Source organism: Trachemys scripta, chromosome 3 (genome assembly GCF_013100865.1).
Source record: "Trachemys scripta elegans isolate TJP31775 chromosome 3, CAS_Tse_1.0, whole genome shotgun sequence".
Lineage (NCBI taxonomy): Eukaryota > Metazoa > Chordata > Testudines > Emydidae > Trachemys > Trachemys scripta.
Genome location: NC_048300.1, coordinates 186,617,347 through 186,761,525, shown reverse-complemented (window position 1 = coordinate 186,761,525; position 144,179 = coordinate 186,617,347). Strand labels below are relative to the sequence as shown.

Genomic DNA, 144,179 nt, shown 5'->3' with positions numbered 1-144,179 from the left:
AGGGAATGTGTTAGCTTACTTTTATTTTGGCTTGTGATTTTCTCTGTGCTGAGAGGGAGGTGTATTCCTGGTTTTCTTTTTGTAACTTTAAAGTTTTGCCCAGAGGGAAATCCTCTGTGTTTTGAATCCGATTGCCCTGTGAGTTATCTTCCATTCTAATTTTACAGAGATGCCTCTTTTACCTTTTTTCTTTCTAATAAAGTTCTGTTTTTTTAAGAATTTGATTGTTTTTTTTAGTGTCCTAAAAAAACCCCAAGGTTTGTCTGTGCCCATCTTGTTTATTCTCAAGCCTCCCCCGGAAAGGAGGTGTAGGGCTTGGGGGGATATTAGAGGGGAGTAGGAACTCCAAGTGGTCCTTTCCCTGAGTTTTGTCTAATCATTTGGTGGTGGCAGCGTTACCTAATCCAAGGTACAAGGGAGAATTTGTGCCTTGGGAAGTTTTTAACCTAAGCTGGTAGCAATAAGCTTAGGGGATTTTTCATGCTGGTCCCCACGTCTGTACCCTAGAGTTCAGAGTGGGGAGGGAACCCTGACAGTTCCAGTAGTTAATAACCCTCCCTGTTAAAAATTTGCACCTTACTTCTATTCTGAATTTGTCTAGCTTTACATTCCAGCACTTGGATCTTGTTATGCTTTTGTATCAGAAATCTCCCTGTGTAGATCAAATCACCTCTTGAATAAATGAAATAAACTGAGCTTCTTTAGTCTTTCACTACAAGGCAGGTTTTCCAGTCCCCAGATCAGTCTTGTAACTCTCTTCTGAACCCTTTCCAATTTGTCAATATCCTTTTTGAAGTGTGGACACCAGAACTGTACCCGGTATTCCAGTAATAGTTTTATTGATGCTGTAAACTTCAGGGCATTTAGGTTTGTATCCAATCAGTCAGTTGCACTCAAATCTAAATGACTTGGAAGCCTCTCTATTCCAGCTCTATGTTGATGTATTTGCTAGTGTGTTAGCAGAGCTGAGTAAAGGATTTATTGGCATGGTATCATTTTACTCCAGACTTCAGCCTTGAATAAGAACACTTTAAGAGTTGGCATTTATACAATGTCCAACATGTGCTTTGATCTAAACAAGGGTCTCGACCTCCATAACCCTCAGTGTATTTCTTTGGCTCTTGTGAATGGCTTGAGCACAATCTTCAGGTATCAGCTGTCACTTCCTTAAGAAGAGGTTATTTTCAATTCATCAATGAAATATAAACAGAGCCCTGTACTGAGTTCAAATAAACTCACAACAGTTACCCCCTCAAAACAGATGTCTGGGACAGGGGCCGAAAACTGTGTCAAATTTCACATCAAGACTTCTGGTCTGTCAAGAACAAGCAGAGCAGATATGTTTGTTCAGCTAGCTGAGAAATCTACTATTACTTCCAGTTTAAAGGCCAAACCCTGGCTTGACCTACACGAGTGTAACTCCATCAAAGTCAATGAATGAGACTGCCCAGAGTGCAAATTAGGGGAGAACTTGACCCTCAATCAGGTTCTCAATGATTTTATAAACAATGGAAGGCGACAGAAGAGGGATTAGACTCCAGCATAGTATTTTACAGTAAAGGATGAGCCCGAACCAGCTCCAAGAATCCCAACACCCCTGAACTTCATGATAGTTCAGATCTGGATTTAATTTAAAATAATAGACGTTGTAGGTGGAAAAGCTCTAAATGACCATTCAGAGCATCCTACTCCAAATCTAGTGCCTCCCCCAGAGGGATCTAATGGTGACAATTACATGTGGCTACTAGTTTGGGAGTTACTAGCTATTTCTAGATTGGTGAGGCTTTGGGGTAGCTTTCCAAACAGGTGCTTATTTCCCACTTAGACTTTAAATAAGCACAAACTAGACTCAACACTTTCAAATAACTGCAGGTTTTTAGCTTCCCCCATCTTTTGTATGTTGCTTGATCTGTCTGAAAACATGTTGGAGCAGGGACTGTGTCTATCTTTAAGGCTTTGGTCATGCCATTAGTATGGGCCCTTGCCTCCGCACAGATGTCCAGCAAAGTCAATGGGGCCCTGCCTGGGGTCAGGGTTCTGCAGATCCACTTGCAAGCGCTAATCCTTTCACTATCATAAAATAAATATATTTTCAGAATAAAAATACCTCATTCACAGATTCATACATTTTAAGGCTATAAGAGACCATTAAATGATCTAATCTGACTTGGTGTATATCACATTTCATCCAGTTACCTCCATATTGAGCCTAATAACTTTTGTTTAGTTAAAGCATATTTTCCAGACAGACATCCAGTCTTGATCTGAAGACATCCAGAGATGGAGAACCCACCACATCCCAGGGTAGTTTATTTCAATGGTCAATCAAACTCTCTGTTAAAAATTTGTACTTTATTTTTAATTTGAATTTGTCTAGCATTAAGATCCAGCCATTGGTTCCTGTTATGCCTTTCCCGCTAGATTAAAGAGCCCTTTTCTCCCCTTGAAGGTAATACATTGTAATCAAGTCATCTCTCAATCTTCTTTTTGATAAAATAAACAGATGGCTATCCTTAAGTCTCTCATTAATAACACCTTCTTAAACATATGGAAAATATAAGGATAATAATAGAGTCAGTTCAGTCTTTTCTCTTCCATTAGCTTGAAAATAAATACCACATTTTAAATTTTACCTGAAAATCTGATTTTGGTAAAAAAAAAAAAAAAAATAGGGATGTCTCAGAAGGACACATTTTACAGGAGATTTTGTGAAAACGTATACCGTGTCCTCTTTCCAAAACACTAATTAACATGCCTGTTTTTCAATCCCATCAGGCTTTGTTGTTCTCTCAGACAAGCTGCTGGCAAAGCTCTAGCGAGATATAAAACTACTTCCTCAATTGGTGGCTTAGTTAATTATGGCCATATTGTACCACTGTTTGGTGGAGGCAGGTGGTAGCAGAACTCTCCGTTGGTTTCTTTGGGGAGTTCCATTTGAAAACCAATGGCATGACATTTAATGTTTGTAAAGTGCACTGAGATCCCCAAACGAAAGATGTGTAAGCAGATGGGCAAATGTATTATTTTTATTAGACATTTTCCCATCTTGTTTTATGACTCAGTAGAAATCCTTCTTGGTGCAATGACACAGCTATTTATTTTAAACCATTTATAAAAACAGTATTGAGGTCTGGTGAATTCTAATCAGTCTTGTAGATTCCCCAACTCTTTTTTTCCTCCTGCATTTTCCATTTCTTTTTGAAATTCTGAATCCACAAACTAAAACAATTTCCCAGGGATCTGATCTTCAGTTAGCACTGAAATTTCTCTAGGTTCACACTGAGATCGCTGTAGTTTTCACACTAGAGTTATATTATTTCCTACCTTTTCTATAGGATTAGACCAATCTGCTCCTCCCCATGCTATTCTTTATATTTATGAGAAATTTCATTTGCAGAAACTTGCTGCAAGGACTTTGATGGGTGAATGATCTTTTAAAATAGGCAAGGCAACATAAGACTTGAAATTCCAAACATTTTAGCTCAGGAGCAAAGCTGACTTCAAATCCCCATTTGAAAACAAATAAGAATTGTCTCTCCAACAGTATTACACCCATTCTTTCCCTCTGAAGAAAAGTCCAACCCAAGAATGCCTTTCTTATAAATCAGCAGACCAGTTTAGTCTTCAGATGGATTTATCATTAACCTTATAAGCACATGTTGTCCTTTCTGTCCAACCCTAATGGATGTGCTATAAATAAAAGTTATTTTACAGTGGGTTTCACCATATTTATCCAAGCCATTGCTGCAATTCCTTGTAACTCCCAACCCCAGTTATGTTAGAAACATTAATCACTTGATTATAATTCAAAGCATCAGCTCTCTACACTGAAACTCCCCAGCACTTGACTTTGGCTAGACCTCTACACCTACTTATCACTTTCAGTTCTACTTCACATTTTCTCCTCTGATCTGTCACAAGTTGGGCCACGTGAATTCTGACAGATATGTTCATACATTAATGTTTGCATTTGGAGGGTTTGGATTATTTTGTCTTTCTGTTAGCTAGCAAAATGGTCTTGGAGACCCTGGCAGAAAATAGACCATTTGGATGAAGTTGCTAGTGGTTTGGGGAAAGAGGTTAATTGAATGAAGTCCATCATTTTTAACATCATCCATTGCAATCTGTAAATGAAAAGATGAAGACAAAAATCCCAAAGGAAAGATACCGTAAATTCAAGTGTAAAAGGAAACAATCACACATTCTCAACTCTTCTGATGGATTTTTTGCTAGCCTTATTAAACAGGAGTTTCTGATGTCAATTAATCACAGAAATAAACCAAGAGATGAAGTGAGTTTTGATGTAAAATGAGACAGTTAAGGATTATGATAAAGGAGAACAGGAATCCAAGTGTAGTTCCATAAACTGCACCATCAACTTGTGGGGACTGGTCACTAATAAACGTCATTCTTCTTCTATGTGGTCTTGAAGATCGAGAATGCTTCCCAATTTATAACTGCTGGGAAGCCTCCATGGCACCTTCTCAAGTTACTTCAGAAGGTTTACATTACATCGAAGGCTTTATTTTTCTAACAATTATGGCTTAGTTTATGAAGTGAGCTGGTGGAACTTAAAAGTATCTTTTTTTCTTTTGTCCCCATTTGAAGGGAAAGAGACTGAAGCATCAGAAGAGAAGAATCTGGGCAAAAACTCTTGTGCTTTTGAACTTTATGGGTTTGTAAAATTCTTCACTTAAATGCTGCTTAGCTCTCAAACAAACTCTGCTAACATTGCTGGCTAAGTGTGTGAATGACCCTATGTTATGGAAACACAAGCACATTCTCCATGCCTGGTTCAGGCTTTTCCCAATCAGTCTGATATGCTGAGATGTTGATTTCTATGTGTATAGCCATTCTTAGTCATGTATGTATCCGTCTGAGTTCTTGTAGCACTACGCTATCTGAGCCCTCTCTTGTTTTTAAACGGCACGTTTGCCAAGCCGCTATGATAGTGTATTTCAGGTGCTATCGCTTATGTATTGGTTTCCTTTTATTTATCCTCCACCCGTGGATTTCATTAGTATAAATTAGCTTTGTTTACACACGGAAAAACAAATCCATTTTTAAATACTCCCAGTTCAAAGCTGAAGGTTAGTAGTAACATATTGAGACAAAGTGACATTTTAATACAATGAAGCTTGCTTTAAGCAATCTTTCAAGGGATTAGCAAAAAACAGCTACATAATGGTCACCTAATAGAGAAGGAGCAGAAATGCACTAGGAACATTTGGGATGTTTGAGAGTGATATCTTAAGACACAAGGTGGGGTAACAAGGATGGTGGTGTCCTACATAGGTTTTACTGTCTCTCCAGTGAATTTTGGATTTCAATCACTCATTCAGCCAGCAGATCTTGTGAAGGGAGTGGTTGTCTATTTCATTTCACATTCCCTCCCCTTCCTTCTCTTTCTGATTAGCCTGCATGTCTTGTCATGGCCAATCAGTGCTACATCAGCTCTACATGGTGCTAGCACAGATCTCAATGCACGCTGAACCCCTGTCACAAGAACAGCACTGCAGCTGTTAACAGACTGACCAGCGCTCTTGGACACATCCCCATGCATTTGCACATTCACAGACTAGTCCTCTGGGCTGGGGGAACCCTGCCACCCTTCCAAATCTCTGTAGGCTTTTGGAGGGGGTTGCCCACCTCCAACTCGCCCGAGAGTTAGAAAGTGTCTTCGACCCCTGATTCTGTCTGGGAAACAAAAACATAAAATTCCATTTTTTTCCCCCAAGGAGAAACATTGTGCCAAATAAGCACACGAATACTCTACCCCCACAGTGAACTGGGCACTGGGATGGGATTCTATTCCCAGCTGTGCCACAGACTCTCTGTGTGATCTGGGGCAAGTCACTTCACCTCTCTGTGCTTCAGTTTCCCGTTCTGTAAAATGCAGATAATGATATTGATGGATGAAAATGCTATTTGGAAGCTAGGTATTATTATTCCATTGAAGAGACACAGGCTGAGATTCACTTCCGTTTTTTTGTCTGATCATTATGCAGCAAAAGTCAGCTTCCAATCCAATTGCAATACAGTTAAATGTCCAGATCCTCTACTGGTGTAAATCTGTGTAGCTCCATTGACTTAGGTGGGGCCTCACTGATTTGCCTCATCTGAGGATCTGGTCCATAATCCTTAAAATGGCAAAATATGAATCAGAATGCCAGATGGAATGTTCATCATGAGATCAACTACGAGTCAATTGAGAAGCCAGACAGGTGGTATCTGAAGGGATGACATATATATTTCGAAGTTGGGAATGAAGTATCTTTAATTATCCCATGCAATCTCATGCAATTCCATGGAATGGTCTCAGGCAGATATTTCCATTTCCTGTGTCCTTACATGGATCAGTATATGAGCAGGGGGTTGGACTAGATGACCTCTTGAGGTCCCTTCCAACCTGATATTTTATGATTCTATGATTCTAAGTAACTACACATGAAAAGAAATAATTCAAGTATGAAGACCTCTAATCGGGACTTTATGCTGACCTAATAATTGATGTCTTGGTCCAAGGGCCGAATCAAAACATTTGAACAAAAAAATCAGTTTGGGTCGGAAAAACCTGACAGGAAACAGAGAAAAGGAAATGTTCTATTTCATTTCATTTTCAGATGTTTTTATCTTTTTTTTTTTTAAATAAACATAGCTAACTTTCTCAATGAAAATGTTTCAGAATGAAAACACTAAATGTTTTGATTGAAAATGGTTGAAATGAACCAATTCAACTTTTAAAAATATCTATTTGGGCCAAAACCCAACCTGAATTCATGAACAGTTTTGGTTTCCCAAAAAATGCATTTTTAAATTTCGCCCTGTTCCTAAATCATAGCAGATAGGAGAAAAGAATAAAAGAGACAGGTTAATACCTGAATTTTAAGTTGAGTAACGTGTGTTGTTGTTCACATTGAACATTACAGGAGAAGAGGGGGAAGGAAAATGAAGGAGCAAAAATAAAAGGAGAAAAGCATAAAAAATAAAAGAAGGGGAAAAAGAGAAGATTCTGGAAACATACACAAACATATGGATGAAGAAATCTGAAAAGACAGATGGGACAATATTTGAATAGGTAGGATCACTGTCTTGGCGAAATGACCTCTCTCGGGTAGAAGGGAGGCCCTTAGTCTCACAGAATGCAAGTCTGACACTCAGTGAAAACTTTCATCATTTGTTTGTACTGAAGTAGCTTAAATTAGGCCTTGACATCTCAAAGCCACCAATGTTGGTAGGGCATATTTGGAGTATTTAGAGGTTCAAAATCATTTTGTTCCCAGCTTGATATAGTGTTGGGTCTACACCTAGCAAGGTAGAGAACAGAGCTGAAGTAAGAGCACTAGGCAAGTTTAGATGTGATAAAGCAGTGTAATGTGTTCCAAAACGTTCTGATTGTAGAACACCTCCACAAAGAGTTAGATGATGATGATATATCGAGCACATTTCAAACAGCAAGTCTGCAAGGTTGGAATGATACTATTTAGAACACAAGAGAAGTAGTAAAATGTACATTGAAGGAAAAATTGTAGTCCATTATGTGGTTGCAGAAGGAAGCAAGAGAGAGAGAGAGATCTCCAGCCATCTTTCCAATGCTCTTGAGTGAAAGGTTGGCATAGGTGTCTAGCTCAAGGCTCAGGTCAGGAGCATGTTTGTAAGTGCCTATCTCCGATTAGACTGTATATTCCAGAAACCAAAGGTTTGTACTCCTATTAATAAATCAGGGCTTCCTCCAAAAGCACAGAGTCTAGGAAGGGAAGCTTCTTTTTTTGCAGAGAGAGACAAGGAAGTGCCTGGTCTGGAGATAAATGTAAAAATCATGTTTGTGGATTCTTCACTTTTATCTGCTCAGAACTAGGCAACTCTTTTATACTCCTGAGACCTTCATCCTTCCATTGCCTGCTTATCTGGGAGACATCACAAACTAGCACAACATTATCAGAGAAAACAGAAGTGATACTCCTGTACCTTCTGACCATTCTGCCACGTTTGCAGAATGGCCACAGAAGCATTTAATCTGAACTCTGGCAAGAGAGATGACACCTTGGAGTAGATAAAGTTGGGCAGTTGAAATGGGCAGAAGCATGTGACTTCTTTGCATTGCCACCATGCTACCCTCTTGTTAGCCTTCCTCAAAGCTCAGCCAGTCCCAAAAATAAAGGAGGAGTGCTGTTAAAGAGTATCCAGCTGAGAAGTGTAGCACTGCCATGAATTCTGCTCCTTTGCAAGCCTCACTCCTAGTTTATTGCCAGGAGAAGTCAATGTAAACAAGGACACAAGACTTTTCATAGTGGAAAGTCCACAGGGGGTGGCTGTGGTACCTCAGGCAATCTCTCCTCTACTGAAAGTCCGGGAGGAGGCCAAGCAACCCAAGAAAGGGGCACCCTACTTGGGAAGGAAGCAGGGGAAGCAAGGCTGGGAAATTCACTGGAGACTTTTGTGGACACTAAGATTGTTCCCATCGCACCTGAAGAACAGTAGGTCTTGCAAGAACATCAGCTAGGGAGACTCTAGCCCTGACAGCATGTTCGGGTCAGATACCAGAATAATTATTGACCTCTCTTCCTTCTCCGGACTCATTCAAAGCTGTTGAAATCTTGTCCAGTGATGCATTAGCTGCACTCCTTCAGTTTGCCACTGAGGTCTTTCTATAAAGTCAACAGCTTTAAAATCAGCTCCTAATCTCAGACAGGCTACACCTCCCCAAACCGCAAGGTTGTTCTGCATCTGGCAAGACAACAAAGCTCCACATACCAGCTAAGAGTCACCTCACTGTAATAATTAACTAGCATCACACCCACTGCACACTTTTCCACAGGAAAAAAAGAGGGAATTGCAACACAAGAAGGGAGGAGACTTTGGCAACAATCTATAAAATAAAAGAATGAAAGCCAGACTTACAGGTAATCTTGCCTGTCTTGGCAGGCCCGGCTAGAATGATGTTACCTCTAAGTGCCAGCATTGTGTTTATAATGAATAACTCCTCTCCTTCCTAGCATGGCATCTGTTGAATTTTAATAGCCGGAGAGGCTATTAAAATCAGAGGTGGAGCTGGTTTCAGTCACCATAACAGCAGCATCACCAAAAGGCTGCTGGGAAACATTACCTAGAAGTTCATGCGTCTCATGTCAGACCAAGGAGAGGTGACGGTCATAGGTAGAAACACCCCAATGAGCATTACGGATATTCCCTGCAGCCAATAGCTGCTTCTTCTTCTTCAACACTTAGCCGAACAGTCGGCTGTAGCGATTGTTTGCCATCTGGTCTGTTCCTGTGTGGCTGCAAGGGCTTGACAGGCCAGGAGTCCAACATAGGAAAGACCTGATGCACCCATGTAATAGGTTGTCTGTCTCTAGGCCACCTCCACCCTTCAGTTAGTGGAATTTTATCCCAGATGTTACAAGCCACCCGGAGAACGGCATTCACCAGAGCGTCTTGTGGCATTCTCACGATGTATCCAAAATATGGAATGCCAAAAGCTGGCATTTTTAAAAGGTGAAGCAGCATATTGTATATACCATCTATCCAAAGCAGAAGTGCTTTTTGAATCAGGTCTCTTTATGTCACATCAGGCAGTTCTCGTGTGCTAACACAAAGAAAATGTTTGCTGCGATCTGACTGTTAATGAGAGCTACATCAACATCATAAGACCCATAGACTTAACCAAGTCACTGGAACGCAGTCACTGCAAGTCCTACTGGAGCAATCTCAATACCCTTGGGTCCAAATGCATTCAGGTGAATCTTTTAGGATTAGCACAGCAGGTTGAGTTCTCCAGACATTAACAGGCCACAGGCGGCTCCACCCATAGTAAGACAAGAAAGCAAGAAACAAAGGATCAGGATCATAGAATTTATTGTGTGGTAAAGGCTTAAAGTCACGTCAGCCCACAAATGCACAATTGTTGGTACTGTCCAGTTTCAGATAACAGGCAAACAGGAGAGGCAAACAGAGGAGTTTTGGAGAGCATAGCTGTGGAATCTGTGCTTGGAGGCAGAGGGACTTGGTGACACGTGTTTTGTTGGTTTGTTTGTTTTCCATGAGCACTGTGTGATGGGCTGTGGGCCCCTGAACAGGCCAGGTGAGGCAGGTGTATTTCTTTGTGTATCGGTGTGTACTGTGCGGTAGGACCCCTGAGTCTTTGATCAGCCTCAGTGTTTGAAGTCTCGGTTAATCCTTCCCTGTTAGCAAGGGAGGAGCTGAACAGTGAAGCTTAGAATATAAGCCTGGCGCCAGGAGTGGCAAGCAGGGGTGTTTTGGAGGGCATTTGGGCAGAAAATATGAGTGTCTCTTTCCAGATCTGGCTCTACTCTCTGTACCAGAATGGCCAGTGATGGATCAGCAGCTGTGGCCTGCAACAAATGTGCCATGTTTCTTTCCTGCCTGAAGCCAAAGGGACTTCCTCTGTATAAAGCTGGTAGCTGTGCTGGAAGAAAAGATTCTTAGGGTATGTCTACACTATCCACCGGATCGGCAGGCAGCAATCGATCCAGCGGGGATTGATTTATCATGTCTAGTCTGGATGCCATAAATCCACCCCCGAGCGCTCTCCTGTCGACTCCTGTACTCCAGCTCGGCGAGAGGCGCAGGCAAAGTTGACAGGGGAGCAGCAGCAATCAACTCATCATGGTGAAGACACCATGGTAAGTCGATCTAAGTACGTCGACTTCAGCTACGTTATTCACGTAGCTGAAGTTGCATAACTTAGATCGATCCCCCCACCCCTAGTGTAGGCCAGGCCTTAGATGGGAAGGTCTATTACAGACACTACAAGGCCACAGAGGGCTGAGGAGTTCTTGGACAACCAGAATCATCACCACCCAGATTCAAGGAAGAAAGAAACTGGCCATCAAGGAACCAGACAAAAGGAAAATCAGAACCACCAGAGGCAAAAGGACTAGACAGTACACTACACAGCTGGACGCAGAGGAGAATGGGCAGGCTGTAACTGCCAGAGAGACAAAGACCAAGAAGAACTCCACAGAGCTAGAAATTTCCAATCATTACCAGTTGCTCAGCATTGAAATTGCAAACAATACCTGTGACAATAGCTGTGACAATCCAGCTAGTCGAACATAGCAGAGAGGTGTAGGGGACACACCTGTGGATGGGTGCTCAGCCCAAATTGTATGAAAGAAAACAGTTACTCATCTTCTTGTAACTGTTTTTCTTCAAGATGTGTTGTTCATGTCCTTTCCAATCCGGTGTGTGTGTGTGCACCTCCATAGCGCTCAATATAGAGTCCTGCCGACCCGCCACCCCCTCAGTTCCTTCTTGCTGGCTACTCCGACAGAGGGGTAGGTGGGTGAGTATTAGAATAGACACGAACAACACATCTCGAAAAACAACAGTTATGAGAAGGTGAGTAACTGTTTTTTCTTTTTCGAGTACTTGTTCATGTCCACTCCAATCAGGTGACTCACAAGCCCAAGTTCAAGAGGTGGGGTTGGAGTTGTCCACTGATTGGAGCACTGCTCTTCCAAAGGCCGCATTGTCTCCTGCCTGCTGGATAATTGTGTAGTGCATGGTGAAAGTGTGTGCGGAGGACCATGTCACTGCTCTGCAGATTTCCTGGGTGGGAACCTGCGCCAGGAACGCTGTTGAAGAGGCCTGAGCCCTGGTGGAGTGCACAGTGATCGGAGGAGCAGGCACCTTCGCCAGGTTGTAGCATTCATGGATGCAGGACATGATCCATGATGAGATACATTGAGAGGAAATAGGAAGACATTTAATTCTGTCTGTCACTGCCATGAATAACTGGACAGACCTTTGGAATGGTTTCGTTCTCTCAATTTAGAAGGCTAGCGCTCTGCGGACATCCAATGAGTGAAGCCTCTGCTCCCTGCTGCTTGAGTGCGGCTTAGGATACAACACTGGGAGGAAGATGTCCTGGTTCATGTGTAGGGTGACCAGACAGCAAGGGTGAAAAATCAGGAGGGGGGTGGGGGGTAATTGGCGCCTATATAAGAAAAAGCCCCAAATATCGGGACTGTCCCTATAAAATTGGGACATCTGGTCATCCTATTCATGTGAAACCGGGAGACAACCTTTAGGAGGAAAGCCGGGTGAGGCCTGAGCTGAACCTTGTCCTTACAGAACACCATGTAAGGGGGCTCTGATGTCAGGGCCTTGAGCTCAGACACCTCCTGGCTGAGGTTATCACTACCAGAAACGCTACCTTGCATGAGAGATAGAGCAGGGAGCACGTCACCAAAAGTTCAAAGGGTGGTCCCATGAATCTGGAAAGGACCAGCTTGAGGTCCCAAGCCGGCACAGGCTGTCGGATATGCAGGTATAGCCTGTTGAGACCTTTAAGGAAGCGACTGACCATAGGGTTACAGTGTGCTGTACTATATAGGCACAAGCTGCCATGTGTCCCAGGAATTTCAGGCAAATCCTTACTGTGGTGGTGGGGAACTGCCTGAGTCCTCGTATGATGTCGCCAAGGGACCAAAACCTCACTTATGGGAGGTATGCCCTGGCGGGTGTCAAATCCAGTATGGCCCCTATAAACTCTATCCTCTGAACCGGGGACAGCATTGATTCCCCCTTGTTCAGAAGGAGGCCCAGTTCATCGAACGTCGTTCTTATGAGGTCAACTTGTGCCGCCATTTGAGACCTGGAGCAGCCCTTGATGAGCCCATTGTCAAGGTACGGGAACACCTGTCGCCTGCGCAGGACGCGGATGTGACTGCCATGCACTTGGTAAATACTAGATGTGCCGCCAATAGGCCGAATGGGAGGAATATTAAAATAAATGGTTATAGACTATTTAGGAAAGATCAAGTAGGAAAAGAGAGAGGGGGAGTAGCACTGTCAAAAATGTGACCCTCCTCCAAATTTAGTACCATTACTGAATTTAATTCATGGGATATTTACGCCTCCTTCAAGACCATTAATAAAGATGTTGATGTTGCACCTGCAGCACCCTATGAGATACCTTTCCCAGTTTATTGTCAGCTATCATTACTCTTTGTTTTTTGTCCTTCCAGGCAGTTTTCAGTCCATGTAATACTGTTAATCTCCAAGTCAATCTAAATTTATTTTTTCAATTAAGGCTTCATGAGACAATGCATTAAGTGCCTTATATATATGAACATGCCTCTCCCTTAAGCAGTTTTAATGACCATATTCCTTCCATCTACTACTTTTGCAGTTGGATCAAACCAAAGTGATCAAGTAATGTCTGGCATATCTTATACATCTATTCATGTATTACTCATTGTTCCATTATTTCGAGAGGGTGATGTTAACTTGTGCTGAGAGCCTACATACTTCTTACATCCCACTTAAGCAACCATATTAAGGGATATGAATTGCACATGGGATCCTGGACAGGATGAGTTTTGCTATAAGTGATTACAGATTTTCATCTCTTACCCTTTGCTCCATTGTTCTGTAATGATGAAATTCACTTTTGCCCCCTCATGCATCATTTACATCCCATTTAAGAAGCCATATTAAGGGCTTAAGCAAGATGTGAGCAGTATTGCAGGGCCTCTGTCAGGAACTCAGCTGGCTCCGGGCACAGACACTAGGAACCCAATGAGCTCACCTGGGTCAATAAACCCTCACTAAGTGACTGTGCTCCCTATTGGGAAGGCTGCTTCCTGTACTAGCCCTTGCTCCAACCTGTGCTTGTTCCTGCTCCAGCCCTAGTCCTTACCTTCTTCAGAACTCCTGGCTCCAACCATTGGCTTGTCTGATTACCACGACTCTGGCTCTGCCCTTTGGTTCTGTTCTGGCTCCCGACACCGAGTTCTGACCACTAGCTTGTCCCCTGACCACACCTCTGGTTCTGACCTCTGATTCTGCTCCAACCACTAGGCCAGACTCCTGTTCTGACCACTAGGTCACACCACCTACACCCTGGTGTTTGACAGCCTCCTGTGGACCCTTTGTACTGCAGTAAATTTTGTATTAGGTGCTTACAGATTTTTCTTCTGAATATTGATGCCATTATTTCACTAGAGGCTGAGACTAGACTTATCAGATAATTACCAGAATTGCTTTTTTTTTTTTTATTAAAGGATTGGTACAACATATTTTCCCCGATACTCTGCTTCTTGTCTGTTTCTTCACAGCTTTTCAGAAATAATTGCCAATGGGCCACTAAGCTCAATAGCTAATTCCCAGAGGTGTATATCATGCAGACCTCTTTATTCAACTTTCCCAAGTTGTATCTGTGAGGTTTTCCCATGTCCTAGATCCCTGAAGTTGCCTTGTTGGGATAGAATTTTGCCCCCTTCGCAATGTGTTCAGTTAATGTTAATGTCATGATACAGTAGAATGATCCAGTAAATCCAACAGTACTGACTTCCAGTTCTCATCCTGCAATGTCTCCTAATGCCATTAGACAGTTTGAGGTCTAAAATGGAATGAAAGGAGACAAGGCGAGGTAAAGATGTCACTTTTACTCACAGTTCTGCTTGTGGATTTTTCCCAACTTGGTAAAAGTCAGCTAAGCCACAGGAATGGTAGTAAGATAACTTGGCACATTACAAAGTTAATGCCTAGAGCCACTGTTGTCAAAGATAGTTCTTTCCATAGTGTACCACACTAGTCACCTTGGTAATCAAATGTTAAGAACCGGTTTCTGGATCACAGCTCAGCTTCTTGATCACCAATCTGATATGACTAAGGGGGCACTCAGGGCCCTGGAGAAAAAGTTGTTCATGTCATTCAACCAACCCACCAATGTTGGCATCTCTAGGCCCCAGGTTGGTGAAGTCTGCCCTGACCTTGGTCAGCCATTAGACAGTAACAGAAAGTTCCATAGGCATAGTGATGAACCTTTAAGGGACGCTAAACCTTAACCTTAATCTTTAGCGGAGTTAAAATAAAGAGGAAAAAAATCAAAGTGGGAAAACAATGATGTAAATGGGAAAAAATAAAGCTGCCCCCCACACCCCAACCCCAACCATCCAGATATAAGTTTTTCTCTTCAAGAAGCTGTGGAGAGAATAGGTGTGTCTTTGAACCAGCTGCCCTGAAATTAGATCATTTAAAATGTGAGAATTCTCCAACAGCAGCTCTGAGACACTTGAGTGACAAAAGCCACATTCTGCCTCAGTTCAAAAACTGTTTAAGTGCAGGGGACGCAACCACACAAGCACATCCAAGCCACTGAAATTTTGCCCCTCCATAATATTGCCCAGCAGTCATTGCATATGCTGTGCTTCCAGACACTGAATCAGAACAGAGGAATCACACGTCTCAATGGCAGAAATAGATACAGATCTATGAGCTAAATGCAAAATACTTATTATCAGATAATATCCGTACTTTATATTCACACAGAGCTTGTCATCTGAAGATCTCAACAAGCTTTATAAAAAGGTAGGTGATTATTATTAACCTCATTTTACTAATCGGGAACCTGCAGTTCACTGAGGTTAAGGGCCTGAGGCTGAATTCACTCCACTATAAATCAGGAATAACTCCACTGAATTCAGTGACGTCGCTGTGATGTGGAAGTAATCAGAATCTGGCTCTTGGGGCTGGCTCTTCAAAAGAGTTCAGCGCCTAAAACGGGAGGTGTTTTGAAAAATCTGGCCATTCATTTAGATGCCCAAATGGGAGCTGAGCTCATCTGAAAATCAGGCCCTAAAGCTGAGATTTTTGAAAGTCATAGTGATTTTGGATTCCTCGCTTTCTGCAGGCCCAACTTGAGACACCCCGAAGGTGCCTTATTTTCAGAGGCTGGGTGCTCAATACTTTATAAAAATCAGGACACTTTGGGATGTCTCAAGTTGGGCACCTAGAAACGTAGGCATCCAAAGTCACTTTTGAAAATCTTGTTCTAAGTGCCTTGGCCAAGGGCACATAGTGAGTCAGTGGCAGGGTCTGGAACAGCACCCAGGCATCTGGGCTTCTGGTACTGTACTTTAACCACTTGACAGTGTTCCTCTGCAGCCTGGAAGAAGTAAGAAGACTAAGAAAAATACAGCTGTGGATTCTGAGAGTGATTTTACATTGGTGGATATGTGATGAGAAGTTGAAGACAAGAAGAGGTTGCAATGGGAGAAACACATCTCCCAGAATCAGTGTCAGGTACAATGACTTGTTTGCCTCCACTGTCTTAAATAACTAGGACATATCTGAATAAGCGATAGCATGTCCCAGACCATTTGGTAAAAAACATTCCATTCCCTGCTGATTCATGTTGATGGCCACTGGTTAAGGGTCAACTGCTGTACAGAAACACAAATGCACACACCTTTGAGCTGAAATTCTATCTAGATACTTAGGTGGAGCCCCCTTACCACAGTATCACAGCAACTCACAATCTTTAGTGCATGATGCATCCTCAAAACCGCCCTGTGAAGCACGATTCCTGTTTTACAGATGGGGAACTGAGCCAGGGTCGGCTCCAGCATTTCTGCCGCCCCAAGCCAAAAAAAAAAAAAGCCGCGATCGCGATCGGCAATTGGAAAAAAAAAAAAGCCGCGATCGGCGGCAGCAGTTCAGCGGTAGGTCCTTCACTCCTAGAGGGAGTGAGGGACCTGCCGCCCCCGAATTGTTGCAGGTGCCGCCCCTCTCCCTCGGCCGCCCCAAGCACCTGCTTGTTAAGCTGGTGCCTGGAGCCAGCCCTGAACTGAGCACAAAGAGGCTAAATGTCTTGCCCAGCATGACACACGAAGTGTGTGGTGGAGCAGGGAATGGAACTTGGATCTCCCGAGTTTCAGGCTAGTACCCTAATCACCAGACACATCACAGGGGGGTCAGTTGCTATATGGCAGCCCCTGTGCGGGAGTGCTCCGGGCTCACCTCCACTAATGCATTTATACAAAGCAGCCACCCACAAAGCCCATCATCAGTAATTAAGGAGAGCTGCAAAGGACCACGGCCCAGTTTTAGACCTACTGCACCAGCTCCGTTTCTGATGCTCATGTTGCTGAGCTGCCAAGTTTTAAGTAAGTTGCGTGATATTTTTTCAGAGGTGAGTGAGCAGCCTTCCCTGAGTCAGCCTGTCACCCCCCCTAGCTATCAATAATGCATTAGTGCTAACTCTTCCAACCAGGACCTTAAGATGCCTTCACCTGCCTTGGGAGGTAATTCAGTGCCATCATCCCTTTTAACAGGAAAGCTGAATGTTGCAGATTTCCATCTGTGCACAAGAACAGAGCATCAGGCAGAGGAGAAGGAGGGCCTTGCTGTGCAGGAACAGCATTTAGCATGAGCCTGAAACCGGAACGACCGAGGGGCTAGAATTTTCACCATGCTACTGCTCTCATACTGGGAGTGGGAAGACTTCATGCGTGTGTATTTTCCGGCGAAAAATCCTATTCGCTCTTTTTAAAATATAGGAGAAAAGACGTGCCTGTCATCCTTGACTGCAGACACAGCATTCTCAGGCTTGCTAACATGCATTTATATCTCCACTGTTTAATAAAGCATTCCCATCCTAAATTCCACCTTTTAAGGATGTGATTTGCAACTCTGGCAGCCAGTCACTATCTTATTTCAGCCCAAATAAATATTTCACATTGAGGTGACTGTTGCGGTTCTTTAGCCAGCTTAGACCAGATCAAGAAACGCGGGGATATTTTCATGAAGTCTGAAGTATCTCACCAGTAGTGACTGTGGCACCAAGGGGAGATCTTTGCAAAAGCAAACAGCAATAGCTATAGATTAAAAGACCTCCTTCATTTAGTGCTTGACATCCTTCAAACCAGTATCCAATAATATCCCCCTAGAAACATTTGGTTAGATAAACAGTATGTTTTCAAGCAATAATATGCAAAGGATCAAATGCTTTGACAGAAAGTTCGGATTTTGGAACATAAATAAAACATGTTGGTGCCCCTTAAAAATAAACTTTGTTCCACAATCTTTTCCCAAAAGAATAAAGTCTCAATGTGCTAGTTCTCTATGTGTGTGGTATCATACACTGTGCAGTCTGTTCTCTATAAATTCTGGACACATGCTACTAATCTGCCTCTGCAATATATGTGTTGTAAATCAGATGCTTATGCTGTCTTCTGATCTTTTGCAGTCACGTGTGTACATTGGATTTTGCTGCAGATATTTTATGCACTCTATTATTTTCCCCCTGCCAAAATCTGAAATGCGTGACCTACAGTTTAATTTTATGTATGTTTTACTACAGATTTCACATAATTGCTGGCAGGTGAAACCCCTAATTCTCACTTTATGGGATTCAAGTGCAAATACATAACAATGTACATGGAGCTTTCTTCTGAAATCTGTCTTTTAGGCTGTGATGGAGTCCCCAAGGTGCAGCCTGGACTGTGGGACTGCTGAGTCCTCTGTCCCACCAACCTGGCGTATCCCTCTCACACTGTGATGCTGTTGTCAAGTTACAATCCTCTGATAGGCACTGCACTTACACAGACATCCTCAGGCAGGGACACACCCAACTGAGTTACATGAATGATCTCCCGGCCACTCATGAATCATCAACAGCGAGCCTCTAGCAGTTCCCCCAGCGTCCCCAGTCTTGCACCCCAGAACCATACCATCATGCACTGGTCAGAAGCCTGGCCAGTGTAAATTCATTATCTAGTTCGCCATTCAATATCAAACAAGATTATTAACTATAGAAAGACAGATTTTAAGTGGTTATAAGTAGGCAGGCATAGAGATCTGAGTTGGTTATTTAAGAAACAAAATAAACTCGCAGTCTACATTCTACAAACTAAACAGGATTTGAATCAAGAAGTGTCTCACCCTGGCAGATGGTACAAGCAGGTAACAGATCTTCAATACACAGACTGTGACAGCCTTTCAGCTTGGGACCACCCTCCCACAGTTCAAATTCTTTGTCCTCCGGACATGTTTCCAGGTGTTGAGTTGTGTGGGGGAGTGAGGCCAAGTGATTATGTCACTTCCCTTCTTTTATAGTTTCTTCCAGTTTGCTGGAAAGATCTATGCTGTGACTTGGGGGTCAGGCAGTCCCCATTGGTCAACAGTCTCCACTGCATACGTGCTCTCTCTGAGAAGTCTCCACTGCATACAGTCTCTGGGATAATGGATTCTTTCCACTGTCTGGCTACTCCATTGTTGTACCTGAAAGGCTCGTTGTGGGTGTTCCGGACCTCACAACATATTTCAGTAACACATATAGCAATACTTCATAACATCACATACAAAGATAGCACATACAATCCAACAGGATATTAATGTTCAACAGATCAAGACTTTTAAAATGATACCTCACAAGGCATACTGTGTACAAAACATAATTATATGACAGTGGTGATTATGGGGGTTCCAAGGTACTACTCTGAGGTACAGAGTGTCATACAAGTAAGACATGGAATCAAGGTCAGGACCTTCTCTGGCCATTAGAGATCCCATGACACTTTTTATAAGAGAAGGGATGATATCAACCAAATTCCAACACGAATGGTAACATACTACTTGGCTAAATAGCTGGAAAACCATTCCCAGAGAGTACAGCTCTACCCCGATATAACGCTGTCCTCGGGAGCCAAAAAATCGTACTGCGTTATAGGTGAAACCGTGTTATATCAAACTTGCTTTGATTCGCCGGAGCGCGCAGCCCCGCCCCCCTGGAGTGCTGCTTTACCACATTATTATATATATATCCAAATTCGTTTTATATCGGGTCGAGTTATATCGGGGTAGAGGTGTAGTTATCCATAGTTCACAGTCAAGCTGGTAGGGCATATCGAGTGGGGTCCCATGGGGACCAGTTTTGGGTCTGGTTCTGTTCAATATTTTCATCAATAATTAACACTTGAAACTTGAAAGGAAAATGTAGGAACACACTGTTAATCCTCTTTGAAATGGTTCACAATTTTAAAAAGTGTCCTGTTCTTCCTAAAAATGGGAAATACTCTTCTTAAATGGAGACATCCATGTAAATGAAAACAGAGTTAGAGGTGTCTTAGAATGACACAGTTGTTTTGTTTTGTTTTTTTCAAACTTCCAATATTTCTTTTAGCTCTTTTGGCCCCATTTCTGAGCCCAAGTATAAGGTGCTAAAGGGGAAAGTGAAAAGTATGAAAAGTCACAAATCCTGGAATGTTACCCTCTTTAATTGTGCCAAGAAAAACATTTATGGACTGTGAAGTCACCTAACAAGTGCCTGGAAGCAGACCAAAACCAAGGCAGTCAGATGCATGAGTGTCTTGGGCTCGTCTTCACAAGAACATTAAGTCAGATTAGAATATGTCCTCAAGAAGTCATGTTAACTGACATAACTTTGCAGTCAGTGTAGGCAGGTATAAATCATGTTTAATATCATACCAGGTGCCCGTGAGAACTCCTGGTTCCAGTAAGGGTCACCCACAACTAGTGGACCCAATGTTAAATATTATTTGCCTTATTTATGCTGATTGCAAAGTCATGTTTAACGTCATGTTATCTAACACCACTTTTCTAGGATGTATATTCTAACACAGCCTATCTTTCTACTGGAGATGAGCCCTTATTGACTGGATAAAGGCAGGATTTTTAGCTCTTTGGTAAGGGACCAGTTGGGAAATGAGGAAGAGGAAATGGTCATGTAAAAAACAAATCTTGTACAGGGGAAATGTTGGGGAGGAGCAGATGGCACAGACGCAGCTGGGAAGCACTGTAAACAGCCGTCTAAGCTATAGCCACAAGCCATTTCAGCTGCTTTGAATATAGTCCCCATCATCACCCAGCTGGGGCTGGAGAACATCAGATATGTTTTGCCTCCGGGGCTTTGTGAATCTGTTTATTCTGAATCATTGCCAGTGGTAGCAGTGGTTTCCAGAGGGATCAATAGTGGGCCCCATTTGATTTACGCAGCATATCAATAAGTCAGTGATTTATCTGTAGGGAAGGGAAGCCTAGGAAATCCGTCCCTCTAAACTTTCTATTCCCTGTCTCTATAGATTCAATTTCCCAGACTCGGGGAATGGATTTTCCTCTCTTCTACATATTTTCCTGAGGTCTGCATTATCAGTTGCTAAATATATTACCACAAACTATTTATCTGTAGCCTCGAGATTATAACCCACTCCAGGAAGTTCACGAATAAATCACTGTATTAAATTGTCCAACATCCAGTGGTGTTTAGACCATGTGCACACAGCTGAAATTATCATCTAGGGACCAGATCCTGCAGCCCTCATCACACAGGGAGCCCCTAATCACAAAAGCCAATGAGCAGCTTCAGGAGTAAGAATTGCTTGCACCAGTAAGAAATGCAGAATCAGATCCTAGGTCAATACATTTAAAGGAGATTAAGCGCTTGGCTCCAGTCTGATTCCAGTTTGAATTTATACATGATTAAGTGGACTGGAAATACCATTTTTTCCAGTTCCTTTTACCAGTTTCTTAGGTCCATTTTGAAAGAGCTACTGACCTGTTTGGTGAGGAAGTATTATGGACCAGTGGATGCAGAGGGATTGGACGGGAGTCAGGTGAGAAAAGTTCAAATACCAGAAATTGCTTCTATAGAAGCAATTATTAATACATATTACATTTATTACACACCCAACGCAGAACTGAGTCATTCTGGGCCTGATCCAAATCCTATTGACTTCAGTGGAATGACTCCAACTGATTTCCAAGGGCATTGCATCAGGTCCTCAGGGCATTAGCTGAAGAAACTAGGAGTATGGAATAGGATTGTAAAACTGGCCAGTGCATTGTGGGAATTTTTGCCTTCCATCCTATAGTAGATACTGTCCAAGGCAGAACACTAGACTGCATGGACATCTAGTCTGTTCTGCTACAACAGTTCCCCTGCTCCTGTGCCTGGAAAGAGATTCTTCTCAGGCTTATTCTTAGCCAATCTCTGGGAACTGAAACAATTCCTATTTGCTGCATGGTCTTGTTCTGATATTTTCAAAGAGCACGAGCTTTCAGGCCCCTAAACCACCCCTGCCCTAGGTACCTTTAAATCAAGTCACAGGAATCAAACTAAACTGAAATTAATTACAGGCAAGTGTTATTTTTTTAAATTAAGTGCAACCCAAACACATGGGTTCAAAAGAAATATTGGTGTGAGGGGCATGTACAAAATGCTATCAGATTTGCACAGCTTGGTTTCCAGGTGCCAGTCTTAATGATGACAGATATCAGCCCACAGCCTTCTTTTCTTTAAAGCATTGTAAGACTAAAACCAATGACCTATTTTAGAGGCACAGTTTCCACTGGGCTCCACAGTGACTTGTGTACTGGTTTAAAGAGGCTTTTTTCCAGATCTCCATTTTTCCATTTGTACATTGAAAGTTCTCTGCAGAAGGCACTGTCATCTTTGTCACTTGTATGTCCACAGCCTACCACAATGGGGCCCTGAACCCGGGTTAGGGTTCTTACGTGCTACCATAATCTAAGTAATAAATAATTAACTCGACTGTCCATCATCCACCTCTGCTGAGGCTGCTTGGCAGTATCACAACTACAGAGATGCTGGGAGTAGGTGCTCTCCACAACACATACACAGTATTTGTAAGCCCATCCCCACCCTACCCATTGAAGAAGAAGGCTGTCCTATGTCACACATAGCACAAGAAGAATGCAGGTGTGTTTTCACCATGTGTCCTCTCACATCCTCTTTAGAAATTAAGAATTACAGAATGAGGCACTTGAGGGTTATACACCAGTCTCATTTCCAGCCTACAAAATATGTACCACCAGCTTACGGTGCCATCTCCCCTCAGCTGAAAAGGCAGATTGTATGTAAAGAGCGTCCAAGTGCTAGACATTTTCAGACACAAGGTGTATCTGGAATGGGTTACCTAGGGAGGTGGTGGAATTTCACATTGACCATTGCAAAAATTCCCACAATGCACTGGCCAGTTTTACAATCCTATACCACATTCCTAGTTTCTTCAGATAATGGAGGTTTTTAAGGCCCGGCTTGACAAAGCCCTGGCTGGGATGATTTAGTTGGGGATTGGATCCTGCTTTGAGCAGGGGGTTGGACTACAGAACCTCCTGAGGTCTCTTCCAACCCTAATCTTCTATGATTCTATGATCTACAAAGGGTGCACAGATCTCTTCCAGCCTCAGAACCTCTCGCTTGCATGGTCAACCAGCAGAGGGAGTTGGGGCCACCCAGCCCAACTGTTAGGGAAACATTTCCACACAGAGATGAGTTTTGTACTGTACCCTTAAGGGGATGCGACTTGGCCTACACCTGATAAGAAGCAAGTTGCATAGCTGTGGGTTTTTCAACCAAGAAAACACTTGCCTTGGTCTCTATAAAGTGCACTTGGGTTCCACCAGCCAAAATTTCCCTGATGACTGTGTCTGCCATGCCAGATACAGTGAGAGATGGTCACGGAGACAGCTGTGCCTCTGCTCATTTAAAGGTTTGTAGATGAGGGAAAAGATTTTGAACAGAACATGAAGCACCCTAGTATGGTATGGTCTTGCTGGTCTGCCCTATTTAGTAAGCCGACTGCTGCATGTGTAACCTAGCGTGCTGCATGTGTTACAGGTTACCAGCTGTGTCCCGTCCATGGAGGATATGACTAGAGATGATCAGAACCTGGAATTCCCATTCCACGAGAAAGTCCCAAAAGCAATTGTCCCACATTGGCCATTTCAAACTGTTCTGTGGAATGGGGACTCCAATATTTCATTTAGGGAAAAAAAAAAAAAAACATTTTGTTTTCCTTTTCTAAACAAAACCGATGAGGCTCCCTGAGCTGCCTGCAGACTCAGCAGCCCTGCTTCCAGGCTCTCAGCTGAGCAGCCAGGAGCCAGGCTGCTCTGGAAACACCAGTTCATGCCAGGGTTCTCCACACCCCACGCTGCGGTTCCCAGGACTTCCAGGTTGCTGGCTCTGCCTAGTTACTGCTGGAAGTTTCAACACATTCCATAGAATCAGCATTTTCTATGGAAAAACTTTCATTTGGAAAACTTCCAAACACTTCTACATGTGAATCTGTTACAGCAGTAGGTAGAGAGCTTTAGCTCAAGCTGTGGCCCTGATTCAATTACTGGCATCTCAGCCAAGATGGTGGATGTCACTTATCCAGTTACCATCCATCCACATACTTGGGTATTTCTACTGCTCCCTTTCCAGTACTATATGAACACTTGAGGCACTGGGTCTAACGTTCTCCTCTCTGCTCTTGCCATAAATAAAATATCCTTCCGTGTTCCAGGACCACGCAAGAGCATCAATGATCCTAAAAGGCATGAGGCAGAGGCAGTCCAAAAGCAGCAATTGTTAAAATCCAGTTAGAATCCACAAAGGGACCCCCTCACAGTTTGGGAGAGAAACAGAAAAGAACAATCCATGTTTAAGAGGCGTTGGGTAGTCAACACTGCCCACACAAACAGATCCTCTCTGCAAGCATTAGAGCCGAGGCTCTCATGACCACTCAGTAAACAAAACATGACCATGATACCAGCATCTGGTAACAAAACACCAGCATAATAGGAAGGGCCAGAAACAGCTGTGCCTGACTGAAACAAATGCCCAGGTTTGGTTGCACTGATTCATAAGTTCATAGATTCCAAGACCAGAAGGGGTCACTGTGATCATCTAGTCTGACCTGCTGGGTAACACAGGCCATAGGACTTCCCTGAATTAATTCCTGTTTGAACTAGAGCATGTCTTGTAAAAAAAAACATCCAATCTTAGTTTAAATATTGCCAGTGCTGGAGAATCACCACAACTTTTGGTAAAGTCTTCCAAGCATTAATTACCCTTACCGTTAAAAATTTTACACCTTATTTCCTGTATGAATTTGTCTAGCTTTAACTTCCAACCACTGCATCCTGTTTTACCTTTGTCTGTTAGATTGACAAGCCCATTACGAAATATTTGTTCCTTATGTAGATACTTATTGACTGTAATCATGTCACCCCTTAAACATCTCTTGGATAAGCTAAATAGATTGAGATCCTTGAATCATTCACCATGCAGCATGTTTTCTAATCCTTTAATCATTCTTCTCTGAACCCTCTCCATTTAATTAACATCCTTTTTGAAGTGTGGGCAGAATTGGACACGGCTAGCCTGGTAGCTGTCTCTGCAGTGGTCACAAATACCTGACACGTCAGAAGAAGGGAGGGAAATAAACCAATGTACCAAGCCAACTGGGATACACTGTACACGGAGAGAAAATATTCCCATCTTTCATCCCTTCACATTCACCTAGTTGTGAATAAACATAGTGCAATCCACACCCATTCAGTGTCACTCTCTGTCCCCCTCCAATGATGGCAGGGCCACATAGAGAAGTGGGGGGAACCTGGCTAACCAAGCTAGGTCTTTCAGCTCAGGCAATCAAGGTTTGTGCTTCAAGGTCCCAAGATCAGTCTCTGCTGTTGACCTGACCAGGGGTGCAGCATAACAAGTGATGCCCTCTATATGAGGCCCAGTCACCAGTAGACGGGGACAGAATGCCACATTCAGTGTGTGAGAGTTACAATAGTGCTGGCTTGATGCCATACATTGTCATGGGGTTTGGGGTACAATTGAGACTAGTAAGAGGCTGTGTCACCACTGTGCGTGCCTCACAATGCTTTGCTGCTGCAGCTCCCAGTCTGGGAAGCTCCCAGCCAGCCTACAAGCATGAAGATCACACGCTGAGTGTCTGTGTGCAAGGCAGCTCCAATTCAGCAGCTCTGACCCAGCAGCGCGTCTACAGCCCCACAGCCCCACTTAAGCTTCCAGCAAGGTGACCCCAACACACTGCCAGTCCCGAATTTCCCCAAAGCCATGTGCCCTGAAGTGTCCAGCCCTCTCCTGGACAGTTCAGCAAAAGGTTAAGATTTATGGCTCCTTGAAAGAGACAAAAGCAGATTATAGACTATTAACTTAATGGGGATAAATATACCCTTCCCTTCAAACACAGCACTGAGCTGGCTTATAGTTGTTAATAAAGTTGCTTTATTTTTACAAGACCTAGGTTAAGTGATGCCAAGTAAAACAAGGTTAGAAAGGCTTGCAAGCAAAGAAAAGGGAAAATTCGCATCTAAAAGTTTAAAACTTAATCTAGCAAGTTACAAGCTTTGTTCAAGACAGTGTCTCTCACCACTCTTTCTTCTTTCCTGCCACGGCTGACTTTCCTTCAGTCAGGCCCTTCCACAGAAGTACAAGGTGCTGGTGTCCCTTTTCTTCCTAGTGAAAGATTTTTGCCTATGCAGGTTTCTTACCTATATTCAGTTTCTAGAGACTTCAAAACCTCCCCTTTGGGTGAAGGATAGACACCACGCTGTCTCCTCCCCCACTTGTTAGTTTGATAGCCTTGTTTTACCTGATATGTAAATGTATCTTTATTGTCGCTGCCAGATGATCAAGCTGGTCAAAGAAGCAAACGCATTTCTTTGTCAAGGACAGTCCTGTTTACCAACTCCCCCGACATGCCTGGTTTAAACACATTTTAGTCATAATCCCAGCATATATCCAGAACACTTAATACATCATGCAAGAATATTAATGATCAGTGAGTTATACGTTTTCAAATGATAACTCACAAGGTATATTTTGTCCAAAGACTATTACAAGAGTATGTGGGGTGTGAATACAGAGGTGCTTAGGGTCACATATACCTATAGCAACAAAAGAAATAATTACTTCACCTAGAGTTTCACCTGGACTCCTGAAAAAAGGTTGGGTCTCTGATCAGAATGGTTTTTTGCTCTGTTTGGAACCACTCAGTACTGGTTTAACCCACTAGTCGCAGTTACAATACAACCTCAGGATGGATGGATAGATGGATGGTCAGTGGAAACTGCACTCGCCTACACCATGGTTGAACTTGGCCCAGAATTTGGTTGAGGCGAAATGAGAAAGCCAAGAAGAGAATGGAAGGCAGCATGGAAAATGTACCACTAAATGAATTTGAAATAGGGTGATAGCCTGTCTGCTTTTCCTCTGACTGCTTCTCATCCTAGAACATCATCAAAAGACTCAATATTCTTCCTTTAGTGAGCCCTACTACCACTGAAGTCAATGGGAGTTGCACACAAAGCAGAATTGGGTCCAATCTGTACAAAAAGGCTTCCTTCAGTGCTGTGAACCCGAACACTGCTCTCCTTTCACTGCCATTCAGGGTGCTGTGAAGCATGTCAGAAACGATGAATAGCACTAAAACGTGGGTGGTTGTATCCCAATTTGTGAGTGTGTGTGTAGATAGATAGATACATAGATAGATTTGTATTTGTGTGTGTGAGTGTGAGTGTGAGTGTATGTAGGTATGTATATTGTAGTGGGGTGGCTGCCCCACTCCAAGGTAAAAGGGATTAAGAGCAGATGAGGGAGGCTAGCAAGGTAGTTGGCCCCAGGTGTGGCTGGCTTAATCAGGCCACAGCTGGCCTGGATAAAAGGGCTGTGGGGCCAGGAGACACAGCAGTATCTCTCCCCAGCCTTGGAGGGAGAAGGACCTACCTGCCTGGGAGAAAAGGCTACCTGAAGCAGAGCCACTCCCCAGGCTGCAGGCCTTGTTAAAGGCCCAAGGCAGGTACTGGGGCTAAAGAGGTGTAGCCCGGAGCTAGGCAGAGGCAGCTGGTCCAACCTCCTTGCCAATGATGAGTGGCCATGACAGACTGTAGTTTGCCCCAGTAGGAGGGGGCTAGAGGACGACTGGCAGTAGCCACTGAGGCAAGGTGGGGAGAGAGGGCACCGGGGTCTGGGAGGGACATGGGGGCCTGAGGCAGGCAAGACACCAGCCAGCAGAGGGCGTGCCGAGGCTGGAAAAGAGATAATTCCCAGACGACCAGCAGGAGGCACCACGCTGGTGAGTCATCGCTTTGCTACATAGATGTAGATATATACACACACACAGGGAGAAGCAGCAATCCTTCCAGGATTCAAAATATAGCCCCCAGTGACCAAGGGATTGATTTTCAAAGGTAGTTAGCTGCCTAAAGGTGCAGAAAGGTGCTGAGGTGGATTTTCAAAAGCACCTAAGTAGGATAGATACTGAACTCCCATCACTAAAGTCTATGGGACTTAGGTGTCTAATCTACTTAGGTGCTTTTGAAAAATTCAAGTGGGCACCTATTTGCATGAATAGGTGCCTAAATACCTTTGAAAATCTGGCCTCAAGAGCCTGGTAGAGCATTCAATCTTGCACTGTGCTGCTTGTTCCCCAGAGCCTCCACGTAGGGCAAGAAATCATCAGACAAGTAATTAGTATCAGAAACAACTACTCCTCCAAATCTGAATGGACTAGATAAGGGACGTCTCAACAGAGCAGCTGCTGCTCCATGCAGAGAGGGAAGCACAGGAGGAGGATATTAAAGAACACTTTGAACTGCTGTGTCATCGCATCCCATTCAATGAACAGCTGGCATGGGTAGGTTTTCCCTTGATGTCCTTATAGCAACAAAAGCAAGAAGAGAGGGAATCAGTGGGAAAATATGAAAACAGTTTCAGAGCTAGCCCGATCCCACTGGTTCTGTACTGTATTTCTCCTTCATTCTCTCACTATCTTATGAGTTGGGGATCGAAAGCGTCTAGTAAGTTTAGGCTTTCTGGTCCACCCCCCTGCCAGCATTGGATTGTCCGCCACCGCACATTCTCCAGTAAGTGTCTTGACCCCATCCCAATTTTCCCTTGGGGATTGTTCCACAGTATCGTAGGTCTCGCTGTTAGAAAGGTTTTCCTGATACTGAGCGAAAACCTTTCTAAACGTGTTAGTCCCCTGGACACTGTGGGGCCCCTTTCTTTTGGGATGTCTGCCCTGAAATAAGAGCCACTTCTGAAACAAACAAACAAAAAAATCAAACACCGGATTGATTTTCCTCTCTGAGGTATCTGCTTACAAGTAAACCAACTCTCAGCGCAGACATGGAAAATCAGCAGAACCCTACTCAGAGAGTCCTGTGTCACCTTAAAGAGTGTCTGACGAAGTGGATATTCACCCACGAAAGCTTATGCTCCAATACATCTGTTAGTCTTTAAGGTGCAATGGGACTCTTTGTTGCTTTTTACAGATCCAGACTAACATGGCTCCCCCTCTGATACTACTCAGAGAGGACCTGCAGGAAGTTTCCACTTCCTTTGTGTCCCCTGGGCTGCACAAATGAAGTAGGCCAGAGTAGAAAATCTGTCCGTGTCTGTCTCGAGGACAGCATCAGTTGCTATGTGTACAGCACATGTCTGAAGAATCCGGGCCTCCTACAATAGCGAGTCGTAAATGCCCTCTAGACATATTGGGACATTCTCTGCCCCAATCCACTTCCTTTGTGCTACCCGGAAGACACAAAGGGAGCAGACACTTCTTGCAATTCCCCTGCTGGAGATGCCCTTAACATGAGGAAGACCCCATCCTGCATTGAACAGCAGAGCTGGCTCCTATGCCTTCCTCCCCACAACACCCAGCACAGAGGGCTTGTCAGGTCACAGGGAGTGGCCACACTGCAATGTGCTGCAAGCAGTTCCCAGCTGGCATATGGCACATAGGGGATCACAGCCAGCTGGCACAAGTGAAAACAGCCCTAATTAGGCTGCCTTGACTTGTGCCAAGACTAGGGTTGGGGCAGTGCTCTGACAGCCTCCCGCAGTGCCGGATCCAGCTGGAAGCTGCCTGCAGGAGAGGCTCTACCCTATTAAAGTTAAAAGAGTTTCTCAGTCTTACTGTGTGTCACAGATCTGCTGTGCATAATGCAAAGCTGCAGCAAAACGATATGTAAATATTGCCCTGTGCTTCCTCTCTCTCTCTGACTAGTTGCTATTCACAGGGTGGCTCAAAGAGTTTTGGTTGAACACTATCATGTTTTCAGTGCAGTGACACATGTCTTAACCCCAAATCCCCTCTTTTGTGCCAGCAAAGTCTCATTTAGAAAGAGAAGAATGTGAAGGGTTGTTCTTATCACCGCTGCGGAAAAGGAAATGCCATTCGAAGGGGCTCAAAGTCCTTTCAACTCCCTAAGTGTAGAAGAGGCTTTTCCTGTATCCAAATAAAATTAAAAATGCTACTTTTATTTTTGTTGTGCATTATTTTAGATGGCGGATAAATGGCAAAAATAATTAACTACATAGTGCTCTTGCTCTCTCTCTCCATTTTTTACTTTTTTACGCTCTTTTACATGCACAGGTGTCCAGGTAGGGAACATTTACTGGCAATAGGTGATTTGGTTTGAAAAAATAAGACCTTTCCAGTGCTTTCCCCCAAAATGTGAAACAAACCCTTTATGGTCAAAATATGTGAGTAAGTTTTTGTTTTAGGATATGTCTGTGGTGCAACCGAAGTTGTTAATTTAGCATCGGTAGACATACCCATTCTAGCTTTACTATAGCTAGCACAGGTAACAACAGTAGTGTAGATGGGGCAGCACAGGCTTCAGCATGGACATGGAGTATAAGCCTGCCAGGGACCACTCTGCTTGCTAGCCCAGGCTAAAGACCGCACTGCCACTACTGTATTGTAACCCATGCTAGCTAGATTAAAGCTAGCACAGAATGTCTACATCACACCTTCACTTGCAGTGTAGACATGCCTGAGGCACAGAGAGCAGAAGGGAAGAAGCAACCTTCCATTGTTATGTGTCTCTTCACTTCCTGTTTTTGAAGAGGACCAAAAATCTGAATCACCATGAAAAAGATCATCTTTGTGAATTTTTGTTACCCAGCTGAAAGCAGGCAGCAATGGAAATCCCAGAAGGAAATCTATCTTTGTGAGATATCAAGACAGGATCAGGTAACAATAATAAAACATTCTTGAAGTATATCAGAATCAGGAAGTTTGCAAGAGAACTGATCAATTAGCTGGACAACCAGGGTATGAAGAAAATGCTTAGGAAGGATAACACAGGAACTAAATTATTTCTCCGTGCCAGTATTCAGCATAAAACATGTAAGTGAAATACATACACCAGACTTTTTTCAAGTAATAAAGAAGAGGTACAGTAGAACCTCAGAGTTAGACACCAGAGTTACGAATTGACCAGTCAACCACACACATCATTTGGAACCGGAAATATGCAATCAGGCAGCAGAGACAAAAAAAAAAAAGCAAATACAATACAGTGCTGCGTTAAACATAAACTACTAACAAAATGGAGGGAAAGTTTAAAGAAAAGATTTGACAAGGTAAGGAAACTGTTTCTGTGCTTGTTTCATTTAAATTAAGATGGTTAAAAGCAGCATTTTTCTTCTGCATAGTAAAGTTTCAAAGTTTTAGTCAATGACATTAAGTCAATGTTCAGTTGTAAACCTTTGAAAGAACCATAACGTTTTTTTCAGAGTTACGAATATTTCAGACTTATGAACAACCTCACTGAGGTTCTACTGTACTCTCAAAGATTAAACTGTCAAAGAAGAGGATCTGAAACAAACTGGTAAATTAAAAGAGAAACAAGTCAGCAGGACTGGATGGTAAATATTCAAGAGTTCTGAAGACACTGAGGGTATGTCAACACTGCAATTAGATGCCTGAGACTAAACTGTTCCAGCTGACTTGAGCTCGCAGGGCTCAGGCTAAGGGGCTGCTTAACTGTGAGTTAGATATTTGGGCTTGGGCTGATTTCTGGGCTCTAGGGCCCTGCAAGGTGGGAGGGTCCCAGAGCTCAGGCTGCAGCCTGAGACCAAACATCTACACCAATTAAACAGACCCTGAGCCCCAAAAGCCCAAGTCAGCTGGCACAGGCCAGCCACCAGTGTCTAAGTGCAGTGTAGACATACCCTTAGGAATTAAGGGCCAGATTTGTAAAGGTATTTAGGCACCTAGATAAACTGCTGGACTGCTAACAAAAATATGTAGCCTCTTATTAAAATCACCTAGTATACCAGAGGATTGGAGGGTATCTAATAATGCACCTAGTTACAACTGCGCTAGTCCTCAACAGGACAGATCACCATAAGTACACCAGCCCAGTGCTCCCTTCCGTCCACTTACTCCCACCCATGTCAGTTCAAAGCCTTGGTCCTGATCTTCAAAACCATTAATGAGTCAGATCCAGCTACGTCAGTGACCACATGCCATCCATGATCCACCAGACAGCTGTACTTCTCCAGGAAACTGCAGCTCACAAAGCCAGGACAAAGCATTTAAGATCCATCTAGAGACTAAGCATTCTGTCAAGGTGGTTCAGCAGTGGAAGGAACTTCCAGAAAAGATCAAGAATCGGATCACCTTTAGGGCTTTTTGCAAGACCCTCTTCTTAGACAAAAGAGTTCTACTATAACTGGAAGGATCATGTTGATGAGTAATAACTATCACCTGAGCAAAACCTCCTTACCCAAGACTCCATTAAGTCGTTAGGCACTCACAATTTAGATTTAGTTTCCTGGGAAGCACTTAGATATAACAGTGACAGTCACAGTAGAAAACACTAAAACAGAATATTAGTACTATTATTTATTTGTATGTGAGAGACAAGGTGGGTGAGGTAATATGTTCTATTGGGCCAACTTCTGGTGTTGAAAGGGACACTCTTTCAAGCTACATAGAGTTCTTCAGGTCTTGGGAAAGTAATCAGTGTCTCACTGATAAATATAAATTGAAACAGATCTTTAAGCATAAGGAGTTAACACATTACAAGAGACGTTCAAGATGAAGTGGGCAATAAACACCTCTGTTAAAGAAAGGGTTAGTGAGTTACAGATTGTTGTAATGAGACATAAAACCAGTGTCTCTATTAAGTCCATGGTGGATAGTGTCTAGCAGAGTTATGAATTTAAACTCCCACACTCATCTTTGAGAGTATTGTGCAGGTTTCCTTTGAGGATGAGCGCTGAAGGTCAGATACAAAGTGATTGTTTTGTGAAAAGAGTTAGCCCACAAGTGATAAAGTAATTTATTTGTATTATCTGTAGTGCAGTAGAGTAGATTCTGTTAAGTAGTTTAGACCAATGGCATGGACGCCCTTAATGACAAGACCCAAGACCTTGAATTCGACCCTGTTTGCTGTGGAAAGCCAGTTCAGGACAAGAAGTACTGGGGTAAGATGGTCTCAGTGAGTAGCACTGGCAAGTAAGAAAATTACTGCAATCTGGGCCAGTGGGAGCCTTTCTAAGGTCTTTGTTCTCATTCTTAAATACAGTGACTTCCAGCAATCCAGTTTGGAGGTCACGTGGCTCAGCCATGACCAAGTCACCATTTTGTAAAGTGGGGCTCAGCTTCCTGGCCAGCTGGAAACAGAAGATAGGTCAGTCAGTCACCTGGGCTCTTTAAGGTGGCTGCTTGTCTTGTTATTAGAAGCTAGCATCAGCATCTGCAAATTAAATGTGAACATTTGTATGTGCTGCTAGCAGAGAACCACCACCAGGACCGTATTACATGGGAACCAAAGGAAAAACTGAGAACAAACACAGATCTGTACCTTCATGGTCTCCCCTGCTTTGCTGTCAGATGCACTTTCATTTCTAATTAAGTGTGGTAGGGGATGAAGCTGGAGGAGGAGGAGGAGGAAAGGGGAATCAATTTGTTGTTAGCACCATAACGGACAGGAAAACGTTTTGCGCTGACAGGAAATTTACATTACACAAATTCCTGCCCCAGTTCACTGGGTAGCTGACTCCATTTGACAGAAAGGAGCAATAGAGCTGTGCGGTTCTCTGCCCCCATTCTTCCCGGACACATGAGACATGCACAGAAGGTTTTAATAATGGTTAATCACACAAGGGAGAATGTTTGCCTTTCTTCTGTATGGGAAATCAGACAGAGCCTTACTGCAACGGAAGCTGGACCCTTTGATCAATGTATGACATTTTAAGAAATTTGTAAGCACTACTGTGTAATCTGGGCTAAATACTGTAGAGTTTGGGATTTAAAAAAAAATACAAGTAAGGAAAGAATTTAATGTTAGCATTTATCCATCAAGGTGACAACCACAATAATACATCTTTTTCCACAGAACGTGAAAATTACACAGCAAATTAGGAAATGAAATATGTTGGAAGATGAAGGATTCATAGCCTAGTCAACTAGCATAAAAATAAGGGGTATGTAAGAGGTGAGCATCTTAAAACATGATCCTTAGTGTTTCCCAGAACCCCATGACAAAAAAAAAAAAAAAAAAAAAGTGAGTCTCAACTCCAAATATTGGCCCCTAAACTAGGGCATCACAACATTTGGGTGATCAAATTAATCCTATGTGCCTAAAGCCTAGTTTTAAATGCCAGTTTGTGCATCTAAAATAGAAATTAGAAGCCTTCAGTTTAGATGCCTATTTTGAAAATAAAGGCCTGGAAAATTACTATGATTATTACAGTAGTGTCCAAGAGCTGATAATGGGGCTCCATTATGCAAGGCACTGTACAAACATATTGTTAGAGACAGTCACATCTGCAAAATGTTCTGTCACACTTGTTCCCTGTGCAGGTTGGGACTCTGAGCACTGTGGCCTCTGGAGGAAAGTATAGTTCATGTTGCTCTCAAATGGCTACCTACACCAACCAGGAAGCAGTGCTGATGAACTCCAGGGGGAGCTGTACACCAGTCCTCATCTGCCAACTGAGGCTTTGGTTATGACTTCCATCCACTCACATAGTCACCTAATGCACTTACACCTAGGGACTGTTCTCTTGAATTAACTAGCTTCCAGGACCTTTGCTCCTGCAAAGCAACTGTTCAGATGGGTTATAAAGAAAGGGATGGTCCCCGATAGCTGAGTTAGGAATTTCGTTAAAGAACTTCTAGAGGGATTTAACATAGCATGCATCATAGCTCACACCATGCAGTACCAGTTGTATTCAAGGCTCCAGTCCTGAGTAATCGATGAGGTGAGTAGAAAACCAGCAAGAAGGAAAACTAGCAGCGTCCTTCTGTGATACGGTGGTTTTTTTTAATGCTTTTGTTCTGTGACCTACCTGAGAGGATTCCCCTGCCTGACAGTAGTAAATTCCCGATCAGCAGAAAACCTGCAACTGTACCACAATCGGCGGGACAGTGCAGTGCAGCCCAGATACCTGCGAGTGGCACTGTGCAATGTGAAAATCCCTGCTGTTGCTAAGATAAGACCCAGGAATGGCAAAGCCTTGCCAGCCTCAGGGAAAGTAAATTGCAAGCCTGTTTAGTGTATTTGTTAAAAGATAGAGATAAATGGCAGTGGATTCAGAGAAGAGCAACAAAGAGACAATTAAGAAGCTGGACAAGTTGATTTATGAGGAAAGATTAAAGGAGCTGAATACGAATAGCTTGGCTAAACAATGTCTAAAGGAGGGAAGAAATGTAGTGAGCATTGATGGTATCTGAAGCCTCCATTTGAAGGGGCTTTCCTCCTCACTGTTAGCTTGATTTGAGTCTTATGTACAGAAGCATCTGAACAGGTCAGGTCTAGCTGGCCTAAACACAGTAGCTCTTTATTACGGGTACAGAATGAGAGTGCGTCTAATATAGATTAAGACAAATAAGTGCTTTGAGGCAGCTGAGCTCTGCACTGGAGGTGGAGCAGGTAATGGTGTCGCCTAAAGAAAAAGGGCCTGAAACCCTTTAATTTTTAATGAAAAGAAACAGAGACCCAGAGATAAAAATCATTGCCTTGGGGGAGGGAGAGAAAGGAAGATGTGGCTGAAGGAAGAAAGAGGGAGTTCAAAGGGCCCATTTCATCCAAAGCAGAATGATCTGTATGAAAAATGCCTCTTGCAATTAGACAAGTTAGAAGCTCCGCTCCGCCACTGTTTGAACTAGTAATTTGGTTATATTTTGCAATTTCTACACACGTTCTTCGCCTCGTTATCCCAGCTCCCCTGCCATCACTTAGCTTCACTGTAGCTTATTATTCATATAAATGTGCACTGCCACATTAAATGCTTCCGCACAGCAAAATAAAACCACAGAGGGTTCAGTCTGCTAGGAAATAACTGATTGACCAAAGATTACTCCCCCACCTGCTCTCATTATCTTGTGAAGAATACAAGCTTTCCAAAGGGTAGAGTCTTTGTACATTAACCACTCGCCACAGTCACAACTGCTGAGCTAAGAAATCATACTTGGAATTCAACAAAAGTACTTAAGGGCAACCACATACCAGCCTCCTTTAGTGCCGATTCATTCATAGTTAATCCCTATTGGGACGCCAGTTAAAATCAGACTGATGTATGTACTTTGTTTCATCCCTCAGTTGAATCCCTTCATTGGCTTTTTGTCTCCTTCCATATTATAGTCAGACTCTTCCAGAATTCTTTCACATAACATCCTCCTCCCCTTGCCATGTGCTGTGTCCAAGCAGTATAGCTTCAGCTTCATCTCTTCCACATCTTTATTCACGCTTCTCTCTATCCTTGGAAGAAACTCTTTCTCCCACAATCAGTGTCCCTTCCTCCTTCAGATCCTGCCCCCAAACAACCTTCTTTTTCCTAGCTTTCTGCCACTAATCTCTGCTCTGGTGCCCTCCGCTCCAATCTCTTATTGAGCTAAAATATGTAAATCCTATCATCGTAAACAAATAATGAAGTGTTTTATATGAAGCCAGATAATTACTATCCCTACTATCCCTCCTTCCCCCACCACCAGCTGGGCACTTGAGACCTTTTACTGCCATTACATTGATTCCCCCTCCTCCCCTCATCTTCTTCCCAATAAAGACCTTTGTTTAACAATAGCTTGGGAGTTGGTTGGGGGTCCACTGCAGTTGAACCTAGCCCAGTACTCCCTGGAGTCTGTAAGAGAATACTCGAGAGTCGTCTCGCAAGAGTGTTTTGCAGTTTGCCAGGGTTCACACTGCTGCCAGCTCACACCTGGCACAGTTCACAGTCATCACTGGCATGAATGAAAAGCCAGATGGACATACTAGTGGGAGAAATAAAGGCAGGTGGAATTTTTTGTTCTACTGTAACTAGAATATTAGTACAGGCATTATTACCTCTGCTTTTAGGGTACTTTGGTAATTTTTACTGTATTTCTGTTCACCTCTTGATTGTGCTGTGTGGGAGCTGTTATATAATTACCAGTCCATTCCATGATTGCTTAGACCAGGCCAGGACATACAGACAGACCCCCTATGTGCTGATACTACGTACCATTACGCTATGTTTAGTCAGTCTGGGAACTCAGAAGCCATAGAGAAAAATAATTTTGGATCCATTATAGAGCTTGACCTGAACCACTAATATCAGATCCAGCTCCAAATTTTTGCAGTGTTTGAAGGGGCTTGGGTCCATCTTTGAGGTCTTTAAAGAAATTAGATATAGAATTGTCTCCTCCCACCACAAAAGTGGTACACCTCTGGGGTGGAACACCAATGTACACACAGAGTGTGACATAACAATTTCAGACAGGAGGTTGGAATGATCACAGGCTAGATAGAGTTCACCTCCTCTTCAGGTGGGTACTCCATGTTTTTCTATCACAAACTGAAAAATACTAAGTCTTACAGAGTAAGTTTAAATAGGCAGAATGTAATTGCTCAGATTTAGAATTTGGTCAGGACACAGGTTAACATTAATGCTAGAGCTGGATAAAAAATTGTCATCAACTTTTTTCCCCCTACGAAAAATGGCTTTTTGAAGGAAATAAACATTTTAATGGAAGATTTTTGTTTCCTACGAAATATTCTGATTTTTTTAGATGAAAAATAGAAAATCAAAAACTGGAAATATTTACTGAACAATGCGGGAGTTTTGTTTGTGTGTGTGTGTGTTTGAAATATGCATTGTTATTCATAGTGGCAAGTCATAGTGATTCATGACAATAACTTGTCATTGGGCCAGGGAAAGACAGCGAGAATGATTCTATCACCTGGTAGTTAGGGCACTCTCTTCAGGATATGCACGACTCAAATTAAAGTCCCCGCTCCAATGAGTATTTAATTATTTATAAAAAGTGGAACAGCTTCAAGAGAAGAGATTGAGAAAGCCCCATAGCAAAACATCGCACCTTTCAGTGCACCATCCTACAGTGTGGGAGACCCAAGTTCAAATCCCTTCTCCATACCAGGTGGAGTGGGGACTTCGTCCTAGGTCTCCCAAATCCCAGGTAAGTGCCCTGACCACTGGACTAAAGGAGCCATTTTGTGAGTCCTTTGCTTGTGCCAAAATGCCTGAAAGTTGAAACAAAACATTTGGGTCAAAATTAAATATTTTGTTCCAACATTTCTGAAATGTTTTGTGATGCTGGCAGTCCTGGTGCCAGCTCATGCCAAGGCCCCTGGGCCTCACTGAACACTGACAAATGCCTAGCTGGAAACCAGTTGACACCAGACAAGCCACTGTGGAACATCAGTGGACAAAAGACTTTGTTGAGTGCTTCCCCTACACCCATGGATAGGGTACTTGCAGAAGTCCTCATCCCACCACAGCTTGAACATCGGGAGAAGGGCATACAAATTCCCTTCAAGGAAGAATTGTTATCACTATGCTGCTTGGAATTCAGAGAAGGCAATATTTCTAAGCATAAGCAAGGGATCCCCAAGATGCGTGGCTGGGTTAGCTCCTAAAAGACATATAGAGTTCGCTTATTATAGCGGCTACTATCACCTTTTGGAACCTAAGACTGTATCTTATTTGTGCACGTATGCTTACCTGCTTTAACCATGTCAATAACTTATTTCTTTTTCTTAGTTAATAAATGTTTAGATAGCATTATAGGATTGGATAGAAGCATTGTCTTAGGTTTGAGATCTGAGGTACAATTGACCTGGGGTAAATGACTGGTCCCTCAGGACTGGGATTAACCTGAATACTGTTGTGATTTTTGGTGTAGGGGACCATCTATCACAAAGGCAGGCTTGCTTGGGTAGCAAGATAGACTGGAATGCCTAAGGGGACTGTCTATGACTCCATGTTAAGGCTGTTATAGTGCGTTAGGCATTCACACTTGTTACTTGGTTGGTGAAATCTCATTATAGAACATACCACTACTTTGGGATTTGTGCCCAGTTTCTTTAGTCTGCCCTGAGGTTGGCACTCAGGCTCTGGGGCTACTCTAAACAGTTTGACATGTTTCAACTCTTTTGGTTTGGTTGAAAGTATTTAGCGAACCTGACACAAACTCGCAAATGGTTTCAGTCAGTCCAAAACTGCATTATTCAGAGAATTAACTATTTGTCTGAAAAATGTTACCCAGCTCTAGATAAAATGTTTTGGCCTCAGATACTCAAAGTGCTGTGTTGGATTTTAGCCATTCTACTTCCCTTGAATCTGATGGCAGTCACACAACTAAACTGCTCATTCAAACATAACTCTGCCTCATTATGAGGGATACCCCCTCCATTTTACACCAAACTTTACATATAAATCCATCACTCTGTCCTGTTAGTGGTCACAATTCGCATCTGAAATACAGAATTATAGAAAAGGATGGCACAGAAATGCCATTTTCAATTGTCCACAGATATTCTCTGTTATGCTGGGTCTTTCCTCCTGTTGGGTTCCACATTTGGTGCCTGGTGAATCAAGAGGCAGACTCATCCCCCTTTGAAAATATCTGATATAGTTAAGGCCTTGGTTTTCCGTTTTTATTTTGTTTAAAAATTCCCACAAATGTATCAGTGTTTATACAAAAAATTAAACGGATGAAAATCGATAAAAAACAAAAATGAAGGGCAAGGGTGGGTGTGGGCACAGGGCCACTCTGAAGGGCCAGGGTACGAGGGGTCTCTGTCTGGCAGGGAAAGTGGATGGAGGCTGTCGCCTGGCTCCCTGCCCATCTCGTTCCCCTACGGCACAACAGCAGCCACGAACTGGTAGTTACTCTCCTCTGCACACGCATGCTGTGCCATCCAGTGGGGTCTCTGCAAGGAGGGAGCCAGGTGCAGGGAGTTCTGGCACTTGCAAAATATAGGTAAAAATCAGTCTAAGCTGAATACTTACTTCTTCAAAACGCAGGAGTTTTTCCGGGAAATTCAGTAGCAAACAAAACCGAAGGGCCTTAGATATGGTTTAAAGAGGGAAGAGAGATGACTGCAGAGATGAATTTCTTTGGTTGATAATCTCTCTGCGTTATCCACACACAGTATGATGACACTCAGAACCCTACTTTGGATAAAATCCTGTCCTCAAAATCACTTTGTTCCATGGCTTAGTTAACTGAGTAACCATGTAGCATTCAGCCTGTTTAAGCCTTCTCACCCACCTTGTCTCTCTAATACCCTGGGACCAGCACAATTACAACAGCACTGCAAATAAGCCTTCTCAGTCACTTTCAGTGATAAAGCCAAACCAAAGAGTTTTGAAATGTCAGCATGGTCTTAACTGAGATTGAGCCAATATTTATATTATGAATCTATGTAAGTAACTCCATGGTTAAGGCTGAATCTCCCTTTCCACTTTAAGGATAATTTTAAGCTGCCTCTAAGGGCACGTCTTCATGGAATCATAGAATATCAGGGTTGGAAGGGACCTCAGGAGGTCATCTAGTCCAACCCCCTGCTCAAAGCGGGACCAATCCCCAAGTAAATCATCCAGCCAAGGCTTTGTCAAGCCTGACCTTAAAAACCTCTAAGGAAGGAGATTCCACCACCTCCCTAGGTAACCCATTCCAGTGCTTCACCACCCTCCTAGTGAAAAAGTTTTTCCTAATATTCAACCTAAACCTCCCCCACTGCAACTTGAGACCATTGCTCCTTGTTCTGTCATCTGCTACCACTGAGAACAGCCTAGATCCATCCTCTTTGGAACCCCCTTTCAGGTAATTGAAAACAGCTATCCAATCCCCCCTCATTCTTCTCTTCTGCAGACTGAACAATCTCAGTTCCCCCAGCCTCTCCTCATAAGTCATGTGTTCTAGCCCCCTAATCATTTTTGTTGCCCTCCGCTGGATTTTTTCCAATTTTTCCATATCCTCCTTGTAGTGTAACACTTTAACATGGCTTGTGTAGTCACAGCATAGCACTGGGAAAGAGCTCTCCCAGCACTATAAAAAACTCACCTCCACGAAGGGAATAGTTTCCAGCACTGGGAGTGCGGCTCCCAGCACTGGTGCGCTGTCTACACTGGCACTTTATAGCGCTGAAACTTGCAGCGCTCATTTTTTTCACACCCCTGAGCGAGAAAATTGCAGCGCTGTAAAGTGCCAGTGTAGACAAGCCCTAACTTTACCCAAATGTAGCCAAACTGCTTAAAAATGATATGCATGGTCTTCTGCCAGGATGGAAGGCAACAGGAAATGATCTGGGATTTGAAGAATCCCCAGGCCTGTGATTGCCCTGAACACGAAAGGGATATGAAGAATAGGTCGGGGGGGAGAAGCTTGCAATTTTGGGAAAGTCATCGAAGGCAAAAGCCTGGTTCAACTGAATCTTGTAGTCTGTATTTGACATCAATGCTTGAGCCTCTGGCAGAAGTGGGGTTTGTGAGAGTCTACTGAAATGGAATAAAGCCGCAATCAGCCACTCCAGGGTGCAGTAGTAAATCTTTTGTTGCATGCCTCAGGTGTAATGTATGGGTCTTCAGTTACCTAGGAAGTGCACTAATGTTACTATTATTTATATTATGGTAGTGCCTAGAGGCCTCAGTGAAGATAGGGACCCTATTATGCTATGTGCTCCCATAATAAGAGACATTCGGTGCCATGAGAGCTTGCAATCTCAATAGACAAGGCAAGACAAAGGGTGGGAGAAAGAGATCACTATTATTAGTTCCATTTTACATATAGGGAACTAAAGCACATGGAGATTACGCTACTTGCTCAAGGTCATACAGGCAAACTGTGACAGAGGCAGGAGTTGAATCTAGGTGCCTCTTACGTCCCAAAACAATACCTTAACTACAAGTCCATCCTTCCTCACCAATAGATTACTAATACACATTCTGGAGTGCTTTACTCCAATGAAAGAGCCATACTCTAATTTTACACCCAATTGTTTTTAACTCAGGGAAACGTCTGCAATGTGCCCTTCTGCCATGACAAGTAATTTTTAGTATAAATTTAAGAGAAAATAGTAGGGAGCAAAAATCATTGTCTTCCTTTTCTCTGCTCTTTTGAACATGCTCATTGTTTGTTAATTTTTTTTTTGCTAACACCTTCGCTCTCTACTTTTAAGGCTCCCCATGTGTTTGGGCCTCTTCACACACCTTTCTCCTGAGAAGAATGGCTTCTCTATCAGCATCAGTTTGGGGCAATTTAAAACTGTTGCTTTCTCTCCAGCTCCTCACCCCAAACTTCCTCTCTTCATCTCTCAGTCCCCACAGGAGTCTTTGTCCTGCCCATCATCATTTCCCCTCCCCACTGCATATCCGTTTAGCATAACGGGCTCAGGGATTTTTTCTATCTAGGTCTCTCTCCTCCTCCTTTTTGTGTGTAAGTGATTTGGGCATTGGGAGTTGGTGCATACCTGTGACATCATCCAAAAGGCCCAACCAGCATGGCTTGGGATAAGCAGTGTCCTAAGTCACACTCTGTTAGGATCGTAGTGTGATACTATTACCTTGGTTGACACACTGAGGATTGAACTGGGGAGCTCCAGAGATAAAGAGCCTGAGCTGCTACAGATTGAGCTAATGCCACATAGCTAAGGGCTGTAATAACTCATATCTTTTGTGGATCAGGCACAGAAAGGATCCCCATAACACACACGCATAGGGTTGCCAACTTTCTGATTGCAGAAAACCAAACACCCTTGCCCCACCCCTGCCCTGCCCCTAGGCCCCACCCCTTCTCCAAGGCCCCGCCCCCCACTCACTCCATCCCCAGTCCTTCAGTCATTCGCTCTCTCCCACCCTCGCTCACTCGCTCATTTTCACTGGGCTGGGGCAGGGATGCAGGAGTGGGTGAGGGCTCCAGTTGGGGGTGTGGCCTCTTGGGTGAGGCCAGAAATGAGAGGTTCGGATTGTGGGAGGGGGCTGTCTGGAGCTGCCAGGGTCCCTTTTCGACCGGGCATTCTGGTTGAAAACCGGACGCCTGGCAACGCTACACACGCACCAAAGGGTTACAATAGTATTTAAAGATGGAAAAGGCCTATTGGGACAATCATATTGTATCATCATTTCCTTTATTGTACTCCAGGACTCCATGTTTTACCTCTTGTGCTCCCCACTGCCAGAGCCTTTCCTCCACTGCCTTCCCCCTGCCAGAACCTTTCCCCCGCTGCTGGAGTCTTTCACTGAGGCAGGGAAAGGCTCTGGCAGCTGGGAGGCAGCCGGAATCTACGCAGTTGAAAGTAGCAGTGGAGACGTGGGAGGCACTGGTTGGGCATGCAGACAGCAGTGCAGGCTATATAGCCTAGGGTTTTGGAGTATCTCTACCCTACTCACCTAAGCTGTGCCTCAGTGTCTACATTGCTATTCATACCGGTGCTAGCTGGGCGTGCAACGTCTGTACTCTATACGCCACCACAAGTGTAGACGTAGCCTCAGAAAACCAGAGACAGTGAAGCTATTGTTAAGTTGTCCCTGGTCTGTAAAGCAAACATCACATCTGCAGGCAGTTCTGTTGCTATTTGCTCCCTGGACCAGTATGGGTCATTAATGCTCCATGTTTTCAGGCTTTTCTAAGTAAATTACAAGTTGCCATGGCAGTTCGTTAGTCCTCAGCCCAAGCGGTCGCCTTCTATTGAACAACAACGAAGGCAGAACAGAACAACACACATACACGCTATGGCCATTCATTTCTAAAATAAAATGATGACAAAGTTTCATCTATTTTTGCATGGAGAAGCTGCCCAGAGGTCAGATCCTAGAAAAGTCACTAAAAAGTTCTCCTTTCCCATGATTGAACCAATCCCAAATCTGCTGAAAGACTCTTAAATAAAAAAGGATTCAAAGTTCCACAGTCATCTATCCCACCGCCAACCCATTTCTGGAAAATGTGCCTATTTGAAGAGAATGGAAACTAGTGATGGACGAGACCTTTTAGGCCATTGAGTACAATGCCCAACCAAGAAAGGATTGTTCCCATAGAGAACCAAAGCTGTTTCGTCGGACAGGTTCCTCAGAAAATAGGGGTTCTTCTAGCAGACATCTAGGAGCACAGCTGCCTCCAAAAGCAATTTTATGTAACTGAAAGAAGCTACTAAGAAGAGGCCACGGGGAGGAAAAGCTGATAGGCCTGGGGGGGAGGAGGATTTGATTTTTTTGTTTTTTTCCATTGAATCATGATAATGTTCATGTAGAAAATTAACCTTTTTAATCATCAGTTGGGTCCCAATTCAGCAAAATACTTAAGCATTTACTTAACTTTAAGCTTGTGAGTCATCCTAGGCCTAATCAGAAAGGAATTTAAGGGTATGCCTATCTTCAGTGGCATTTAAACACTGATTTAACATTAAGCACACATTTATGTGGTTTCCTGAATAGAGATGGGAATACTCATTGCTTAAAGTTAAGCACATACTTGAGTGCTCTGCTGATCTAGGGCTTAGGTCTTGAAGCTGCCAGGGACCTGGAATAGGGAACCAAATTGAGGATGCTGGAGGAAATAGGGAGAAAAGAAGGAAACTGCAAGGTCAAAAGGAACAAAGAAAGAGCCCTTGAGGATAGAATGGGAAATTTAGAAAAACGAGGAGGCCAGGAACAAATAATTATTACAAAAACAACAACGACCCCAAACACTCTAGCAGCACTGATTGTAGATTGTAATCTTATGCAGCATTACACGAAAGAGTTTAAACCTCTTGTTAAAACTGAAATACAATCTTTAGTCTTGTTTGCACACCTCCTTGCTTGTTGCCACCAGCTAACAGCTTAGAGGTATTTTAAAGTAAGAGCTGCACTAAATCGTTTGTGACGTGGCCTGGTTAAAAGTGCTATGCTCAGAAAGTGGCCCCAACACATGCATTTTCTGCTTAACCTGAATTTATTTGCCTTTTCTCTCTTTCATTTTTTTGTAATCCACTGATGGGGAACTGCACACTAGGAAAACCCACCTTCCACACTGTACCATTATCTAAACCTGGCACCGAACCAAACTTTAATATTTCAGTCTTACCGGTTTTCAGGTTTGGAATGTTTTTATGTTGGAGGATTTTCATCTGTTCCCTGACTCAGCTAATGGAATCCTAATGTACATGAGAGATCGCTATCTAATCTGACTGCCAATTACTTGCTTGTTTCAGTCATCTTCTACATACAAGATAACTTGCACTATTTTCATTGCAGCTAAGTTATGCCTATAGGAGTTTCATACAAAATGCAAAGGATATAACATGATACTCAGAGGACTGAGAAATGATCCTATTATGCTGACCTGAGATAATACAGGACCCTCCTGATGGCTGGAATAATTACAATAAACTACTCAAGCAGGGATAAAAACTGGAGTTAGACAGCAAGTTAGATGAAACCTGTAATTATTAACTTACAACTTGAAACCAGATTCAATCAACATAACTCTAGATGCCTAAGAGGAATTTAACAATAAAATATGGAAGTAGAGAATGGTCTGAAGCCAGTATAGCCGCTGGGTTGAACTTCCATGACCTGCTATTTAAAAAAAACTAAAGCTACCTGTGATGATGTTAAATGATCACTGTGGGCCAAAAGTATTTGAAAGAGATCCTCTTTATTCAGTGATGCAAAACCCACTGTGTCTGTGAATCAGAACAGGGGCTTCTGCAACATTTCTCCCTCACACATCCTGTCTGGGAAGTTAAAGCACATTTCCCAATACCACACCTGTTTTACCCCATCTTTAGAATATGAATTGGACTCTGCTCCCTTTGAACTCAATAGAAAACCTCCCATGGACAAGTTAGAGGACAGCAGTGTATAAATGCTGGGGATGGGAGGATTTTGTAGGAGTGGGTGTGATCATCACCGAATTGCAAGCCAGAGATGTCAGCGATGGGAAACACCTATTAGTAGAGCCCTGTGTTTATTGCAAATACGAAAGAACATGAAATAAAATTAAAAAAAAACATATAAAATGGAATAAAACAAAAAACTCACCCCACAGCAGCAACTTCACAGCTCCTGTCCCGCGCGGCTGGGCCCAGCTCCCCTCACTGGGTATTGCGACCTGGCACGCAGGGTTGCAGCACCACTCAGATTTGACCCAGTTTCCCCTCCGTCATCATGATGGAGGCGGCAGCTGGGCCAAACCTGAGCAGCGCTGCAACACCATGCGCCAGGTTGCAACACTCAGAGTAGGGAGTCAGCCCAGCCGTGCGGGACAGGAGCCGCTACTGGAAGCTGAGTGTAGGACAGGCTCACACTGGTGACAGGAGCCAACCCCACCCCACTCACCCCCGCATGTGGATAAAATGAAACAATACAAAATTCCCAAACAAGAAAACAAAAAATTATAAAAATGAAAACATTTCACAGGGCTCTCCTTATTACGTCACCTCACTCCCCCAGGTCTGACAGCACAGGGTTGTTCCATATAGCATATTCCGGGTTACAATGTTATCTATCATGAACCTTGCAACAGCAAACAGGAGGCCGAGGTTTCTGCCAATAACCTCACTGTACCATTTCTTTGGAGCCTACAATCATTGTCACCCTTTGGTTACTCCATCAATTAATCCCTTGGCAGGTTTCTCAGGAATTGCTAAAAGCAGGAGACATTCCTCTCCGTTCAGCTCTCCCCAAGCTTTGGAACCAGAGACCTGTCATCAAAGCTATTGAAGTTTGTCAAATGAGAAACGTCTCAGTAATATGATATTCCACATGCACGTCCATCCCAACCTTTACATCAACATGCTCAGTTCCACGGTCCCCTTTGGAGCAGGTCAGTGGTTCCACACCACCGTTGGCAGAAGACTGCCCCCGCCTCATTCTATGGATGAGCAGGAAGAGTGATAGAATTCAGGCTGCAGGATCACACACAGCAGTGCAGCATGACATGCATCATCACTAAAAGCCAAATCCTGAAGTCCTTCCCCACCCAATATTTACTCTGGCAAAACTCCTTGTGAAGTCAAACTGGAGTTTTGCCTGAGTCACGCATGTATCCTGCCATGTATCCTCTTTGGCCCTAACAAAGGATTGCATCATAGAAATGTAGGATGGGAAAGAACCTTGATAGGTCATCTAGTCCAGTCCCCTGCACTGAGGAAGCACTAAGCATTATCTAGACCATGCCTGATGGGTGTTTGTCTAACCTGTTCTTAAAAAACTCCAGTGATGGAGATTCCACAAGGCAATTTGTTCCAGTGCTTAACTACCCTGACAGTTAGGAAGTTTTTCTTAATGTCTAACCTAAATCTCCCTTCCTGCAATTTAAGCCCATTATTTCTTGTCCTGTCCTCAGTGATTAAGGAGAACAATTTATCACCCTCCTCTTTATAACAACCTTTTACATACTGAAAGACTGTTATCATATACCTCCTCAGTGTTCTCTTCTCCAGACTAAACAAAGCAAAGCAAAGTTTTCAATCTTTCCTTGTAGGTCATGTTTTTTAGACCTTTAATCATTTTTGTTGCTCTCCTCTGGACTTTCTCCAGTTTGTCCACATCTTTCACAAAGTGTGGTGCGCCGAACTGGACATAATACTACAGGTCTGGTCAGTGCTGAGTAAAGTGGAAGAATTACTTCTTGTGTCTTGCTACAACATCCCAGAATGTTGTTAGCTTTTTTGTTGCAATAATATTACATTGTTGACTCATGTTTAGTTTGTGATCCACTATAACCCCAGATTCTTTTCTGCAGTACTCCTTCCTAGGCAGTCAATTCCCATTTTGTATTTGTGCAACTGATGGTCCTTCCTTAGTGTAGTACTTTGCAAATGTCCTTATTGAATTTCATCCTGTTTATGTCAGGAAAATTATGATACTATATTTTAGCCTAGTTTAAAACCCTAATCATGTACACTTCTATAACATTTTTTACCCTGAAACATCCTAAAGTGCTTCACAAGCTATGGACACATGCAACAGCACTGATATGCAGCCAGCTCTTGGTTAAGGGCAGTAGCCAAAGCACACCAATGCAGGATGAGGAGATTTTAGTGAAGGGCTCCTGGGCAAATATCTGCTTTTATAAAAAGTACCAGGGGTTATTTAACGGTTACATAGAGAAAACAGGCTCCCAGATTTTTTAAGAGTTCATCTGAAAGACCTACACACAACAAACTGCATAACAACCAACTGATCACCTCAGTCATGTGAAAGGCTGCGACGGCCCTAGGGAACCTAGAGTTCCAACTTGATGTTTAGACCAATATGCCACCATCTCCAGTAGTTGTGCCTAATGGTTGAGCATCCTCAGTTCTCTTTGACTCTGTCTTCCCATGCTGCAAAAAGCAGAGTCATTCTTCTGTCTCATGAGAACCCAGCCTGAGCTAAAGTGCTTAAACACCATTATATTAAAGCTTCCTTATGGTCCCCTCCGTGGCTCTTAGTCTCCTCCCTAGTTATCCACACCTCATTTTTCTGAAGCCTCCCCTGTTATCTGAAGCAGAGTTATGTCCTTTAAGTTCAGCTGAAAATGCCTCCCTATTTTAGATAACATGATGTGAGGGACTCGGTAACTGAGTGTGCGCTGTACATAAATCCCTCGAAGAGACCCCACAAAGGAGTCCAAGATTCACACAGGGGAAACAGCCCAAAACAACAGGTTTATGAGTCACCTTGCCAGTCAAGACACACCCCCTTCCATTCCTAGTGATAAGTTTCTTTACAGAAAAGCAAGGCAACTATCATAAATGGAGAAACAAAATTACCCAATTGCACTGCATCCAAACTAGAGAGACAAGGTGGATGAGTAATATCCTTTATTCAACTTCTCTTGGTGAGAGAGACAAACTTTCAAGCTGCACAGAGCTCTTCTTCAGGCCTGGGAAAGGTACTCTGAGCATCACAGCTAAATGCAAAGTGGAACAGATGGTTTAGCATAAGTAGTTAACTCATATTCTAAGTCTAAGGGACCATTCAAGGTAGAGTGGCCCATTAAGACCACTTCAGTCACAGGACAGAAAGAGGGGGTTATATATAATATATGAAGATATACAGATTGCTTCACCATGAATGAAGCATATATCCGAGGATGTGGAAAAAGCTAATGTACTCAATGATTTTTTTTGCCTCTGTCTTCATGAATAAGGTCAGCTCCCAGATTGCTGCACTGGGCAGCACAATATGGGGAGAAGGTGACCAGCCCTCTGTGGAGAAAGAAGTGGTTCGGGACTATTTGGAAAAACTGGACGTGCACAAGTCCATGGGGCCAGATGCACTGCATCCAAGGGTGCTAAAGGAGTTGACGGGTGAGATTGCAGAGCCATTAGCCATTATTTTTGAAAACTCATGGCGATCGGGGGAGGTCCCAGATGACTGGAAAAAGGCTAATGTAGTGCCCATCTTTAAAAAAGGGAAGGAGGAGGATCCGGGGAACTACAGGCCAGTCAGCCTCACCTCAGTCCCTGGAAAAATCATGGAGCAGGTCCTCAAGGAATCAATTATGAAACATTTAGAGGAGAGGAAAGTGATCAGGAACAGTCAGCATGGATTCACGAAGGGGAAGTCGTGTCTGACTAACCTAATTGCCTTCTATGATGAAATAACTGGCTCTGAGGATGAGGGAAAAGCAGTGGATGTGTTATTCCTTGACTTTAGCAAAGCTTTTGATACGGTCTCCCACAGTATTCTTGCCGCCAAGTTAAAGAAGTATGGGCTGGATGAATGGACTGTAAGGTGGATAGAAAGCTGGCTAGATCATCGGGCTCAACGGGTAGTGATCAATGGCTCCACGTCTAGTTGGCAGCCGGTTTCAAGCGGAGTGCCCCAAGGGTTGGTCCTGAGGCCAGTTTTGTTTATTATCTTTATTAATGATGTGGAGGATGGTGTGGACTGCACTCTCAGCAAGTTTGCAGATGACACTAAACTAGGAGGCGTGGTAGGGGGTAGGAATCGGATACAGAGGGACCTAGACAAATTAGAGGATTGGGCCAAAAGAAACCTGATGAGGTTCAACAAGGACAAGTGCAGAGTCCTGACTAGGGACCGAATGGCTAGGTAGCAGTTCTGCAGAAAAGGACCTAGGGGTCACAGTGGACGAGGAGCTGGATATGAGTCAACAGTGTGCTCTTGTTGCCAAGAAGGCTAACGGCATTTTGGGCTGTATAAGTAGGGGGATTGCCAGCAGATCGAGGAACGTGATCATTCCCCTTTATTCGACATTGGTGAGGCCTCATCTGGAATACTGTGTCCAGTTTTGGGCCCCACACTACAAGAAGGATGTGGAAAAATTGGAAAGAGTCCAGCGGAGGGCAACAAAAATGATTAGGGGTCTGGAGCACATGACTTATGAGGAGAGGCTGAGGGAACTGGGATTGTTTAGTCTCCAGAAGAGAAGAATGAGGGGGGATTTGATAGCAGCCTTCAACTACCTGAAGGGGGGTTCCAAAGAGGATGGAGCTCGGCTGTTCTCAGTGGTGGCAGATGACAGAACAAGGAGCAATGGTCTCAAGTTGCAGTGGGGGAGGTCCAGGTTGGATATTAGGAAACACTATTTCACTAGGAGGGTGGTGAAACACTGGAATGCGTTACCTAGGGAGGTGGTGGAGTCTCCTTCCTTGGAGGTTTTTAAGGCCCAGCTTGACAAAGCCCTGGCTGGGATGATTTAGTTGGGAATTGGTCCTGCTTTGAGCAGGGGGTTGGACTAGATGATCTCTTGAGGTCCCTTCCAACCCTGATATTCTATGATTCTATGATTCTACGAAGCCAATGATATACATTGATGATATTTTCATCCTCTGGCCAGACGACTTAAAACTCCCTCACAGATTTCCACCATAACTTCACAACCACCACACATCCATTAAACTCTCTCTGGAACACTCCCACACTAGCATCAACTTCTGTTATCTACAGCCAGGCACTCAAATACCACAGAATGTGCTCCCAGGAGAAAGTCCGGGATATACATCTTAACATGCTTAAAACAATCTTCACCAAACAAGGACACTCCACCAGAAAAGTAGATCGCATCATGGAATGTGTCACCCAAATACCTGAGAGAACCTACTCCAATACAGAAATAAAACCACCTCCAAGCGCACACCTGTAGTTAATTATCAGGGGGTAGCCATGTTTCTGAAGAAGTGGTTTTTTACCCACGAAAGCTTATGCCCAAATAAATCTGTTAGTCTTTAAGGTGCCACCGGACACCTGTAGTTGTCATCTACCACCCCACATCGGAACCCATACTAGGTACTATACTATAACTACAACCCATATTCAATGGGGATCCCAACATAAAGGAAATCTTTCCTGAACCCCCTTTCCTGGCCTTTAAACAACCCCCCAGCCTCTCTGAGCTCATCTTCAGAAGCAAGCTCCCCAGAGAGCAGGACATACCAACTCAAAGCAACACCAGACCCTGCCAGAACAACAGATGCAAAACCTGCAGACATATCTCCATTGCTACAATGATCAACACCCCCCACAACACATCTTTCAAGATCCATGGATACAACACATGCCTATCACAACATGTGGTGTACCTCATCCAGTGCACTAAATGCACCAATAGCAACTGTGTGGGTGAAACCAAACAATCACTATGTTCTAGAATGAACTCACAGAGAAAAAGGATAAAAGACAAAAACACCACATCACCTGTGGGTGAACACTTTTCATAATGCGATCACTGACTTATCAGCCCCCACCCTCAAAGGAAACCTGCACAACACTTTAAAAAGATGAGCCTGGGAGCTTAAATTCATAACTCTGCTAGACATTAAGAATCATTGACTGAACAGAGACACTGAATTTATGGTTTATCACAACAATCTGTAACCCACTAACCCCCTCCTTTTATCCTATGACTGCAGAGGTGTTAACCGGCCACTCTACTTTGAATGGTCCCTTAGAATATGTGCTTCCTACTTATGCTAAATAATCAATTTCACCTTGCATTTAGCTGTGATGCTCAGCCTTTCCCAGGCCTGAAGAAGACTCTGTGCGGCTTGAAAGTTAGTCTCTCTTACCAAGAGAAGTTGGTTGAATAAAGGACATTACCTCATCCACCTTGTCTCTCTATAATCCTGGGACCAACACAGTTACAACTGTACTGCATACTTCATCCAAACTGTAATTGTTCCCTAAATATCACAGACTTTAAGCTTTCCCGTCCCCCGCCCCCATTATCATCAAAACTCACTTCTCTCAATTGCAGGAAAGTGGATTTAGTTATTGGTGGTGGGATTTTGTTTTGGCTATTTGGTTTTGTTTGATTGGTTTAAAGACTTCAGCTGTAGGTAAAACCAAAAGCAAACTGCGTCACAGACCTAACCCAATGGCTCTAGGGAGGTCTCCTATCACCCTGTTGCTGACCAGTGTGTGTTGACATGGTCGAGAATGAAGTAAGAGCTCACCAGTTAACGAACAGAAAGTGCCATTTTGATCTTCCCAACCACTGTATGTTTCCTGCTCCATTTAGGATATGACGGTGACGTTACACTCCATATTCTTTATGAAAATATGCTTATGATATGGATATGACATAACTGAGATATACTTTATGCAAGATGGCTCCTGTAAGATATCATTGGAAAGATTATGATTTACTGAATGTGATTATCCAATTTGTATGCCTATATCATTTCTGTATTTGAAGTTAGGAATATGGACTATGTAACAATTACAACTGGGTGTGTATTGGGAAGACACCCACCAGATGACAGGCCATCAAATTTGATAGGTCATTAGGGAGGAACAACAAGATTGTAAAGATACTAATCTCTCTCCTTCCTGGGAGGCGTCCTAGGTCGTAACTGTGACACTACTAGGTCAGGTGGTCTTGTCACCTCATACTAAATATTATCTTGGACTTCTTGTAACTTTCCACTAAAGGAGAAGGGGGGGGTCAAGTTTGGGAAACAAAGGATCCCGCCTTATGTAAATCTTATTTAAGGGTCGGGAGGAAGGCAAACGGGACTCTCCTCCATTGCCTGCCCAAGAAGAAGGACTGCTGAAAGAACCTGAAGGGACAAAGGAATTAACCTGAAGGGAAAGGCAGGGGTGAGTCCAGACTGAGACAGGGGTCCAGTCTGTAAGAAAAAAAAACTGGAATTCTGAGCTATAGAAATTCTGCATCTTGCCTAATTCAACATTTAGGGTGAGAAATTATATTTTTCAGAGGGGTAGCCATGTTAGCAAAAACAACGAGGAGTCCTTGTGGCACCTTAGAGACTAACAAATTTATTTGGGCATAAGCTTTCGTGGGCTATAACCCACTTCATCAGATGCATGGAGTGAAAAATACAGTAAGCAGGTATAAATATAAAGCACATGAAAAGATGGGAGTTGCCTTACCAAGTTGGGGGTCAGTGCTAACGAGGCCAATTCAATTAGGGTGGATGTGGCCATTCCCAACAGTTGACAAGAAGGGGTGAATATCAACAGAGGGAAAATTATTTTTTGTAGTGACCCAGCCACTCCCAGTCTTTATTCAGGCCTAATTTGATGATGTCCAGTGTACAAATACAAATATAGTGACCCCCACACACACTTGGTAAGGCAACTCCCATCTTTTCACATGCTGTATATTTATACCTGTCTACTGTATTTTCCACTCCATGCATCTGATGAAGTGGGTTATAGCCCATGAAAGCCTATGCCCAAATACATTTGTTAATCTCTAAGGTGCCACAAGGACTCCTCGTTGTTTTTAAATTATATTTTGTAACCCATTTCTTTAGTGAATCAAGCTTAGTTTGCGTGTTTTATTTGCTTAGTAATCTACTTTGTTCTGTTTGCTATCTCTTTAACCATTTATAATCTATCTTTTATAGTTAATAAATTTGTGTTGTTTATTAATAAACCCAGTTTTTGTAATTTCTAACTGGGGCGGGGACAAGAAGTTGTGCATATCTTCCTCTACATTGAGGGAGGGGGGTGAATATATGAACTTACATTGTATAGATTTCGCTGCAGTGCAAGACAATATATCTTTGAGTCTGCACTCCAAGGGAGGTGGACACCTGAGTGCTGGGGCAAATCCCTTAAGCTGAGTCTTCCCAGAGCTGATCTCAGTGTCTATGTCGTTCTGCAGCTGGGTGTGCCATGCACATGTGTGTGCTGGAGGAGTCTTAAGAGTCTGGCTCAGCAAGACAGGTAAAAAAGGGGCCCATGCTGGCAAAACAGGTGGGCTCAGTGGTATCTCAGCACATCAGATGGCATCTTAAAGGGGGCAACCTGTCACAGTAACTAGCAACTGGGAATACAGGATCTGATTCAAAGCTTGTTAAAAAGAAAGACTCCCACTGACGCTAGTGTGCTTTGGATCAGGCCCATAATGCAGGGGCCCAGCAATGTGGCATGTGAATCAGGAAGAGATTTCCAGTTGGAAGTGCATCTCCTGGGTTCATTTTGGTTTGTATTTGGATTTCAGGCTAATGTTTGTTGCATCACATCAGACTCTATTCCATCACCATAATATGGCTCTCCCTACTGGTCTCGAAGATAGCTAATACAGTCACGGGGCACTCCCCAGTAGGAAAATTTACCGAGCTGTGTCAACATCCACTCTGCTTCTGCTACCTCCATTCAAAATACACTTCCCTGTCTTCTACTGCCAAAGGAAGCAAGCGACTTATAAACAACCTCCCTTAGCAAATTGCCCCTACACAAATCATTTCCAAATGTTATGAATCAGTAAAATTCCATCACTGGACAAAGATGGACCTGATGCTGCTTTGAGACCACAGAAACATGGGGAGGAATAGTTATTGCTCTACCACGAAACCCTGATGCCTGGTTAAGTAGAACCACAATGTACATCTAATACTATGACAGATGGAAACATCTAGAGTCTATGTAATAGTTACCACTGATCACACTACTTTGGATAGCAAATACCCCAAGGTTTGTTTGAGGATGTTTGGGTGTTTTTCCATTAACTCGGTGGGTGCTAATGAAGCAACATATTTCTTATTTTTTTGTTTAAAATGATAGACACTGAGAACCAAACAGAGACCCTACTGGAGACCAAAATCTTGTTGCAAGCAAATACAACAATATGCCAGTGTCTCCACACAGAATGGGAGCATCAGCAGAGTTATCCCTTTACCAAAGCTCATACGGCGGGATGGTGATGGATGAATTAAAAAACATTCTTTCCATAAATTCTGCTTTTCATATCAATCTGCTGACAAGAAGAACTCAGCATTAAACCATCCACAGAAGCTGCCAGGCCCCTAGTTAATCTACATTCCTAAACAGGGTTGCTATACACTGCACAATCAGCTTGGTGAATGACAAACTTCCATGCATTGTCACAATAGGTTGACCTCTTCGTTCATGAATCAGAACAAAGGCATCACATGGAGAGGGCACATGGGGGGGGGATCACATGCCCCCTCAGATATAACTGCTTTGCTTGTACTAAGCATGCTTACATGGACTGAGCATGCTCAGTAACATCTGCTGAAGCCGCTGCCCTCACTCTGCCCTTACTTGTGCCCCTCCCCCCACTATCGGCAGGTACAGGTCATCTCTGAACCAGCATGTTTCCCAAATGAATGTTAAAGAAGCTTACCACAGGTGTAGATAACATTGAGGTGCTTGTGGACACCTGGGTAACAAGGATCACCGAATTCATAGGTGCTGGCATACACACTGCAGCTTCTTTTTCCATGGCAGCGTCTGGTCATGAGCTGGAGAGCCGTGGCTGACTGACACTCTGAAAGGGGAAAAGATAGGGAACAATTCTGAATGCACGCCATCCTTGTCAGAACCTTTGGGAGAAAACCTATCAAATGTAGGCTAGGAACAACAGATCAGCACTTTGACATTGATGTAAAATATTTCCAGGCCTCCAAGCCTGCACCATGAAGAGGATAGAACTCTAAACTCATCAGTTCAAAATCATGAGCTAGATAAGAGGTGACCAAACTACTGCAGGTGGGAGGGGAAAAGAGACCAGGACCCTTCTATCTCATTGACATAAACAAGGTTACAAATGAGGCAGGTTTGTTTCCAGAGGGGAAAAATGACCCATTAAAGAGATAATAATAATACCTAGATCCTACAGACCACTTTTCTTCTATAGATTTCAAAGCATTTTACAAAGGAGGTCAGTTTTATTATCCCCATTTTACAGATGGGGAAACTGAGACATGAGATCTATGAAGTGACTTGCCCAACATCACTCAGCAGAGCAGTGGCAGCACTGGGAATAGAAGCCAGGTCTCCTAAGGGACAATTTAGTGCTCAATCCACTACAGACACATGCCACCCTATAGGCTAACCTACGAGAATGTCACATGACCAGAGTGCACATGAATTCTAAGGACTTTGGATCATCTTGTGGAATTCCCATGTATCTATGTTCAGTTTTTATAATGGCCCCCTGTGATTGGGCGCAAGTCACCACTGCGGTGCCTTCTGCTGGCCATCCTGGGAATTAGCTCTGGTTCGCTGGTGCGCCCTCATCTAGAGGCGTCTCTCCACCGTAGCTTCTGTCGTCAGGACCTGTGTCGCTCTCAGGACCGTGGTGTCCTCTTCTGGACACAGCCCTCTGGCCGTGCTCCTTTCGGTTCTCTCCCCCCACTTCCGATGGGGGGGCCGGCAGTCCTCTGTCCAGCCTCTTGCCTCAGTGGCAGGCTGCAGTCCAGGGTCTAGCCGTGTGCATCAGTGGAAACTGGGGCTGAAGTGGGCGGGAGGGCGGCAGTCACGCACTGCATCACCTCCAATCCCCGCTGTCTTTTTCCCTGAGCCATTTCCCTGCAGCTCTAGCACCTTCTCTGCCCTTGTATCAGGGCCCCAGACTGGAAGCGGTCAGCCGGGACCTCACTCATGCTCCCCTGACCTACCCAGTGCTGCTCTGATCATGGTGCTGTTTCTTCTCCCTCCTTCAGGGCACCCAGTGCTCCCTCCTCAAACTCTAGGAAGTGACTGAAGCTTCTCTGTTCAGCAGCCCTTCTTATATGGCCCAGCCTGGCCCTGATGAGTTAGAGAGAAAACCATTCCCCCACTGGCTGTCTCTAGAAGCCCTTTCCTAATTGGCTGCCTCCTACGCAGCCTCCCCGGGGCTGCTTTAACTCCTCTTCTGCCAATGTGGGGCAGAGCCCCATCACACACCCCCATGACAGCAGTATCTGAGTGCCTTCCATATCAATAGCAATAGCGAACTCCCCAGTAGACTTCATGGTGTCTCTGGTTCTCCACTTTTTTAAAGGGCAGACATGGAAACTCTGCTTGGGGTCCTTCTTTCATTGGTTTATTTTAGTTGGCTGGTTGACGTTTTTTTGTTTGTGAGGGGAGTTGGGGTAGATTTCCAAATCTCCAAACCTTCAAATTGTGAAGATACCATGGACTATGTCATTCAGATCTCTGTTGTTGCAAGTCTGCGACCTTCCACACTGGAACAACAGAACCAGAAGAGCTGAGAACTCCCATGTTTGTCTTAAGGTGGTCAGACTGTTGTCCTGACTATGGCCTGGCGTACACTAAAAATTTACATCCACATAGCTACATCGCTCAGGGGTGTGATAGGGTTTGTTTACACTATGTGGGGCTACAAAGGCAGAGCTGCGGTACGGCACCTAGGCCGCTGTAACTTCGCAGTGTAAACGCATCCATGACAGAAGGGGTTTTTCCATCACCCCCGACCCGCCAAGCAGCTTCCATCAACCAAGCCGCATCAACGCCAGTGGTTAGGTCAACATACCTACAGTGCTCAAGCGGAGCGAATTTTTCACCATTGTGGTTTCACACCCCTGAGCCATTGGTTAAGCACTGGAATAAATTGCCTAGGGAGATTGTGGATCTCCATCATTGGGAATTTTTAAGAGCAGGTTGGACAAACACCTGTCAGGGATGGTTTAGATAATACTTAGTTCTGCCTTGAGTGCAGGGGACTGGACTAGATGACCTCTCGAGATCCCTTACAGTTCTATGATTCTATGTAGCTATGTCTATCTAAATTTTTAGTGTAGACCAGGCCAAAAATTGACACCCCAGAGCACCGTAGCTATGCCAACCTGACCCCTGCTGTAGACATGGAAGACTGCTTCTGCCTACCTAGATACTGCCGCTCAGGTAGGTGGAATTCCTACAGTGATGGATAAATCCTTTCCATTGCTGTAGAATGCGTCTAGACTACAGGGCTACAGCGGCATAGCTTCAGTGCTCCATAGCGTAGAGAAGCCCTATGTCTATTTAAAGACCAAAATAATTAAACTTTTAATTGCTGCATCTAAGCAGAAATATCCAGTGGGGCTGGAAATGCTGGGCATATTTGTCTATCCCATTCATCTGGATATATTTTGAATATTCAAAACAACAAGGTGAATATTCAGCCAACTATTTTAAATCAGGATGTTCACTATTGTTCTCATGAACTAAGGTGAAAATGATTTTAACAAATCTAAACACTGGACTGCATTTCGGGTCTCATAGTGATATTTGGTATTAACTATATGAATATGAACAAATAGAATGGAAAACATTTCTCAGACATTAAGTGATTTTTAAAAGCAATAACACAGAGATATGTAGAAGGTGGGGATAATATCTGCAGATATTGCCATAAAGTGGATAGAATTATCATAGCTTGTTATACAGTTAAAACAGGAATGGTTCAGGCGCTCACAGAAGCAACAAGGTGAGAAATCATCCAGGTGCCAATCCCCTGCATTACACATTGAATGAAAAAATGTCAGCGAGCCATCAGACCCTCCAAACAGGGCCAGCTCCATCAACCACTTCAAAGGGCTGGTGATAAGGAGGCCATTCAGCTGAATGTCAAAATGTCATAATCTAGAGTCTTTAGTCCCTTGTTATCTGACAGTGAAGATGTCAATAACACGTCTGAGAGACAGCTGAGTGATAGATGAGATTACAGCACTCTCATAAATCATGGAGTCTCCTTCATGATGTTCAGAGCTTTAGAAGTGATATTCTGAACTTTTCTTTTACACTTGGGTCCCAAGAGCATCACTGTAAAAATGTTCTCAAGGCTCAAGTTGAGTTGCATGATGTGGTGCATGCAGAGAGTAACGTAGAGGTCCCAAAATACCTGGGGCTTGTTTTCAAATGACACAAATTCTATAGTGGAAATATTAAGAAAGTTATTTCTGGCATTGATTCAGTGAAATCTGCACAGGAGATAATTCTTATTAAGCGCCCTCTGTCACTGAGAGACTCAAAAAATCCTCTAGTTATTAAATATGACTTAGTTTGGAATTCATCTGGAGATCTCCACATGGTGAGAAATAAATGAACCACCATTTTCACCAATGAAATGGCCTTTGTGCACTTTCAATATGTTACCTACTTGTCTTACCAGAAAGGTATACTGGCTGCTCTTGGCAAGGAGATATGTAGCTCACTGCGGCTATCCCACTTAGCACAATTTTAAACCAATAAAAGCCAGAAATGTGGATCTTGAGGAGATCTAGCTGAATGGTTCAGGCAAAGCATAAGAAGCCTTTGAGGGTCAAACCAGCCAAACTGATCATCCGTTCTGGGGTTAGCAGTTTACTGCAAGTGTGACGACCGCTACCTTGGCCAACAAACACACCGGGGATTGAACAATGAACCCGTGGAGCTAAAATCATGAGCTGCTACAACTTGAGCAAATGAGCCAAGGCTGTTTACTTAGGCCTGTAACAGACTCACAGGCTGCAAATTGGCCTAGTGGGGGAACCTATAATACACACACACTCCTTATGGGATTGTATCATTTCAGAAGACTCCATGGGCTTGTAGCCCATCCTCAAAGATCAGGAGATAGGAAATTGGTGTAAGTCCCTCCCTAGAGTGCAGGCGCTGCAGAATTAGCTTCACAGCAAGAGGCAATTTGTACAGTGCTGTGTTCTTCTACAACATGGTGGCATAAAATCATCATTGCACTGCAAAATATTCAGAGTCCAGATTGCCCATAGACCCCATACCCAAACTTCTTCATGGCTGCTAGACCCTGATCTTGAAGTGCTACTAGAATGCTAAATAGGAAAGCTACTTTCTTCACTTCTGTTGGGGGAGAAGAAAGGTTGGTGTGTTTTTACAACAGCTCTTGCCTACAGGTGTGGGAGGGACAGGTGTGGTAATTTGGATGGAGGAAGGCAGTGTGTTAATTTGGGGGAATGTCTATTTTTTCTCTTGTTCTGTGTTAGTGTTTGTTATGTTAAATAACATATATGTGTCCTGAGATGTGTAACTGAGCACATTTTAGAAATCTAAAAATACAGCATGGGATTTTCAAACACGTTTAGCATTGGCCTAACTGCTCCCACTGAGGTCAATTACTGAGGAACTGAGTTCGGCCAATGCTGAGAGCCTTTTAAATCCCACCCATAGATAATGTAGATCAAATCTTATTTCACAGTGTAAAAGCACTTTAGATTGCTGTTACATTGGATAGTTATTCAACCAGACCCCACTTACATAGGACAAACAGAGTAAGCCTCTGTTTTCAGAATACAGGCGAGCCTCATCTTACGTGGGGGCTCCGTTCCGCGGTTAGCACATAAAGCGAAAACCGCGTATAGCCAAAATTACATTGAGTTGAATGGTGGGCGGAATCGCCCGCACTACAGGTACAGTATTAAAATTGTTATTTTTCTCGTTTTTTTCCCCCGACCACGTAAAGCTGAAATCGCGCATGTTAAATGTGCGTAAGATGCGACAGACCCGTAGTCCTGAATTCTTTCTGTGCACTGCAGATATGCAGCTTGCTATTTCAGTTCCAGTGAAATTGTTAAACGTGAAATTGCTCGGCGTATAAAATGAGTTTGCTAGCCATTCCATTGTGCTCTGGACTCAGTCATTTAACTCATCAAGCAGTTGGGGTTGGGCTGTTTTTTTGCCTGCTTCTGCCACCATTTTACAGCTGAAGGATTGGAAGGGAGGACAACTGTTGTTGAGTTAGTGACTGTCATATGATCCCCTCAAACTCTCCAGCTGCAGAGTTTCATTTCACAGTTCTTAATCTGAGCTCTCACCAGATAATTCATCCTACCGGTTGCATTCGGTGTTAAAGAGTTGCTAGGCTGATATAACCCTCAGGATCTCTCTCTTTATCAGCCTTACCTGTGAGCCGGTAAAACCCAAATCAAATGTCAGGTTTGACTAGTGAGGCCACAAAGCTGCAAGGAAGTGCTTTACCCTATGTGAGCATCTCACACACAGCACTGAAGTGGTTTTAAAACTGTGAAAACTTGAATCAGTCTCAATAATGCAGTGGCCTTATCATCTGACTCACTGCAACTAATGTATTTTAGTCTGTTTAAAGCTCCTTGCTATCATGATTGTTCCTTTACTGCCTCCCTTGGCAAAAATTCCAAATGTAAGCCAGTCTCTATCACATTCTCATATACTTAAAGCAGGTACTTTAGTTATTCATTGCCACACATTTTAATTTCCCCTTGGTACAACAGCTAACCAGCATCCATTTCTAAAAGGGTAACCAGACTCCGGCAGACCCAGCAAGACAGTCAGGGTTTCAAGGGATACTGCCACGTACATAAGAACATAAGATTGGCCATACTGGGTCAGACCAATGGTCCACCTACCTCAGTATCCTGTCCTCTCACAGTGGCCAGTGCCAGATGCTTCAGAGAGAATGAACAGAACAAGGCCATTATCAAGTGATCCAACCCCTGTCATCCAATCCTAGCTTATGGTAGTTTGAGGTTTAGGGACATCTGGAGCATGGGATCAGCTCCTTGACCATCTTTGCTAATACACATTTGTGGACCTATCCTCCATGAACTCATCTAATTCAACTCATTTATACTTTTGGCCTTCACAGCATTCCATGACACTGCATTCCACAAGTTGACTGTGTGCTGGGTGAAGACACAGAATCATAGGACTGGAAGGGACCTCCAGAGGTCATCTAGTCCAGTCCCCTGCACTCATGGCAGGGCTAAGTATTCTCTAGACCATCCCTGACAGGTGCTTGTCTAACCTGCTCTTAAAAATCTCCAATGATGGAGATTCCACAACCTCCCTAGACAATTTATTCCAGTGCTTATCACCGTGACAGTTAGGAAGTTTTTCCTAATGTCCAACCTAAACCTCCCTTGCTGCAATTTAAGCCCATTGCTTCTTTTCCTATCCTCAGTGGTTAAGAACAATTTTTCTCCCTCTTCCTTGTAACAACCTTTTATGTACTTGAAAACTGTTATCATCTCCTCCCTCAATCTTCTCTTCTCCAGACTAAACAAACCCAGTGTCTTCAATCTTCCCCCATAGGTCATGTTTTCTAGACCTTTAATCCTCTTCTCTGGACTTTCTCCAATTTGTTCACATCTTTCCCAAATGTGGTGCCCAGAACTGGACACAATACTCCAGTTGAGGCCTTATCAGTGCTGAGTAGAGTAGAAGAATTACTTCTCATGTCTTGCTTACAACATTCCTGCTAATATATCCCAGAATGATCTTTTTTGCAACAGTGTTACATTGCTGACTCATATTTAGTTTGTGATCCACCATAACCCCCATAGCCCTTTCTGCAGTACTCCTTCCCAAGCAGTCAATTTCCATTTTGTATGTGTGCAACTGATTATTCCTTCCTAAGTGGAGTATTTTGCATTTGTCCTTATTGAATTTAATCCTATTTATATCAGACCATTTCTCCAGTTTGTCCAGATCATTTTGAATGCTAATCCTGTCCTCCCAGCTTGGTATCGTCTGCAAACTTCATAAGTACACTCTCTATGCCGTTACCCAAATCGTTTATGAAGATATAGACTAGAATTGGACCCACGATAGATCCCTACAGGACCTCACTTGATATGCCCTGTCAGTTCGCTTGTGAACCATTGATAACTACTCGCTAAGTATGGTTTTCCAACCTGTTGTGCACCCATCTTATAGTAGGTTAGTCTAGGCTATATTTCTCCAACAATATTTATAAGGTCATGTGACACAGTATCAAAAGCCTTACTAAAGTCCAGATACATCACATCTACTGCTCCCCTCCCCATCCACAAGGCTTATTACTTTGTCAAAGAAGGATATTAGGTTGGTTTGACATGATTGGTTCTTGACAAATCCATACTGACTGTTACTTATCACCTTATCTTCTAGGTCAGGGATCGGCAACCTTTGGCACGTGGCCCATCAGGGTAAGCCCCCTGGTGGGCCGGGCCGGTTTGTTTACCTGCCGCGTCCCCAGGTTCGGCCGATCACAGCTCCCACTGGCCGTGGTTCGCCGTTCCAGGCCAATGGGGGCTGCGGGAAGTGGTGGCTAGCACATCCCTTGGCCCGTGCCGCTTCCCGCAGCCCCCATTGGCCTGGAACAGTGAACCGCAGCCAGTGGGATCTGTGATCGGCCGAACCCGTGGATGCAGTAAGTAAACAAACTGGCCCGGCCCACCAGGGGGCTTACCTAGTGGGCCACGGGCCAAAGGTTGATGATCCCTATTTTAGGTGCTTACAAATGGATTGTTTGATTATTTGCTCCATTATCTTTCTGAGTACTGAAGTTAAGATGATTGGTCTATAATTCCATGGATTGTTCTTATTCCCCTTTTTATAGATGGGCAAATATAGCACCTTTTTCCAGTCCTCTGGGATCTCTCCCATCCTCCATAAATTAAATTTACCATTCTAATTTCACTACGTAAATGGAGTCAAATGCAAAAATAGCAAAGATACAGCATTCATGGTGGAAAGTCGGGAGGGGGGGATTCCCCTAGTGTTAATAATCTAGGTGAGGGATTATTTTTTTCTATCTAATTTTATTTTGAAAATTTCCCTTTAAACAAAAATCACTATAGCACATAGACACACTCATTGTGGAGTGTGTGCAGGAAATATTTTGCTGCTCATGATTAGGGCTCTACCAAATTCACAGCCATGAAAAACAGGTCATGGACCGTGAAATCTGGTTTTTTGTGTGCTTTTACTCTATACTATACACATTTCAGGGGGAAGACCAGGATTTCTCAAATTGGGAGTCCTGAACCAAAAGGGAGCTGCAGGGGTGTCACATTATTATTTTAGGATGGGCACGGTACTGCCGCCCTTACTTCTGCGTTGCCTTCAGAACTGGGAGACCAGAAAGCGGTGGCTGTTGGCCAGGCCCAGGTCTGCAGGCAGTAGCACAGAAATAAAGGTGGCAATACCATACCAAGCCATTCGTATTTCTGCGCTGCTGCTGCTGGCAGTGGCTCTGCCTTCACAGCTGGGCTCCCAGCCAGCAGCCACCGCTCTCCAGCTGCCCAGCTCTGAAGGCAGCACCGCCACCAGCAGCAGCGCAGAAGTAAGGGTAGCAGTACCGCAACGCCCCCTACAATAATCTTGTGACCCACCCCCCCCAACTCCTTCTTGGGCCAGGACCCCTACAATTACACCATTGTGAAATTTCAGATTTAAATAGTTGAAATCATGAAATTTGCTATTTTAAAAATCCTATGTCCGTGAAATTGACCAAAATGGCCCGTGAATTTAGTAGGGCCCTACTCATGATTCAGTGCAATAATTGTTCTTTCATATGTGCATCACAAATCTTCATAGGTCCCCCTGCAAATTGGTCCAATATGCCTTTGTCTGATACATGAATCATACAAAATCGCTGAGTTGTTAATAAATAAATAAAAGCCCTAGAAACAATCCCCACCGATCTGTAAAAGGATGTTCTCTGAACCTGTGTGTTCAGCACAGCAAGCAAAGTACTCATTTCATTTTTCTTTTAAAGATGTATTGTTCTTTTCCCACGCTTAACTGCAGATTGCATTTGTGCATATCCTGCAAACCCCAGAGTAACCCCAGAGTTTAACTTGTCAGGAAGATCCATTGATTAACTATAATTAAAGGCCTCAAAAAGGAGCAACACTGCATAAGTCCATCTTTTCCAAAGGCATATGTTAGAGTGAGGAATTGGGAACTGGAAGCTGAGTGGAGACGTCTAATAAATAATATGATTTTATGACTTATTGTTGTACACGAATCAAGAATGTGCCTCTATCCAGAATCATAACCTACAGTAAATTCTTAGTTCTGCTTACTATCTCTGAGGGGAACATAGAAGGAAATATGTAAGAGGCATATTCCCTTCAGAGACGTCCAATTAACAACTGACATATCTCTAGTGGAAAGCATCCTACAGGGGTGAGAAAGGGATTTCTCTCTAGCACAGAACATTCACCAAGACTGAGGTTTTGCTAATGCCCTGAGTATTTTTAATGATACATGGTTAGGGCCATGAGGGGGAGGCGAGGATGTAGGATAGGAGCAGTTAGGGGTCAGCTGAATACAAGGAAAGAAATCTGGTTCCTGCAAAGAAGGTCGGGAGAGGTCTGAATCAGCATTGTGGTTATCTGCTCCGAAGTCTGCCAAAATGAGAAAAGCAAACTTCAGTGAGAGAGAGAAAAAGATTTGAATGGGAAAAGTGATTTGAACTTTGCTACTAGGGTGGAGGTCTTACCACCTTCACAGTTTACCCACCAGTGACTCAAAACTGCCTCTCTCTGTGAGAAGAGGTTATGAAAGGGAAGGGAGTTCATCTCCCACTCTCTGTTAGTTTCTCATATTCTTTTAAGATTCTGCTCTAGTTGTTACTGACACAGCGTTCAACCCCTGCATAACACTTTTTAAATATTAACCTGATCCTGAATAAGTAATGTACGATGTTGTATGATAACATTTGACTGAAACTTTGCTTTAATAAAAAGTTAACATAAACCAAGAAAGTTTAGTGTTCCTTATGGTCCCTGCTACAGCTGCAGACTTAGCTGGCATGATAACTTGTAAAAGATAACTTCCTACGGCACTGATCACGTCTCTTCCAGTAAACACACCAAATCTCTGATGTTTTCGGCTTCCCCACTGTGTAAAGACATAGCTAAAGCGTGAACGGGTCTTTAAAAGTCAATGTAAGGGTACATAGGGTTACCATATTTAACAAATAAAAAAAGAGACCCTCCACGGGGCCCTGGCCCCGCCCATTTCCCCAGCCCCAGCCCCGCTCCCACCCCCCCCCCCCCCCCCCCCCCCCCCCCCACGCGAAAAGGGCTGCCCAAGCGCTACCGGCTTCACGGTTTGCCAGGCAGCCCCCAGACCCTGCGCCCCTGGCCGGCACTTCCCCAGCACAGCTGGAGCCCGGGAGGGGAAGCGCCCAGACGGGGGTGCAGGGTCAGGAGTCCTTCCTTGCAGTGGGGAAATGTTCCAGCAGTTCCCTGCAGCTGGCCAGCAGCTCCCTGCTGCAGGAGTCTTTCTGCATCCCAGTGAAAGACTCTGGCAGCAGGGAGAGGCTCTGGCCAGAGGGAGGCAGCAGGGAAAGGCTCAGACAGCTCTGGAGATACATGTGTAGCCACAGCCGCTGACTTTCCAAAGTGCCGGAGGGTGCTTGATTCCCGGCTCTGCCCCAGGTCCTGTCCCCACTCCACCCCTTCACCCAAAGCCCCACCCCCTTCCTGCCCCCGCTCCCCCTGCCACTTCCTGCCCAGTTCTGCCCCCTCCCTTGAACACGCTGCGTCCTTGCTCCTCCCCCTTCCCCCACAGAGCCTCCTGCACGTGACAAAACAGGTGATTACAGTGGACAGAAGGCGCAGGGAGGGAGGAGGAGGCGGCGCTGATCTGTGGGGCCTGCCGTCAGTCAGGAGACACTAAGGGGCAGCTGATAGGGGTCAGCACCCACCATTTTTTCCCCCTGGGTGCTCCAGCCCCGCAGTACCCATGGAGTCGGCGCCTATGCGGGTAGCGACACACCATAGTGTGGATGCAGCCTCATTTTCACTGCGGTGAGTAGCTGCACACACCCCACATGCTGCCACAAGAGATGTACAGTGTAGGTGTAGCCTAAAAGACAATTAATAAAAGAATTTTAATCCATGACCAAGGATCTTTGGCCTCTCTCTCTGTACAGTAATACAAATAATAATAATGGGGAGCTAGTTTGTATTTAACCATAGCTCTACAAATATAGTGGTGCCTGGATGCCACAGTAATGGGTGCAACAGAAATACATATAAGAAATACTCTGGTGTCTCTTCCTGGCAGCAGTTTATAAAACCCTCAAATAACTTCAGACAGCAAGTAAGAGTGAAAAAGCCAAGCCACAAATAATCCTGCATCGCTGAGATTCCTGAAGACCAACAGTTAACAAAACAAAAGAATATACCTAATGAGAAAGGATCAAAAAGTGCAGAGGGCAGAGAAGGGAAGACCAGGAGACAGTGAAAAGATTCCAGAGACACAAACCAATTAAGATGTTGTCATTGCAGAAACCAGAACAATAGAAATCCCCTCCTGAGACCCGGTAAAGCCTGCAAAAAAATTCCCACTCCTTAAAGCCGTGAGTAAGAGAGACTAATTCTGGCAATGGCTGAGACAGACTATTAATGAAAACCATTTCAGAAAAGCACTTCCATGTCTGAGTGGAAAAAAGTGACTATCCTTGATAGTGCATTTGGTTATGTGATGCATGATAGCAAGGGAATCTTTGTGTTGAGTGCAACTACACTTAACATTTAATATTTGTTCAGTTACTGGACGCAGTTGGGAGGTAATTACAGTAAGAAATCTATATCTCAGAGTTGAAAAGGTGTGATACTAAGGCCAGCTGTTGCTGAAAAGTAAATGTGATTGAAAGGGAGAGAATTACTCATCATACACTTCATGAAATTTAGGAAACTTGAGCACAGTCAGCCAAAAATAAGAAAGCAGCCTTTAAAAAAAACTGCTTACATCTACAAATGTGCCAGTAAAGAATCAATCGCAGGCTTGATTATTGATGCTATATATTTAAATTCAGATTTGTTTGATTAAATGTAACCTGAAATCCTTTTTTACTTGTATGTCTTGAGACCTAATTCATATACAAAAGTGCACTGGAGACCTAAGGCCCGAGTCTTGCAAAGACTTACTTGCAATCTGTAAAGTTAAGCACATGTACATTTTTGCAGGCTTGGGGACTATATTTGGAATCTGAAAACAACCTGCCCCTTGGCTCTAAGAAGTCTTATAGAACCAAGAATTGCTGATCGGGTGGCTAGTTGTGAGCTACAGGGCATTCAAACTAAAAGGTAGAATCAGTGACATCATTAGCTGATTGCTTAGCCACTGTAACAAGACAATGATCTTGCTGATCAACGTATCCATCGCTATATAAGGGTCCCAAATTCATCAGTCCATCCCTATTCAGCATGTGCTTAAGTGATTTGCTGAATACAGATATACTTAAGCCCTTGTTTATATCTTTGCTGAGTTGGGACCAAAGGCTCCAAATAGTCTGGGACCTATTTATCTGACAGATTACCTCTCTCCCTCCTATCCATGGTGATAATACAATCTGGCAAGTCACTTCTTGCTGGGGGCATCTGGAGTTAAACACTCCAAGAACCGCACCCCCTGAAGGTTCCCCAATACCTAGGTTTCTCAAGCTTCAGGGGTTCACGGTAAAGCTTCTGTTTGGTCAAGTTCTTGACTGACATCTGAACTATTTTTGCAGCAGGGTATATGAATTCTGAACCTGGTTACAAGCAGGGCCGGCTCCAGGCACCAGCAGAGGAAGCACGTGCCTGGGGTGGCACATGCTAAGGGGCAGCATTCCGTCCATTCTTTGGGCGGCTTTTTTTTTTTTTTTTTTTTTTTTTTTTGCTTGGGGTGGCAAAAATGGTAGAGCTGGCCCTGGTTACAGGGATGTAAATCCTGAGTAAATCCATGGAATTCAATTGAGTTATTACCAATTTACACGAGTGCATGATCAGTGAGATCAGAATCTGGCCTTTCATTTTTAAATCTATTTTACATTGTTTTTAACTAATATCAAGTGCTAAGGAGATGGGTGTCTTACAAAATCAATCAATAAACAAACTCAACCCTACTAAAAGCTGTGACAAATGCCCCTTTTATTTCTTCAAATGGTATATTGTATATTATAGCACAACCTGCTAGTGCCATTAAAATTAAAGTTGTATCAGCATTTCCATTATGAACCATTTTCTTCTGGGGCTTATAATCAGGCTGTAAAAATTTGCACTAGTAGGTTCTTGGCTTTAAAATGAAGGAAGTTATTTTAATGATTTTTTTCAACATAACAAAAAAGATTATTGGCATGATGTGATAAATGAAGGGGGGGCAGCTTCCCTTTATTGACACCCAGCCAGCAAGTTAGCTATAAAATCCCTCTTGGTAGCTATTCTCTACTTGCTTTACCTGTAAAGCGTTCAAAAAAACCAATAGATAAAAAGAAGGGAGTGCACATCTGACCAAAAGAGTCAATGGGAGGGCTAGAACTTTTTAAAATTGGAAAAAAAAATTCCCTTTGTCTGTCTGTCTGCTGTTCTCCAGAGAGAGGAGACACAGAGCAGGAACAGGGCTGAACTATACTGTAGGAAGCTTTAAGCCAGGTATGAAAAACCATCAAATCATACCTAGGAATTGCTTATCTGAAACCCCAGATATGTAAGTAAATCAGGGAATGTCTAGGAAGATGCGATTAGGGTTATTTCTTTTATTTCTTATTGGCTTGTAGACTCCTCTGTGCTAACCCCAGGTGCTTTTGTTTTGCTTGTAACCTTTAAGCTGAACCTCAAGAGAGCTATCTTGATGCTTAATTTTTATAATTTTTTTTTGATCTAGCAAAAAGCCTAAGTTCCAGATGTATATTCTTTCTTTTTGTTTTTAGTAAAATTTACCCTTTTTAACAACAGGATTGGATTTTTGGTGTCCTAAGAGGTTTGTGCACATGTTTAATTAGCTGGTGGCAACAGATGATTTCCTTTGTTTTTCTTTCTCAGCTCTTCCCTGGAGGGGGGTGAAAGGGCTTCAGGGTACACAGGAAGGAATTCCCAAGTGCGCCTTTCTGGGTTGGTTTTTTTGCATTTGGGTGGTGGCAGCATCTACCCATCCAACTTCAGAGAGAAGCTGTAACCTTGGGAGTTTAATACAAGCCTGGAGTGGCCAGTATTAATTTTTAGAATCCTTGTGGGCCCCCACCTTCTGCACTTGTAGTGCCAGAGTAGGGAATCAGCCTTGACACATGGCCAAAAAAACCCTATTTGCTAGATAAATCATATTTATATGAGGGTATGTAATCCAATAATAGTTTTGATCTTTTAAGTTATTTTAGATACGCTGTTTTTAAAAGAAAAAGTAAAACAGGCAAACTATGCAATGTTGAACAGTTTTCTGAAAGCAGCCTTTTCATAGAATCATAGACTTTAAGGTCAGAAGGGACCATTATGATTGTCTAGTTTGACCTCCTGCACAATGCAGGCCACAGAATCTCACCCACCCACTCCTGTAACAAACCCCTAACCTATGTCTGAGCTATTGAAGTCCTCAAATGGTGGACTTCAAGACTTCAAGGTGCAGAGAATCGTCCAGCAAGTGACCCGTACCCCACGCTGCAGAGGAAGGCAAAAAAACCCCAGGGCCTCTGCCAATCTGCCCTGGAGGAAAATTCCTACCCGACCCCAAATATGGTTATCAGCTAAGCCCTGAGCATGTAGGCAAGACTCACCAGCCAGACAACCCAGGAAAGAATTCTCTGTAGTAACTCAGATCCCACCCCATCTAACATCCCATCACAGGCCATTGGGCATATTTACCGCTAATAGTCAAAGATCAATTAATTGCCAAAATTAGGCTATCCCATCATACCATCCCCTCCATACACTTTTGCCCCAATTTAAATTAGCATCCTGATAAGGATTTCATTTAAATTTAATAAAGTATTGTTTATGAATTAAACCCCAACTTACATTTACCTCGCATACCTGCATACTTGTGTTTTTAATTAGCTATTTACTGTTCAGGCTCAAAAAACATGTTCTTAATAATCAGCTATACTCATATACAATAGTTGCTCCATTAAATATAAGTTAAGTACAGAGGACCAGATTCACACTTACACTAAGGCCTCTTTACATCTATCTGGAAGCATAAATCACTGTGCAAGGGAGACAAAAAGATACGTCAAATTTATGGCGGTTTTTATATTGCCATGATAGTATAAAGGCACTTCAATGTAAATGAGAATTTGGCTCACAGGAATATTTTGAATACCTAATTTCTTATGAGATAAAATTTTACACTACACATTTTAAATACATATGTGTACACTACAGTCTAGTATTGGTAAAGGAACCACAAGATATATAAGGTAAATAATATAAGAGGTATTTACATGATGTACTATGATGGCTCTGGTTCAACTCACACACACGTCCGCACCAAGAAAAGGAAATTAAGTACAAACTGAAATTACCTTCTGAGTCCTGCCTTGAAATGACAAAAGCCAGAGAATTTGCAGTGAACCCAAAGACTCCTCTTCAGAAGTCACTGCCCTGTTCCTATGTCATTGGAGCTGATAAGAGATGGAGTCATCCACTGTATGAACTGCCTCACACTATATGATTTCATCCATTTTCTCTCTGCAAATTCTCCCATACAGACACTCATGAGAATTTGTATATTTGGTCACAAGGGTCATTTCATTTCTCAGCCAATGCAGCTTTTTGTAGCAAATGACGGTGACATCCCACCCTGGAATGAATTGCAGTTTTTCCTTGTGTCTGCCCCAGCATTCCATGGTCAGACCATAGGCATGGGAGCTAGGACCTCCTGAGTTCTAGTCCCCGTTTTGACACTAACTCTCGGTGATACTAGACAAATCTTCAGGCCGAAATCCTCAAAGACACCTAATGCCCATTGAAACCAATCTGGGCGTTAGACGCCAACCCAAGAGAGTGGGATGTATATGCTCAAGTTTAAAAATATAACTACTCCCAGTGAAGTCAGTAGTATTGCTCCCCTGCTTAAAGTTAAGCATGTGATTAAGTGTTTTGCTAGTTCAGGGCCTTAACCTCTCTGCCTCCATTTCCTCATCTCTGAAATGGAAATAATAAAACATACAAATCATACAGATGGGTTGTGAGGTTAATGTTTGTAACATGCGTTGAAGATGAGAGTGCTACACACGTATACTATTCTCATCCTGTTTGAGCATCTGCATTTCAGAGGTGATGTATATAATAAATAGTGCAGCACTGAAGGCACATTTTACCCCATGGACACCTGTCAGCAACAAAACGATTGGGTGTGTAAACTCTTAGGATCTATTGAGAGTGATCAACTAGTATTACTAGCTTCACCCACGAAAGCTTATGCTCCAATACATCTGTTAGTCTTAAAGGTGCCACAGGACCCTCTGTTGCTTTTTACAGATCCAGACTAACACGGCTACCCCTCTGATACTCAACTAGTATTAGTTCATTAAACCATAAAAGGGTAAACATCAAAGTGTAACTGTTGCACATTCTGCTCCAAATTCCTCCCTGATTTGATAATTAGCTTGTACTTGGCTATGAGTAGAGAAAGTCAAATTCTTGAATTAGCTTCCCCTGATCGACACTAGTCAGGAGAACAGATTCAGACCAAGACCATGAAAAAGTGATAAGGTGGCAAAGGATCCACATCACTGGATGGGCCAACTAGCCATTCCTTTCCCCTCCTCCCCCCAGCTAGCCCTGCAGTGTTCTTTGCAGGCAGCATGTGCAGTGACAAACTTGGAGCTTTATTAAAATAATTACAAATAAGGTCAAATTCCTGCAAGGTCTTTTAAGAGTTACCAAGGCACTCAAGCTGGGGGCCAGCTGTTTTGCAGGGTTTTCCCATTTCTGCATGAGCCTCTGTTCTTGAAGGTACATTTCCCTATAGTATGAATTCTTAACTTCTGGGTCACAAACAGGTTAGGCCGTTGTGTGGCTTATGATTCTTTGTGTGTTGTAACAGGAGACCATGGGATGAGAGAGGTGGAGAATCACTGCCCTAGGGTACAAACTTATTACTCTCATCTTTCTCTCCTAAGCTAAGCAAAGTTATAGATAGGTGAGACAGAGAGGTGGTTTGGTACATGTTGTGGTTTGGTATACAAATTTATCAAGCATGACTGTGGGACTCCCATATTACACGAGTGGTGAAACACAGGTGTTTTATGCAGTTCATCTTTTACTTTAGAAGGTTGAAAGTACTATGTAGGTGCTATTTATATTATAGTTTTATAGTAGGATAGTTAAGTTCAGACTCCCATTCATCTAGGTGCTTGCATAGCCTTACATAGCAAGTGGGGGGAGAGATAGCTCAGTGGTTTGAGCATTGGCCTGCTAAACCCAGACTTGTGAGCTCAATCCTTGAGGGAGCCATTTAGGGATCTGGGGCAAAAATCTGTCAGGGGATTAGTCCTGCATTTGAGCAGAGGGTTAGACTAGATGACCTCCTGAGGTCCTTTCCAACCCTGATATTCTATAGTATCTGAGCATTTCATAATCGTTAATAGATTTTATCTGCACAACACCCAAGTGTAGTTGAGATGATGCCCATTTTTCAGATGGGCTTTAACTGATTTGCCCACAGTCACACAGAAAGGTTGTGGCAGAACCAGGAACTGGACTCCAGAGCCTTATCCACTAGGCCAGGGGTTTTCAAACTCTGGGTAGTGGCTCCACGGGGTTAGCTGCTGGCAGACCGGAGACACTTTTTTTTACCTGCGGTGTCCGCAGGTATGGCCGATCGCAGCTCTCAGTGGCCACAGTTTGCCGTTCCTGGCCAATGGGAGCTGCGGGGAAGCAGCGTGGGCCAGGCCGCCACTTCCCGCAGCTCCCATTGGCCGGGAACAGCAAACCGCGGCCACTGAGAGCTGTGATCGGCCATACCTGTGGACGCCGCAGGTAAACAAAGCGTCTCCAGTCTGTCAGCAGCTAACCCTGCAGAGCTGCGATCCAGAGTTTGAAAACCCCTGCACTAAGCCATCTTTCCTCCCCATAACATCCCTTGTTTTTACATGCTTATAACTTTCTTTAAAATTCGCTTTTGTGGTTGTAAGTTTCCACGTTTGGCCTCAACCTAAAAGTGCAATTTGTTTTTAAAAGGTTTAAGTAAAATCTGATAAAGTGAGTGAAAAATACCATTTTTTCATCTTAAAAACAAATGCAATGTTCTTTGCTTGCCCACAACTCACAGCGGCTGAGTGAAAATCACTTCAGATTTGGCCATTGAGAGTCTTCTCTGCTAACAACCCAATCCTTCTGGCCTTATGCAAATCCCTAGAGCCATGAAATTCAAAATTGATAAATTATCACAGAATCAGAGGGAGACCAGGTGGATGAGGTAATATCTTTTATTGGACCAACACTTGTTGGTGAAAGAGACAAGCTTTCTAGCTACCCAGAGTTCTTCTTCAGGCCTGACAGCTTGTCTCTTTCACCAACGGATGTTAGCCCAATAAAAGGTAATACCTCACCTGCCTTCACTTTGTCCAATATCCTGGGACCAACATGACTACACCAACACTGGAAGCAATCAAAGAATCACAGAAATGTAGGGATGAAAGGGACCTCAAGAGTTATCAATTCAGTCCTCTGAACTGAGGCAGGACCAAGTAAACTTAGACTGTCCCTGACAGATATTTGTCCAACCTGTTCTTAAAAGCCTCCAATAACAGAAATTCCACAACCTCCCTTGGAAGCCTATTCCAGAGCTTAACTATCCTTACAGTTAGCAAGTTTTTCCTAATATCTAACCTAAATCTTTCTTGCTGCATATTAAGCCCATTATTTCTTTCCTACCTTCAATGGACATGGAGAACAACTGATCACCTCCTCTTTATAACAGTCCTGAGTCTTCAAATATGTTATCAAGTTCCCCCCTCAGTCTTCTTTTCTCAAGACTAAACATGCCCAGTGTTTCTAAACCTTTTATCATTTTTGTTGCTGTTCTCTGGACTCTCTCCAATTTTTCCACATCTTTTCTAGAGTTTGGGGCCCACAATTGGACCCTGTACTCTAGCTGATGCCTCACCAGTGTTGAGTAGCGCAGGACAGTTACCTAATACACCCCAGAACGATATTAGCTTTTTTCACATACTCAGAGTGTAGCCAGACTGTAGCTAAGGGGGAATGGAGGTCTCCCTGGTGTCTGAAGCATATAGTTTATTTGTAAAATTAGTTCACTCCTGACATTTGGAATCAAAGGCTGTCACACAATAGCTACGTACGGCATGATTGTGAAAAACTGCAGAGCCTAGCGGAAGCCTTGATTTACAAATCATGACATTTTAATCTACTTCTGGAGGAACATAGCTGCCTGCGGTGCTAAGCAGACTCATGGTGGGAGTAGATTCTCCGAAGCAGGCTTGGGGAGCTACGCACATAGCTCCTGTGATTGTTGATGGGAATTGGGAGCGTAACCCCCTCCCCCAGTGCTGAAAACGTATCGGTGCACTCCGTATATTATTCCCAGCAGTGACTTTGGGAATATTCGGCTTTGGCAGCGAAGCACAGAGTGCATGTGCTTTTCATTGATTTGGGCTGGAAATGTGTTTTACATTGGTTGTCCCTGTGCTCTGCGCATTTGGAGCCAGCGTAGGAGTTGTAACCACTGCTACAATTCACCTCCACTTCCACCATCATCTGAGCCATCTCCCCTAGGGGCTTCAGAGAGAAAATAGATGAAAGGAAGTCAGGACAGGCTGCCCAGTCACGACAGGGAGAGACTAAGTGTAGCACCAGCAGTATCATTAGGCACTGCTGACCAGGTCAGCCAGCCACCACAGAACACACTAGGCAGGTTCAGATGCACGCTCGTGAAGTGTGAGGGCTAGAGGGGGGTTGAAGGAGCACCTGCCTACCCAGCCACACACACACTCAGGGTACGTCTACATTTGAGCTGGGAGGTGTGATTCCCAGCTCACGTAGATGTATCTGCACTAGCTCAAATAGAGCTAGTCTGCAAAGAATAGCAGTGTAGCTGGGCTCCGGCTAGCTACCTGAGTACATACCCAGGGGATCCAGGGGGTACGTGCTTGAGTTGCTAGCCCGAGCCACCGCCTGTGCTGCCCTGACTACACTGATATTTTTAGCGCGAGAGCTCTGCTTGAGCTAGCCTGAGTACTTCTATGCAAGCTGGGGATCACACCTCTCAGCTCACATGTAGACATAGCCTCTATTTCCTGGAGCGTAGGGGAACATCAAAATGAGAGGTGTACATGAATCCTTCATGTAGCCTTCTCCCTTCACACACAGCCCCGAAACATTCCAAAATGTCAGGAGAGGGAGTTCTCACCTCTTTCCTCTCAGCAACCATGAGATCATGGTATTTCCAGGTGTACAGCACATTGCGTCTCATTCCCTTCATTGTCCGGCACCTCTAGGCCACCACCTATGCTGCCTCCTCTGTCACAGAAACATTTCCTCTCCCTCTAGCAGTTAAATGTTCCCCAGGAGAAACCCCGCTCCCCTGAAGTCTGGTGTAAGCTGAGACTTCACATTTGGCAGGCCCAACTTTTAACAAGACAAACCATATTTTTGCACACATGTTACACGATTTGCCCAAAGTCACCCAGCAGACTAGTGGAGAAGCCATGGAAAGAACCCAGATCTTCTGTGTTGCAGGCCAGTGCTCTTTCCACTAGCTCAGACTGCAACTATCTAACTATGTAGGCATTTCTACCAGGCCCATCACATTGCTCTATAGTACAACATCTTTTGTAATTAAATTTAATTGACAAGCCAAAACTGCAGGGTGGATCTTCCTCTCTAAATTAGCTGATCGTGCCCCACATTCTAAAATCAGACAGTATTCTTAGGGGATCATTAAAATATGCACCTCACTTAAAAGAGCTAAAGGCTGGTTTGGAAAACACCACATCTATGACTTTGGACAGTATGACAGCCAATGGATTCCAATAGCTTTGCCATCATCTTCCACAGTTTATTATTACTCAGTTACAGCTGTGCTCTACCTCCTCTGGCTCCTTCCATCCTTGCCTGTAATGGGGCAAATTCTGCTCTCAACTACAGAAATGCAACCAATCCCATTAACTCCAATGAGGCTGCATCAATGCCACAGAGACTAGAATGTGGCCCTTTGTCACTCCCATTCAGCGCCCAAGTAAGGATAAAATGCGGTGACATTCGCACAGCAGATCTTGACTCCAATATTGTGCCACCAGGACGTGTCCGTTTTTGCAGGCGTTCCCAGAACAGGTGAGCTGAGATTTGCAATGAGGCTCGCAGCACGACTGTGCTCTTTACTGCTCAACTGTGCTGCAAGTGCCTGGGTTCATGTAGCATTGGCACCACTAAGGAGCTTGCAATGCTCCACAAATATCACAGATGCCATCATACCAGTCACCACTTCTTATTGATACCCATTGTGCATGCTTCAGACTTCTACGTGGCCACATCTCACGCCTGCACAGAAACAGCATTTAGCTCCTTATAAGTGCTGGAGTGGCAGCCCTGGAGACTAAAGGTCTGCATTTAATAAAGAGCAGGTACAGCACAGGCAACTACAGAGGTGCAGGTTTCCCCGCACTACCCCAGCCAATGTCTCTCCACCCTGGCCTGTAGCTGGGACAGAGGCTAATTCTATATGCTAGTCTATCCATTGCCTCTCTGCTGAGAGTGCTGGCTAGGAATGGTAGTTGCAGTGTGAGTGTTTGTGATGTAGACACTTATCCTCTAGGAACTAGACCATAGGGTTGCCAACTTTCTAATTGTACAAAACCTAACACCCTTGCTCCGCCCCCGCCCCACCCCTTCTCTGAGGCCCCGCCCCCACTCACTCCAGTCCCCCTCCCTCTGTTGCTTGCTCTCCCCCACCCTCACTCACTTTCACTGGGCTGGGGCAGGGGGTTGGGTTACGGGAGGGGGTGAGGGCTCCGGCTGGGGGTGTGAGCTCTGAGGTGCACGAGAGGACTCCGGACTGGAGCCAAGGCACTTGGAGCATGGGAGCGGGCTCAGGCAGGGGGTTGGGGTGCAGGAGGGGGGACAGGCTCCAGTTGGGGGTGTGGGCTCTGGGGTGGGGCCAGGGATGAGGGGTTTGGGATGCAGGAGAGGGCTCCAGGCTAGGGCCAAGGGGTTTGGCGTGTGGGAAGGGGTTCTGACCTGGGGCAGGGGGTTGGGATGAGGGTGGCGGTTCAGGGTGCGGGCTCCAGGAAGGAGTTTGGGTGAAGGAGGGGGCTCAGGGCTGGGTCAGGGCATTGGGATGCGGGGTCTGGGAAGGAGATAGGGTGCGGGAGGGGTTTCCGACCTGGGGGCAGGGGCTTTGAGGTGGGGCTGCGGGATCTGGGAAGGAGTTAAGGTGCGGGAGGGGGTTCTGACCTGCGGAAGGGGGTTTGGAGTGTGGGCTCTAGCAGGCGGCGCTTACCTCAGGCTGCTCCCAGTCGGCGGCGCAGAGGGGCTAAGGCAGGCTCTCTGCCTGCCCTGGCTCCATGCTGCTCCCAGAAGCAGCCAGCATGTCCAGCCCCTAGGCAGAGGTGCAGCCAGGGGCTCTGCATGGTGTGCGCTGACCACACCCACAGGCACCACCACCGCAGCTCCCATTGGCCAGGAACCATAGCCAATGGGAGATGCGGAGCTAGCGCTCGGGGCGGGGGCAGCATGTGGAGTCTACCTGGCCTCTACGCCTAGGGGCCGCAGGGACATGCCAGCCACTTCCGGGAGCTGCGTGGAGCCAGGGCAGGCAGGGAGCCTGCCTTAGCCCCACTGCACTGCCGACCGGACTTTTAACAGCCCAGTCAGCAATGCTGATCGGAACTGTCAGGGTCCCTTTTCAACCAGGCATTCTGGTCGAAAACCAGATGCCTGGCGACCCTACTAGACCAAGAGCATCAAACTCATTTCACATTGGCTAGAGAACAGATGGTTTTTGTGTGTTTTTTAAATTTATGGATGTTTAGCATATGAACATATGCAACTGTAGATTGCCTGGCAGAAAAGAAGCTACTTAAAGGCACCATAAATCGACCGTAACCTGATGCAATTTAACAGCTTTCTTTGAGGATTCCCCCCACCCCCTCATTTTAACTTTATTCTTTATAAAAAAAACAACAACTTTAAATATAAACTCTAGCTAGTCTTAGCTACAGGCAGTTTGTGACATCTGTTGCTAATACACTCATCTGCAGTGTATACATGGTTCAGGGCATGATGAAGGGAAGAGAATATTGAATGAGACACTCAATAAGTAGACTCAAATATTTAGTCTGCTAAACTTGACAAAAATCTGCACCATAGCAGCATGATTGCTTGGCTAATGAAGCCTCACAGAACCCAAAGCGTCTCAGACATACCTAAACGATACACAGACATACACATATACATAGATAAAATATATATATAACATATACACACACACTTGTATTTGCGATTGGTCTACACTGGGGTTCAAAATGAATTGGGAACCACATCTCAACTCTCTTTAAGCATAACTCCAACCAACAGGTTTCTAACATGATTCAGCTTGCCAAGTTATGGATGTTAGGAACCTCCTTGAGCTAGAATACAGTTCACGTTGTGTTAAAAAGCCAGTAAAGAACAAGCCTGGGACAATCCTGAAAAAAAGCTATTCATAGTGCAAACCAAAATTCGGTGTGACTCATAGAATCGTAGGACTGAGAGGTCCTGCAGGACAAAGCATTATCTAGACCATCATGTCCTGGTCTAAGCCAAGCACCCTGCATTTAGGACTCCCAAGCTCTCTCCACTAGCTCCTTTTATATGCACGACAGAGAGCATGACAAACATATCAAAGGGCTCCAAGAAGTTGACCTCCATTATGGAGGATATGGGTCCCTCCCTGGTGAGCTTGACATCCACAATTTGTTTCTTCTGGCAGTGTGTTGACACCATGCTAGCATAACTCTGTCCCCAAAAGGACTCTGCAATGCCTCCCATTACATCCCTCCCCAAGAAAAGTCCCTGATAGCTTCCCACCTTGTGTCATTAGAGCTCATTAATGATGGTGCCCAAATCTCCCCTCCTCTATGACCTCCAACACACCAGTCACCTATTAACCACCCTCCCTCTTCTCCATCCCAACTACCTTCCTAGTCCTGGCTGGTCAAAAAATTTTCTGTCACAACTGTTTTTGACAGAAATTTAGGTTTTCAACTAAACATGGGGATGTTTTTGCAAAAAAGATATCAGCTTTTCACACACAAAAAATGATTTTTCATTGATAACCTACATGCCCAAAAGCCAAAATATTTTTGGGCCAAAAACTAAAATGGTTTTTCATTCTCAAATGCCACTGTGCTGCCTCTAAGGAGTTGTAGTTCAGGTGCCTCATTCTCCCATTTTCCTCTGTTGGCCAGGCTCCTCAGCTGTACTACATAGCCCATGATGCACTGTAGCCATGTGATTGCCATGATGCATGGCCTCCTCTCACCAAGAGAGGAGATAGTCTGACCAGGGAGCCATGCCCACAGAAGAGAGTGGGAGCATGAGGTATTCAAACTATAGCTCTCACGAGTAGGGTCCTGTGTAAATCACAATTTCACAGAGAGCACAGAAATCAAGAAAATGCCCCCAAACTGTAATCTTTTAACTATTTTTAAAGGAAAATGTCTACAACAAATTACCTAGTCAGTTTTAAGATAGCATGAATTTTATATATAACATTAGTCAAAATTGACTAAACGTTACTTGTAAAGTTCATCCCATCCTTGAAATTGACTAAATTTACTTGTAAAATTCATTCCCTATCAACACCATAAAATTCAATACTTTGCCATATACAGTTGCAAATTTTCTTTTAAAAAAAATCATGATTTACACAGGGCTCTACTCATGAAGCTGCAAAGCAGCATTTCTGAACCAAAATATTTTGATTTTCTCTTTTTTTTTTTTTTTTTTTTTTGGGGAAAAAAACATTTTTTTATCAGGTAAAAAAAAAAAAAAAAAAACAACCCTCATTTTCTGACCAGCTCTATTTCCTACCCCTGAGATTCTCCTGCAAGCTCAACATATTCTAGGATATACTTGACCTCCGTTGTAGAGCAAAAGGAAATCAGTGGGTCTAGTCACATGAGTTCGCACTTACCAGCATGAATGACGTTGGCACAATCAGGCCCTAGTTATGGGGCCACATTTTTTTTTTTTAAAGAAACCTGGCATGTTTGCATAGAAATCCATGCTCATCTGTGGCCTATTTCTGCAAGGGCAGTTAGTGTCATTGCCCATGCAAATCAAAGGGCACCAAACAGGATGACAGAGGAAAGAGGAGAGTGACATGAACCTGGTGGAGAAGTGGTTAGTGGGGGGCAGCATTCTAGCCAGCGGTGGAGATGAAGTGGGTTTACAAACCTGGAGCTAACCCCACTGGGCAATTCTCTCACTTTTCCTAACAGTGAGCAAGGCCAGTAAGGTCACACTAATACTCATGAAATGATCGATCACCAGCATGGAGCACTGCACCCTGTGCACGGCCCATTGCTCTTCTTACCTATCGTAGGCATCCCTAAATTCTGGTAGGGGCATTCCAGGCTGCCTCCTTGAGTTCTTCCAAAAATAGCGGAGTAAATGGCTATGACCATGTTTTTCTGACAGCTCAGTCTCAGCTTGTCGTCTTCACAGGCTACTTTACTCTTGTACTCGTCTGGAAAGAAACAGAACGTCTCGTTAGTCAGCTGATTCACAGCAATGTGCAGACAGCGAGCAGGAAAAAAAAGTAAGCCAACCGTGAAGAGATTCCTTCCCCCTCAAGCATACGTTGGTTGATTCAGTGGGGTCTGCTGGTTCGTGGCCAGAGATTGACATGGACTTAGAGATCAGAAGGATCCCCACCCAATGACCATATTTGCTATGATAACGAAGAGGATAATTTGCATTTAGTATAGCCCTTTCCACCAGGAATTATCAAAGCTTTTACAAACATTAATTAATATAGCCTCGTCACACCTGTGAGAGGTGAGAGTGACATTGGATCAAATATAACTAAAGAGAGAGAGACTGGGAAGGGGGAGGAAACAGAGGGAAATTTTCCATTTCCCGTTTGCCAGATAAGGAAATTGATTCACAGAGGTTAAATGGCTTGTCTGTGACCAGGCAGAAAGGCTGTGGCAGGGACACGGAAAGAAGCCAGGTCTCCTGTTCCTTAACCACAGGCCATCTGTCAACCCCCACATGTATGTCCCGCCCATTAACGCAGCTGGAATGTGAACTGGGCACACTGTGGTCAGCAGGCAACAGCAGCTCCGCAGGCGCTGAACAGGAGCCTTCCCCTAGTGAGTCACTAGGAGCTGTGCTAAGCTTGTTTTATGCTGGGAGTTGCTCTTGCCTATCAGACAAACAGATACACAAAGTTGCTCTCAAATCTGATTTCAAACAGACAGCCGGACGTCACGGGACGTCGTCCTGCTCTTGCAAAGCTGATGCTGGCGGAACAAACCCTGACTTTGCACACATCAAAAAGAGACTAGGGAAGTTCAGTCACAGGAGACCATGTGTCCTGAACTTCTCTTTATTATATTATTATCTGTATGACTGGAGCACACAGAGGCCACAACTTAGACCAGGCCCCCATCCAGTTAGGCACTCTACAAACACTTAGTAAGCAACAGTCCCTGTCCTGAGGAGCCTATAGTCTAAATAGGCATGGGTGGGGGGGAGGGAACAGAGGCATGGAGAGGTGACATGCCAAAGGTCACACCACCAGGAAGTGTCCACAATGGCTTCATATAAATATAGGAAAGGACTAGACTAGCACAGGCTGCATGGGTGGATGGGGATGAATGTGCCTTATGTTTTCTCTCTCTCATGCACCTGCTCAGGGGCCAGTCACAATCTGGCCCTAAACCTACTAAAACTGTTACAGTATGTATACGACTCAGTCTAAATGCAAGCATTCGTACTGGTGGGTTTCATGTTTCCCCCTGAAAAATTAAATGTGCTTAAATGGCAGAGGAAAGGTGGCAGTGATATTCAGCAAATGGTTTACTTGATTCTAATCCCCAGTGCAGTCATTTGTAGGGGCAACTGAGATTTGCAATGATTAAGATATTTGCTAAGGATAATATACCCTTTATTGCTGGTGTGTTTTCAGAGACATTGGATCAAATATAACTAAAGAGAGAGAGACTGGGAAGGGGGAGGAAACAGCTGCAGGCTTTTCTAGACACAGTTCAAAGATCTTTATACAAGGTGATTGTAACATAGATTGAACAATTGCGGAAAAGTAGCAATAAACATTTCTAACGGAAAAATTGGCCCTTGCAAATTGTAGAGTAACCAACAAGATTTCCTGTAATTAGACAATGTGTACATGGATGTTAATTCATTGGACTGTAGCAAATTACTCAGAAAGGATCAATGGAACATGGACATTTCCACATATGGCCAATAATAATTTTATGAGTGATTGTAACTGGGAAGATCAAAAGTTAACATTATTAGTCTCAGTCTCAGAAAAATCTCAGTGCTGAAAGCTCTCAAACAGATTTAGCACTTACAGTGTGTGATGAGTGGGTCTTAATTCCAGAGGTGTATTTAGCATGCAACTATTTTTAAAAATGATTTACTTGAAAAACTTATGTAACATTATTGTTTAAAAAAAACAAATGACCATATGGGAGAGTGTTGGGAGCAATCTTTGGGGTGTATATTTGCTGAACCTATTTTACAGTTCAAAGAGCTGAGAAGACATGGCATCAGAAATCCATATTCATCCCAAAGTTATAAAGCATTCAGATCACAGACACAGAGAAGTTAGAAATGGAAAAGATTTAGTAGGTGACCTTTCCCATCTCCTTGCCACTGCAGGATTATTTCCTACAGAACATTCTCAAGAACACTGTCTTGTTCAGTTTCAAATGACTGAATTAATAAGACTACTTGCAAGATGCTACTCCAGATTTTAATTGCTTTCACTCTTTGGCGACTTCTCTTCAGCCTAAATTTTCCTTTGCTCAATTTCATTCCATCTCATCGCACCCTACAGAATAAACTCTCCCTACTTTGTAGCTTATACCTTTCTACTACTTCCTGTTACTTCGACATCATCACCCCTGCCAGCCTCACAGTGTCATTTAAACAAGCTGCACATTTATTTAGTTCTCTTCGCATCTTTCTATGTGCCTCTCTTTGTGTTTAAATAGGAAGTCCTCACCAATTTGAAGTCTTGGTGTTCCTCCAATCAGTGCCCAGGGGAGGCCCCACTGATGTAGCTTCAAGTTTCATGGTTTCTCCGCTTGGGTACTGTCCTGAGTTCTCTGCCTGGTGGCCCCCATCTGCAACCCTTCTTTTAAATCTTTGAACTGTGCTTCCATTCGTGTTTTAGCATGTTTTTGTTGCAACTAATGACTTGTGCTCTGGGTCCTGTGTTCCCTCCTGCACCTGAGGGGGAGGTCCATTAGTGTGGTGGGCTCCACCCACTGCCTCCTAGAATTCAAATCAAATTCAAATGAGGGAAGGGATAGCTCAGTGGTTTGAGCATTGGCCTGCTAAACCCAGGGTTGTGAATTCAATCCTTGAGGGGGCCACTTAGGGATCTGGGGCAAAATCAGTACTTGGTCCTGCTAGTGAAGGCAGGGGGCTGGACTTGATGACCTTTCAGGGTCCCTTCCAGTTCTACAAGATAGGTATAAATCACCCTGATACATGCCGACCTGAGTTTGTCTGGGCTGCATCCATCAATTCCTTGAACTCCTTCATGGAGCTGTGGACATTGTCCACAGTATTCTGCTCAGTGCTTCGGGTTCCCTCATTTCGTACCTAGGATCTTTACCCCATTCCAGTCTATTCATTTGTTTTCCTCCATACTCGGCTAAGTCTTCAGTGCTGTAGCCCCTCCCTTATCTGAGGGGTGGGCCTTCAGTTGCTTGGTGGGCTCTGCCCATCATTTCAGGATTTAATAGGCCAGCACGCATCCAGTAATAGTTCCTCTGGGAGGCATCAACTGACTCCCTGGACTCCTTCTTGAGGCAGTGGACATTGTCCAGGGTGCTCTGCTGCATGTCCCCCACTGGATCCCTTGTTTTGAGCCTGTGACCTGCACTTACTTCCCTGTTTTTCATTCCATAATCAGTTAAATGTAGAGGTCTAGGTTTGGGGGGGGGGGTGTTGTTCTGGTGGGCTCCACCCACCACCCTAGATTGTTAATAAGCCAGCACATTTCACAAACACTGAAATACACAATGAAAAATTCAGAAATTTTTTGGATTAATTTTTTTATTTTTAACTGCACTGAGTGGAGATTTAAATACTAACGTGTGCTAACCTGATGCCTGGCTGTAAGTAGTTATCTGCTCAGAAAGTCATCTGACTGTAGGTCTACCCTGCCCGTGGCTGACCCATGCCACCTGACTCGGGCTTGCAGGGCTTAGGCTAAGGGGCTGTTTAATTGTGATGTAGACGTTCGGGCTCAGACTGCAGCCTGAGCTCTGCGACCCTCCCACCTCTCCGGGTCCTACAGCCCAGGCTCCAGCCTGAGCCCAAACATCTACATCGCAACTAAACAGCCCCTTAACCCGAATTCCACAAGCCTAAATCAGCTGGCACGGGCCAGCCGTGGGTTTTTAACTGCAGTGTAGCTATTCCCTAAAAGTCTTAACATTACATCTAATAAGACAATATATTTACTTATAGAGCAAAAATGTTGCCAGTTTCAAAAGGCATCCTGCAAACTCATCCACCGATAATTTCTGGAGGTTTGAAACTCTTCTGACAAGTGGAAAGATTGTTCTTTATAGATGACCCTGTCGGATTCCTTTTAAATTATCCCTGTGATGCATCCAGCCAATTTGCAGCGTTTAAAAGGAGACTTTCCCGCTTGTCACTTCCATTAGACTAAAGCAGTTGTCTTTTTATATTCTGCTTTGAAAAGGCTGGCAGTGTTGCAAATTAACTGTTACCTTTCATTTTCAAAGCCAGGCTCAGATGTGCCGGGTTGGACTTTACTGTCAGACAAACAAAGCTATAGGGTGATCTAAAGGATGAAAGAGAAGGGTATTGAAATGTAGGCACTCTATTGTGAGATGAGGTCTACATTTAACACTTGGAGCCGGGGCCAACTAAATTCCAATTCCAGCTCTTCATTGGCCCTATTTTTTTTCTCTCATACACTGATGTACATCAGGAGTAACTCCACTTTAAATAAACTGGTATAAAACTTGTTTGTGTAAACTGAACTCTGTCCTTTAGTTTCCCCATTTGAAAAATATGTAACCATACTTACCCTGCTCACACAGATGTTAGGAGAAGGAATTAGTAGTAGTTAATCAACCTAATCCAGTTCCGATTTATTCTGTAGTCACAGGGGTTGCCTAGGGCATAAGTCAGGGGAAAATTGGGCCCAGTACTTTTAATTTTATAAATCCTGTGTGTATGTGTGGCAGGGCACTGCAGGGGAAGCCCTAATCAGAGGAAATGGGTTGGGATTGGGCCACTAGCTAGGACTGGCCTAGAAACTGGCCACACCTGCCAGCCTAGTTAACAGGGGCTAAACGCTTGGGAGGAAGTGAGCCTGAGAGGAGGTTGTAGACCAGAAGGAGAGAATAAGCTCAGAAGGAGCTAACTACTCGATTGCCACTAAGGCCTGTGCTAGGCCTAAGCTGTAAATAGTTGGAGCTTGGTGGTGGGGACCGGACACAGGAATAAAGAGCATGGGTGTTGCACCAGCTTCCAGTGGTCCTGACTTACTGGGGAGCAGGGCCAGGAGGCTGAACCCAGCGGGGCATGGAGAGCACCCTGTTACAGTATGCTAATTATTACCTCATAAAAGTCTACTTTTTAATCCACTCTTTAACATTTTAGAAGATCCATTTTAAACAGGACTCCCTGGACAATTTTACACATCATTTCCTTTAATGGACTCTTGTGACAAAATCTAGTGTTTGTTCCAACTCTGTTGCCAACACTCGCCGTTTCAGCACGAGTCTCACAATATTTGGTGTTTCATAAAGTCCTAGCTCCTAGATGCATGTGATTTAGATGAGAATCTCAGCTTTCCTCTAAAATATGAAAGCAAGTTTCTAACCCTCATGTTTGCAGAGAAAAAGCTTGAAAACGCAAACCACCTGCACTCTTAAAACGTTCAAAAACCAGAAGGCAAATTAAAACACACACACACAAAATAAAAAACCCTTTTAAAAAAATCTCATTATTTTCAAACAAATCTCATGATTTTTGGGACACGACTCAGGATTTTTAACCATTGGAGCTTTCCAGTGCCAAACCTGTATCCCAACACTTTTCCAATTCACTCTTCATTCATTCCAAAAGATATCCATTCAGATTGATTGCTCTATCGCGATCATCCTCGAATAGTTCTCTCGCTCCCACGTGAAGTGCCCTATTATTCACTTCTCTGCCCTGAGTACTGCCGGATGAGGCCATGTGCCTGCTCCAGACCAGGGCTCAATTCTGCAGATCCTCACCCTCACATGAGTAAAGGCTTGCAGAGGTGAGATCTAGATAACAAGGATGTATTTAATGGGATGTGTGCCTTCTCTTTTGGTTTCTCTTAAATGTGTATTTTCAGGGTATCTTGAACTCTTTGCCACTGGAGTACCATTTACAGCTGCTACTTGGCTTCCCTAACACAGTTTGATACTGCTTTATGAGTGAGGCGGGAGGAGTTGTTTTTACTTTTCATTCTAAAATACTTTGACACTGGTTTCTCCACATGTTTGTTCTGGTTAATCACCGTGAAAAAATTCCTATTCCTCTCCGAGTCAGCGGGAGTTCCTATGTCACTTTGACTAATTGTATTAATAAACTTTCCCCCTCACCTCCCCACAACAATCAAAGTCATTTGTCACCATTGAAATGTCTGCCACAATGCAATCTCAATCTTCAGTGCATAAAGTTATGACTGTTATACACAATCCCTAAGGATCTGCCAATTATTTTAGGTCTATTGTACCTGAGGCCAAAGGTTGTGACCTCCCAACTGCTTCGGGAAATACTATTTACCCATCTGCCTCTGTAAAGAGCAGCTTGGAGAGAACGAGTTGTCTTCATGTACTGTTATTCATCAAAGTCCTAAAAAAAAAAAACCCGATGGGTGAAAAAAGGATTCTTTACCACCACCACCCTTCCCAATGGAACCCATAGAACACAAACACCAGGGGACGACTGGCTGAGTCTAAAGAACTCACAGCTTTATGATTTACACAACTCAAGTCAGAATTGAGCAGGGGAACTGCAAATGAATGCAGAATTTGCCTTTAAAGCTGTTTACATCTGGGTACCAGGGTCCTGATCCAACTCCCCTTCAAGACAATGGGAGTCCTTGTATTCACATAAATTTGTAACTGGCCTGAGCCCCCATTGGGGTGCTGGATTCTCCTTCGTACCAGAATTAGTCAGGAGAAACTGTTTTGAAATCAATAGGATTCCACTGGCAAAGGCAAGAGGAAAATCAGGCCCTTTATTTTTCACTCTCACTCGGGTCAGATGGGGTTTCTGTGACCCTCTCCCATACACAGTGCATGCACTGACTGACAATAATTTCTGCATTCACTGACAGTGAAATCATGCATTTCTCTTAATCCTGCTCCTGACAGTCGAGTGATTAGTGTGTTTCAGGGATGGGGCTATTTGACAGCATCTGAAAAGGTCTGCGCATCGGTGGCTTAATCAGAATTAACTGCAAGTATTAAAGTTTCATTTATAAGGCTCAGTCTGATCCCAGGCTCACTGATCTGCTCTCTGACATTTATAACGTTCCTTTATTTACACCTTTTCATCACCGCGGCGCTTGCGGCCTGAGGTTTATTACCCTTACAAATTTCCACTCCCTACCCAATCGAAACAGTTTTGAAATAATACAGATAAGCAAGAATGAGCTGATGAGTTCAGGGCCTTTTTTACACCCTCAATAGCAAGGCCAGGAGAATGTGCCACTCTAACAGCCCACAGTCCGCCCGGCTTCTTATAAGGCATGAACCACCAAAGAGCAATGCAGCGAACAATACAATGAACTTCTCCTGCCACCAATAAAACTGTCTCCCAAGGGAGACTAATGCTTTTCTGACAGGGTTGATAGCTACTGAATTACCAATCTATCCCAGCACTAAAATCAATCACTAGTGTTAAAGATGCCAGGGATTTCTATAGCTCCAAAAGAAACTATTATTTCCAACGTTCTTCCCTCTTCTTGTGCATAGCGTGCAGCAAATCATGTCAACAGCGTGTAAGTCTTAAGGATGGGTGTAATTTAACTAGGATTTTCAGGCAGAGTCCTGAGCTCAGAGGATTTAACTCGTAAAGGCATGATCCTGAGCACACTGAAGTCAGTGACAAAGCTCTCAATGGCTTCAAAAAGAACAGGAGTACTTGTGGCACCTTAGAGACGAACACATTTATTTGAGCATAAGCTTTCGTGGGCTACAGCCCACTTCATCGGATGCATAGCCCACGAAAGCTTATGCTCAAATAAATGTGTTTGTCTCTAAGGTACCACAAGTACTCCCGTTCTTTTTGCGGATACAGACTGACATGGCTGCTACTCTGAAACCTGTCAATGGCTTCAAAGGTTCCGGATCAGGTCCTAAGGGAACTGAATGTGTGATGGTACATTCAATGCATGCCATGAGGAGGTTCCCCCAAAATCTATTGCCATGTTTTACGGGCAGGCCTGCCAATGGGGGGAGGGGGAGCAAAGGGGGAAATTGCCCAGGGATCCAGGCAATTGAAAAGATTTCCTTCCCACCCTTGCTCGTCGCCCCGCGCCTCTCCTGGAAGTGGCCGGCACCATCCCTGAAGCCCCTGGGGGGTGTCTCCGTGCGCTGCCCCGGCCCGAGCGCCAACTCCACAGCTCCCACTGGTTGGGAACTGCAGCCAATGGGAGATGTTGGGATGGTACCTGTGGGCGGGGCACACAGAGACCCCTGGGCTCCCTGCCTAGGAGCCACTGCGCTGCCAGAGGGGTCTGCTGGTCGCGTCTGGAATTCGGGAGCCACCCAAGGTAAGTGTCGACCCCCTGAGCCCTTCATGCACCCCAGCCCCTGCTCCAGCCTAGATCCCGCACCCAAACTCCCTCCCAGAGCCCACACCCCCTCCCACACCCAAACTCCCTCCCAGAGCCCACACCCGCTCCTGCACCCAAACTCCCTCCCAGAGCCTGCACCCTGCACCCCTCACGCACCCAAGCTCCCTCCCAGAGCCCACACCCCCTCCCGCACCCAAATTCCCTCCCAGAACCTGCACCCCTCCTGCACCCAAACTCCCTCCCAGAGCCCACACCTCCTTCCGCACCCAAACTCCCTCCCAGAGCCTGACACCTCAACCTCTTCTGCATCTAAACTCCCGCCCAGAAACTGCACCTCTCCCACACCCAAACTCCCTCCCAGAGCCCACACCCCCTCCCGCACCCAAACTCCCTCCCAGAACCTGCACCCTTCCTGCACCCAAACTCCCTCCCAGAGCCCACACACCCCCCGCACCCAAACTCCCTCCCAGATCCTGCACCTCACATCCCCTCCTGCACTCAAGCTCCCTCCCAGAGCCCACACCCCACACCTCCTCCTGCACCCAAACTTCCTCCCAGAGCCTGCACCCCTACCCCTTCCCACAACCCAAACCCTTCCCCAACCTGGTGAAAGTGAGTGAGGGTGGGGGAGAGTGAGTGACGGAGGGATGGGGGAGGGGGCCTTGGAGAAGAGGTGGGGCAAGGGTCTTTGGGTTTGCGCGATTAGACAGTTGGCAACGCTACCGGGCAGGCATGTGGAAGCTCCAGCCGTGCCGGAAGAGCACAACCGGCAGCAGCACAACCGGCAGCTCACTGGGCACTAGCCAGCACAGGCGCAGCACCACCCAAATGTCAGGCGGACCGTGTCCCTCGGGTGCAGCTGGGGGGGGGAGGGAAGGCGTTGACTGTTCTGCCCTGGGGCCCGGAATTGCTGTCGGTAGACCTGTTTACGGGGGATGTAGAGGTGACTGTTTCCCAGGGGAAAGTTGGGGTCTCTTGAAATTCGTTGAAGGCTGTCCCCTCCTACAGCAGGAATTACATAGGGATGGTCCTTTGCACTTCTTTAGCACCTTTCATCCAAGAATCACACAGTGCTTTGCAAACATTACATGAAATAATAACATGTACATAATGAGTAAAGGAGGCAACGACACAAGGATCACAGCACCCACCACTGCAGTGCAACCACTTCTGGGATGGAACATAGCAGCTGTTTAAGAGCTACAGTAGGGTTTGAGCGACAGTGTTCCAGTCTGGATCACAACCCACATCCAAACTTGCCCACATTCTGGTCTGGCTCATCACAGTTAAAGGGGTCAGCAGCAAAGTTTGGATCCCAGGAATGTTCAGTAGAAGGGGTTTGGTACAGATCAGTTTCCAACAATCCTTTATACCATGTGATAACGTCATGTAGCATTTTACAACAGATAAAAACACCGAATAAAAAACAAGATATCCTGCCCCAAAGAGCCTGCAATTTTAAGGCACAGCAGTTACAATACAATGGGGCAGAGAGAAAGAGTGGCAAGAGAACATTGCTGCTGGCTTACCATGAGGAACAGGTTGTGCTTTAGAAGTGTTTTGAAGGAGGAAAGGGGAACTGTTTCCAGAAGAGAGGGGCAAAGAAGGCATGAGGTTAGGAGGGAGAGAAGGAGTCAAGAACTGCGGCAAGGCAAGAAGATTGGCAGAGCATAGAATCATAGAACTGGAAGGGACCTTGAGAGGTCATCTAGTCCAGTCCCCTGCACTCATGGCAGGACTGGGAAATCGGAGGTCATGTAGGCAGAAGCCAAGTTGTAAAGTGCGCTGGAAATCTCTCCTCTCCTCTCAGAATAGTAATTAAGAAATAACTCACTTTATACAGCACATTTCCTCTGAAGAAGCACAAAATACCCCACAAATGTAGGTAGGCATTAGTATCCTCATTTTGCTGAGGCACAGGGAGGTTCAATGACTTGCCCAAGGTCTCATAGGCCAATGCAGGAATAGAACCCAGGAGTCCTGTTCCCAGCCTCTGACTGCAAGCACTAGATTATGCCATCCCCCCCTCCAGAGCATCATATTTATGGCACACAGAATGAGTATTTTCTGGTGTACAGCAATAGAAGATCCTACACAGCATTATGTCTCCAAGACTGGAGGGGAATAAACACACCCGACAATTGTTTTAATAATATTGGGGAATCGGGATTTCAGTTAGAAGGCATGTGAATGAGGCCAATTAAATACTGTGCCAATTCCCTCTAATTATGTTTCTTCAGATTACGGGGTAATTACACGTCATGGTTCTAAACGAAATCAGTGTGTTACCTGCACTCTGGTGAGAAATAATCATACTCTGCGTAAGATATTATTTTAACGTTCCTGAAAAGTGCCATGCAGACTGAAATCCTCCATGCATTCAGGACCTGACCCAAAGCCCACTGCAGTCAATGGATTTCCGTGGACTTCGGATCAGACCTTCGTAGAACAGCTACTGCCTAGGCCGCAGCAGCACTAGCTTCCCCACACAGCCCCCCTCAACACATCCCAATCCTGACCTGGGGGGAACCCACCTCGAAGCCTCTGTGCTGAGGCTTCCAGTAACAGGTGAGATTTGCAAAGACACCAAAAGGATTTAGGAGCACAAGTCTCTGAGTTTTAAAGGGATTTGTGCTCCTGAACCCCTAAGGTGCTTTTGAAAATCTCCCCAATGGTGATGTGGGCAGATGTGTATTAGGTACTGGAGGGAGAACACACAGCAGCAGTAACTTACAGTCATTAGCAAGCTGCAATAGATTAGAATGAGCGGAGCATTTTATTGACCGTTTCTGATCTCCCCAGCACTTCCATACCCCAGAAATATCTATATATACACACACACACCATCTAGCTACAGTCTAGACTCTTGCCACTATACAGGACTTACTGTGCCGCTGTCATTTAGGGACAGAGCTATGTACATACCTGAGACGTGTGTATTTAGATACATGCCTCTGTGTCATAGACTCAGAGAGTTTAAGGCCGGAAAGGACCATTCTGATCATCCAGTCTCACCTCCTGCATAATACAGGCCAAAGAACGTCATGCCATGATTCCGACATTGCGCCTCACAACTAGTGGTTGAAGAAGGGCAAAGCTAGACTATTTCCTTTTAGTTTCTTCTTTTTCAAGAGGGGAGGTTCAGTAACTTGCCAGCGCCAGCTCTCTGGCACCCCTTCCTGTCTCCCTAGTAAGCAGCATTGGAATCCAAGACAGGCTCATGGTGCAGGGGCGAGAGAGGTTTTTAATCTCCCCCTGTCTTGGCTGGATGGCCAGGTCTCCCCCAACCCCACAGTCTGGCAGGCATGTTGCTCCACATTCCATCCCTGTATCTTTTTGAATGGTGCTCAAGGGAAAGAAAACAAAACCAACATGCAGCCACCTGATTTAAAAAGCAAAGCAGGATTGAAACTCACTTGCAAGGAACATGAGAGCAGCACTCCATTGCACCTTGTGTTAACACCACGGGGGCGATAAGTCTGGCCCTAGGGAAACACGCAGCCATCGACCCCCAGCACCCAGTAACTGCAAAGGTGCTCAATGGCAACTATGTTGTGGGGAGGGGGAATTCAAACAAGCTGTTCATTCATTAATAAAGATACAAATAAAAGCCATTATTACAAGTTGTGCAGCCCCCCACACCAGGGATTGAACCAGAGACCTCCACAGCTAGAAGTAGGACCTACTACAGCCTGAGCTAAAGAACCAAGCAGCGATAGCTATGGGCTGTAACAAGTTGTAGCCTCTAGAGTGGACCTTGTAACACACACTCACCTGTGGGTTACCTAGGTTTTTATTTATTTATTTATTTTTAAAGATTCAGTACAAATACCTGTGCCTATTTCGGGCAATCCTGGGGCTCCTGGCAGGTCTCCAGCATGGCACTCAGCGCAGGAAAGCTCACACCTTCCTGTTTGATGCTTCAGATCTGCCTTCTAAACACTACAAAGTATGCGCCGGGCAGACTGTATCCAAGTATTTGTAGGCAGTAGTTGTGGGGATTGAAACGCTGTTTGTGGCTTTTGATAAACGTATAACAGATCAGGTACCAGTTAGCACGCTTCTCTGGGGCCTTTATGTTTCCTGTGGTGAATACTTTCTGGTGATCAATGACAAGAGATGAGGGCGCTCAGTCCTCCCCAGAGATGCCCGCCACCTCACTGGACCACAGCTTCCAGGACTGATTCATACGATCTCACTACTTATTAGGGCTGCATATTTGGGTTCCCCTAGAATATTACAATATTTGTATTTACATCTTTTGGCTTTTTAATGCCCGCGGGAATCATCAAAGTAGCTAAAATAACACCAGACCTGTTCTCCTTGGTCTGGTGTTATTTTAGCTACTTTGATGATTCCCTTGTGGTATATCTGTTCTCCTTGTGGTATATCTGCCATTCACTAACTGAGCTCATGAGAAGATCATATCTCACCTTATTTTGCCCTTAAAGCAATGCAAATTAAAAACATGACTACAAATCAACATATATGAGCACTAGCTCTTGTGACACCCCTGCTATTTCATTACTCTGCAGATAGTCTTGAACAGGTCTCAAACACACGGCCCGTGGGGTTCTTCCCTGCGGCCTGCCAAGCTACCCGCTGCCCCCCCATCTCCTCCCCAGCGCGCCGCCTCCCCCCTCCCCCGGCCAGATCCGCCCCTTCAGGGCTTTGGATCCAGCCTGCGGATTTGCCAACCCCATGATGTTGAGGACCCCGCGCTGCTCCGGGAAGCCGCGGACATCGCATCCCTGCGGCCCCGGGGAGAGGGGGAGCAGACTGCTCCATGAGATGCTGTTGCCTGTGGTTACCTCCCTTGAAGCTCCCATTGGCCGGGAATGGGGAACCGTAGCCAATGGGAGCTTCGGGGGAGGTACCTGTAGGCAAGAGCAGCACAGGGAGCTCTCCGCTCCCCCTCCTCCCCGGGCTGCAGGGATGCGGTGCCCGCCTCTTCCCGGAGCGGAGCAGCACGGGGCCGGGGCCAGCAGGGAGCCTACCCTGGCCCCGATGCGCCCCCCTGCCACCCTGGAGCTGCTCCAGGTAACCGGTGCCGGGTCGGAACCCGAACCCCTCCTGCACCCTGCACCCCAACTCCCTGCCCTGAGCCTCCTGCCTGCATCCCAACCTCCTGCCACACCCCGCACTCCCTCCTGCACCCCAACCCCCTGCTCTGAGCCCGCTGCCGCACCCTGCACCCCTCCTGCACCCCAACCCCCTGCCCTGAGCCCCCTGCCGCACCCCACACCTCTCCTGCACCCCAACCCCCTGCCTTGAGCCCCCTGCTACACCCCAACCCCCTGCCCTGAGCCCCCTGCTGCACCCCGCACGCAGGGGTGGGGGTGGATTGGGGGGGAAGAGCCGGGGACAATGGGAGGCGGGTGATGCGGCCCTCGGGCCAACGTACAAGTCCTCATGTGGCCCTCCTGGTGATTCGAGTTTGAGACCCCTGGTCCTGAAGCTTCTGTGGAGAGCTCAAAATGCTGCTGCCATTCAATGTGCAAGCCTAATGGTCAATGCATTATAGATGGTATTACGAACCGACCAGATTCCCAGGAAGAGTTTGCTCATTGACTGAGAAACAATAAAATGTATCAGGTGACCCTGGTTCACCCTGCAAAATTATAGCTGCATGGAAAATGTCTTGGGGGAAATAAACTCAAGCAATCTAGCAAAGCTCTGCTGTCTTTCAGGAAAATTCCCCTTTGCCCCCACACTTCAGATATTCAGCTCACACACACAAGTCATTTCCTGTCATACCTGTGAACAGGGGAGCATTTCAAGCCATAAATATTCATGTAGAGATGGGCTTCTATGACACCTTCAAAATTTCAGCAGTCTACAGTCCTCACCAGAACCTGCATACAAACCCTAAGACCTTTTCATGACATTCCTTTTCAGCATATTATACACACGGGAAGACAACACAGCTGATGCAGAACAACAGAAATTTGTCAGAACAACGTGCTAATCACTTCTATTTTATACAGAGAAAATTCTCATACAAAGATGGACCTTCCATTCACCTGCTCAAAGACCACAACTAACAGATGGTAGCGATATTTCATTACCCCTTTTCATTTAATTCCTGACAGATCTTGCCAGCTCCCTCCACTCAACAAGTATCAGACTCGGGATTCTGCAGCAAGAGCCTTCTCCTCGGCTCACCATTTATTTTAAAATCTCTTCTGATATCAGATCTATCTTGGTCCTTGCCCAGACCTTTTTAAATTTCCTCTCCCCCTATTGTTGGCTGTGATAACTTCATAACTGTATTATTTCACTCTCCAAAAAGGTTTGGGATCTGGTTTGTATGAAAGGGGCTATACAAAATAAGTTATAGGCCAACATTTTCAAACTTGGGTACCTAGAGTTAGGCACCTAAAAAAGTGGTCCATATTTCAGAGATGCTGGGCAGACACAGTTCCCATCTGGCCATTTATTTGGGTGCTTAACTTTAGGCACACAACTTTTGAAAGTTTGGGCCACATGGATTGTTGTCACACTGTCAATTTGTGTTGTACTAATGGCTTCTGAAGTGCAGCCTTGCATCTAGTCAGCGCAGAGTGGAAACCTCTGCAGTACAAAGTTGGAGCAGTCCACCCAAGGAAGACAATGTTACCAGGGCAGGGCATAAGCTGAATGTTGGCAAGAGCTTTCTCTGGCACCTGCAAATACAATCCTTACTGCAGACTGCCAATGAGAAGGAAAAAGTCTAACAGCAATGCCTTGAGAGAGCAGGGGAGAGGGCTCTACTGTACCCAAATGGTTTATGTTACATTGAAAATAAAGGCGGAAGGTAGTGAAAATCCCCACAAAAGAGAATGCTAGGAAGCCTCACTGCAAAAGCTTAAGCTAGGGATAACTTTGATCTTACAAAAGCAACCAGACTCACTGGAGAGATACTTACTTGGCCTGCACTTGTACCATACGATGAGGTACTTGCCGGTTCCAGGGCACGGGTCTAGACCAAACAGCCGGCTATTGACAAGGAACTGGCAGCTCCGTCTGTCCTGGCACTCATCCAGCATTTTCTACACGGGCAAGGGCACACATACAAAAAACAAACAGAAAAATAGAAGCACTTTAGTACCTATCAGAGTGCACTGAATGGAGAAAGGCTTCAGAGCAGCAGGGTGATCTTGGCCTCACTGAACAGCATGATGAGATTGCACTGAAGAGGCCGCCAATTCTCAGTGCCCTGGAATTCCAGGGACTCTTCCCAGCCTTGTTCAGTGCACACACAGTCCAACAACAATGGCCAAGTTCAGCCTAATGCTACAACATTAATCCAAAAATGTATTTGGCCCAATGGGGCCCTGACCTTAGTTAGGAGCTCTAGGCACTACTATAATACAAAGAACCACAACCACTTTACATACCCAAGTTCCCACATAACACCGTTCCAGGCACAAGCCAACCAGATAATGAAATGAATGGATCAGGGTGTTTGTTAGATAAGAAAAGGGAATCCAATTATCTTTCCCCTATTGAAAATCTGTATTTCAGATTATTTTTCATGCCATATCCATGCAAATTCTTGCAAACGACCCCCCTAAAATCAGTTGTTCACTCAGACTTATTATTGTGGTACTGCTTGTACCTTAGAAAGCTCACAATGACGGGCCAGATCCCCAGCTAGCTTAACTCAGCATAGCTTCATTTGCCTCAGTGGAGTGACACTGATAGATACCAGCTGAGGACCTGGCCGACTGAGTGCAAACAAAGCAGACTGAATGGCAACATTGCACCACAGGGGCTGTGGAGGATTCCAATGGATGGCACGGCTGAAATGCTAGCTAGCAGCCCAAATTAGATCATAATGCAGACATCTGAGATTTAAGTGAATGAGTGTGAAAGAGAGGGAAGCAAGCACAACACTGGAAATTTTAGGAAAGATTGAGGCCTTGGGTAAAATTTTAGCACCTAGGAGCTCCTCAGTCACTTTTAAAAATAGGACTCCTAAGCCACTTAAGTGCTTTTAAAAATCTCATCTACACACAAACTTGCACTGTGTTAAATTAAGGTTTGTTTTTACACCAATTTAGTTAAGCCCTGGGTAGATTTTGCTTTAAGAATGGATTTTGTCAATTTAGCTTAATCAGGCAAAAAAATGGAGGGTTTTACACTGATTTAACTAAAGAGATTTAAAAACACACTTTTCATTAAAATGGTGTAACTTTGTGTGCCGACAAGGTCTGAGAGACAGATAGTTCAGGAGAGAGGATTGGCGTTGCCACAGTGAGTACCAGATCATGAAATATACAGGACAAATCCCAGTCTGACGGAAGCTATTGACAATCTCACCGTTGATTTCACCGTGTGGTCAGGATTTGGACCGCATACTTTTAAATGCCTTCTTTTGTTAGGGTACGTCTTCACTACCCGCCGTATCGGCGGGTAGCAATCGATTTATCCAGGATCGATATATCATGTCTTGTTAAGACGCGATATATCGATCCCCGAACGTGCTCACCGTCGACTCCGGAACTCCACTAGAGCGAGCGGCAGTAGCGCAGTCGATGGGGGAGCCGCGGCCATTGATCCCGCGCCGTCTGGACCCCAGGTAATTCGATCCAAGATACTTCGACTTCAGCTACGCTATTCGCATAGCTGAAGTTGCGTGTCTTGGATCGATCCCCCCCGCCGCCAGTGTAGACCAGCCCTTAGTTACAGAAAAGATGCAGCAATTGTCATTCTAATCACTAGCAGTCGAGGTGGTAGGAGTATTACTCAGCCGACTTAGTTTTGAATGGGACTCACTTTTCCCCCCTTCCAGTGGTTTCAATTTAGCTAAACTCACGCAGGGCTTGGGAGCCTGATGGGTTCTCCCATTTCTCATGTTCTTTGAATTACCTTCATACACTTCTCCATTCATAAGACCCCTTATAAAACTCCATCTTAAAATCCACAGGGGAAAGACATTCTGTCTCCTGATAGAAAATGGCTTCATTAAGAAAGATTAATGATTTTTATCCCTATGATCCTTTAAAGCAGAAAGGGGGGGGGGCAGTAAGTGGGGCAGTAATTAAGTTTTATGTTCAGCTAGATGACTTAGGTGGTATTTACATACTTCTGTGGAGCCCCTTAAAGCTCTAAAATTACCATAATGTTTGTCTGACACACATGAACCTGTCAGAGCATTTTGACTGAGACCACAGAGTGAGATAATTCATTGGCATCGTTAAGTCCCTGCTTAACAGAGCTATGAATTCCATTCCCAACCTGATTAATTTTCACTTACAAGGCGACTTCGGCAAACTGTGTCTCAGAAACTCTCCCAGCCTCTCTCCACTCCTCTTTCTGTTCCCTCCTCTCACATGGACCTGCTTTTTGTCCCTTTCCATAATCCCACCACTGCACCTCCCATGCCGACACTTTCTTCTCTGCAGCTTCTACCATTCAGACTAACTTTCTCACTATCTCAGTGATTCTCCATCTATTTTCAAATCTCAGCTGAAAATAATATATTTCCTCCCTAGCCAACACCCCTTCATCTCTCCATCTCCCATATTTATAACAGGCACAGCAATGGCTGCTCCAGTTTAGGTTACATAGCAGGTTCCATTCTAAACCCCAATATTTTTGGTTGTTCAGATACTTCGGAAGTTTTCACCTTTCTGCCTGACATTTGCCAGGCTTTGTCTCTGCTTGAAGTTTGTTGATTTATTTTAAGGTTTAAACCAAGACATTTCAGCCATTTTTGAGGGCAAAGTGAACAAAGAGCATACTTGTGATCTTTTCAATATAGAGATCTACAGATGAAAAATCTGGGAGCGGAATGGAAATAGGATGCATTAAGATGAGGTGCCTAGGAGAGTTTGGGGATAGCAAGTTATTTAACTAAGGCATGAAAACTCTGTGTTTCACTACGTTGAAAATGCACACATTAGTCAGTAGCCACGTTCTATACAATCTAGGTGGGATTTTCAAAAGTACTCAGCATTGACCTAACTACTCCCATTGAAACCAATGGGAAACTACCAATGATTTCAGTGGGACTAAGTTAAATTAACATGGAGCACTTTTGAAAACCCCACCTTCTATGTGCAACCAGTACCCACACAGCTTTCCCTAGGCACAGTGCAGAGAGTGAGGCAGCTAACCACTAAGCTAAGCTAACTATGAACGTAGGTGGTCTTTACATGCCAACAAATGTTCATTATTCCTTTGCCTTGTTATACACTAATCTCCAGTATGTACCACTTACTGCATATTTTTCGCATAAATGACTTCCTGGTTCTCTTTGTCTGGCATACAGAGTAGTACACAGCACTAGAGCATGCTACATACTGGTGTATCAAAGGGCATAGGAGAAATTAACCATGCAATTGCAAGATTGTACTGGAATGCTAGGGGCTAAGTTAAGGTTGAGTGTGAAAACTTTTTGAATATCTAACTGTGCAACTTCAACATTAAGTAGAGCTGGTCAAAAAAGGGAGAAATTATTTCATGAAAATATTCAAAATTTTAAATTATTTTTATGTTGTGTGGTTTAAAATGGGCATTTTGGCAAAAAAATGCTGAAAATTTTATCAAAATCATTATTCACATTTTCTGTCTAAAACCTGGGCTTTGCTAAATAAAAAATGTTTATAATTATTGCAATCTTTTTAATAAAATTATCAATAAAAGTAATGGAGCATTTAATAAAAAAGGGAGAAATGCAAATCATGCCACAAAAACCCATTCTTGATTTTAAAAGTTTTTGCATTAAACATGTAGACCCGCTCTTACATTAACTTTTCTTTAACTGGAATTTATCTTTGAACTCTATAATATATCTTGGATGCATTCTGTATGATGGATGTGATCTTAACAAAAATTTTGTCTTTCCACATGTACCACTGAAAATCTTTCCCCTGCTATCCTCATCTACATTTTCCCTACACTAGACAAAAAGGTTATAAGTGTGTCAAAAGTGGTGCTGACTTTTCAAATCAGTCAGTGGGTGATCAACTGACACAACTGACATGTCATGGGACTTTCTTACCAGGGAGGCAATTTGTTTATTGTTTATTAATCTACTGAGCGTCAATTTCCTTTGCAAAGTCACAGATGGCAACAAATTATGTTGAACAAAGAAAGCTTTCTGTTTATTCTCTCGTGCTACTTCCTACTTGATTCGCTCCCAGTCACTGTGAGCTGAGAATAACAAATCACTGCTGAGGAGGTGGAAAGGTGCAACAACAAAATGAGAAAAATACCCTTGAACAGTCTGGACATGTATAGAATTCACATGCAGAATTAACCATGACTCTGACATAATCATAGTCTGGTGGGCCCCTCAGCTAGTACAAAATAAAGTCACATTGTATTATAAAAATCACACTAACTGGGGAGGAGACGGAATCCTTGTCTGGCGCAGACGGGGAGGAAAGACTCCTTAATTGTCTTGTGCCATTTTATAACGGGGTTCCAGCGGTAAATCAAGCCTCAGGGCTGACAGTCAGAGCCCACAAGGGAAGTCATGGCAGTTTAAATCCATTCCATTCTCTGCTCCATGATTGAGTTGAGAAGCCAGGAGATTTAGGGGAGATAAGAAGGAAAGAAAGCCAGGTGAATTTAAGCAAAACAAACACCAATCTGACCGCTGTGATTTATGCCTCTGATTAATCTCGCTCCAATGACCCAGCTCTTAATGTGAGAGCTGCTGCAAGATCAAAATCAGGTCTTTCCATAGGTACTGAGAAGCTACACACTTGATAAACTTCATTGTGTTCTCTACTGGGGGAGGAGGAGGAAGGGGTTCCTTATTAAATGAAATCAAAGTTTTAAAAAAAAAACCTCAATTGGGTCACTGCAAGAAGGTGTTTTAAAAACCCACCCTCTACACATACATACTTTTTTATCTCTTTGTGATATTCACCAAGAATTACTTGCCTTGAGCATCATTCATTTTACATACACCACCACTGAGTTTAACACCTCATGGCAAACCTATTCCTATTTTAATTCCATTGCAGTCAATGGAGCTAATACACCCAGGGTGACATCCTGACCCCACTGAAGTCAATGGTAAAACTCCCATTGACTTCAATGGGGCCAGGATTTCACCCCAGGGCTGCTCTATTTATAACATCCATCATCAGAGAGGCACAAGGATGACTCTAGTCTAGAACAATGGTTTTCAAACTTTTTTTCAGGCAACCAGTTCAAGAAAATTGTTAATGCCCGCGACCCAACGGAGCTGAGGATGAGGGGTTTGGGGTGTGGGAGAAGGCTCAGGGCTGGGACAGAGGGTTGGGGTGTGGGGGTGAGGGCTGTGGGGTGGGGCTAGGAATGAGGGGTTCAGGATGTGGGAGGGGGCTCAGGACTGGGGCAGGGGATTGGGCTCCGGGATGGGGTCAGGGCTCTGGGCTGGGGGTGGGGATGTGGGATTTTGGCTGCAGGAGGGGGCTCTGGGTTGGGGGGGCTCAGGGCTGGGGCAGGGGGTTGGGGCGCGGGCTTACCTCGGGCTGCTCCCAATCAGCGGCCCAGCAGGGGTGCTAAAGCAGGGTTCCTCCCTGTCCTGGCACTGCGACTGTGCTGCGCCCCGGAAGCAGCCAGCAGCAGGTCCGGCTCCTAGGCAGAGGCGTGCAGGATGCTCCACGCGGTTCTCGCCCGCAGGCACCGCCCCCACCCCAGGTCCCATTGGCCGGGAGTGCCGAGCTGGTGCTCAGGGCAGGGGCAGCGCGCAGAGCCCTGTGGCTCCCCTGCCTAGGAGCCAGACCTGCTGCTGGCCGCTTCCGGGGCACAGCACACTGTCAGAACAGGTAGGGACTAGCCTGCCTGAGCCGGGCAGCACTGCTGACTGGACTTTTAACAGCCCGGTCGGCGGTGCTGACCCAAGCCACCACAACCCAGTGTCTTATATTCCGCGACCCAGTACGGGATCACAACCCGCAGTTTGAAAACCACTGCGCTAAAACATGCATCACTCCTGCCAAGTGTGAAACAACAGGGAAGGCCCACACTAAATGATGTTTCAAGTAGTATGGCATTGAGACACAGCAATCAAAAGAGTTAGATGCATTCTTTAAATTAGAGATATGTGCATTCATCATGAAGACAGGCATAAATATTTAACAGGCGTATTACACAGTGCATCAGTATCTTAAAATATATACTAGGTGAAAGCCTGTGCTGTCGTACGGATGTAACTTGTAGTAAAGTGTAAAAAAGCTGAAAATGGCTGAGAACTTAAAAATTGCATGGTAACAGACCGAGAATCCCAGTGACAATTCAAACTTGTGATATTCTGAACAAAAAGTGCTCTCAGCTATGCTTGTAGCTGTTTCCATCACTTCACACTGATTCAGCCAACGTTCTAGGCTTCAGAGTGACAATCCTGGAATCTTATTCTATAGTTATACAGGGTTTATTGGGCCAAATTCAGTCCTGGTGTAAGTGGGTGTAACCCCACTGAAGTCAGTGGAGTTACACATAGCTGCACCAACACATTTTCCAGTCATCTACCTAGCTAGGCCACAGGATTTGCAATTAAAAGTAACAAATGACACAGCCTTTATTCTGTCTGCATTACCCATGATACAAAGCATGGAGTATCCAGGTTCCCTCTCTTAAATGGTCGGGAGAATCGATTATTTCATTTGGGTTATTCTTACAATTGGGTTTCATACTATTTTAAATATTGTTGATTTTTTTTGTATGAATTTATACATTATTGTAAAATCATAACATGCTAATATTTTTTTACAATTGTAATTCAAACAAAAGTTTCAGATTTAAAAGAAATATTTTTAAAAATAATCCTGAACACGCACATAAAGAAATAATGGTCATTACAAAGGACCTCCCAGATCTTAATGCAAATCAGTGAGGTTCATAGAGTCAGAGGATTTTGATAGGAGTTGTGTGGGAAAGTAGAACAAATTACAGATAGGAGCAAGAAAAGGAGGACTAATCAAGGAAGCACTATCACCGTAGATTGGACATGAGGTGCCTGTCTGAGGCAATATCAAGCAACTGCTATAATCAGACCTCTGTATCATGCACCAACTCAACTTGCCATGTGACTGGTAGCCCATCATTATTATTACTTATTATTGTATAGCGATAGCAGCTGTAGACCGCTATCAGGAATCAGAGACCTATTGTGCTAGGCATTGTACACATAAAACAGAAAGTAGTTCCTGCTCCAAAGAGTTTACAATCTACGTAAATGTACAGATTGACTTACTTACCATCTAAGTAAACGGCAATGTTATGCTGTACTGGCCTAGAACATGTATGGGCATGCACCTTTCTGTCACATGCTGTCTAAACATACCAGGGTGAAATTAACATGGCCTGGGAGCAAGATTAAGATGGAATGAATCCCCAGGTATTAATTCAGATGTGAAGCACTCAAGAAGGAATATGTTTGGCAGGTTGTAGGGGAATGGATTGATAAACATCTACTATAAATACTGACTTACAAATACTGACTTATATTGACTTGGCATTAATTAAGGGTGAGGAACTCAATAACAATCTGTATTAAAGGTATCATCTTCAAAGGAAGAAGACATATTACTGATGAAAATATAAATGAGAATATAATTTAGGAGTCATGGGATTACAGGAAGGGAATGTTTAAAATGCACAGCAGTGACCCATGATGCTGTCAAACACTTTCCCATGGGAGTGATGGATGCCCCAGCACTTGGAACTCTTACACCTCGACTGGACAACGTACTAATGCATGTATTCTGGGGAACAATCTTGCACCAGCTGGCGGGGTGGTCGAAATAGAAACTGGAGACACAAATGATCCATCACCTTGTGGTATGCAATCAGACTGCTTTGAAGAGCGATTTCAGTGAAGCTAAAGATTTCACGGATAAGGCAATTCAGAGACTAAATAGGCAGATATTCACCACTGCTTCTGCACAGAGGTAGTATCAAACATTTTTGCCACTTACAAATATTTAACATGTTATATACATTGTGGGGGAGCTATACTTACATTCCCAACACAATGCAGCCTGGGCACTGTACATGCGATAAATTGCATCAGTTCTGTGATTTTAGGCTGAGTTTGGAGATTATTGTAACTTCTTCAGAGCATATACTCATTGATCATGATATTAGCCTTTGTAAAGCCGCTAGCATCATGTGTTTTTAAGTGCTGCTTCACAGCAACTTTTAAAACCCTGGAACATTAAAGCTCACTGAAGATTTCTGTATGTTCAGAGGCTGAAATAGAAACCCTTCACGGAAACAGCACATAAACCACTAACATATTAACGCATTATACCAAGATGCAGATTGGTCCAGTGGTCACATGACTGGGACGGAGTAGCTCTGGGTTCTACTCCCAGCTCTAGTGCTGACCCGCTGTGCAGCTTTGTGCAAGTCACTTCCCCTTTCTGTGCCTTTGTTTCCCTTGCTCCCTTTGGATTCTGTGTTTAGACTGTCCCAGCTTCAGGGACAGGCTCTTATTATGTGTTTGTACTGCACCTAGCACAATGGGGTCCCGATCTCTGTTGAGGCCTCCAGGTACTAATGTAACATAAAAATAATAATTATAATAAACTTCTTGAGATGAAGACGATGGCAGCAGAGGAGCCTGATACAAGAGTCACACCACTCGGCTCGCTAGGAAAGTTGGATCACTTGAATTACATTTGTTTTCTTGAAATTTGGATCACTTGAATTGCAATTGTTCACTTTCTCTGAGGCTCATGGAAAAATGTTTGGGGAAAAACAGCTCCCATCCCCATCACCCTATGATCAACATTTGCCTCCTGGTTCAGAAGCTGTGCGGCTGCTGAAAAGCTTATCTGATCTTCCCATCACCAGAAGAGTCAGATCACTGCCCTTGCTTCATATTATTAAAACCTTGCCAGTGAAGGGAAACAACATCTCAGAGAATTCTGTGGTTAAAATGCAAGGAATCCACTCCCTTTTGTATGACTGCCTCCCACTCTGGTAGAACAGCAGCAGGATATGATGACAGAGAAAGTGTCATGTATCTCACGTAAAGGACAAAAGGAAATACCACCTCAGCAGCCTTCGTGATCCATGTCACTGATCATCCTTGGGAGAGGTGAAATAGACACAAACTAAACACAGAAGAAATGCCAAGTGTTCTTTCCCCAAAAGCTAACTAATGTTTCTAATGAGAGAAGCATGATTCATCTCGAGAGCACACTCTTTTCTTTTCAGGCAAATAATTCACAAGGCTGAATTTTGCCCCCCGAGGTGCAGTTCCCCTTGGTTTCATGCATGCATGTCTGAGGGCAGAATTTAGCCTGCATTCTACTTGACAAATGTGTAGAAGCAAAAACGCAACACCTCTATAGTGCCTTTTATTTTCCTGATAACAAGGTTTTTATTCTCGGTCACCTTGTTAATAGGAGGATGTTGCAGATAACAACTTGGCATGAGGCATAATCTAGGGTATACGATAACAAGCGATGTCACACATTGTAAACTCTCTTCCACACAAGCCTGGAGTTATGTTTAATGCTGTAAATTAATAACATCAGGAATGTTGATTCAGGAACATGGAGTTACCGAAAGATTTATAAATGTATCAAGAATCCCATATCATTTCAAGCTTCATCCTCTGACTCTTCTCGTTGTGTATTTTACTTTAAATCTATCTCACATATTTTGCAAGTCAAATTCACGCATTTTGGGCTTAGCCAATACTTTTATGGGGCTTGTTTAATTACACATATTTGTTTCTGATTGGGCCACACAAACTTACAGCAGTTATATTGCTCCTTCTGTGCTAGTGTAAAGACTAATGTGTGCCTATGCATAAACATTGATATTTTATATAACAGACACAATGGACCAAAACTGCAAACTTTGGATCCAGACCTGAACTTTCCCATAATCTGGGAGTGTTCAGCTCCAGGACTTTGGTTTTGGCTCCAGTCTAATACACAGACATACAAACACATACACTCACATGGCTAGGATTGTTTTCGCATGCTATAGTAGGGGAGGGAAGGTTATATTTTAATTAACTCATTTTATTCATAAATAGTAGTAGCCAAAGGCCTGAGTCAGCTTTGAGGTGCTGTTGTGCTAAGAGCTATAGAGACAAATACAATGATACAGTCTCCACCTCCAGGAGCTTACAATTTACCTTGTAAATATTTATTACTGGAGGTATCTTAATGAATGAAGTGAGGAATGAAGTAAAAAACAGCAATTTTTTAATGAAGGCAAAGCCCTTACATAGCTGTGCTTGTGTCCCCCTTCTGCCTCCATAGACTTACAACTCACAGCCCCTTGTCCCACAAAATCCCATCACTATTTACTTTCATCTGAAATCTCCCAAACTAATCTGAAAATGGTTCTGAACAAAAATGGGCCATCGGTCAATTCACCTGAGATTGCTGAAGGAGGCTGAAGTTCTTTCCCGCCACTAACAGAATCTGGAAACAGATACTTGGCCACAAACCATGGCAGATGTCCCTGATGGGGGAACTTCCATTATGGGAAGCATTGGTGCATAGTGGCCACACTCCACCGCTTACAGTGTGGAGAATATTGTAATAATTGGGCCTATGAATTTATCCTAACCATGACCTCCACTGTGAGAAGTTCATAAAATGTCACAATAACCTATAACCATAAATGTGGGGATGGGAAAAAATGTGAAAGGGAGACAATGATCAAATTACTCCAAACAAAGAACCAGCTGATATATCTCAAGGACTGTGTTAAGATCATTCTCTGGTAAACAAGAGGAGTGTGGAACTGGAAGTCAATTGACCAATATTGGTGAATCAGAAATCAAACCTAACTGGTGAACAATATAATGAGATATGGGCTCTTACACCCATCGTTCCTTTTGGGGTACTTAAAAGAGAAGACTTTGTGGGGAAGAATAAAACTAACCACTGCTGGCTGGGAGACATATGGACAGGAAAGAGCAAGCTTCACAATCATGATCATCACCCCTACCATCTCCTGGAAAGCCAGGGTCCACTGTTGTACCACTACACCTTTGTTGTCCTAATTCTGAGAGATGTCGTGCCCAGACTGAACCAGATGATATCACCACCTCCATCAACTTTGGCTAAATTCTGAACACCATCTGGGATAAGAAACTTTGTCTCCACTTCTCCTCTCCTCCCCTGGGTATGCTTTTCCTTCCCCAGCTTATTTCTTCCCTTTCCTAACCCTCTCCTTAAATTTTACCTTCTGTCTACTAAGAGTCTGGATTAGCGGGCCAAGACTGTCTCTTTTACAACACTGCTGTAAGCCTGTGGCCAGAAAGAGGAAAGCAATGCCCTAACCAGCCTAATGCTGGTATAAGTTTGCCAGAGTGGCTGATAAGACTGTGTGCTGGGCCTGTGTTTCTCCAGTTGCCAGTAAGAGTCAGAACCAAAGACAGAAGCTGCATCTTCTATCTTTGCTCTTCTTTTCTCTCCCCTTTTGTGTGTTTGTCTTGTTATCTAGGAACAACTACAGCAACAATAACAGCTTCAGCCCATCTCAGCTAACTTCTCTTTTCTGCCCCCAAATGGACAGTTATTACCATCTTTAATCCCATCTAAAAGACCAGCAGCCAGGGTTATTTTCCTTTTAGAAAACTCTCTACCGCTAAAGGGAAAGGGAATAAGGGATATTATTAAAATGAAAACTTTGCTTAATATTTACATTTCAAATGCTTTAACTGTATTTCTTTCTTCCTGTATCTATAATTGAAGGTTTAAAAGATGTTTAATGATCTGTTTGCCATGGAACGAAGCAGGCCGAGACTTTAAAACCCTGAACCATAGTAACTGTTTACTGTGGTATCGTGACAGATCATGTTGCTACCTAGAACTCTCCGGGCCCACTTATTCCATCTTCTAAGACAACACAACAGGAGTCAGAAAGGACCAGCAAAACCCAGAAAGAGGCTCGGGCTGAAAGACACCCTGAGGGCATGAAGATCTTGGAGACTGGCCAGAACCTGCACTGACATGGCAGCCCTCTAAGGAAACTTGTGGAGCTATGGTGGGTTTTAAAGTTGCTCCTCCTTTACCAGCGGTAGGTCTGTGTAACGGGCTCCTCTGTGCCTGAAGTAGTAACAGTTCATGGAGGTCCTTTGTTCAGTCACTGGTGTGGCGGCTGTCACATATGTAGAGGGCAGCAGTAACACTGGATGCTCTTCACATTGGCCACTAATCCCTCAGGTGAGCACTGCATTAGTGGTTCAAGGAGGAATAAGTAATACCACCCTCTACACCAGCTGTCCAGAATCTAGTCCAGAAATCTGCAAAACTGTCACGAGAAGAGTGACCTAGAACTTGGCAGCTACATTTCAATGGTGGACATAAAATTAAGGAACAGTTATGGCCAAAGGTTCAGAAATAGGTGTGACTGATGGCTGGTATCTTGGTCAACACTCAGGTTTGAACCACGGAACTACAGAACCAGGAGTCATTACAGCTTGATCTAAAGAGCCAGAGTCCCTAGCAGGAGATTGTAACTGACTCACATCCTATGTTGATTGGGCAGAAGGAGCCACATAACATGAATTCACCAGTGGGTTACATAGATACCTATATTGTCGAAGCAAAATATGGGCATAGGAAACCCATCAGTCAAGACTAGAGCTGGGCAAAAAATTTTTTGGGGGGGCGAATACTTTATTTGCTGAAAAATGCAATTTCGATTTACCAAAACTGTTCACAAATTCAGGAAGAATTCAGCTAATAGTTTTGTCTGGAAAAAATTGGGGAGGAGGGGAAATCCCCAAAAGTTGAAATGTTTCAATTCAACATTTTCTAAATGAAACATTTTGACTTTTTGTTTCAAAACAACATTTGGTTTTGAAGTTTATCTAGATTTAACACAAAAAAAGATAAAAAACACTCAAAAATTAAACAAAACATTCTATTTTGGAGGAAATTAAATGTTTAACTCAATCAATCAGAAATGAAATATTTAGGTTTTTTGTTTCATCAAGAAAAAAAACAAAAAAAATTGCTGTTTGACCCAATTACAGGTTGACCCAAAATATTTTTTTTTTCGGTTCAGCCACCAATCCAAAAAAAAAAAATAAAAAAAAAATCTGTTTTTCACCAGCTCTACTCAGGACTATGCAATGGTAACTACACAGGCGTGTGCAAAAGAGGAAAATACCTCTTCCAGCCACAGAACTTTGCATTTAGTGCACACAATTACTATTGGTGATCAGAGGTATGTATTCTGTGGGGACAATTTAGACATTTATATTTAATACTCTGACACTTAATGTTTCAGGATTCTGACTGCCTCTTCCACTTACTCATAAGCAGGAAAAGAGATGGCCAGGAGGCACAATAAATAGGACACAGCTGTTGCTTCATACTTTTGGCCCCCTGCAAATCTTGATAGTTCCAACTGCCTGGGTCCCCTGCAGAGCCAAGGAAGAGATGTTGCATATGTTCATATTCTCCACCCATCACCATAGTGCCTGAGTACATTCCTGACTAGCACCGGGACACTGATTTCTTATCTCCCTATCAGGAATAATCTTCGTGGAATTTCAGAAGCGACAGAATACAGGCCAGTGTTAGTGGTTGGCTTGCATCACTACTGTACTGGCCACTGCCACAGAGTCAAATAGGTCCAGAGTTGGCCCAAAGGGGGAAGGAATGGGTGGTCATTTTCCACACTGCAACATCTGAAAAATGCAACAGCTGCTTCAAGAAAAATGATAGAAGCCTTTCTGATTTTCCTCCAGATGGTACTGCAATGAACCTCAAACTACTGGTATTAAAATCCCGCAAATCTGAGAACAGACAAATAGTGTCTGATTTTCTACACAACTTTAATCTGTTCTTTGACCTACCCCATTCATACATTTTGGCCCAGCAGCTAAGTAGAGACCCAGTCACTTCACTTTGAGACGGAAAGCCTAGTATGAATGGCCCTTTATGGCTTGCCATTCAAAGTCTTTATGCATTTGGAAATCTCACATCGAATCTGACTTCACTATGTTAGAATAACAGAACTCTGTAGCTTCGGGTCACTGACATAATGTTTCAGACAGGCATTCCCATGTGGCGTACATTTTGTTTCAAATGAAAACAAGTGCCAATAGCAAGGGATTCTGGCACTTGACCCCAAGGACTAGGCTGGAGGCCTGGATTAACAGTGGTAAATCTCAGTGTAATCAACCTCAGCCTTTTCCCTTTTATCACAGAAAAGGCTTCCAAACTGTACTTCTTGATAGTGGGGCTCCTTTAAATGGGAATTAAATGTAACTCCTCAATACAAAGGGATTCCCTTGTACTGAAGGATGTTAACTCCCCAAGCTCCTCTCTTCCAGAGAGACAGATTTCTGCAATCTGGACTTGATTAGAACTAGTGATTTAATTGTGAAGGACCCTGGTTTAGCTGATTTTTTTTAATTACTGTCAAACAAGATGCATACACAACGGCCCCATCTATACTCTCTGTACAACTGAGTTTAAAAACCCAGGTAGTCAGCACTTCCGGTGGGTTTGCTGTAAGATATCCAGGGACTGAAATGGATGGAAGTCATCCAATGCATGAGGTGAGGAAGAGAGCGTTTTCCATGAATAGAGGGCAGCATGGAAGACAGCATGAGGACCAGGTTGAGAGAAGGGTTCAAAAGGCACCCTACAGGGCTGAGAGGAGCACAGTTTGAAGGAGGATATCTATCTAAGTACTTCTATGGTTTCCATCTCCATAGTATCCAAACACCTCACAATGATTAACCCATTTCTCCTCACAACACCCCTGTGAAGTAAGAAAGTGCTATTATCCACATTCTGCAGGTGGGGAACTGAGGTACAGCGTGACTAAGTGACTTGCCCAAGGTCACACAGGAAGTCTGTGGCAGAGCAGGGAATTGAAGTCAGGACTCTTTAGTCCCAGGCTAGTGCTCAAAGTATACAAGCATCATTCCCTCTGAAGCACCCGGCACTGACCACTGTCAGAAGACAGCATACTGGGCTAGATGGACCATTGGTCTGACCCAGTATGGCCGTTCTTATGGGTAAATAGAAATAATTAAATCTCAGCCACTTTGTAAACTCATCCTCTAAAGCAGTGGTTTTCAATCTGTACTCCGCTGACCCCTGGGGTTCCGCAGGGTCCGCGAAAGGTGGTTGTTACCATAGAACAGTGGTTTTCACCCAGGAGTCTGCAGACTATATCTAAGATTTCCAAAGAGGTCTGCACCTCCATTCGAAATTTTTAGGGGTCTGGAAAAAGGTTGAAAACCACTGACCTAGGGATCAACCACTCAGTGCTACACACACATACTACATGACTGACTACAGCACACACCGCTCTCATTCTAAAACCCAGAGGGACACTTTCTGCTCTCAGAAGCACCATGGATGCCAATGGAACCTGACTGCATAAATCAAAGGGCAGCGTGTAGCCCACAGGGTGCAGGGTCACAGGTGGAATCCCTATCACTGGAGGATTTTAAGAACAGGTTGGAGAAACACGTGTCAGGGATGGTCGGGGTTCATTTGGCGCTGCCTCAGTGCAGGGAGCTGGACTCGATGACTTCTCAAGGTCCCTTCCAGCCCTACATTTCTATGGTCCCATGAGAATCCTGCCAAACACCCGAGATCGTCATTAAATCACTCCTGCAAGCAAAGTCACGGCATGAAAAACTAAACACTATGTCTCTCCTCTTCTCTTGCTATTCCAAATGCTGGGGAGGCTTCTTAAATATGCCACTTGCAGATAAGGGAATGGACTAAATACATGTGTTTATCTATTGTGCATGCAAATGCAACTTATTGAGCACATTTTGAAAAGCATTGTTTGGCAACAAATAAATAAAAGAAGGATGGGTTGGCCTCAGCCAAAATCCTTTGTCTTTAATCTCCACATCCTCCTGCCCCCACAGCATGTCTGCCTGTTGCCCCCCTTGTTACAAGCTATCAACACATTTGGGAAAGCCTCTCTTTACTGCAAATTCTGGTATGATAGAAGGAGACTCTGAGTCCCAGCCATTTGATATGCAGTATTCGTGTTACAAGAGCAACCGCAAGTCTGTCGGCATGTCATTTTTTTACAGGGCACATGTTGCCCCACCACTTTATCGTCAGCATTTACCACTGACATGTAGGAGCAAAAGCACTCAGATCAGCTCTTTAAAATAAACTGTAAATTTCTCTAAAAGTGCCCGGGTGCAGGAGATGCCACAATTAGTAGCTCTCTGGAGAAACTGGACATTTGCCAGATTAGAACAAAATGGTTCCTTGCAGCACAGATGCATCATTCCTTTAAACCACTTGTTCTGCTGTAACATTTATTACTAATTCTTATTGATTTATAGCCATAAATATGCAGGGCACTTAACACGAATAAAAGTGCAGGTCTTTGCCCCCAAAAGCTTGCAATCCAAATCCCTGATCCTGGAAAGACTGATGCATGTACTGAATGTAATGCCCATGAGTAGTCCCCACTGAAGTCAATAACATCAATCAGTGTAGGTTTCCACATCTGAATTTTCCAGTCCTATTCAACGTACAAAGGGTTCTTTGATTTGTGGTAGTCATACAACCTTAAAGAGAAGATACTGGTGATAGGTTTCTTTCATATAAATGAGTGACTAAAATTAACTACTGTCACATGGGCAGAATTCCTCTTTATGATTCAGTTATCTCTGATGATTTACATCAGCTGAGAATTTGATCCTATGAGTACAGGAGAAAAAGCAAACCAAAGATTCTAGCTGGATTTCAAGTCACTAAAATAAAACACCCTAAAACAAAATGTAAGTTAACCCTACAGGAAGTCCTGTCTACACTGAAAAACTACCATGTTGGGAGATCCAAGTAAAAGGTAGGCCATCCCCCAAAACAGTTAAAACACAGTTTGGTCTTGCAATATATTTGTGTTTTAGCCACATTCCTGGACCACTAAAGTCAAAGGCTGTAGCAAAATTCAGGAACATCCCATAAGACAGAATTCGGTCCCGTCTACACTGCAAGAACAAACTATTTATTAACAATTTCATAGATTATAAAGCAAGAAGGAACAACTGCGATCATTTACTCTGACCTCTGGAGTAACACCACAGGACTTCCCTCAATTCTGGTTTGAACTACAGCACATCTTTTAGAAAAACATAAGACCTTGATTTAAAGATTTTCCATGATGAAGAGTCTACCACAGCTCTTGGTAAACTGCTCCAATGGTTAATTACTCTCACAGTGTCAGATGGCCAATGTTACCCAGCGTGATAATTTTTAGAGCATAGATCTAAGTGGCATCAAGCACAAGACAGCTGCTGCATGGCCTGGGAAAGATGAAACCAAGAATTAAAGAGATGCAGTTTAACATGCAATACCTGAAGGGAAGTACCAACTGAACAGGCAACATCTTCCTTAATTAAAGTTGCATAGGACTGTAGGTATCGGGAGGGACACATCTGATGACTTGGCACAATTCGGCCATAAAAGGACGACTGGATGCTGATGGTGGTTCTGTGAGGGCATCTCAGGGAGACATATTCTCCATCGCAGGCATGGTCACTGTAATTCTTTAACACTCTTGATATAGAACCTGACAAAAAAAGATGACAAGAGCCATTAGCTTCCTGTCACTGATCATCATACTTTGTTACACAGGGCTGCCACTAATTAACTAAAATCCAGCTAATTAACTCTGACTGCACTGCAGTCAAGTAGATTTTGTCATCATCTCCCACTTCACAGCTGGGGAATGGACAGGGAGATTAAGTAACTTGCCCAAGGTCATTGAGAGTGTGCATGGCAGAACTGAGGTTACTGCCATGCACACATGAGTTCAGGAGTTCCAGGCTCCTAGTCCAGCACTCGGACCACTAAATTGGGTTGTCTCTCTCAAAACCGTATTTTAATTTCTTTGGTTGTTTCTCCCCTTTTAACCAATGGCATGAAAAGTTTGTTTTCTCCCTTCTTAGGTGGAGTTTCTAGGGTTTCTAGAAGGAAGCTGCTCCACAGAACCAAATCTTTCCCAGGGAGACATTACAACATCATATATCACAGTAAAAGCACTAAGAAGAATAGGTCATTTATCCATCAAACACCAGGGATGGAGGTCACCATGACAACATCTTCTGCATCCGCCACACTCAAGCTTCAGGGTTAAGCATTCTGGTACTGACCCAGAGAGGTGATACTTGCCGTCAGCCACCACTGAGATCGGTGAGAGTTGTGGACGTTCAGTACTTGAGCTAGTCAAGGACATTTTCAACAAAACAGGTTTTTTGTTAGGAATTGCCAATTTGTCAAAATTGAAACTTTTTGCAGGAACATACCAATTTCAATTAGACTTTCGCTGGTAAAGATTTCTCCCATTCAGGAAGGACTCTGGTCAAAAGCAGCACGAAAGACCCACCCCTGAATAGCCATTTGGTTAGAGCTACACATCCAGAAGGTGGCAGAGCCTGATTCAGACCAAGGACTCGAAGCTGGGTATCCCATATCCTAGATTGAGTGCCCTAGTCATCAGGCTGTTGGTTAATCAAGGTTGGTGTGTCTCTCTCTTTCTGATGAAAAACTTGGAAAGGTCTCAGTTTCATCCTGATAAGGAAATGGCCTGGGAAAGATGAAACAGGATGGGTGGGGGGAAACATTCCCAGTTCTACCTGGTACCTCTCAAGATCAAACCCCATGTCAATACAGCTCTGCTTAATAAACTAGCCAGTGCTTGTCCTAAACAAATTGGGAGCTTGCCAATTTTCAGGGTTTACCCTAGTCAACTGGAGGTGCTGTGTCTAGAAACCTGTGAAAGTTTACAGCCATTGAAAGAGGGGAGTGGGTTATGATTCCTACCTGTAGTGAGCTCTACCCTCCGCTACCTGCTTCTGCTGGGAACCATTCCCAATCTCTCAGCTGGCCCCCACAGCGAAAGCCATCTTCTTCTACAGCCAGCATCTGCCCCTCTCCCATCCCAAGTAGCAGCAGGGAGAAAGCCTGTGTGTCTGCAACAGAGACTGGGTGCTAGCACTTCTGAGCATGGAACCCAAAACCTGCTCAGAGGGCAGGAGTCTGACTGGCTGTCCAGAAAACCAAAACAACCCCATCTCCTTTTTTGTTTATTGATTTTCCTTTCCCTGCCCTTTTCTCTAACCTTTTCAGTGGTAAATGGATAAAGGTTAAAGAGGGGAGGGAGGGGCAAGGCAGAAGAAAAAACAAAAACCTAGGAAGGAAGAGAAAAAAAAGTTTTGAAAATGTTCAAAACTGAAAAAAAAATGATAGATTTCACACAAAAATAATATAAATTATTATTTAGATTATCATAGTGGTCCCTTTTGTGCAAATTTCCCACAATCCCCCTTCCTTTTCAACTATAGAGCAGGCTAGACAAGTGGGTAAGGGGGCCATCATGCTGAAATGGGTCAGAGGTCACAAGCTGGGCACAAGATGCCCAGGACAAATATAATCCTCCTCAGGGACCTCGGGGTTAAAACAACAATGTAGCTCGGCCCCACCATTTAGCTTTGATTATAGGGTTTTGGATATTTCCTCCCTATCTTTTACTATTATTATTAAACAATTATATTGTCGTAACACCTCAAAATATACTCCGAATAGCCCCTTTGTTCAAATCAATCTATTAATTTTCAAGCACCAAGAGCAAAATTTGCCTATAAAAAAAAAAGAGGCTGGAATAAGCTCCCTGCCTGCATAAGAAGAGAGGCAAGAGCGCTGTTTAATTTTAAAGCATTTTAGTCTTAGGAAGCTCTGTTGGTGTAAAATGAACTGGGTCTGCTCAATGCTGTCTCCTACTTCAGAGAGCAAGTGGCCTGCACCATGGTGATTGCTTTGTCCTGATGCATCCTGGAGTCTGACGGATAGCTGTTCTCCCTCCAGTGCTGTGCAATCATAAAGCATGTCAATCGGATATGGCAAATTAATAATAAAACCAAACTTTAAAAAAAAAAAAATAAAAGAAGAAGAAGAAGTTTCCAAGTTATCAGTCCACCACATTAGGACTTCTCCCTGCCTTCTCGTGTACTCGGGGGGAAGGAAAGTGTTACCAGGAGGCAGTAAAGATTCCCCTTGCTACAGAGGATTTGTCTCTCAAAGCAGCCGTCCCTCAGCATGTCTCCCGTGTCAATATATCTAGAATCAGGACGGCTTTCAATCCCCACAATTAGTGCAGATCACATGTTAGAGCAACTCATTACTCCCCTTTTCCTTTGGCAACAACAGAATAACATGAGTTCATTCAAACTGAAGTTAATGAAAACTATCGCTTGAGCCCTTTGATGGTGACTGGCTAATGACAACTAAAGCATGTTCTTGGAAGCATCTGGCACTGGCCACTGTCAGAGAGGGGATACTGGAATAGACGGACCACCCGCTTGTCTGTGTTCCCAAGCAGAGCAGAAAGGACTAGGTGTGTAGATAGTCAGTATGCTCTCTCTCTTCCCCTTCCCCATCTGCCTAACCTACTCCCAATTCAGTGAAAGCACTTTTGAAAATGCTAATTTTTCCTTATCCAGTGGCTCACTCTTCTGCATTCTGGGGTTAGGAAAGTGAGCATCTGAATTGATTTCAGCATTAGCATCAGGGTCTGGGCAGTGCTGGGGTGATCTCTTTGCCGATCACTGTGTAGAGACCAAAAACAGTGAGTGAGTTGCTGATGAATTGTTCATTGATTGAAATTTATAAAAGCATGGTCCTTGTCAAGCATCTTGGGACTTCAGTGTTGCTTAGATAACAAGATAATAGGCACACAAGATAAATAGTAAACTTTCTCCTCTCTTTCCCCACACGGCACTGAGGAATCTCTTTTGGATATCTGCATGGGACCACTTTTTTTAATCATACAGGATGACACAGTATCAAATATGTGTTAACTGGTGCATAGAATTTGGTGGTAGGTAGATAAATGCAGTCTAAAGACATGTGAGCAGAAAGTTATTCATTCAATCCTCTTATCTATCTCCCTTGCTGGTTGCAGTGTAAATTACCAGTATTCACTGTTCACTATCGACTGGAATATAAATGACAATCACAAATGTGCAACCTTCAAGATAAAAACAAAGTCAGTTACTAGCAGGGTTTTGCAAGTTGCTGATGGGAATATAGTTTATACAACCATTTTTTCTTTACTAGTCTGACATTTTGTTAGGTTGAAAGTACACCTCTACCACAATATAACGCTGTCCTCGGGAGACCTCGCGTTATAGGTGAAACCGCGTTATAGCGAACTTGCTTTGATCTGCCAGAGTGCACAGCCCCGCCCCCCCGGAGCACTGCTTTACCGTGTTATATCCGAATTCATGTTATATCGGGTCGCGTTATATCAGGGTAGAGGTGTATCTGAAAGTGGATCCCAGGCAATCAAAAGAAAAGGCTATTAAGATCTGCTGGCTTAACCAGGAGATCTTCAATTATCTGAAACTCAAAAAAGAATCCTACAAAAAGTGGAAACTTGATCAAATTGTAAAGGATGAGTATAAACACATAACACAAGTATGTAGGGACAAAATTAGAAAGGCCAAGGCACAAAACGAGATTAAACTAGCTAGAGACATAAAGGGTAACAAGAAAACATTCTATCAATGCATTAGAAGCAAGATGATGACCAAAGACAGGGGAGGCCTGTTACTCAATGAGGTGGGGGAACAATAATAGAAAATGTGAAAATGGCAGAAGCGTTAAGTGACTTTTTTGTTTCAGTTTTCACCAAAAAGGTTAGTAGCGTTTGGATATCTAACATAATGAACACCCTTGAAAATGAGGTAGGATCTGAGGCTAAAACAGGGAAGAACAAGTTAAAAATTACTTAGACAAGGTAGATGTCTTCAAGTCACCAGGGCCTGATGAAATACATCCTAGAATACTCAAGGAGTTGACTGAGGAAGTATCTGAGCCATAAACAACTATCTTAGAAAAGTCATGAAAGACCGGAGAAATTCTATAAGCCTGGAAAAGGCAAATATAGTACCCATCAATAAAAAGGGAAATAAGGACAACCCGGGAAATTACAGACCAGTCAGTTTAACTTCAATACCTGGAAAGATAACAGAGCAAATAATTAAACAATCAATTTGCAAACACCTAGAAGATAATAAGGTGATAAGTAACAGTCCGCATGGATTTGTCAAGAACAAATCATGTCAAACCAATCTAATAGCTTTTTTTTTGACAGGGTAACAAGCCTTGTGGATGGGGAGGGGTGAAGTGGTAGATGTGATATATCTTGACTTTAGTAAGGCTTTTGATACTGTTTCGCATGACCGTCTCATAAACAAACTAGGGAAATGCAACCTAGATGGAACTACTATAAGGTGGGTGCAAAACTGGTTGAAAAACCATTCCCAGAGAGTAGTTATCAGTGGTTCACAGTCAAGCTGGAAGATTATATTGAATGGAGTCCTACAGTGATCAGCCCTGGGTCCCGTTCTGTTCAATATCTTCATCAGTTATTTAGATAATGGCATAGAGACTACACTTATAAAGATTGCAGACAATACCAAGCTGGGATGGGTTGCAAATGCTTTGGAGGATAGGATTAAAATTCAAAATGATATGGACAAACTGGAGAAATAGTCTGAAGTAAGACCAAATGCAAAGTACTCCACTTAGGAAGGAACAATTAGTTGCGCTCACACAAAATGGGAAATGACTGCCTAGGAAGGAGTCCTGCAGAAAGGGATTTGCGGGTCATAGTGGACTACAAGTGAAATATGAATCAACAGTGTAACACTGTTCCAAAAAAAAGCGAACATCATTCTGGGATGAATTAGCAGGAGTGTTGTAAGCAAGACACGAGAAGTAATGTTTCTACTCTACTCTGCGCTGATTAGGCCTCAACTGGAGTATTGTGTCCAGTTCTGGGTGCTACACTTCCGGAAAGTTGTGGACAAATTGGAGAAAGTTCAGAAAAGAGCAACAAAAACGATTAAAGGCCTAGAAAACATGACCTATGAGGGAAGATTGAAAAAAATGGGTTTGTTTAGTCAGGAGAAGAAAACACTGAGAGGGGACATGATAACAGTTTTCAAGTACATAAAAGATTGTTACAAGGAAGAGGGAGAAAAATTGTTCTCCTTAACCTCTGAGGATAGGACAAGAAGCAATGGGCTTAATTGCAGCAAGGGAGGTTTAGGTTGGACATTAGGAAAAACTTCCTAACTGTTCGGATAGTTAAGCACTGGAGTAAATTACCCAAGGAGGTTGTTGAATCTCCATCATTGGAGATTTTTAAGAGCCAATTAAACTAACCCCTGTCAAGGATGGTCTAGATCAGTGGTCCTCAAACTTCATTGCATCCCGACCCCTTTCTGACAACAAAAATTACTACATGACCCGGGGGGGGCGCCAAAGCCCGAGTCCCACTGCCCTGGGCAGGGGGAATAAAGCAGAAGCCCAGGGCTTCAGCCCCAGGCAGGGGGCCTTTAACCTAAGTCCCGCCATCCCAGGCTGAAGCTCTCGGGCTTGGGCCCCGGGCCCCAGGCGGTCAGGCTCAGGCTTCGGCCCTGAGCCCCAACAAGTCTCAGCCAGCCCTGGCAACCCCATTAAAATGGGGTTGTGACCCACTTTGGGGTCCCAACCCACAGTTTGAGAACCGCTGGTCTAGATGATCTCTTGAAGCCCCTACCATTCCTACGATTCTATGAAAAACAGGCCTGCTGTGGAGGCCACCGTCAGATCTGTTCAATTTGGCTTGTAATGCAGGGGTTCTCAAACTGGGGGTCGCAAGGTTATTACATGGTGGGGTCGCAAGCTGTCAGCCTCCACCCCAAATCCCGCTTTGCCTCCAGCATTTATAATGGTGTTAAATATATTTAAAAGTGTTTTTAATTTATAAGGGGTGGGGGTGAGGGGGTCTTGCTATGTGAAAGGGGTCACCAGTACAAAACTTTGAGAACAATTGTTCTAATGCTTGTCAATGCTTTTCATGGTTTGCAGTGTTGCCAGCTCTTGTGATTTTATTATGTCTCACTAAACTACAGGTTTCACTTAAAGCTGGAGACAAGTAATTAGGCAAGAATCTCAGCTTTCATTTTAAAAATAAAGTAAGTTTCTAGTCCTCATTGTGCAAGAGAAAAGTTTGAAAACGTGACCTGAATGCACCCTAAACACTCAAAAACCAGAAGGCAAATAAAGAGGACACCAATTTTTTTTTAAATCTGATGATTTTTGAACATTTAGGGCAGCATTAACGCAATGGGTTCCACACCTTTCACTTGTAGTTTTCAGGGAGAGAGGGAGGAAGAGGGAGGGATCATTCCTTGTACCCTACAAATTACTTAAAATAAACCAATCTGTAGGCATGATGTATTATGTTTCTGTTTGGTTCAAAGGTCTCTTGTTGGGTTTTATAGCCGGTTTCACATTCCAAGGATGAAGACCTAAGCAAGAGTCAATTACAACAAAATAGAGGAAATGTCCCTTTCAATCATCACATTGAATGGGATTTTTCTCAGGGCAGAAGTCTGACTCTTAGCAAATCATCAGCAAATTAGTAAAACCCCTCACCACCGCACTCTGAACACAAACGTCTATGCTGGTTGTAACAGAGGCTGGGGAAAGAAATTCTACACCAACCAGCAATTTTGTCAGTTCCCCCAACAACCATTTTCACTCATGCAAGCCTGCCGACTCAGGGAATTGCTGCTCAGTTCTCAAGTAAAAGCCAGTTGTAACTATCTAGGACATATGTTAGCTGGGGGACAATAAAGGTTTCATAGAGCATATTATGTATCATTTTACAGATATCACTTGATATGACATGACTTAACATTACCCTGATGTGGTTGCCCGACCTCCCTGCCTACTTGGAGTGCTTTCTCTTTTAAGAGAGACAGCTTTTCCTTTTTATGAAACCAGAGTAACTGATGGAGTAGCTTACAAAAGAACAGAATTATAGAACACCTTTTTTTCCTCGCAGCCAGAGATAGGACAAGAATACAGTATACATGTGTACATCATTAGAAACTGGTGTTTACTCATTTATGGGGGTTTTCTTCAAAATGGTAACCACATTTCTCCTGTGTCCATGAAGTGAAATTTCAGTTTTGCAAATCACCTGATTCTGATGTCGTAAACGTGTGTGCAGCAAATGATGCAACTGATTTTACAGTGCACCTGGTGACATACCGCACCTGATCAGCCATCAAAACGCACCCTTCCCCTACACTAAGAAAAATCCTCTATCAACATGTGCTATAAAATCTTGTTACATAAAAAAACCCTCTAAAGATTCAATTCAGATACACTCTGGATACTGCTAACAATTAATGTGCATTCCATAGGATTTTAAGACCAGAAGGGACCATTATGATCACATACTATGAGCTCCTATGTAACAGAACCTCACCCAATAAATTCCTGCCTCAAGCCCCTAATTTCTATTTGAGCAATGGCATATCTTTTAGAAAGATTTCCAGCCTTGACTTAAAGACTGCAAGTGATGGAGACTTCACCACATCCCTAGTAAGCTGTTCCAGTTACCCTCATTTTAAAAATGTCCCTGGACTTCCAATCTGAATTTGTCTAGCTTCAGCTTCTAACCACTGGATTTTGTTAAACTTTTTTCTGCTTGATTAAGGAACCATCTGCTGTCAGAAATCTCTTCCTTGGGTAGACCATGATCAAGTCACCTCACCTCTTAACCTTCTCTTGGATAAACTAAAGGGAACAAACTTCTTCATGCATGTGCATCGCCAATCAAATAGAATCTATATACTCAATCCTGCAAAGTGCTGAGCAATCTTAGGTCCCACTGAAATCAGGATCTCAGAACCTATCATCATTGAGCCTACTGAGAAGAAGTGGCAGAAGCTTATGGAGAAATAAACAACAGGTATCTGGATGTGGTGCTGGGACCTGTCTGTTACCTGCCTACTCAATAGAGGTGACATCTTCAACTAGATTATGAACATAGCTGGTAAAAAGTTATGTATTTTCTGTGAAATTTTTTGAAAAAAAATTCTAATGTTCTGAATTTTTGACAAAAGAAAAGTTTTCGTTTTGTGTCAGTTTTCAAAGAAACAAAATGTTTTTCATTTTCCGGGTTCTCCACACACACACACACCATCCAAAAAAATTGGGGCGAGGGAAAGGAGAGACAAGAGGAAGACAAACCAAACCAAAGATCTTTAATTTTAAACAAAATGAAAATTCGTTCCATTTTTGACCCAAAAATCCCCAAACATTTTCAAAGAAATAAAAGCTTCTTGTGAAAATTTTCATTTCCTTTGAAAAGTCTTTTTTTATTATTATTTTTGCCAATGAAAGTTGACAAAAAAACTTTTCACCAGCTGTAATTATGAATACATGATGCAAGGATACATTTAATTTAAATAATTTGTTTGATTGGCATAGACCTATAAACTTAGAAACAATTGATTTTCCATTTTCTGAAACACACTAAGTAAATACAATCAATTGTCCCATCAATAATACTGCTCTGTGTACAGTGGAGAGGGTAGATATTTTAACTCTAGCCCCCTATTTCCAAGCATTTATAAATGTTTACAAATTACCAGCTGGGTTGAAATTTTTTGTATTTCTTTTAAACAGTGAATTTTTAAGTTAGATAAAATTCCTTTTGGACGTTTTTGAGACAATGGAATATGAGAGAGAGTTTTTACCAACAGAGAAGTTATTCAGGTGCTATTTCTTGAGTTCAGAGGACCCCAAAACGAGCATGGTTTTAAGATGTGCTATGAATTGTCGTAACTTTCCGACATACTTTTTATATGCAGAGCATTGATACCGATAACATCTCATTGAAACTGTGCTGAGCTGGAAGAGTAGAAAAGCATATTACTAAGAATAAGAGAGACAAACAGGACTTAAAATGTGACCCAAGGCCAGGCTTCAAACCAGAGTAAGTAGGTCTATCTGTATGTGCCTCGTACTAGGCAGTCTTGCTGATAATCTTGCTTGAAATACTAAAATCAGCTCTCTCAAATGGCAGCATGGCCTAATATGAACACAAGGGGTTTCTTTTGCTTTGTTACTATTACTGTTGACTAAAGCTTGCCATTGCAAAGATTCTGCAGGACAAAATTTCTCCCACCTCCCCTTCACCTGTAATTACTTATAAATACAACAGAGCAGGAAACAAACACATGAAGATTTTGAAAGTGAGCCTATGAAACTTTTGACCAAAAATCAACCTTATCTTGTCCATTATCTGATTTATTCTGTTGCCAGTTATAGATTCTGACTGGGATCCAATGTAACAAGAACAACAAAAAATGACTTTGTAAAAAGCTACTCTAGTATTTTGTTTAAAGGGACGGTGCCAACCTATTAAGGTTCAAGAATTTCATAACATTTTTAAATGCTCAGCAGTAATTGTAAGGTTCTGCCCTGATGATTAGTGTGACAGTGATGTGGTGGGAGCTGGATAGCTTGAAGGGGTTGGTTCACTTCTAGGTTGCTGGCTTGAATCTAGCCCAGATCAACAGTGAGGGTTAAATAAAATAAATAAATAAATGGAGATATACCTATCTCATAGAACTGGAAGGGATCCCGAAAGGTCATTAAGTCCAGCCACCTGCCTTCACTAGCACAACCAAGTACTGATTTTGCCCCAGATCCCTAAGTGGCCCCCTCAAGGATCAAACTCATAACTCTGGGTTTAGCAGACCAATGCTCAAACCACTGAGATATCCCTCCCTTTTGGACTGCCTTATAGAAAACTCCTATACAATTTAATATAAAATGATGTCCTTTCTATAGGTAGTGTGAACCATTCTATGCAATTTACTAGATTATAATAAATAAATACTCTTGACACAGAATTCTATAGGATGATCCCAAAACCCTATAAAAAGGATCGCATTCTCCATTTAAGTTTCATATTTAATAGCTTTCTAAAAAGTGCCAGCTTCTGGAATTATGTGATCTCATACAAACTTCAACTTAAAAGAAAAATTAACACTCCTAGTTGCAGAAAAAGCTTGAAAACATGGCCTGAGTGCACTCTAAAGGATCCGAAACCAAAAGGCAAATAAAAGGAATACCAAAAAAACCCTCGGGATTTTTAAACCAGATTCACGATTTTTGAACTCATGGAGTTGGAAACACAATTCTACAGGATGCGAGTCATTCCTATACAACTCTTGTTCCATTAGTAATTAGTAATGCAACAGGCAGGCACAGAGTCATAGGAAAGAATGCTTCAAGAGTGCTGAGTGTCCAGTTACGTGCTGAAGCGCTACAGTTTGAGAGAGAACATCTTGGCCTGTGACCGTATTTCTGAGCCCCATGGTGCCACACTGAACTAGGTCCCTCCTAAACCTTAGCCCCTCTTTCTCCTATTCCACTCATCATGCTACAACTCTATTGGTTTTAGCCCTAGTACACTATCTAGTACTTTTTTCATAATGGCTTCTTTACGTTCTCCTTACAGTTTGTTATATCTATTCATCACCTCTTGTTTAAAATCAGGGCCTGATCCCAGAAAGCCACAGGCAGATCCTCTTGTCCCATCAGAGTCCCATTGACTTCAGTGGGGCCTCATACAGGCATAAGGGTCCATGATCTCTTTGCAAGATTAGGGCCATTAGGTTGTAAGGTCTTTGGAGCTGGGAGTGTATCTTTTTGCCTTTGCTGTAAGGAACCTAACGCACTTTTGGCTTCTGTAAAATAAACCCATATATTAGATCACTGGTTATGATAAATATTTTGCATATTGGGAACCCATCTCCATACCTCTGCTCCCATCTAGGTGAGATGTAGCCTTGAACCCTCTGCTAGTTAGCAACGTGGGGTGGGCAGGATTGTGGGACCCCCTGACAACTGGTCACAGCCCCAAGTTGAGAACGCCTGAACTAGATGATGATGACAGCTGGCAGTTATTAATGCCTGTTCAGTGGCCTATGTGAAATAAACTGGTGACCCCAGATCCATTCCTAATGGTTTTTATAGATGGCCATACCACATACTTGGTGCACTTGGGTGGTCTCAGCGGAGAGACTAAGAATCGAATGGGAGTAGAGACCAAGCTGAAGGTGGGGTCCTTTCAGAACAAGACACAGACTCACTGGCAAGGCAGTGTAGGGGGAAAACAACAGTGAATCTGTTCTATGCATTTCATTTCTCAGGGCTGCCAGTCTGGCATCTTTCCAGAGTACTAAATTCACTGTAGCGCAAGGCAGCCAACTGACCAGCCTACCCTTTTGGCAATATCCTCTCTTCCCCAAAATGATTGATGGGGACTGAAAACATTTCCTGAGGTTTTTAACATTCCACACACAATCATTCTGGATTGGGCCATTTAATTTCCCCCATGTATTTCACCAGGAGGAATTAAATGCCCAAACCCAAAGTGAATGTGAACAAACACAGCATCTACCTTTTTTTTCAATGTCCCTTAAGAATTTAAGAATCGTTACATTCGAGAGGGGAAATCTCTCCCTAGGCTCTGCTATGTATCACTGCAGCTTGCTCTCTCTCTCTCTGGGGGAGTAGGTGGACAAGAGAAACACTAGGGATGGAGCAGGCAGTGTGACTTTGGATCTACTGTTGTTTCCTACTGCAGATGTGCTGCTAAAGGTAAAGCAGCAGGGAGCTCCTTGAAGACCTACTTCCTCCTCTTCCACTGCGGCAGAGCCAGAATGGCAGTTTACACATAAACGGCTACATGCTCGGAAAGTAGCTCACCGGTCCAAGTTGTGCAACTCTGCTCTCTCAACACACAGCTCAGCCACGAGAGCACAGGTTCCAGCTCCACAAAGCCACGAGCAACTATCACCCAACCACACACATTATGTGTACACGGGGGATGTGTACATTACAAGTGTGACAGCAGCACAGCTGCAGCTATGCCACTGTAGTGTAGACCAGTAGGTTCGTTCTAGTTTTTTACGTCCATGTGCAGAATGAATGTTGTTATGTGCATCAATATGGAGGTGATATGCGGTGGGGGTGGGGCCGAGGGGTTCAGAGTGTGGGAGGGGGCACAGGGCTGGGGCAGAGGATTGGGATGCGGGGGGTGCAGGCTCTGGGGTGCGGCAGGGGATGAGGGGCTCAGGGCTAGGGAAGAGGGTTGGGGTGTGGCGGGTATGAGGGCTCTGGCTGGGGGTGTGAGCCGGGGATGAGGGGCTCGGGGTCCTGGAGGGGGCTCAGGGCTAGGGCACAGGGTTGGGGTGCAGGGAGATACGGGCTCTGGGATGGGGCCGGGGACGAGCAGTTTGGAGTGCAGGCTGTCCTGGGGCTGCAGTGAGGAGAGAGGACTCCCCCCAACCATCTCTCGCTGCAGCAGCTTGGGCCAGGTGAGAGGTGCCGCTCCCCGAGCATGGCAGATCCGGTGGGGCTGGGCCAGGTTGGGTCGGGGGAGGGACTCCTCTCCCTGGCAACTCCAGCGTGGCTGGCCTGGGTCAGGAGAGGGGCGGCTCTCCCCACCTGCGTGTGTGGCCCTTGAGAGCCTGCTGCTTGGCCACGCAGCTTACAGAGAACATAAGCTGAACCCCTCAGCCCCACCCCCACCGCATAGACCCACTCTACAGCAACAGAAAGGGTTTTTCCGCCACTATAGTAAATCCACCCACTCAAGAGGTGGTAGCTAGGTCGACAAAGAATTTTTCCATCAACCTTGCACCAGGGCTGAAGTCAGCTTAACTACGTCTCTTTGGGGTTTGAATTTTTCACAGCCCTGAGTGACGTAGCTAGGTCAACCTAAATTTTAGGTGTAGACCAAGTCCTAGTGCAATAGAGGAAAGAAGCAGAGGAAGCAACAGAGAGAAGCACTGATCTGGGTATTTATCCCATACAATACACTATGTTACGACAGAATTAAGAGAACATACCAATAATTTAGGGTAATATACATTACAGGATGCTGTAAATATCCTGGAACCAAACACTATAAACACAAGAAATTCAGAGTCAAGATAAAACTTCAAAGAAATTCAAAAATATGATATGGAAAGGCACAATTAGGATACCCAAACAGACTTAGATCTGCCCTGCAGTAACACTATGCAATAACTATATGATTGCAATTGAGGGATTTCAGTGTTCCTAGTTCTAGGTTACAATAAACTGATTTTTAGAGACATTAGATTTCTCTACCCTACATTGCCTTGTTTAACCTCCACCCCCATCCCTTCTTGTTCCTGTCCATATGATCTTTCATGAAGACTCACTCCAATTTCTCCTCCTTCCTGCACTCTTTACATTCCTCTGCATGTATGTACACATACACACACACACACACACACACACACACACACAAATTGCCTCCTCTCTCCTGCAGTCACTCTTGAGAATATCTAGCACAACTGGTAGCTTTCAAATAGTAATATATAAAATCAATTCTTTTCTGCCTTTTTTAAATAACTGAAAGATTATCCCTCCACAGAGGCTGGTGCTTAAAATCTTCTTCAGACAAATTCATAAAGAATTGCCCTATGTCAAAATGAATGCCATTACCCATTGTTCTCAATGGGAGTGATGTCACACACTGATGCCCTCTTTCAAAATGGTGGCCACCTTTCACTGTTCCCAATAAGTAGGTTTAGAAAAAAAATGAATTTTCCTTTTGTGGGAAATTTTAATATTTTGAAATAATTGTCCATTCTGAATCAGAGTGAAAAATTGAAATATTCGGACTTTTTATGAAATGAATAATTCCAAGAAGTTTTGAATCACAAATGCCTAAACAAAAAACATTGACACTTTTGAACAACAACAAAAATGTTTTCCATTTCAACTGGGCATTTGGTAATGAGAGATATTTCACTTTATTTCAAAACGTTGAGTCAAAATGAACGTTTTCATTTAGGAGATCCCAATCAGAAAATCAAAAAATGTCATTGAAATTGATGTTTTCCCACAGAAATTCTCAATTTTTAAGGAAACTATGTTTTTCAGTGGGAAAATATCGTGACTGAAAAACTATGACCAAGTCTATCAAGGTGAATGAATACAAGGTGTATTATTAATTATATTATTTATTATTATTATTATTTGTATTACCATCACACATAGGAGCCCCAGTCACGGACCTGAACCTTATTGTGCTAGGGGCAGTACAAACTCAGAACAAAGAGATGACCCTATAAAGACGGAGGTGCTCTTGTAAAATGCTTTGAGATCTACTGATGAAAAGTGCTATATTAGAGCTAGATATTATATTATTACTATTATTATAATACTCGGTCCTGTTGAGAACAATGGTAGGTGGCAGCCTCTTTGAAAGATGGCAGATCTTTCGCGAACTGTCCGTAGTAAAACATTATTCTTCATCCTCTGCTGAAGGAAAAATTTTCCACTAATGAAAATAACAGGGGAAAATATTATTAATGAAAATTACATACAATATCAAACATAGCCTAAACACGCTGAAAGATTGTGTATAAACTATATGGGAAGTTTGAAGTCTCGGTGTTATTCTGTTACTAAGATAGTTCAGAACCAAAACTAAGGTATGACACCAAGTGGTACGTTTCTTAAAAGGACTCATTTTAAAATTAATTTTAAATCCTAAACTAATTAACAGATTTACTTATACATTCTTTCAAAAATCATTCTGTACTCTGTGCTGTGATTCTGGGGGCGGACACACTATATTTTCACATAAAACAAAGAGATTCAATCGCCACTTTAGATGCAAAACTCAACTCGGCCTTAATATGGAGAAACAGCTGGTTGCTCCATAACACAATGCTCATTATCTTCCACACAGACAGTACTCGCTATTCCAGCCCTCAGCAGCCCCTCACTCTTTCTTGTTTGCTTCTACAGAGCCTTTCCCTAAACACCATACACAAATACATCATGGCATTGCCTTTTGGCAGCCTCCGATACTGTATTGTAACTAAGGCTACGTCTTCACTGGGGGGGGGATTGATTTAAGATACGCAAATTCAGCTACGCGAATAGCGTGGCTAAATTCGACATATCCAAGCCGACTTACTCCACTGTGAGGACGGCGGCAAATCGACCGCCGCGGCTCCCCCGTCGACGGCACTTACTTCTACCTGCGCTGGTGGAGTACAAACGTCAATTCGGGGATCGATTGTTCCGTCCCGATGAGACACGATAATTTGATCCCCGAGAAATCAATTTCTATCTGCCGATTCAGGCGGGTAGTGAAGATGTAGCCTGACTAATAAGACAGTTCGTTCAGCAGGAATTGTATTCTTTTAAATGAAGCAGTAACAACCTTAGTTCTGTGGCAGAGTAACAGTTTCCCCTAATAAAGGTTTGTCTACATGGGAAGTGTGTCCACAAGGGGAGTTACCCCACTATAATTACACCAGTAGGAGTCTACCAGTAAATTTTCCGGTGTAAACAAGCCCTAAGTTATACTAGTGTTGCTTTACACTTCCAGTTCTGTTGCCTTTTAAGGCATATACACTAACATGCAAATAAAGTCCTCCTGACCCTTCCCCCACCAGTGACAATCCTCTATGGCAAAAGAATTAAGCCCCCGAGATCATCATCGCAGATCTAATTTACGATGGAAACTAAGGTAATTATGAAAACAAGCCTGCAGCACTGATTCTTCCACCAGCTGTTGGCGGCAGCTATTGAAGCAGAAGTTAAGAACTCAGACAGGATGTATCCCTGCATGCAGCCTGCTGCCAAGGCACGTTGATACTGAACTTTTCTTAAAAGAACCTCTGGGTGTTTTGGCAAGAGACTGACAGCATTTCTGCCCTTTCTGGCGTATTTACATCATGTTAAACTAAAAGCAAGGTGGCGTAACAGCCTTTGAAGGGCCTGCCAGAAACCAATTTATCTGCACGTTACTAAGTCAATTATTTTACACAACATTACGCAATAGGGAAAGAGGTCAGGTGTCTGTAACCATTCGCCTCCCTCAGCACATGTCCATGAGTTCACAGAACATCTTATTAGGTTTAAAATGTAACAAGAACATTTTACAGTGATTAATATCATATCCCGCCTCCACTACACTAATGATTCCAACAGTCAGGGCTGATCTGGTAAATTTACAAGCAAACACCGTTATGCTTTCACCAACGCTGCCCCTTACACATGGGAGGAGCTCTCGGGAAACATCCACACTGTCTTTTCTTCGTCCTCCTTCAAATCCCCTCTTAAAACTCTTCTTTGCCATGATGCCTAGAAAAAACTTGACATTTATTAGGCAGCTGGTGTGCCAAGACCACTGCCTAGAATCATAGAATATCAGGGTTGGAAGGGACCTCAGGAGGTCATCTAGTCCAACCCCCTGCTCAAAGCAGGACCAATTCCCAACTAAATCATCCCAGCCAGGGCTTTGTCAAGCCTGACCTTAAAAACCACTAAGGAAGGAGATTCCACCACCTCCCTAGGTAACCCATTCCAGTGCTTCACCACCCTTCTAGTGAAATTTTTTTTTCTAATATCGAACCTAAACCTCCTAGCATGCTGCCCAATAGTGTCTCATTGTTTCCTTTCTCTCCTTCATCAGTCTGCTGTATCCATCTCTTGTTTCTTGTCTTACACTTAAGTTGAAAAGTTCTTCCTTTTGTTCTGTGTTTGTACAGCACCCAGCACAATGGGGTCCCTGGCTATGATTGTAGGCTCTAGACTCTACTGCAATATAATAATTATTAAATATGGTAGGTGAGCAATATAACAATCCCGAGGTATACCAGCATGTAAATATAATGCCTTTGGTAAGGGAGTAAAGGGAGAAGAAACCATGAGCAAATGGCATTTCCTTGTGCCAGCCAGAAAGGCTGCACCCGAAGGAGTCATTCATGAGGGAGAGAAGATGCGGTTTGCATCAGTGCCCTCCCCAAAGACTTATGCCAGTAAAGGGCAGCTTTAAAACTACAGCCAAGGTTCCAGAATGTCAGGACCCCAGGTATGAAGCGCAGGTCGAGGTCAGAGTCTGGGTTCGAGGGAACATGGTCCGAGTTCAGTCTAGAGGGTCAAGCCAGAAGCAGCAAGCTGTACCAGTGTCACACAATAGGATCAGGTCAGACTTGAGGTTGCTGAGCAGCACCGGGTCAGAGCCAAGCGAGCCAGCCAAAGGAGTGGAAAAGAGCCATGGCGAGGCAGAGCCGGAGACCAGGAACCAGGGGCAAGGTGTTAGAAGTGGAGCTGGGGACCAAGAACTGGAACCAGGAGTGAGGCATCAGGAGCAGAGGCAGGGATCAGGATCTGGAACCAGGGGTGAGGCATCAGTAACGGAGCCAGGGACCGGGAACCTGAACCATGGGCAAGGTGTCTGGAGCAGAGCTGGGGACCAGGAACTGGAACCAGAGGTGAGGTGTCTGGAGCAGAGCCGGGAACCAGGACCAGAGGCGAGGCGTTGGGAGTGGAGCCGGTGACCGGGAACCTGAACCAGGGACGAGGCGTCAGGAACAGAGCAAAGGACCAGGAACCTGAACCGGGGGCAAGGTATCAGGAGCGGAGCTGCAGGCCAGGAACAAGACCCGGGGCAAGGCATTGGGAGTGGAGCCAAGGACCCGAACAGGGGTGAGGCGTCTGGAGCAGAGCCAGGAACCAGAACCAGGGGTGAGGCATTAGGAGCGGAGCTGGGGACCGGGAACCAGAACCAGGGGCAAGGCGTCGGGAGCAGAGCCGGGGACTGGAACCAGGAGTGAGGCTAGGTATCACGAACAGGGTTAGGGCCAGGAACCAGATGCAAGCCAAGGTATCAGGAGTGCACAGCAAGGTCTGTTTGCAGCAGCAAGCCAGGGATCCACCTAGTTGCACAGATAGCCACCAGCTGTTTTCTCCGAGTCTTAAATAGCAGGCCTGGTCCAAGTAAGGGAATGCAGTAGGCTCCACCAGTCAGGACCTCCATGGGTGGGACAGTCAGTGGTGCTTGAACCCATTCACCACTTCACCAGAGATGTAGATGTGTGGACACAGCAACCACCCAGGAGCCAGCAGACGCAGAGTCCAGAGCCATAGATCCTTACAGTAACAGCTCTGTAAATGGAGTGTGCCTGCAAGAAGCACTGATTCAGTTCGTTCCCCAGGTGCCCTAAACTAGACCCATCCCCGGACAATGTTGCCCATTTTCAACAGAGCAGAGGTTGTAGGCACCACACAGCACCACAACCAGCAGACAGTTTCAGGTTCGTTTATGGACAGGACGGTGTGACGGTGCACTCTATATGATTTTATGAAAGTATGCTTATGAGTATGAATATAATGTAACTGGAATATGCTTCATGCAAAAGGTCTCTTGTAAGGTATCATTACAAACCTTATAATCTACTGAGTATGGTCATCCTATTTGTATAAATATATCACTCTTGTATCTGAAACCCAAAATATAAAATATAAGTCTGAGGGCCTATTGTAATTATGCAAAGTGTGGGCCATTAATGGTGGTTTGGAATCTTGATGGCTCCCATTAACCAGGACAATTGTCTGTAGATGGCTCTGTTTTACTTGTGAGTCTTCCTGTATACGTGTGTGCTGGCAAGTGGGCAATGAAGTCTTACAGTGACATGTGATCATGTCACCTGAACTGGAATCCATCTTTAACCTGGTGCTTTTCCATTGAGAAGGGGAGGTGGGGGGGGGGGCAGAGGGACAAAGGATTCCCAACTTATGCAAAAGATATATAAGTGGGTGGAACAGAACAAAGGGGGAGCCATCATGAGAAATCCCCTAGCTACCACTTGAGCTGGAACAAGGACAGTAACTACTGGGGGTGTGAGTTATTGCTGGGCCCAGACTAGAAGGAGACTAGTTTGTAAAAGGAAGCTTACTGGGTGAGGTTTTTATCTGTATTCCGTTTTCTTAGACATAGATTTGAGGGTTCTATTTTATTTTGCTTGGTAATTCACTTTGTTCTGTCTGTTACTACTTGGACCCACTTAAATCCTACTCTCTGTATTTAATAAACTCACTTTTTACTTATTAATTAACCCAGAGTATGTATTAATACCTGGGGGAGGGGGCAAACAGCTGTGCATATCTCTCTATCAGTGTTATAGATGGCGAACAATTTATGAGTTTACCCTGTATAAGCTTTATACAGGGTAAAATGGATTTATTTGGGGTTTGGACCCCATTGGGAGCTGGGCATCTGAGTGTTAAAGACAGGAACACTTCTGTAAGCTGCTTTCAGCTAAGTCTGCAGCTTTGGGGCACATGGTTCAGTCCCTGGGTCTGTGTTGGAGTGGACTGGCATGTCTGGCTCAACAAGACAAGGTGCTGGAGGCCCAAGCTGGCAGGGAAAGCAGGGGCAGAAGTAGTCTTGGCACATCAGTTGGCAGTTCCCAAGGGGGTTTCTGTGATCCAACCCGTCACAGATGGAGTTATCCATCAGTACCACTAGTGGTGGGATCTGGCATGAACCCTGACTGGGAAGGGTCTAGGATCTTGGCAGCATAAAGATGTGTGGAGGGAGTTCGCTACGAGAGCTGCTCAATAAAATGGGAAAGATTTTGCATGAAACATTTGCATCATTTTCATTATGCAGCTTTCAAAAAGAATCAAAAAAGAAATTCTCCTGGACTTTAGGGGATTTCAGATCATGTTCATTGTTCAGAGTCAACCTGGGTAATGGAATGGTTCAGGGTCTGGAGAAGTTCTTCAGGGCATGGTTTATCTGCTCCAAAAGCAGAGGAGGGTCTATTAGCCTCTGCCACCACCACACTAGGAGGACTTTAGAAAATCTGGGTGTGGACTCTACCTACATTGGGAGATTTTCCTCCCAATGGTGGGTGCAATTCCCATCCCCCCCCTCCCATCACAGAAACACTCTGATCTGAAAAGACAGATCTTCCACTCTTTGAGGTACGTAAGGTTTTCATGGACAATGCTCATTAGTTTGGCGGGGTCTATGAGCCTATGAGGACAGACCATGGAGACTGTATCCCCCTCTGCTCACTTGCAAATTTGGTTTTGGATATCTGCTATGGGGAAGTGGCAGTCTGACCAAGTTAGGGTGTACAAGGCTTTCTATTTGCTGAGGATCCAGTCTTGGGTATAGTCCTGAGATCATTTATAGGAGACCTGTGGTGCATAAGAGATTTTGGGTTAATGTGTCAGAGATATAGGACAATGAGCTTCGGTAAAATCCAACACATCAGTCAGCATCTCTATGAGCTACCCTAGGAAAATTCCACTGCCGGGTGGTATTTAGATTAGCGGGATTTTTAGGCTGGTTAATGTCTGGCTGTGGCGGATATACTCAATTGATAGTTTTTTTCCAGGAGAGCATCTTCTGCACCTGAAGCTGGACGAGAGCTGGATGGCTACTCCACTCACTGGAGGGGCTAGTACGGGAAGAGTCAGACACAGGAAATCCTTACATCTAACCACCAGAATTAAAATACAGAGAGGAGGAGGAACGGCTTGGATTCAAATCCTGCTTCCTATGAAGTCAGTGGGAGTTTTCAGTTGGGTGAGCATGATGGGACCAGACGTAGGCAGTTATGATGGAAAGAAGAAACAGCTACACATAGGAAAGAAATAAAAATAAAAGTCAATCTTTTCCAATAATAAGCATAGTTCTTCGTAAATTGTTTTGCAAATACTTAGAGGAGAGATGTTATACAGATGCAGAACGCAATGAATTTAGCCTCATAACACTGCATTGAAGTAAGTGAATATGGAGATGAGAAAGAAGCCGAGACCTGTCAATTAGGCACTTGCCACTTAAAAAACTGATAGGGAACAAACACTGGACATGTTGGTGACATCATGGCCTTCTTTTGTCCCACTATGCTGTGGCTGTTACTACTGTATAGTCAATATGATGTCACTATAAAATGCAACATAAGAAAGTCTCCAGAATTTATCAAGTCAAATATCATCTTAAAGCATACACATTTCCATATGAACAGGTGGGAGGAAAATACACCTCAAAAGGTTCCTAATGCTTTTTGACAGTCAGATAAACAAAACAGAAGAGACTGCTGAGTGCTGAACTAATTAAGAGGCCAGAAACTGAAGCAGTTATTTTCCTGCTTGAAGATACAAGGATTAACAGTGTTATTAAAACAGATGAAAAGTCAACAAGCTACACAGCTGGGAACAGGGTCGAAAAAGACAGATTCATTGAGCCTGTGCGTAGCACTTGAGAAATTAATGGTTCGCATTCTCCGAGAACCTCCTGTATCGCTCCCTCCCTCGGCCAATGCACTTCACCAATGCCGTGTGGTCAGACATCTGGTTAAGAAAGGCCAAAATATATTTAAAAATAAATCCATCAATGCTTTAGTTACTCTGGTGTCAGCGTCAAACTCTACTCCTTGGGTCTCCAAAATAATACTTTCTGTTGGTCTTACCTGAATTTAATTTACTTTCCCCTCCCCCCCTTTGAAACAACAGCTTTCTATAAAAGCAAAAATTGCAACAATGAAAACAATAGATATATACATTAGGAATAGAAACAGACAAATCTGGTACGCCTAAGCCTGGGGAAGTACTTTAGAGAGAGTTATTTTGGACTGAGCACAGTGAAAAGTTTTACAAGGATTGTACTAGAAAGTTTCTTTCAATGCAGGCAATGAAGTGTGACCAAAGGATCAAGGATATGTTCTATAGTTAAGATCCTGTCTATACTACAAATGCAATCATGTTGGTGAATCTGCCTACGACATAGTTTCAACTGTGTCAAGGAAATACCTTTCCATCATGCAAGGCAAATGTGATCTGTTTTAACTGCATTCCTGAATCATGCTAAGCCTTGGACAGATGTCTTATTAAAACACAGTTAGGTCTCCAATACATTGGAAGTGTATGGAGATATGACACTTTGCCCCAGCTGCAGATCCGTCCCTGAAACTTTTACAGAGTCTGGTCCAGATCTTAGATATCATCTAGTAGGCCAACTTCCTCCCCCACTTGAAATCACATGAATCAGCTGCTCTTCCTTCTCTTCCCATTTGCAGTCTCATCACAGCAAACACCATGGGAACTGCAGTGATTGCATTAGGAAAGTAACATATGGTTTGCTATCTTTTGCTGAGAATTAGCAAAGAGTAAAGCTGGCACCCTGGAACAAGCAGCTCTCTAGCCATGAAACAAACGTTCCACAGACGGCCATCTGGAAAATCACCGCATCAGGGTTTAGTCTCCAGGACCGTCAGTCTAACACTTTTCACAAACGCTACAATCACCCATAAAATTAAAATAAATTTACATTTCTTCTCTTTATTATTTCTGTACTAGTGTAACTAGTACATATCAGCCAGTTTTTATCCCTGCCGCAGGTTGTAATTGACTTCAGTGAGACAATGCCAATTTCCATAGCTGAGGATCTGTACCGTCTCCATTTTCAGGCTCTCTTTTGGTTTCCAGGTATATTCGAACAAATTGTAATCAATCCTGGCCAGGGCCGGCTCTGGCTTTTTGGCCGCCCCAAGCGCAAAAAAACAAAAAAAACAAAAACCAAAAACCTGTGGCGCGGCCGGAAACAGAGTGCAGGGGGACTCCCTGCGCTGCAGACATGCCCCGGCTAGCGGGAGGAGGGGGAGGGAGCGGGGGGAGAGAAAGAAGGGGGGCAGCCAGGGCTTCAGCGGAGCGCTCACCACGCGGCCCCTCCCGCCACCTGCTGGGAGGGCTCCGCGCCGCTCCGGTCGGCGGGGAGGGAAGGACGAGGACTGCCCTGCCGGGCTTGCTGCAGGGCACTCCCGTCCTCCACGCCGCCGCCCCCTACAGGGCGGCCAGAGTGGCACAACAAACAAACAAAAAAAGCGGCCGTGCCGCCCTAGGATTGGGCGGAATCCCGCCTCGAACAATCTGCCGCCCCACACACCAGCTTGCTCGGCTGGTACCTGGAGCCGGCCCTGATCCTGGCTATGACATCTTCTCTCTGTAACCTTCCAAACGCTTGTCAGAAAGAGGTTGTGGCCTGTTTTATTAGTTTTACACTAGGGAGTGCAAGTAGCATGCATTTTGCCAAAGTGATATACTTGCTGATTAGAGTCTCTTTAATATTTTTCCTATTCCTCCATAAGGGACAATTTTCAAACTTAGGTGCCAAAAGTCCCTATTTAGGCACTGAGGCGCCTAAATGGCATATTCAAGCAGAGAAATATGGTACTGGGTCCTTAAAGCCAAAAGTTTTTCCCAACTGCACCTTGGAATAGAAAGATAAATTCCTCCTGTCTGGCAAGTGGGACCTAAACATTCTTCATATCATTCATATCGTTCTGCTTCTCCTGTACAGTAAAATAAGAGAAACTCTGTTACCGTTACTGGAGCGGGCCTGTCAGAACCACAGAGCTTTACAGTCTGACTGCTTAATCCCCTAATAGATTCATGGAACCAGCAAAGTGATAGATAAGCTTGATTCCCAGCTCTATCACTGGCCTGCTGGGTGACATGGGGCAAGTCACTTGACCTCTCTGTGCCTTAGTCCCCCATCTGTGGATAACTAAACTTCTCTGCTGTGAGATGCTCAGATCCCACAGTGGTGGGGGCCATATTATGTTCCTAAAACAGAAGTACTAAAACAAATCCCAGTGTGACTGCTGTATGCCTATCATAAGAAAGGCCATACTGGGACAGACCAATGGTCCATCTAGCCTAGTATCTTCCAACAGTGGCCAGTGCCAGGTGCTTCAGAGGGAATGAACAGAACAAGGCAATCCTTGAGTGACCATCCCATCGTCTACTCCCAGCTTCTGGCAGTCAGAGATTAGGGACACCCAGAGCCTGGGGTTGCATCCCTGACTATCTTGGCTAATAGCCATTGGTGGACCTACCCTCCATGAACTTATCGGATTCTTTTTTGAACCCCACTATAGTTTTGGATTTCACAACATCCCCTGGCAACAAGTTCCACAGGTTGACTGTGCGTTGTGTGAAGAAGTACGACTTTGTGTTTGTTTTAAACCTGCTGCCTATTAATTTGATTGGGCGACCCCTGGTTCTTGTGTTATGTGAAGAAGTAAATAACACTTCCTTATTCACTTTCTCCATACCATCCATGATTTTATAAACCTTTATCATGTCCCCTCTTAGTCCAAGCTGAAAAATCCCAGTCTTTTTAATCTCTGTACCTTTTCCAATTCTAATATATGTTTTTTGAGATGGGGTGACCAGAACTCCACACAGTGTTCAAGGGAGTGCGCATACCATGGATTTATATAGTGGCATTTTGATATTTACCGTCTTATTAGCTATCCCTTTCCTAATGGTTCCTAACATTCTGTTAGTTTTTTTGACTGCCATGGCACATTGAGTGGATGTTTTCAGAGAACTATCCACAGTAAATAAGGTAGCATCTGGATATGATTGTCTGCAGTAAGCAGAGATATAGTGAGGAGGGGAAGAGATGGACAACAGAAGAGTTTGACAATTCTATTGCCAGAAGCAAACTCCACCCAATCTTTGCCCAATAAAAGCCCAGAAATCTGATAATTCACCCTGGGGGGAAAAGTATGGCACTGAAGCTGCCATTCCCAGCTCTCTGGGAATATCAAAGGCAGCTCCTCCCTCTCCCCAAGCAGTTTGAAAGGGAGATTCGGAACAAGAGTGAACACTTTCCAGCTGGATTTTATGGCTGTCCACTGCCTGACCAAAGTGTGAACCATTACTCTTCCAAACATATAATTAGGGCCCTACCAAATTCACGGCCATGAAAAACGCATCGTGAAATCTGGTCTTTTGTGTTCTTTTACCCTATTCTATACAGATTTCCCGGGGAAGACCAGCGTTTCTCAAATTGGGAGCCCTGACCCAAAAAGGAGTTGCAGGAGGCTCACAAAAGTTATTTTAGGGGTCACGGTATTACCATCCTTACGTCTGCACTACCTTCAGAGCTGGGTGGCTGGAGAATGGCAGCTGTTGGCCAGATACCCAGCTCGGAAGGCGGCGCCCCGCCACCAGCAACACAGAAGTAAGAGTGGCAATACCATACCATGCCATGCCATCCTTACTTCTGCCTGCTGCTGGTGGCAGCTCTGCCTTCAGAGCTGGGCTCCCAGCCAGCAGCTGCCGCTCTCCAGCTGCCCAGCTCTGAAGGCAGTGCCGCCGCTAGGAGCAGCGCAGAAGTAAGGACAGTAGTACCGCAACCCCCCCTACAATAACCTTGCGACCCCCCCCCCCCCACACACACACACACACAAAACTCCTTTTTGGGTCAGGACCGCTACAACTACAACACGGTGAAATCTCAGATTTAAATAGATGAAATCATAAAATTTATTTTTTTAAATTCTATGATCATGAAATTGACCAAAATGTACCATGAATTTGTTAGGGCCCTACATATAATATATACAAGGCCTGCACCAGTGTAACTAAAATTGAACCAGTTACACCAGTGCAATCCTCAGATAAATGTGGTGAGTTACTGCATTAAACTAAATTGTGTGTCTATATTACAGGGTTGCACTGGTATAACTGGATCAACAAGTTATACCTGTGCAAGTTTCCTAATATATATATGTGTGTGTGTGTGTATTATATGTATACACACACACACACACGGCCTATACATTAGGCCTTTGGACTTTAGCCATATGACTTTACTGGGAGTCACAGGGAAATGTCATATAACCATTCAGATGGAGAGAGTTTAAAAAGTCAGTAAATTGAGCATACCACTGACAGACAGGACTCTTTGCTTTCTGACAACCTCCTTCAAACAAATCAAGATTAGAAGCAGCCCCCTGACAGTTTAACAAAGGCTCATTTGGCACTTCAGGCGTTGAGTGCCGAAAACACCTCCACCAAACAGGTATTTTTCCCCCATTGGAGAGGGCTTATTGTGAAGATGCTGCAAGTATAGAAAGAATTGGCCCCTGGGAGTAACAGAGCTTCATTTAGCTTAGGGTGATTGCCAAGAGTGATCGACAGAGTGCAAAGCCCCATGGGAGTTGCTGCTCCAGCTGTCATAGAAGTGTTGACTTCAGCATGATGCCAGAAGGCAGCTTTGTAGCCTTGATGAAGGGTGGCACATCGCCACTCCTTTAAACTCACTAGATTTCATTTGGAGTGTCTGAGAATTCTGTGTGTTTTTTGAGACAAGTGAAATAACTCCTGGACGGAAGTTGCCCAGGATAGCAGATCTGAAACCCTGATCGCCTTGTGTGGGAAATAAAGAAAGAATGAAGCCTTGTCTATACTACACTATATTGCACCACACCATCTCATCTAGCAAGCAGGAATCCTGGTTTCCTCAACAGGAGAGTGCCCCTAATCAAAATGTTAGCTTCTTTCATCAATGTTTATGAACATTTTAACAATCTCATGTTTATGTTATTGAAGTGTTTTTTCTCCTCACTAGTGGAACCTCAAAGATTGTCATTATTTGATGCTGAGCAATACAGGCAGGTGATAGGTAACTTTCCTGCCCACATCTGCCAAATAGCTCAATAGCAATGGATCCTCTGAACAGGCTGGCAACTGTACTGAATTATGATCAGTGGCTGTCGGCAAGGGAAAGGTCTGTGATGCACACAAAAGGCAAATGCAGGCTAAACTGAGACCTGGGTGAATTCTCCCCAGTGTATCACCTCCACCGTATCTCTCTGGGGTTACTGGTTGGGAAGATCCAAAGAGCAGATATAACTCCTGCCCTCAGCACAGGAATTTAAACCTCACTCTTTCCCTTCTGCAGTAAATTGCTTATTTATATATAATATTGTTCGATTTGCTTATAGGGCTAATGAGAGAAGTGGCTTTGGAACAAACTGTGTCTTTTTCTACAGGACACCCAATGGCAGCCATGGTTTTGTCCTGCCAATGACCCTTGCCTGCAAAAATGTATTTCTTCTGGCAGTAGCCAGGCCTTGGCAGTTTTATGAACCCAAGAGAGGAAAGAAAATGAGGAGAGACGGAGCATGAGAAGAGAGAGACAAAATAGGGGGGAGTTAAACAACTAAGAGAAAAAACAGAGGGGGGAAAAGTAGAGAAATGATAAAGTGAGAAAACAGAGGAGGCTGAGGGAAATCTAATCTGATGGAAGTGCACCTCTTCTTGGTCACTGCTTGGTCACACAGTTCCCAGGAGAGCTAGCCCTGGCAACGAAAATTGGCTGAAAGAGTGGGGGATGCTAAGCCACTTAGGCAAAGGTGGGGAAATAATTACAGAAAGTATCAGAGGGGTAGCTGTGTTAGTCTGAATCTGTAAAAAGCAACAGAGGGTCCTGTGGCACCTTTGAGACTAACAGAAGTATTGGGAGCATAAGCTTTCGTGGGTAAGAACCTCACTTCTTCAGATGCAATTACAGAAAGGAAGTTTGAAATAAAAGAGGGAGGCAAGAAAAAGGGAAGGAGGAAAACAACAATAATTAGAGGAAGGGTAATCCATCTGTAGGTGTTAAACCTTCCTGATTAGATACTAATGTGTCTGCTTCTCATAACACTGCACTTCCTGATTCAAGTTCCCATTACGTGATGTCAGCAGCCTCCTCTGAGCTATATTATAGTCAGAGCAGGTAGTGCTACCCAGAGAGGGGAGGGAGACTGGGACTGGCTGGGCAAAGAGATGGGGTGATGAGTCTGTGTTAAGGGGCAAAATTAAGGTTGTAGAGGCATCCTTAATTCTGGCATTTACTAACTTCTGAGTGCTTGACTTTGCAACTTTAACGTTCTTTTAACACAGTTTGTATGCATATCTGTATACTATTTGCTGGCTTTGCATTATCCTGTCAAAAGCAAACTAACTGCACCCCAGGAGATGGGTTACTCTTATATTGTATTTTGTAAAGTTAAAAAGGACCAGGGGCACATTCCATACACTAATATTTTTAATTCAATTTAGGCAAAACTAACCCAATGAGACAGGGTGCCAGAACGCTACCTAACCTCCAGCAGATGAGAAGTTAACCTCAACTCACCATGCCCCTCCCCTCATTCAGGTGCTCATGAAGGGGGACCATATCACACTTGCTTCGGAATCAGAGGAAGCAGGGTAGGCTCCACACCTACGGCCACTCACATGGTTTGAACCCAAATCTGTGAGTTTTCCATTTCTCTCTCTGCTTGTTACCTCCTCATTGTGCTTTCCTTTTATAAACAAATAGCTTCTTCAAGGAAAAGACCTTGCCAATTGCAACTGTATTTTTTTTTTTTTTTGCTGCTGAATCATGCCACCAGGTTACAGAATTTTAAAATATATATATATATATATATATATATATATACACACACACACACACACACACACACACACACACATTTGGCTTCAGAGTCTTTCATCGCAGGGAAGTTAAGCTGGGGATATTTGTTAGTCAGATATGCTGAGATGTTTTTTATTTTAATTGGTGTTGTCGTCAGATGCTACTGGTGTGGTGCTCTGCTCTGTTCAATGTTGATATCAATCGGCTGCGTGCGTGTGTTCCCTCTGTGTGCTGCCCCAGCTCTGCGCAGATAGCTGACACAGCAGATCCCGAGAGAAGCCCCAATGACCACAGCCTCCAGTAAGGTACGAAGGCACATCGGCGAGGTTTATTGTCGAAGAGAAACACGGTCTCCAGCTCCCCGGCAAACGAAGTCTAAGGTGCTGCTAAGGTGCGGCTAGCCAGTACTTCTGTGCTCCCTGACAATGGACTCAGCTCAGTCACTTTCCACTGCCCCCTAGGCTGGACAAAGACATCCACTCAGGGATGCATTCTTATACACAGGTACAAACAAGTTACACATCACTCCTGACGTATTGAGGTGCAACCCCTCTACGCAGCAAGGTACAACCCCTCTACCTAGTAAGGTGCCACCTCTCACCTTGTACATGTTGGTTTGAACAAAACAGCTCTATCCATCATATTACCCTTTTGGCCCTGTCATTGGGATAGGTCAGCTTGTTCCTTGTATGTGGAATGTACAAGTATGCGAATGTTCTGATATCTGGTGTCCAGTACCTTTTAGGTATGTCTCTTTTTGCAGCATCAGCCCTTTCCTTGCCAGCTTCTGTGAGCAGGGCCTGCCTCTGGCTCACAGCTTCACTTTGCTTTATGTTAGCAAAGTCTTGATCATTACTTTAGTTCAGGCCTTAGGCCTTATACCAGGCCTCTGATACAAGGGTTTATGTCTCAGGGCCTCCTCTTACTACAGGTGTGAACACTGAACAACTTTGTTTCCTAATAAGCCAACCCAATGCTGTGCAGGGAGTTTTTTACCTGGCAAAACACTGACCCTTAACATATCAATAGTGCTCTACAACAGAGCACAGTACATGGGCATTCCAGCCCCTTGGGCTCATAATCACTAGAACCAGATCTGGGTGAAGGCTCATTCTGCAGCAGATAGAGTCAATTTAATTTCTCACTCAACTATTTGGCTGACTAGATATTTCGTATTACTTTATTTTGCAGTTGTGCACATTTCAAAGGGATGACTATGGGAAGATGCCCAATGGAGTCAGTAGTTAAACACTCAGAATATACCTGACATTATAGGGGTACATAATGTGAAAAGGAAGCAGCACAAAGGAGGGAATGGTCCATAGTTACAGTGATGCTAGTGTTTGACACAGTATGTAAACAACAGGCAGACTTTCAGGCCAAGCAGTCTTTACACAGAAATAGGTAGAACAGGGAAGGCTGATTTAGTGGAAGATTGGTCCAGCGGTTAGCATGCCAACCTAAGATTTAAGAGTCAGTCTGCTCTACCACAGACTGACTCCCTGGATGACCTTGCCTCAGTTCCCCATAGATATGATAATATTTATGTATCTCATATCAAGGGGATTATGAGGCTAAATTAATTAAAGATTGTAAGGTGCTCAGACACTACAGTAATCAGCACCATAGAAGTGCCTAAGATAGATACCTGTAGGTGTTCATTTTTATGCCATAGGGAAGGGTGCCATGAAAAGATAAGTAAAATGGGGAAAGGATTGGCCTGGACCACAAGGACAAGTGGAAGCACTCAATACCAATACCACTACCTGGAGATAATGAGCTCCATGGCCTAAACATTCAGGGCCAGATCCCCAGCTGGTGTAAAGATTCCATTGATTTCAGAGGAGCCACACCCAGTTGCATGAGCTGAGGCTCTGGCCAGAGGGGAAGAGGTCAGCCCATACTTAGCTACATTCCTGCAGCCACCCCTGTAAAAGCAGAAAGTGAAGGGGAAAAAAAAGCAGTTTTTCTACAGGGATTTCTCCCCTTC

At 44.0% G+C, this 144,179-nt stretch overlaps 1 protein-coding gene across 1 annotated transcript; it reads right to left on the bottom strand.

Moving 5' to 3' along the window:
* Positions 1-53,804: 53,804 nt before the first annotated feature.
* Positions 53,805-115,155, bottom strand: LOC117875533 (protein eva-1 homolog C-like). The gene is made up of 6 exons (XM_034766912.1): positions 115,065-115,155; positions 113,571-113,785; positions 96,216-96,339; positions 80,822-80,974; positions 55,173-55,316; positions 53,805-53,815 (listed from the first exon to the last, which is right to left on the bottom strand). Exons 1-6 carry the CDS (start codon positions 115,153-115,155, stop codon positions 53,805-53,807), a joined length of 738 nt encoding a protein of 245 aa, XP_034622803.1.
* Between the last annotated feature and the right edge of the window lie 29,024 nt (positions 115,156-144,179).

Coding starts and splice junctions, on each gene's coding strand:
- LOC117875533 (XM_034766912.1), bottom strand. CDS start 115,155: ATGGGAGAGGGGCAGATGCTGGCTGTAGAAGAAGATGGCTTTCGCTGT. Junction 96,340..113,570: donor CAGTTGGTACTTCCCTTCAG/GTATTGCATGTT, acceptor TTGCCCGTGTAG/AAAATGCTGGATGAGTGCCA. Junction 55,317..80,821: donor TTTAGGGATGCCTACGATAG/GTAAGAAGAGCA, acceptor TTCCCCTTTCAG/AGTGTCAGTCAGCCACGGCT.